The sequence below is a fragment of the Chelon labrosus genome (genome assembly GCF_963514085.1).
Source record: "Chelon labrosus genome assembly, chromosome: 11".
Lineage (NCBI taxonomy): Eukaryota > Metazoa > Chordata > Actinopteri > Mugiliformes > Mugilidae > Chelon > Chelon labrosus.
The window spans coordinates 10,371,098-10,515,276 of NC_140344.1; the positions used below are offsets into that span (position 1 = coordinate 10,371,098).

Sequence of the window (144,179 nt, forward strand, 5' to 3'; positions counted from 1 at the left end):
ACATCTCATTTTTGTTACAGTCTTTGGTCCTCTTGTCAGAATATCAGCTAACATGATACCTAAAAATGCAACTGAAAGGAAAATGATAGGATAGGGTATAACAGGTGCTGTCTACTGACATGCATTGAATTACTTTGTAGTTATAGGATGAACATGAAAGATCGCCTTTGTCAGCTTCGCTTACGTCATGTTTTTGTTTATATGAAATGAATTAGAAAACAAATTATTGATAAGACTGATGAATGAATCATTACAGTTTTTCATGTAACTTATGAATGTCAAATTAGAAAGATAGGCAAGGTCAATATAACACAATTATGCAACAAATGAAACCCAGGAGAGCCCTGTGGGAACAATAGGCCTGCTCTTCTTTGGCGATTCATTTAAATCTTGGCACAAGCTTTTGCAAGAGATTCCATATTGTCTATTGCACTAGTATGTTTATATGATGTACTTATGGCCAAAACGAATAAGCCCCTGGGAGCTTTGTAACGCAACATCCATCTGGTTCTTTTAGAGATGAATGAAAGGACTTCCACTGTTCCTCTGTCCTTGCCCTGAGAGATTCAGTCTCTGTGTGCGTGTTTGCTTGTACAGCAGGAGAGTAGGTGTGTGTTGGCACTGTGTGCGTGTATTACTTTTCATTCCTTCCATGGCGCACGCTTTAATGACTCTTATTTTCCTGATGGCACTTTAGGAAATGACAACTTGTGGGCAATACAAAGTAATTACATTTCCTGTGTGAGGACCCAGAAGAAATCTAGTATTATTAATAATGAATAGAGGGTTGGAGGCCCTCTCACACAGCAAATGTGACACTGCATGGAGAGCCATTGCTTGCCTTTGTTAAATCGACAATAGCTGCCCATTAGCCGCACACTGTGGACGTACAGATCTCGCTTGGTAAAAGATAAGGGTTTATTTGTAAAAAAAACAAAACAAAACAAAACAAAAAAAAAAACATCTGTTTTGGATGAATCATAATTAAAACAAAACATGTTATTGGCATTAATGAAATCTGTATCGAAGGGGATGCAGATTGGATGTGTTCCTGTTAATCTGGGGTCCTCAGGATGGATCTGAGGGCCCCACTGGATCTGGAACATTCCCCAGAATCATATCTGCTTTCGTCCACTTGTAAGCAGTGCTTCAGCAGAGCAGCTCAGCCAGCAAAAGACTTTCCCTCCGATTTACGGATTGACAGGAGCATGTTGCAGACTTGGGATTGCCTCAGAACAACGCTCTACAAAAAGGCTTTAATTCATGTCCATCTGACGGGAAATATATTAGGATTTAGGGAAAATGTTGCTGTTTATCATTCTTTAAATAAAATAAGCACTGGCATGATCTAGCCACCGATAAAAGTCATATTGCAAAATGGTAATTGGTCCAATGGAAGAAGAAGATGCAAGACGAATAAACATATATTCAAACCAAAAAGCACTGGTGCTCTATAACAAGGCATTAAAAAGGCTGAGTCACACTGGCAGTCAAGCACTCCATTTTAATTTTCATACCACCTGCTGAAAAGCCAGACTTCAACTTTACTGGATGATTCAAGTAATTGAAGGAAAGAGACTGTGTGCTTACAGGGGGTAAGCACTCGGATCACAGAGCAGTTTTAGCATATATGACACTGGGGTAAATTAAAGCTTTGAGACAGTTGGCATTTTCTCTCCATCAACCTCTATTCGTCCCAAGGACAGAGAAGACAGATGGTTTGGAATAGGAATAAAAGAGGACATCAACGTCAGACTGGAACAAACCTTCCTAAACAGAGAAGGAGCTGCGACACCACTTACCAGCTGCCTATAATGCCGTCCCAGGCATTTTCACACCAATTTGCACTAATTCATGAGACTCTGAACTCCCACGATTGGTATATGACCTTGCCAACTTCTGGGACCTTGTGCAACATCTGAACATTTGAACCCACTGAACAGGTATAAATGCTTGAGGACCCTCCATCTGTCAACAGAACAGATGAAGCCTCATGGATGAGTGCTGGAATATCATCAAGACTAAGGCCGGAAATCTACTTACCTCTGGCTTGCCTCTAGACCACCTTGCTATTTAATAATCTAGCAAATAATGTCTGATATAATTAAAGTCTAGTAATGAATGCTTGTTTTATTTAATTTTTCTTCCTTTAGACCTCAATGATCTGTCAGAAGGATAGTGACCTGGTGCTTTTAAATGTAGGTATGCTACTATTTTATTTACATGGGAAATATCTATTGACTTACTGCTTCAGAATAACGATGGGATAATCAATCTCCGCTTGTTAAAACTGAAGTACTATGCTAACTAGTCTGCTAGCTGTATGCTAGTTTAAAGTGAATGGAAAATATCAAATATTCTAGTTAAAAATTAACTAGCATGCTAGCACGCTTGCTAGCTGTATGCTAGTTAAAATTGCGAGGAAAATAATAAGCTATTAGCCTATGCCAATATAATGCTAGTTAAAAGTCAGCTAGGGTGCTTTAAAGCAGGGGTGAATTAATCTATTTATTCTAGTTTAAAGTGAAGAACCGTTCTAACTACTATGCTAACTTGTAGCAGCCTGGCATGCTAACCAGTTTACGAGCTGTTTTGCCAGTTAAAAGGCCAGCTAGCATGTTAACTCTAGGTCATTATGCTAGTTAACATGGTAGCCAGTTTGCTAGCTAGTATGCTAGTTCAAATGGAGAGGCGAATATCCAATTACACGGTCCAAATTCAGCTAGTAGCTAACTCTAGTTCAGTGTGAAAGGGAATATTACACTCATACTAGTTAAAACTGAACGAGCATATTAACCTTTATTATAACTAGTATGTTTTCAAAGTGAAAGATAAATATTTAAATGTCCTAGATAATGTGAACTAGCTAACCAGTTTGCTAGCTGTTTTAAAAAAGAGAGGGACATATCTAATGATGCTAGTTCAAAGTAAGCACGCAGTATTTCAGTATTTCAAGGTGAGGGAAAAAAAACAGTTTAAGCAAATTACAAGTGAACTGGCATTATAAAGTCTATGATTATAACCAGTATGCTAACCAGGTAGGCTACTTCGGTGTGAACTAGCTTTCTAACAAGTGTGCTAGCTCAAGATCAGAGGGATACACGGTAGCTAAAAGTAAACTTGCTAAATAATCTATTCAGTTTATTATTTGTAGGGTATCATTATGTGGTTTTATGCTATATTATCATTGTTTAAAAGATCTGAATTATTGTTTATGAAATCGTGAACTTTATGTTATAGGACCATGAGTTTTTTTGTTTTGTTTTTTTTAATTTTCTTTTTGTTTTGTTTTTTGCCTTTGGAATTTGTATACAAATTATGTCATTTAAAATCCCATCGCTTTGTAATATTACTATACATCAGTGATTCAGGTGCACTGTAGACAGTCGGGCGAGGTTTCAGTCTGTACGCCTATTTTGGATTCATGTAAGGGTTTCTCCCTCTCGGGCCGCAAGGGGGCTTTGTTGTCCCTCTTTCTCTCCCCCTGCTCCCTTCATAGGTTTACCCTCCTCTCCCTGCCTCTCTTTCCACTCCTCCTTCGGCGGCCGCAGCTTTCATTCACGCTGCTGTAAGGAGCGTCTGTGGAGCTGGTGAGGCAGGGCGGCTCGCTTTGTGCGTCCTCAGTTACCCACCTGTGCCGCGGATGATGCTGATGGAGCAGACCCCTCGTTACATGGAATAATCTCCGCATCGGTACTGCCCTTTTCTTCTCCGGATTTTTTATTTTATTTCGCGTCACTGGGCATCTAAAGTTGTGATGATGCCTCCGCTCAGCATTTGGGATTGGTAATAGCCTCCTGCGAGGGTGATACATCATTCGCATGTGATTGAACAACAGTGTCTCTCGGAAGTGGACAAAACATGGACTAATTTTTTTTATGCATTCACCATGGGATTATTACAGCTATTTCTGGTTCTCGGCATATTCTGCTCTTCCTCAGGTAGGACACACGGCTGTCACTGCTTTTACATCAACACGAGCTACATACAGTATACAAAATAGGTGTTATTTTTGGATAACTTGGCACCAAGACTCCTTACAAATAATCAGACGTGCATGATCTTGTAGACAATACAGTAACCTCTCATCTCTTCTCTTGACACTGGCAGGATCTTGTTATAGCGTCACATGTGTTCTTTCCTGCTATGAAATATGGTAATGCTGTTTTTTTGTGTTTGTAAATTAGTTGTAGGTTTTGGGGTTGACCCAGCCCTGCGCATCAGCGTGTTCGATGAACTAACGCTTGGAGAAGGTTTTGATGGAGTTACTCAGGTCCAGGGCTTCCACAGCGAGTCTAGAGCTTTCCACTTCCAAGGTAAATTTCATTGTATTTTTTATTTATTTTTTTTGTGTTATTATTATTCTTGAAAATAAAATATATCTATATGACATTGTGTGTATGTGAAGCAATGCTGCTGCTTTTGCTTTTATGAAAACTGTCACGGACATTTCTGTCCTCTTTCTATTTTGTTCACACAACTTGCAAGACTAAAATAATGCACCCCGGTCTGTCCATCCACAGAAGAGTTCCTCTGGAGAGATGCCTGTAGAATATATATATTTTTTTTCTGGAAATGTCATCTGATAAAACTGCAGCCCATGTGATTCTCACCCATCACTGGACAACTGTGTAACAGACACTCAGCAGCAACATACGGTGGATTTTCAGTTGTCCATTCTATCAGGAACAAGCTCGGGGGGCCCTCTGCCACCTGCCTGAACAATAGGCAATGTTAGGTCTTCATTAAAAAGTGGGGTGACCGGGGCATGCAGAGGGGGAGAGATGGGAGAATCACAAAAAGAATCATAGAATGAGTGAGTTTAATCAGATTAGGCAGGGACAAAATCTTGTGCCCACGGAGGTATATAATGTAAATCTGGAGGATGAATGGCCCCACTAGTAGAATTTACCCGTGGGTGATTTTCTGGAGTGTGTAAGTACTGTGAACAGTCTCCATTCCCAAAATATGAATGGGTAGCAAAGTGAGTCAGATGTCTATGCTGTCAGTGGTATGGCTTAATTTGTTATACATGGCATTTAGTAAATAGCGCTGTGCAAAATGGATTTGTCAAAGCTGCGGTGGTGCTTGACTTTCATATGTATTTTTTTATTTGCCTGTGTTAAATCCTTGTCATTTGATCTCAGACACTCATTACAATCCAAATGAGACTGTTAATAGCCCCGTCACACGGATGGAGATGTCTATCATAACCCAGCCAAAAGTAGCAACAGAGGAAATTATTTTTTTTTTTTGGCTCCCAGATCAGTGGCAAAAAACGAAAGATGTGGCGACACACAAATCTTCACAAGGAGGATCTCATCACAGATCACATCACGGATGCACCAAAGTGTCAGTGTTGTTTTGGGACAGAGACACACCGCAATCATTTGTCGACATTTCTCTTTTACCCTCCCTCCATGCTGATATCTTCTAATCTCCCTGCACAGCCGCTGAGACAGCAGCACTTGTGCATGGAGCAGCAACTCCAACATCTTTGTAAAGGCAGGCCATTTGATGTCCTCTGTGTAGACAACATTCAGAAGTGCTCTACCCAGGCAGGTAGCAAGAGGGGAAGGAGAGAGACTACAAGGAAGAGTGAGAGTGAAAGAGAAACAAAGACAGTTATAGAAGGAAGCTCCCACTGCTTTTGTCAGGAAAAGAAAAAGCACGACTGCTCCGTGACTGGCACTTCTCCATCATTACGCTATCTTATTTTCCTGCATTACCTTTGCTAAGTACATTCAGTTACTCAGGCGGAGAAGGCGGTGTGTTATTTATGGCAGAGCTCGCCTCCATCCTTCATTTGGGATGTCTATGTTAAGTCAGTGGTGTTGGGTGAGGGGGAGGCAGGCAGAGCTGTACCGGAAAAGCAAACCTGGGCCTCTGCTTGTTTGTGATCAGAAACAGACGGGGAGAGGCACAATGTGTTGAGGTGCAGAAATGAGCGAGGAAGCGAGAGAGAAAGAAAAAAGAGACGGGAGAGAGAGAGAGAGAGAGAGGAACAGGGAGCAGAGCTGTCTGCCAGCTGTTTGATAGACTGTGCTGATTCCACATGTATGGATGCTTGGCTGGCTGGGACCAGCAGACAGGCCCACGGTGACATTCCGACGCTCATTAGATAGCAGGCAGAACATATCCATGGCTGTCCCCTCCACTGCATGCCTGCCTGCCTGCTTGCCCGAAGGGGAGGCTGTTATCTCTGGGTGCTGGGTGGAGGCAGGAGGAGGGGTGTAGCTGCTGGGAGCTGAAAGAGAAGTAGCAGGGGAAGAGTGTAATTCACAATATAGAAATGTGCACATGTGCACATTTTGCCGTACCCTTGTATTTCTGTTTGCTAAAGTATGTTTTTTTTTTTTGTGTCTGAGAAGGAAAGAGGAGAGCAGTGAGCGGTGGGGGGGTTGCTATTTAGCGCACCCCTGCTGTTGCTTTTGAAGGTAGCTGTCAGCGCTACATTGCATGGCATTAGCAGAGGTGGACCTCAGGGACGGACATAATAGAGAGGGAGGAAAAAAAGCCCTGGGGCTGCGTTCCTCTCATGTCCTGATGCCAGGTGATGCTCAGCCACAGAAAATCATCGCATCATTAGCGCTTCCCCCACCATTTTTAATATCTAGACATCCAGATATCTCTCTGTATGTACGATCACAGGGGCCACACCCAGAAGCACTCCCTTCCCCCAACACCCACTCTCTCTCCCTCTCTGGCTACGAGCGTATGGCCCAAACTCATTCAAAGTGCAAACAACACAATTGCTACAAGCATCCTTTCAGCTGCAGCACAAGACTCCCCTGTAATTGTATCTGGGTGTGTGTGAATCCCATCTGTCTCAGAAGCATGTTTTTGCTCAGACTGTTTGAACACTGCCTGTGAGGTGTTTTTGTGTATGTTGTAGTGATAATGTCCCTGACTGCGGCGACACTAAAGTGTAACAGGATGGAAGAGACTCATTCATAATACAGCCATACCGTGTGTGTGTGTGTGTGTGTTCTCTGGTGCGTGTGTGTGTGAAGGAGGGAAGAAGACAGACTATGACAGGCACACTGTGAATGCCAGTTTGTTGTCCAGCTTTAATGTCCATGTCACAGATGTGAGTGCTTTCAGTGTAGAAACTACACTTGCCAGCTAGTCCTATAACTGCAGAGCCTACGATTCTAGCTTGGCTGTGAAGCAGCTCCTGTACTGCACTGAACTGAACTGTGCGGGTTGTGAGGGTGCTGCTCTGTGGCTAACCTCATACTTAAAGAGAAGACGATAAAGTAAAATGGGAATATGCCTACACAAATTGTAAATGTCATAAATTGACGGAAGAGTCAGACTAAGCTCCAGTGTTCTTCGTAAATTGTACGGTTCTTTTCAACAGTATATTGAATATATTTACTGTCTGTCTTTTTGCAACATGGTTCACAGCGAAGAGAATAAAAAAAAAGCTTCACCTAATATACATAAGTAGCAAAATCCAAGTGTGGACAAGCTCTACTCTTTACTAATTAGCTCCAAACTAGGCATTCAGTTATTTTAAAGACTGGACTCAAGTCCTTAATATGGATAAAGATCCAAAAACACTCCAACCACTTCCTATAATACAAAGTTTTGTTCATTGTTACAACAGAGATGCATGTGGCTTTCACATTTCAAGTTTATATTACAAATGTTTTCCAGTTAAAATCAATGTTAGAAGCCAACCCAGTGCTAAGAAAAACATCACAATTAGTGATGGATGTGTCGCTGTGTCCATGACAGCTACATTACATTTACACCATTACAAAGAAACCTTGAGTATTAAAACTGGTGCAGATTCATTTAGTAAGATCTAAAAAAATAATACTCCAAGATAACTCCAACAAAAACCAAAAACTTGAGTGCCTGACAAAAGTTATCCAGCATTTTTTCACATTGATGGTGAAGGGTAAAAGCTTCCACTTTTTAATTGGAAGCACCACCGTGTATTTAAATGTTTTTTTTTTTTATTGTTAATTCTGCTTTTCATTCTGTCTGAAAGGAAATCCATTCCTGAAGTGATGAGGGAAAAATACCACAGCCTTTGCTCTGTGTAAAAATGCACCCCAAAGTTTAGCAGAACCTAACATGAAGTTTTACAGTTTGAGACAAATTCGAAGACTTCTAAGTATGAAATTCCCTCTTTGTGCTTCCACAGCGTTCCTTACTGAGTCACAGTAGGGGATTCTAACACAAAGTGAGACTTTGGTACTAAAAAGCCTGAAAAATACCCAACTGACTGTCTTGCTCAGACTGCAGAAGCCTCATGTTAGTTTAAAGAGAACCATAGAATTTATGCTTGAAACAAAGACAGACGGTTTTGTCCCTCAGCGCTTATATTGTGTTAATGTCTTTAAGAAGGGAATTCGTTATGGCGGTATGGATTGGAGGAATGATGAGACAGACTGAAGTGTTTCACTGTAAACAAGGAACATGTTAAAATTCTGTTGGGATAAATGCAAATCCAGCCAGGAGGAGTCCTCCTGATTTTTCTTGACAATGCTCTTCTTTTCTGTCTACGACAATTTTTCATGAAACATTTTGAAATGATTATAAAGACTGAACAGTCTTGTCAGTGGTTTTAGACCCAGTGACAAACGGCTTTACGTTTGTCTTTTTGATCATGTGGCGAGTATTTAACAGCCTTTAAAAATTAATCAGACTAAATCTTTAGGCAAGATTAGGCAAGAACAATTTACACCACATCTAGATGGTTAGTCTACACCGATCAGGCATAACATTATGACCACCTTCCTAATATTGTGTAGGTCTCCCTTGTGCCTCCAAAACAGTTGTGACTCATCAGAGAACGGACATGGTCCTTCTGAGGGTGTCCTGTGGTGTCTGGCAACAGAATGTTGTTAGTGGGGGCCTTTCGGTGCTGTGGGTTGAGGGGAGGGGGCCTCTGTTGGTCATCCCACAGATACTTGATCAGTTTGGGATCTAGTGAATTTGGAGGCCAGGTCAACACCTTGTGCTGCTCTTCATGTTTTTTTTAGTTGGCTGCATCCTGCTGGGGATGGCTGCTGCCATCAAGGAGTGTCATTGCTATAAGGTGGGGGTATCTGGTCTGGTCTAGGTGGGTGGTACATGTCTAAGTAACATCCACATGAATGCCAGGTCCAGAAGTTTCCCAGCAGAACATTGCGTCGTTACAAGATTGTCAATGTTATTTACCGTTGTTGTGGCTGATCGATGTATATATACAGATGTTTTTGCTGCATTCTATTGCCTTTCTCAAAAAGTCTTTTCAGCCTGATGACTGACATTTTCCCCAACTCCCTGTTGGTCAGACATTTTTGCTCGCTATTTTCTGAGGCAGACCTGATCCCACGTTCCGCACAGAAACACCAGCGACCACAGAGGGAGAGATATTTCTATCCCCCCAGGACAGTTATACAGTTGGGTGGCTGGAAGGCTGTCATTAGCTCTGTGTATGTGTGAATGTCAGACAGGCCGTCACTGAGGAGGCGGCCTGAGAATTGGGGAGAAATTGCTGGCCAAAGCAGTCCTGGAGGTGCCCTTGGTTCAGTTTAGTATTTGTTCCAGGAGAGTGGAGACACACAGCGGGGGGAGAGGGTTCGGTCAAATGCAGATTGCCTGAACACGGGGGGAATATTCAGGAGCTGTAACGACCAGCTTTTGAGGGTTGGTCTCTGCATGTGTGTGTGTGTGCGTGTGTGCGGGTGTGTGTAAGCATTCATCATTGCGGCAGCCCACCTTACTGCATATCTCTACATCAGTCTCTTTGTGTTGATTCAGTCTTTGTTTGAAGTTGTAGGCTAGCCAGAACGTGGCTTTGGTTATAGTGTCTGTGTGTGTCTGTATGTGTTGCCGTCTACACCTGTTTGTGTACGTGGATGTGCTCACACAGACGCAAATGCGTGTGTGTTGACAGTAATAAAGGGTTTGGAGTTTGCTGCCGGTGGAGAGTTTATCATTACTCTAATCCCTCTGGAGACATATTCTCTTGCCTAACCCTCCCACACATTTCCCTCTGCGCTCAGGCCAGCAGATAAACTGTTTTGTGTGAAATACGCTCAGTCAATTTTTCAAATAGAAAACATTATGCAATGACAAAATATTACAATTTTACATTTTATGGTAGTGTTGAGTTTATGCAGTCCCTGCCTGTTCGGACCCTACTTGTCTGTATGCATTTCAGGGTTCGCTCATACTTAACTGGTAAGGAGATCGTTTTTGTTAGTGTTTGCTTTTTTCAAAATGCTGTTGAAGAGTTGTTGCAAAGACGTAGGAGGTGTTATTTTGTTCTGGCAATCCACTAGAGACCAGAAAATGAAAGTCCTCATTATTCGCACAGAAAAATTGGCTATGATCTTCCTATCTAATATCAATGATTCTTCTTTTAGTCGCAGTTTCCTCTGGGAAATAATTAATAAAAAAAAGATATAAAAAATACACGTAACCAACATAAAATGCTTCTGCCTGTCCTTCAGAGTCTGTGGGAAAAGAGGGGCATGCTATCTCTTTCCTGCTCCAAAACCTCCTATTCTGTAAATACAGGTAGAAGTGAGAGCAGTGTGTGAGAAAGGGATTGTGGCAAAGCTGGGTGTATGTCGACTCTCAGGCTGTGCTGCGGGGCACCTGTTCTAAATGCTAAATGTGTGAGCTAGTGATTTCTGCAGCACTGCCAATGCACTTCTATGGGAATGCAGTGATGGAAGTGTGGGAGGGATTACAGCTGCGTGGGTGCTAGGGACCAGTCAAAAAAAGACCATTAGCCAGTTCAAGATTCGAGGTAAAGCTGAAGGATGGAAATTGTGGCCTAAGTGTAACTATTAAAGTGCAATGTACCTAGGAGATAAGATTAGGCCGTAGCCCATAGCTGTGCTTCCTAGTGATGCTATTGAGCCCGAGGCTTTTGGCGGTCTCTCGTCAGCTGATAAAACTCTGTATGTCTCAAAAACATAGTTTCCTCACCATCAGCTGGTTCTCAGAGCCCGTAAACAACCAAAATAGATTACAAGAGCTGTTATTATAGTGAAAAATGTGATGATTGGAATTTTATGCACTAGATCAACATTTTCAAGTCATTTTGTGTCAGTATTTCACATCAGAGCGGTTGTTAGGAGCAGGTGGCTACCCCATCCAGACGCCTGCCAATAGATAATCGACCAAAGGCCCCCTCAGCAGGGCCACATTGATTTGGCACAAGGGAACGTTGGCCCAGCTCATCACAGCAAAAACTCATCCACTGCTCTTTCATGTTGGCTTTTGGAGATGCAGAGAGTGCAGCTCTAGCTGTCTTATTTTTACTTGAGTGTTGAGATGATGTGCTTTTCATAAAGCAACTCTATACTGCAATATATGTACCTCCGCCCTCCAATCCCCCAAAGTCCCATTTGAGGCAGCCTTGCGGTGATGAGAGTCATCCACTTATAGGTCAAAGGCTCATAGCTGCCAAGTTGCAACGTAGTGATGGAGGTTACTTGGTCCTGACCATCCCCCCTCCTCATCAACCATCTCCCAGTATGAGCCCCGCCCTGACACCTGCTCCCACTGTGCTCATTTTGCTCATGATTGAGATGTCGTGAGATACTTTTTGTTCAACCCATGGCATGGAAATAGACTGACAAGGGCATATACTCACATACTTTGTAAATACAGTTTGGTTTGAGCTCATCAGTGCTTAAAAAAATGTAATATGACAATAGAGAATTTATGTGAAACAAACCAAAAAATATAAAGAGAAAAAGTGATGGTGTTTTTGCTTTACAGTCCAGCTTGGACTTGGATCAAAACAAAATGATTTCTGAGAATATTATCAACAGTGTCATTTGGATGTGGTTACTAAGTAGGATCTGTTGATTGCAGCAGATTACTGCTAGGCAGAGCTCCTGTTGGAGTCATCGGACCATCTGTCCCACCGAAGCCAGTGACACTAGGATGATACTCCACCGGTGATGCAAAATGCATGAAACTCTGACCCTTTTTTAAAGGGACACTTATTTTTTTGTTTTGAAAGAAGTGACGCAAAAGATGTCACTGATGGTCTTAAAAGCCTACATCAGGAAAAAGCTAACGCTAGCACGCTAAGAGTACACTGAAAGAATGAAAACAGGCTTCATTTCAGCATGCCGTCATTGTATTTTATATAAGCAGTGCGTGTGCTGTGTTTTCAGTCTTGATGGTTTTGCTTGCTGTTTCACATTGCATTGTGCTAATTGGCTACTCCCACCAGCTGGAAGTAATGTTAATACACTGAGGAGGAGCAACCATGCTAGCTTCCTGGAGCGCTTAAGTGTGCCACGGCATCTTGCATGCATCCCATAGCTGGAAGTGAGCTCTTTGATGTGATTGCTTCTGAGAAACGTCATCATTTATTGATGCTTCCATTAAAGTAGCATACGTCTGTGCAGAGTTAGAGAGGAAGAAGGGGGCACAATGGCGGCACAGGATCTCACAAACTAACTACATGCAGAAAATGCACATCCTCAGCAGCAGCAGCCTTTCTTTTCTTCTCCCCAAGTCCTCAGCTTCATATCTCTAGCTGGAACTGCAGCAAGCCAAGGAGAAAATGTTTGATCCACTGATTTTGGCAATAGGTGACGCAAGCTAGGATACCTATCAGCCAAAACATTGTGGGCACTCAAATATATACAGTAGTTAATGGCAAAAGGACAGTAGGTTTTGTAGTTGACAAGTTGGATGAGAGAGAAATGGGCAGGTGTGAATACTCGAGCTCAAATCACTATGGCATACGACTGGGTCAGAACAGTTGGAAGGGTTGCGAGGTGTTTTCTGACTGCAGTGTACCTTAATGACCTTCTGAGGACGGACACACCGTGAATCACCAACAGGGTGTTTTGAGTTGTGCTTTAAGAAGTCTGATTAGCTGTTGCTGCAACTTGCAACTTACAGGATTTAAAGGTTCTGCAGCTAACGATACTGCACCACAGAGGGAGAAGGGACCGAAAGCACATTAGTCAGTGGTGGTCCTAATGTTTTGGCTCATAACTGCCTGTTTGGTGCAACATTTGGCAGCAGTAGTTTGTCATCTATTGATTTTAGCAAGTGGCTGACTTCAAGTTTTGTTTGAGGAGAATGACCGGCGCTCATCTTGAAAACCGCTCACGCTTGGTAATGGCTGGCTGGGTTCCCAATGCCTTCATTTGACAAACACCAGAATCATTTTAAGAAGTCTTAAGGTCACATGAAACTTGGACTGGGACATTTTGACTGTATCGGACAGCTGATGGAGTGAGAGAGGAGAGATTAACATTTTGCATATCGCAATGACTATGTGGCGTGCGCTGTAACTCAATCTTTCTATTAGTAAGTTTGTTCTGTGTGCTGAGAGCTGTTTTATTCATTCAGTAATTAAAATGTGTTAAGGGTTCATAATGTAAAGCAATATCAAATATTTATTACCAGTGAAATCCCAACTGAATATTCTCACAAGTGCCGTGTTCACAGAAGTGGTATCACTACAACATATTTAGCTCATCCCCTCGCTAAATAGTTACTGTTACCAAATTGTCAGTACTCTATGTCATTAATAATATAGAGCTGCCTTCCGCTTATCAGTGTTTTCTCTATGAATTAAACAAAGTTTCACTGGAATTAAAGGCAGTAAAACTACGTGTAATTAATTGGCTTGGAGCAGAGAAATAATCATTCTTGAAAGAAAGAAATGGGATTTTAGGTGTAACCACATAAATCTGCCTAAATGTCAACACATTTGACATATGGAATTTCTTTTATAGTCTATGATTTTACCTCATATATGCAAAATATGCGATGTGTTTAGGTATAGTTTTGTAATTAGTCCCCTGACAATTCATATTTCACATCTGTGTTCAGCTTTTTAAATTGTTGTCTCGATTGAACAAGAGTAGGTGTTAATAACACATTTCTCGTAGTAGTATTTATTTTCTTAATGTTAAGCTTGATACGGATAAAATGTTCTCTCGGAGGAAGTCGCTTTTAATAATCATTTCTGACATTCCTGTCCTCATTCTAGGGTCCTCCAGGGAAGTGAAAGCTCCTGCTGAGGTCTCAGAGCAAATGGTACAGAAGCTTAGAGGCAAGAATGAGTTTACTGTGCTGGTGACACTCAAACAGGATCACCTCAGCTCTGGAGTCATCCTCTCCATCCATCATTCTGAGCACAGGTATGATCACCGCACATTTCATCATAATATGTGTAAAACTGGTTGTATTATGCACAAATAAAGGGTCGACAGTATTAGCCCTTTTATTTAAAATAGAACCACAATTTTTCATTCCTGCCTGCAGATTAACATGCACAGAGATACATTTATACACTCTGTTAAAAAACATTTCAAGGCATAGTTAATTTGAGATGCATATTTGACAGTAAATCTGTTTATAACCACAGCCAATGAACCGTAATTAAAGTAAAGTAAATTTAGTACCTCTCTGTTTTGTCCTATTAGCAGACTTGAGATCTGTATTTGAAAAGCATTTAGATGTTTTACACACAAGTCGGGTAAACAATGCAAATCACCCTGTATGCCAACATATTATTCACAGTCCATCAGCGATCCACACAGTGAGTCTGTAATTGTGACTCGAAAACTGATGAGACACTATCTGCAGTTAGCATGCTAATGTTTTCCATTAGTTTGAGGTAGCTGAGCCGTTGGATGATCAGAACAGCCATCTGAAATCCACATAATGCGTTGATTGAACAGTTTGTACATTAAAGTCAGTCCTGAGAAGGGAGCTCACAGTGATGTTAATGACTTTCCCCGCTGCTGATTAGCTTCCCCAGCCATTCATATGCAACAACAAAGCAGCACTGCATGGTTTCATTTGGAAACATGGCAAGGCACTAATTCAACGTCAGAAGTGTTAGCTACTGCATTTACGGAGACAGGATGAATGTGCATGCATGGCTAGGTGAGAGTAAATCTATTAGATGTGCTTTGCTGATAATTCAGTTCCATTGCCTCACTTGCACGAGTGTCTATTTTTCTTTTGAATAATGTTTCCAGCCAATGACTCTCATTCAAATAAGTGTGTCTTTAAAGGCAGAGGTGATGAGTGTCTATCGGCAGCTCTTTCCATTAGTGTCACCATGCTCGGTGAACCTCAGTGGTGTAGAGAAGAATACTAATATTCCAATGTATAGAGATGAAGAACCACATGTGGCTGTTGTTGTGTGTTGCTGATGTTGCACTTAACAGCCATATAGTACCATTAGGTTTGACAACTGATGTGATTAAATTCTAAATAGTGTAGCAGATGTAGAGAAATGCAAGTGCACGGATTGGAAACGAGTGATGTGTTCATCTGTCAGTGCTGTGCTGAGAGGAGGTGATGCATGCAGCTTTTTGTGAAAAGAGAAATAAGGATTTTGTTTCAGTGATGAGGCTTGAATAGAACAAGACATATTGTGCTAAGCCGGGAATCAAAATTCTTACGGAGGCCGCCATTATATGGTTGTTGCTAGAAGTGTGTCGCTGAAACTTTTCTTCCGCAGGTTCCTGGAGCTTGAGAGCAGTGGTCAGCGGAGTGAGATTCGTCTACATTACCGCACCAAAGGCCAACAGGATCACACTGAGGTGTTCCCTTACAGCCTGGCTGATGACCAGTGGCACAAGGTCTCTGTGGCCGTCAGTGCTTCTCATGTCATACTACACGTGGACTGCAACAGGTAAGGTGCTCAGGATACATACAAGGAAATATAAAGTGAAGCCGCCTGTTGAGTAGTACTGGTATGACTAGAGATGCATCAATCTCATGCGTCAGATTAGTACCAACCCCAAACCAAAGTCTGTTTTCTTCATCAACATTATTATAAAATTCAGTTTGTTTCCGCGATCACTAATATTCTTTGTGTCATAAGCCACCAACTCACACAGCAATAACTCCTGTTGTTACTTTATGAAAAAAATATTCCAACGAGTGCACGGAGCGAGTGATACAGATTTTATATTTGGAGGAAAGAGAGCTCTCTCAGAGAATCGGCACTTGTTATTGACAGATAAGCTGAGCCGAGGTGCCGAAATTGTTATCAGGAGAGAAGAAGTTGCATTTGTGCGTTCCAACTTGAAATTCATTCATCAAATGTTGACATCATGTGTCATCTCTATTTTTCTCAAAAGTCTCTAAGGCTTCACTGCAGCAATGCCTGTCTTCAACAGATAAATGTATACATTGTGTACCCTTCATTGTTGCTGCATTTACAAAGAATGAAAATGTGAATTTATGAAGTACTTTAACGAGCTATTAAGCGTAAAATCTTTGATCTACAGAACAGGGACTCACTGGGTTCACGGCTCATCAGCAGTACTTACAGCTTTGCTTCTGGCCCCTATTTAACACAGTTATCAGTGTTTGGAGGTAGGAAGCTGTTGAGGGATCACATCCTTATCTTGTATACCCCATTCAGACTGATACAGTCAAGTCAAACTTGCATCAGTGATCTATCATAATGCGTCAACATTAATGAGATCTGATGTATTCTGCTTTTTGTATCAGGCATGAAAAAATAAATGTATGATGTTAAAATGTATGTAAGTTTAAATATCATGTCCTCAAGAGGAGAGAGAATAAAAGAGAAAACAGAAGCAAGCATCGATCTGGAGATGAAGCTGAAACTTATTTGGGTGAACATTCAGTAAAAAAGTAACTGCAGTTTTACAAGTAAGTTACGTGTTTGGTTCACACCGGAGCTGACTGTGACATCCAAATACTGACCTTGCACCGTCCCATGAGACTATTGCAGATTGAAGGCACCTTCAGGAAACATGCATCATACATGTATCTGCTGTGACCTGGATGTTACTATTTGTGTGCGCTGATCCTCCTTGGCACAATAAAAGTAGCAGACGGCAGCACCGTGTGTACCGCATAACGCATGTGACTATCCATATCCTCCTCAGGGAAAGAGTTAACAGAAGGATTTAAAAGGGCAGGACCTGCAGTGTGCAGGGAAATTACCCAAAGAGACAGCATTCAGACCGTCTGCCTGCTATTTTGTGATTTTTAGCTGTTGACCAATTCATGTGTATGTTTTTCAGGATCTATGAGCGGGTGGTGGAAGCCCCCTACATGGACATACCTGAGGATACCTCCTTCTGGCTCGGACAGAGAAATGCCGCTCATGGCTTCTTCAAGGTTAACGCTGCAGCACAAACCCCACCCCCTCTCAGAATATATGAATGCTGACGCCCGTCTTGATTTGTCATATTACTAAGCGATAAATGATTCAGAATGGCAAGAACAAGTAATTTGTCTCAGCTGTTGCGCCATCTTTTCAGCCCGTACTCAATCTTGGTTCACACTGTATCTTCTCCCTCTTTGTTTGGCTTGTTTGGTTTTATTTATTATAGCTGCTGGATTTAATTGCATGCATTTCTCAAGGCTTACCATTTTAATTTGAGGGTTGCTCTGCCTGCCGTAGGAATTGACATTTTTTTGTCATTGTTTGTTCCCTTTCCCTTAGTCTGCAGCTAAAGCCCTGTGCAATTATCTCAGCAACCCTCACAACGCTGATTTGGGAGAAATCATTAAATAGCCTCTGGACTATGCTCATTAAGCTTAGTCTATAGTGTTGTTTATCAGGCAGAGAGACATACAGTAGGCTATATCGTCTCTTTCAGACCGGACTGCTCTCCCCGCCTGGGGAGACATGTTGGGGCAAAATGTCAGCTTACCAGCAGCTATTAACTGTTTAAATCAGTCTTCTGGTGATGGTTTGATGGTATGATGAAGGTGGTACATGTGTGCACCTGTTAATGCTCCACACATTGTATCCTGGCTGTTGAATTTCCTCTGTGTTAATTGGTTGATGAAAGAAGCCTTGGAGGTCACCCACTAATCTCGTCACGTAGCGGCATCGCTCCTCGTCGCTCTCTGAAGCCTTGATTAGTTGCTGGGGAGGCACGTCTTCTTCTTAAAACACACCGCTTCATTAGTACACATGCGCTCGCACACACACACAGAAACAGTCAATGTCTGTGCGTGGGTGTTAGCCGAAGACGAGAGAAAAACACAGCCGTAGCAGCGATAGTAAAGACTTTAATAAGAACCAGTGTGTCTGCTCCTCTGCTTCACAACTCAATAAATATCTTCTTTACAGTCGACACACTCTGTAAGATAGCTAAGTCCGTCGTATTTTATCTGGTGACACAGTTGTTCAATTCCATCAGTGATGTGTCATTTGTATGCTAATGAAGGAAATTGCTCTACATCCTAACTTGAAAGAAACAATTTGCTTTTAATTCAAACAATCCCAAATGCATCGACAAACTGCTGTCGAAACATGCAAATCAAATTTTGCTTCACAGTCAGATTTCATATTGGGGTTGTTTGTTAGCCGGGCAGGGAACGCACCTCCTCGTCACTGTTTGTATTTTATAGAATTAATGCAACTGTATGATTAAGCCCTCACTCTGCTCCTTGCTGTTTTGCACAAATTCACGTTTACAGTTTCGTCTTGACTGTGCCACTGACACAGAGGAGTGAGCGGGGAGAATTAAAAATGTCTCTGTTTTTCAGTTGCCAGGAGGTGCAAAGCAAAATCTGGCTGCTGGTTGTTTTGATGGTGCTACGTAACCGTACAGGCTGTGGTTAGTCACACAGAGAAATCAAAATGATTTCAGTCTTTAATCCTACACCAATCAGGCATAACATTATGACTGCTGACAGGAGAAATAAATAACACTGACCATCTTGTGACAGCAGGATGCAGCCTGGCACAGGCACACACACACACTGATGGTTTAGGAACAATAAAAAAAAAACATGAAAAACAGCACAAGGTGTTGACCTGGCCTCCAAATTTACTAGATCCCAAACTGATTAAGTGTCTGTGGGATGATCCACAGAGGCCCCTCCCCTCAACCCATAGGACCCAAAGGCCCCCCCTAACAACATTCTGTTGCCAGACACCACAGGACACCCTCAGAAGGACCATGTCCATTCTCTGATGAGTCCCAGCTGTTTTGGAGGCACAAGGGAGACCCACACAATATTATGAAGGTGGTCATAATGTTATGACTGATCGGTGTACATCCCTGTGTTAATTATTTAATCAGTCTTATGCTATTATCAATCTCCACACATTACATTAAGTCACACTTTACTCTTAGAAGATTTTAAATCATCATAGAAGGATGTCATATGAAGTTGGTATTTAGATGTCATTTGGTCCCAACTAATCATTTCAATAAGTGACTGTTCTCTTCAAATATGGATCATCCCATGTTTGAGAAGTCACATCAACTTTTAAGCGATCTAATGGAATCATTTTAAACCACCTTGTTAATAAACCCCACCCACATAACCAGTGTCACTTGCAAATATGTCCCATTACTGAGGCAAATGCTTCACTTTGACTTAAACTCAAAAAAGCGCAGATGGTAACAGAGCAGCATTAATCACACTTCAGATAAAGTTTACTGCAATCGCGTGATGTGGAATTTGCACAGCGGCTACATATAAATGTATAGCTTCGTGGTTTCATTACAAGTTCGATAGACACAACTCCTATCTGCTTCCATTTCTGCACGATGCCGTGAAAAATCAGCAAATCATTTCCGCGAGATTTTATATTTATGACTGGCAAATTGAAGTGGCAAGACAATTTAAAAAACAATTTCTCCTAAGTTGCGTGGCTCCACTTCTGTAAGGGTAATAAATGCTCCCAAGGAGTGAAATGGGCCAGGTTACCACGGCAACGGAGTATCCGCGTGTGTATATGTGCGCACGTACGTATGTGTTTTGGAGTTTGGACACGGGACAAGACCCCATCAATTTAGACTTATGATACAAATTGAATCTGTGTCTCCTGTTTATGCTTATCAGAGGAGATGGGAGAATAAATATCCACAACTAAAACTTCGCATCACCAGTTCACTTACCTTCCTGTTGGTGTCCAGACATTAGGGATGATTCATCTGAGCGACAGTCTAGGAGACGTATTACCACAAAACCAACTTCTCTGTCACTGTCCAGACTGAAAATTAGATTTCCTCTTGCTTATACATTTACTGCTGTTTCACTCGGTTCACTTTTATGATTGCCGCTATTACCAAGACTCTTGCAAACAAATTTTGTTATTGTGTTTTGCATGCACTGCGTATGGTGGGGTCCCATTATCTCTGGTGAAAAATATACTATGAGCACAATTAAACAGCACCGCCCCTCTCGGTCCTCATTTACTTACTGCACATTAACATGCTTCATCCTGTTTTTGTTGTGTTCCTGCTCTCTGTTGATAACGCTTTGTTGTGTGTCTGCATGTTGCGCAGGGAGTAATGCAGGACGTGGAGATCCTGGTGATGCCACAGGGTTACATCTCACAGTGTCCAGATCTGAACAGAAGTGAGTGGATTCTCTTACTTAACACTTAAAAAGAAGCATTTCATTTAGTGTTTAATTTAATTTAAATTGCCCCGAACACTTAATTTTGTTAGCATGTTATTGCATAGATTTTTTTTAATGAACTCCCGAAACACTCTATACTCACTGGAGTAAAACAGATTAACACAATTTAGCTATTGAGAAACAATTTTCCATCAATAAAACTCTGGGTAATAAAATGTTTTGCAAAGTGTCAATTAGTCATTAAAAGCTGAAATACTAGGAGTCTCTCCCGTGCAAGTGGGGAGTATCTTTTTTTACCGTGACTGACTGATACTCTTGAGCACACATAGTATTTGTGAGGCGACAAAGCAAACAGTTGTTTACACCTAAGATTTCATTTGAGTAAATATAATAATGTAATAATCTGTTTAGACTTTTAAGCAGTAATCCGTGAGATTCTTTGAGTTGGAAAATGTTTTGTCGCAGTGCCGTTTTTGCAGTTAAATTACTTGCCAGTGCAGTGATACCCCTTGTCTTTTGTGTTACAATGATGTGTGTTTTTTTAGGCAACCTTCTTTTCCATGCCAGGTGGCTGTTGCAGCTCATTTGGTTGTTCAAGTTTGCTGGAGACAAACTGCTTTGTTTTTGCTGACAGAAACACAAAACCTCTCATGGTTTGAAATTTCCTCGTGGATTGTGTGTCCCCTTGCAAAAGTTTGCTTGCTGCATTTTTTCAGTAAATGAGGTCCTCCTGCTGAGGGGACACTCGAGAATACTCTTCCAGTAATAGAAAATGAAGAGAGAAACTGCAGCGAACTGCTGATTGTGTCCCTTAAAGAAAGAAAGAAACATAATAGAGAAAGTACATAAATAGAAATAGTAATAGATAGAAATATGTTTTAATATTGAAAAAGGTGGATTTCCTTTAAATTTCTTCACTATTTCTTGGAGGAATTAGGCGCACACCTTCTGTCTATACATGGCTATATTTCGATCTACCGTTATTGTCTTTTTTTTGCAATTACCATCAATGATCATAATGGCAATAACTATGCATTCCACATCCTACAATAACAGTATGTTGTCCTTTGTATCGTAGCATGTCCAACCTGCAATGATTTCCACGGACTTGTGCAGAAGATCATGGAACTGCAGGATATCCTTGCAAAAACATCGAGCAAGGTAATGTAATGTGATACAATGTGTCCTAGTTTGAGGATAGTCCTAAAACAGTAACTGTAGCTTTGAACTAAAGAGGGAATTATGTAGAATAGATGATCTGCTTGTGCTTCTGTCATTTATATTCATGCTAACAGGCGGCCAGAGACATATTAACAGCAGACGTTGGCTATTACTGAAATATTTTGTGCGTAAAAACATTTAAATGGTATTTAATGACTGACTTTAGTGATGCCACTGGTGTCCTTTTGTATCCCTGCTTTCTACACGTGAATATAGACACAGAATGAGGCTGACTCCTATCTTCTCTCCTTCTTGCCTTTTGTTTTTTGGGGGGTGGTGGCGCGAGCAGCTGTCCAGGGCGGAGGAGAAGATGAATGGGCTGGACGGCTGCTATTGTGAGAGAACCTGCAGCGTCAAGGGGGTCGTCTACAGGGAGGATGAGGGCTGGACAGATGGCTGCAGGAACTGCACATGCACGGTGGGGCTTCACACACGGGTGCTTGGCTTTGTGTGTGTGCAGATCAGCGAGTGTGCGCTGGGTACTGTACACGGATGTGTATGTCAGGTTAATAAAGAGCAAAGGAGGGCGTTCAGTTTTAATTAAGTTTGTCTGTCATACTGTATGGGATTGTTTTTGATCACATGTTTTACACAGGTGTGGGCATCATTAAATAGTGTGTGTGTGTGTGTGGACAGGAATGTTATTGTGTTTGAGGGCATGCACTTTTAATCACGTTACTGTATTTTGTGCTTGTGTGCACCGTGTGTATGTGAGACATACACGTTCAGTGCTCCCATTGTAAGTGTCCCCTTTTGTTGTGCTCCCCCGTGTGAATCAGGGTCTGTGTGGGTGTGTGTCTGGGTGGGGTAGAGGTGGAGAGTGCATGGGCCCCATTGTGGATAGCTTGTGTTGTCATTATTTCTTTGCATTAGAGGAGGGTTGCCCCAGTTACCCAAGAAAAGATACTGTATTAAAAACCTCCACTGTGCTCAGGATTAGGCACATCAACAGCAGTGCTTAGTAATGCTCCATTCTCTCAGGGGTCTACTTTGTGCTGCATAAAGTGTGAATAATTGCCAAAAGAAGAATTAGAGGCGACTGGAGATCTTGGGCTTGTACCATATCAGCAAACAGATTTCACCCCCTGTCAGTCTCCTCAGCTTTGGAACACGAAACTCATTCACTGCTACTGAACTGCTCCCACCAGCCAATGAGATGCCTTCGCGCACCACTACCCAACATGCAAAAAATAGAAAATCACATATCTCTCAGTGCACCGCACCTAATTGCTCTTGACAGATGATAATTATCATCAGGGATTTGTTCTACCCACTCATCCAATGAAATCGCTTCATTCGCCAGGAACGCTGTTTTGCCATTCCTGAGCTGCAATTAAGGAATTAGATGGGATATGTTCCTTACCTTATGTGTGGCAATTAGCTGCGACCTTTAAAATTCAAAGGTCATGCATTAAGATGTTATCAATTATGTGGATCAGGTTCATAGATGTTTCTGTCACAGAGCTTTCATCCGTGGAAACAATGTTAATTACAGGCACAGCCCTGAGAAAAGGAGCTAGCATTTAAATGAATTAAAAACGGCTTATTGTGGAAATCTACAAGTCTTTTATTTATTTTTTTTACCTTTGCGTTCTGCCAGTCCTGCAGCTATTTTAAAAATGCAACATATTACAGACAAAAATCCTATATACTAAATCCTAAATAATTCAAATATAGCTTAAACATGTTTTAGGAAAGAGTTAAAATAACGAATATGGTGATAATGTCTAGAATATATAGACCTAACTAAAGGAGTCCTGGGTAAGAAGGGTGCAAATGTCTTCCAAAATGAGCTTCTTTCGTGGGGTGGCAGTCTTAGCGATAGGGTGAGGAGCTCTGACTGCTCCTTCTCGTCGAAAAGGAGCCAATTGAGGTTGTTCTGGCATCTATCTGGTGAAGAAGCCTCCTCCTGTGCACCTCCTCTTGGGGATTTCCCAGGCACGGCCAGTTAGGGAGGGGAGACCCTGGCGTAGATGGAGAATTCACTGGAGAGATTACATATCTTGTCTGGCATGGGAACGTCTTGGGATCCCTTAAGAGGAATTAGAATGCGTTACAACAGAGAGCCTGTTGCTAATGTGACCCAACCTCAAATTCATTTAAATGCAAATCACACATACAGAGAGATATTTTATCTAGCTCACCCTCAGTTAAATAATAGACAAAATAATAGAAACACCCGTCAGTATAACATGAAATAGTTCAGTTGAATGACCAACTACAGCCCACAGAAGGAATGTACAGTTGAATGAACGTCACTCTAACTAAAAAAAAAGCTGAACACGATACTATTTATCATGCAATTTATTGTATGGGTGTTGTACTGTACGGCATATGTAGCGTACAGAGTGAATGTATGGAAGAAATTACCGTACAGAAATGGCAAATGTTTAAGGTTTAGAAACAGTGTCCATCACACAGTTTGTTTATTCTAAATTCTTCATATTGAGACCTGTCAGTATCTGTCAGTGGATGCCCCAGACGTCCTGTATCAGCTGGAGCAGTCACTCTTTAAACGGTGTATTATGTTATTTCTCTCTTTCCCAGAATGGCACGGTGCAATGTGAGGCCATCTCCTGCCCTCCCCCTCAGTGCCCGGCGGGCACAGCGCCTGCCTACGTAAAGGGTGCCTGCTGCAAGGAGTGCCAGCGTGAGTGAAGTACCCTTAACCTCAGCACCCTCCCACACTCACACAATCATGGACACAATTGTGAGCAAACACGCGCTCATAACAGCAATACAACCTCCACCATCAGATTTAGAGCACACATAACGCCTCCACAAGGGCTGCCTGACAATTGACCGGGGCTCTGCTGTGTTGCTAAGCTACCTCCTAACATGTCTCCTGAGATGAGCCCGTTCTTTTGCATATACATGGACCAATCAATTATTCACTAGCTGTCTTCAAAACACAGATGGCCACCAGTCACACAGACATGAGCCAGTAAAACTGGGAACACTGCATGCGATGCAAAGTAGTTCCTATTTATGGCATGACATGTTGAGGCTGTGAGGGAAGTGAAGAGGAATGAAACGTTAAAGGCATGAAATGATGAATACACTCACACTGGTGATGGCGTCTTTATAAATGTCCATTTTCTCAGTTTTGAGTGCAGATATGGTCTGGCTAGATAAATAATTCTGTTTCATCACATAGCTACATGCAGGGTCCTTTTTTCCATAAGACTTTGAGCTAAGCAATGAACTCTTATTAGCCTCCTCACCGCAGCACTCTGCATCTCATATTCTCTCAATTCCCCTCTCAATAAAAATGGATTTCAGTGGATATTATCTTTTCTCACCCCTTCATTGTTCTGAAAGTAACCCAAATTAAACTTAGAAAGATGTCCTATTTTCTTTTGAAATGCAAAAAGAACTTCCTGCCAATGTATAGTACAAAATCTCACGTGTAGAGAAATTTATTTCTTTATTTTGAGTCTTTTTAGAAGCAGACTTTATATATGTGTGGGGTTTCTGAGCAGATTTGACTCCACATCTTGTGCAGGTTGGCTCCATTTGAAAACTCCTGTCACAGGCTCCCACACACTTCTGCTGTTCCTCTCCTGCTTCGGTTGCAAGCAAATAATAGACGAGACTTAACTCGCTATCAGGACGAAACCATTAGTCCAGGATTCTAATCAGCCTGCGTCAGCATCGTTTCCTCTGACCCAAGGGTCACGGCTGCAACACAGGGGTTTCAAGCATGACACAAACATAAACACGTAGCAGGTAATACCTTTAAACACAATACCCCTGAGCTCACTTATCTCTACGAGGGAGACAAACACACAGCTAATTACGCATGCTCTGGCTTTGGAAAGAAGAGTGCCGCAAGTTTCCCCACTACAAAGACATGATTTGCTCTCCAAATTAAAGCCTTATCTCACAGCACAAGGCCTAGCAGGGAGGAGTTCTGAGTCTTTTTTTTTTTTTTTTGATTGTCTGTCAAGTAGAGCGTCAAACAGCTGTTTCAGAAGTCCCCTCGCTTTCATGATACACCACTTTGTGAAGGAGCATGGCCCACGGTGTCAATCATCTCTTCCCTTCATATCAGTCTGAATCTGTCTGACCCCAGCCCCTCATCAAAAATGCACTTTCTGTCCGTGTGTTTATTTTTGAACACACCCCTCCCACCCCCCTCAATTATGTTAAAAGTGCCTCTGCTTAGAGCTGCAGTGAGGAGCGCTTTCTCTCTCTACATATTAATTAAGTCATCACTTCCTCTGTAGCATTACGTAATTGGGTCTGTCGTGCAAGTTTTGGTTTTACTCTATTTACCTGAGGACTTTAAGAAAAGCTTTAAAACGCTACAAATAATAAGGGCAGATTACAGTGTGTGTATGTAAACAGCCCCGTTAAATGACGCCCTTGGGAGATGGGATCAAGATGTATGTAGGGATTTCTCTAGACACGAACTGAGAAAAAAATAGAGAAAGTGATCAGTCAAAATCAATTCTTTTAATTTATGAAGTTACACATACGTAACACAAGTAATTTATCAGTACTTTCTGTTGTGTTAAAGGCTAAAATTATTGGTTAAATTGCTAAAATAGCATTTTCAGGTTATTTCAGGTTAAAGTTATATTTTTTTCAATTAAAAACTAAATGAGAGTTTCCCCAGTAAATGATCACATTTAACCGTCTTAAACATCTTAAACATTTTATACCAACGCATGTTTTCAGATGTGAATTGCAGTGTTAAAAATAGAAATGGTTATTATGATGCTTAGTATGACACTGAATAAATGTGGATTACAAGAGAGCAGTGTGCTTTTATGTGTGTATTTACTTTGCATGCGTTCAGTGTAGTTATTTGTGGGTATTCTCTGTACTACCAGCTGTCTGCTTGTTTGGTGGAAGAGAGTTGGTGGAGGGAGATCAGAAGGCTGTGCGCGACTCCTCTGGCAGGTGCCTGCTGTTTGAATGCAGGGTAAGTAATGTTAGCTCACACACAAACACAGACTTAACCGCATTTAATAAAAGGGATAAACCCTTGTCCAGAAAGAGATCCCACAACAGGTCATGTGATTTCCATGGTGCAGCATGTCATGTTGACTAAATAGTCATTCCATAGCTACTGTGGCCAACCATAAGAGGATAAACCCTCAGCGGACCATCATGTGTCCACTTCAACTGAATTTCATTGATGTGACCCCTCTGCCCAAGACAGATTTCTCCCATGGGAGACAAATAAAGAAACCTTGACCTCAACCTTGACTCGTCACCACTGAAAATGGCTGAATTCTGCTGCTTGTGTTTACATTTGAAGGCCACAGCAGCGCACCTGTCAATCAGACGATGCCACCTCCAGGTTTCTGTACCAATCATCCGATAGTACAGTGGGCCCAAATCAGATTCATTTCCCAATTATTCAGACTATTTGCTTTGTCTGCTTGGTGCACCAGATGGGTGGGTCGCTCACTTTTGGGAGTAATTCACCTGATGACATTATACCAGACAGGCCCAATCAATCACAGAAAAGTGGTTTGAAGTTTTTAATCACCCACCTCTATCATAGCATCCAGCTCCTCCATGAATTCTGCAAAGCTCCATTAGAATCTGCAGTTTCCGACAGCTGTCTGGCTTGCTTGCCCACACCTGGCCCATCTGTAGTCCCACTTAACTGACTGGCAGTCCCAGGCAGATCAAAGAAGTGGGGACGGGGAGTGCTGTCAGTCAGCCTACTGCTGCAGATTCCTGCAGGCTTCCCCTGACAGCTGCTTGTCACGCCTCTGATCTTCAGTCTGCCTGCTGGCTGCAGGGGGGTGCAACTTTTGGGTGGTGGGTGGCAAGAAGTAAACGATGAGGCTTGTTTAGAAAGTTGTTGGCAGACTTTTGGGTGAAGTTTGTTCCAGAATTTCACACGAGCATACTCTGTGTGAGCCAAGGTCATGATTTCTTGTTGACAGACTGGCTTAAGATTATCCTCAAGTAAAATATTTGTGCACTAGAAACTGATAGAGAAGGCCTATTGTTTTTGTTCAACTGTCTCTGGGGTTAATGAGTCTAAATTAGCATCGGTTGGAGGTACACGGATGAGATCATTAGGGAGCCCTGCCAAAGACATGCAGGGAAAGGGAACTTCCTAATCAGTTTTATCCTCTGACTAAACACACATGCAGGGATAATCCAGAAGATTGATTCACTGTTTGTATAATAAGGATTCACCATGAATCATGATGTAATAACAGGCAGAGAGAGAAGAAGAGAGCATTTCCCCCTCTAGAAGTAGTTTGGCAAAAAAACAAAAAACAACTCTGATTGACCAGTGAGTAATTGGTTTATAATGAACACACAGGGAGGAAGGAGATTGGGACAATGAAAGAGGAAACACAATAGATGAATAATTACCTTCATAATTACCTCGAGGCCCTCAGCAAATGAACAAGGGGAAAGTTCATCTAAAGAAGTAGCTCATGAGGAATTTGTCTCTGCCCTTCTCAGGACAGGACCATGCATCGAGTGGTCCCCAGTGAGCCTTGTCCCGAACTCAACTGTCCAGAGTCGGAGCAGATCACTTTGACTGGAAGATGCTGTAAAGTCTGCAGAGGTATTGAAGAAGCATCCTTCTATATTTTGTTGCTCATATCTACAGCAATATTTTGTTTTATGTGATGTTTTTATGTTATAGATTACTGATTTGTATTTGTACATAGCTAGACAGACACATAAAAGAGGAGTAATATTTGAAAGGCCTTATAAAAAGAAGACAATAACTACTAAATGTAGGGCAGAGGTGTCATTACTGGTGTTTTTGTTAAACAATTTAGACTGACACTTGTAACGTTGATTGTTTAAAAAGATTCTTTGCTGTGAAAACACGTCCAAGATTTCAGATCGGTCAACCGATGACTTTCACGTTATATTTTAATATATATCATATTTTTAAATAACAATTTTCCATAATCTAATCATGACACCCTCCTACTGCAAGTCCCTGTATAAACAGTGGAACGACATCAAACAATCAACCAACTGGAAAACATTAATGCAAGTAACCCAACAGAGGAAGCTCAGAACTAATTAATAAAAATAAAAACTACTATGAATTAAATGAAATTATAGATAATCAAACTCGAACTTTGATAGGGTAAACATGACGTTTCTGTTTGCGTTGCATTAAAAGCATTTAAATTGTCGCAGTGTAGACCTTTTGTGTTTACATTTTAATATTATTAAATATTTCAAAATGAAAAAGTATCAAACTAAATTTTAAATTGAACTTCACTGAGACCTTCACCAGGAGCTTCACTGGGAACTTCATCCCAGGGAGCATCACATGGAGCTTCATAAGTGGCGCCACCAGGAGGAATTGTTGGTGGAATTTTGCATTCACCAACGTGATGTCATGCCATTCGATGTCTGCGTTGATGACGGTCTTCAGAGAATTGAAGGCTTGTTAGCAGCTAAAACAACAGAAGATGAAATACTGATTCCACAGCTGACATTTTATTGTCCAGTTGTTGGCAGGCTGCGTCCATCTATGCATATTTGATATGTAAATCCGTAGATTATCATTGCTTGGTGGTGAAATGATCAAATCCACTTACTTGCTGAGTGATGGGTTTAATTTCCTGTAGAGAGAGCAGTTGGAGCCATCCCTCCTTCAGCTGCTCATGTAGATTCATGACTTTCTGAATGCTGGATAAGTGTGCACATTCCCTCAAAGAAGAACAATGTTGACTGGGTCGTGACCACCAATTTTCTTTCAGCATTGTCGGAGAGAAAACACATGACAGAGATGATACAGCAGAGTAACAATTAATACGTACTGTGTGTCAGGAAAAGTGTCTCAAACACTACTTCTCTGGGCCCTTGAGTATCACTGATCCTCTGGTGTCTCTGGTGTCTATGTTCATGCGCTCAGGAACTCTACTAAAGCACTCAGTAACCCTGTAGACACTGGTATGCAATGAGGTTTGTAGCTGCAAGTCATTGTGTGTTATAAATGTAGAGAGAAAATTAGTTAAATCCAGTCAACACATTGTGCTCAAAGAGGCAACTGAACTCAAGACCATTTAACAGATTAGTCACAATGATGAAAAAAACATAACAATAAAAGTCAAAGTACATCGCTGATACTTCAGCAGTTTTGAATAATGTGACCCATGTTCCCTTTTGAGTATAGCCCTGTTGAGCTAAAGCCTAGTTGGAGGCCACCATTTTGTATTTTCTTTTTGGTATCAACCTGATTTCACTGCTTAACTGCCGTTTAGGCTATATGTTCAAATGAATTATTTATTTGAATTATTTATTGAAGAAAAGACAAAAAAATATTTTGTTTATAAGACCTACACCAAAGCATATGGGCTGCTCCTTCAGAATTCACAGTTTACTGTCAGTATCGTTCTGTATGAACAATACTGAGAACTTGTGCCAACTAAACACGTTGGGACGTCAGTCCGTTCTGATGTATCCAGACAGATTAAAACACTGTGGGAACTACTGACTCAGATAGACTTTGAGATTATATTGGGCAGCTGACTGCTTCCCATGGATGATCAATCAATTTATTTATTTACAGTTATAAGAGAAGTCGCTGCTACCCTTCCCTGCTTCCACTGTCTAAAATAAATGCAAATGACAAGAAATACCTGGCCTAAAATCCAGAGTCTTTGCTTCTTTCCCTGCATACGAAATACCGCTTGTCACGTCCCAGGTGTGTTCATTTGGTTTACAAGCGGATGTTGGATAGTGCTACAACTAATGTTCGTAACATCAACATGTATCCATTATGAACAACCTAAAAGTAAATTGCTGAAATTCAGTTATTGCCTTTAAGTGAGCTAATTATTTCAGCTGTTTTTCAACAGCTGTCACATAATAAAACCTATCACCATTAGTGCCGTCTTTTTATTAAACATTGTCAGATGTTTATTTATTCCTAGCTTTGAGCATTTTACAAACAATGGTTTTGGACTCTGACATGATTGGTGATGAGGGGATCGGATGCATCAGAAAAATAAAATAAAAGCTGTTAGCACATATACCCATGTTTAATAGAGATGTATCTTAAAGGAATAACTGGCATATGGTAGGCTATGCCTCTAACAGTCTTAAATGAATGGCTCCATGTGTTACTGTTTCATGTCTTTGAATTCACATCATTCAGTAAAAAAGATTTGCGTTCATTGGGATGGATTGTCTTTTCCAGGCAATTTATTTGGTTTTCTTGTTGTGGCGTGATGAAAATAAATGAGTAAATGGGGATCCAGTCTAAAAACAGTAATAATACCACGAGTGATTCGTAGAAAGAAATTATAGCAAATTGGTATTTTTCCACTGCGCTTAGAATAATGTGAGGAAAGGTTGTTACAGTACAAAGTGACCTTTCCTCTGCCTCTGAATGCCTCCATCACTGCTCTCCTCTTCACTCATTCTGGGTGTCAACCTTTTCCTCTGCGTCCCTTCTGCAGGTCATGACTTCTGCTCAGAGGGCCATGGCTGCGTGGAGCACTCTGACTGTGTGAACCTGGAAGCAGGAGACTGCTGCGTTTGTAAGGATGGCTTCCGCCCACTGCGAGACGATAACGCCTACTGTGAAGGTGCGGTGTGGCTCCGAATAACAAACCTTGACTTGTAGCTGAAGTTTGTTTTCCCTCCAAGAGAGAACATGTGATTGGTTTTTGTGAATGTACCTTGATTACATGAACAGAGGTCATGAGAGAAACTCTTTCCAGTTAAATTACTGTTATATTTACACTGAAGATTTTTTTTTCTCTGACAGCTAGGCCTCACCTTGTTCTCATTCCATTATCTCAAATACACACAGATTACGTTGCTTGACAGGAGCGTACACACGTTTCCATCCCAAATAGATGACACACGTAGAACTTAATTCATTTAGCCTTTAATACATTCACTGTATTTGCTGTTACGCAAGCATTATAAGTGGCTTCCATATTTATAATTACTTCCTCTGCTTTAATGCCAGCTAATCCATTTCTTTTACTCCTGCTGGGGTCATCCATCTCACAGTTGGCGTAGATCTTATTTTCCTACTTTCAAAAGAAAGTGTTTACTGCTTGTCATTGTGGAGCATTATAAAAGCAACAATTACAGACTTGCTTCGGGCATAAGGTAATCCAGTAGAATTAATTAAGACATTAAGTCAATCTTTCAAAATTGTAGTAGTTTTTATTATAATAAAGGCACCAAATGAATCTCTGCCCACATGATACCTGAAAGAACTGGCTGGTAAAATGTTTATTGCCACTTTAGTGCCAAGTTTACAATTGCTTTTGTCAGTTGATATATATATATATATATATATATATATATATATATATGTATATATGTATATGTATATGTATAAAATGGAAATGCACACAGCATAATTTGCAAAATAATGCAAAGATTTCTTCTAAATACCCATAAAAACACTTGTTGAGTTCAGCCTTATAATCCTTTTGTGATGGGAGACTGTAATTCCTTCATTACATGTATCCACAGCTTGTAATAACTGCTTTTCTGAATGCAGTTTAGATGCTAATGTTGGTCTTCTCAGTCAGTAGATTAATTGTGATATGAAAGGCTCTTTATATATGCATATATTCAGGGTCACTCTGCTGGGCATGGCATCCATCATCAGCAAGGTCATCCATTGCTGATTGTACACTAAGGCTCAGATGTCTCCAGCCATGTTGCACATTTAAGTCTGACACAATGCGATTAATTAGATCAGCACAGCTCTATTTTACAGACAGCATTTGTTTTTGAATGCCCCTCCATTTCTGCATTACCTGATTCAACAACATCCGCCACACCTCATTGAGTGGGTCATTACATGTTGATGGTGGAGCAGAGAGAAACCTGCTCGCAGAGGTCAAACGTTCACACGTGAAATTGACGGTGCTTGAGCAGAATCTGCCATCTTGAGTAAATTTCACCAGATGCATCATTAACAAATAATAACTTTATCATCTCCAATGCTATCCTGCAGTAAAAAAAAACAAAAACAACTAATTAACATCGTGTCTTAACTGCAACCCCTGTGTATTTCTGGTATTAATGAGCAACACTGGCATCAAAGTTATTCAGATTCTCGTGCCTCTGACCCTGACAGCTGCCCTGTCAATATTCAGCCTTCTTGATCTTCCTTTTTCAGTGTGTGTGTGCAGTTTTGGAGCATCTGTTAGTCAGTGCAAGCCTCGGCCTATTTTGTTATCTACAGTCCGCACACTGTCTGTAATATATTTTCTGTCACCTTCATCAAGATGAGGCTGAGGCGTCAATCAAGCAGCAGGGCTGTTAATGTTACTGTAGCCAGGGTGCTAAATGAAAGAGTAATAGTTCACCGCTTCAGCAGATCTCACAGTAATTTACTGATACGAGCAGTTGTCCAGGTAATTAGTCCGAAGGAATCTCCTTAATTACAGATAATATCTTATGTAAGTTAATGGGAAATAATGCAGTGGCATATAGGTTGTAATCAAATGGCAAATGCAAGTTTCATTCACCACAGCATCAAGTAACTGCTCACTTTGAAGACATCATTCAGACAAGCACAGTGCTAAAAGACAGTCTGACATATGTGTTCACATATTCTGACAATTATTTATGTTGTGCGCTGGTTTATATTTACTTCATAACATTTGTTCTGTTGTAATTCAGATGTGGTTCAAATATGCATATTTACATTTATTGAATAGCCGACTAGTTAGATTGCGGAACAAATCGTTAACATTATCTCTTAAAAAATACAATAGATTGTAAAACTACTCAACAACAACAAGCTCAAATAGGCTTCACCTAATCCAACAATACTACAATTGAATTTATGTCAATCAAGGCTGAGGTGCCTTGAGCAAGCACCCCAGATTGCTGGATGTGTCAAATGCAGGAAAAAAAAATTATTTCCCCTCTGGGATCAATACAGTATAAAAATCAAATTAGTTCCATTGCGTGTCATGGCTGGATGAAACACAGACCCTATTTAGATTTGAGTTTAAAATGCATCTTTTGTGATACGAGGGGAAGTAATGACAACCTCCAAGACACATTGCAAATAAATCACCTGACAAACCATCTGGTCTGAATCCCCAAGAATAGACTGTCAGTTAATAGAGTTATATTACGCAGCATGTCAGGATAAGAGTTGGTTGTCCTGGACAATTTGATCACAAGTGGATAGCGCCATATATAGATGTAAATGACCACAAAGATACAACATAATCAAGCCCCTCAAACCGCTTGACAAAACACATGGCCTGGGACGCATTTAACTATATTTCTTTTACGAGGACTATGTATTCATTGCAGGGTGAGTTTGTGTGAAAGCATGCCAACGCTCCAAAACAAGGAGAAGAGCTCTGAAGTATGTTGGCATAGCGCGTACGTGTATTTGTTTCTGAAGCACTTCTGTTTTCTTTGTTAACCTTGGAACAAATCAGCCAACAGCCACTGGGGCCTTTGACTTTCTAGCAGAAGTGATGTAGGAAGTAACACAATCGGAACACAAGGATTCATCTGGACATGGTTAAAACACAAGATAAACACAAGTGTGATTGCCAAACAGTACATTAAACACTAAAAAGAAGTGCAACACATTAGTAAATCTGGTAAATCTACACAGGAAATCTTCCAGACTGAAATTAAGGTTTAAACAGTAGCTTCATTCAATGGAGAGAGACTAATGAACAAAAACAAAGCAGCTATGATCAAGAACTTCCTATCATTATAGTAGAAAACTATTAGTATTTACTTGGTCACACATCTTCAGATTTGGTGGATGTACACAGCATTGTCAATTAAGCAGAACTCGCTGTAGAACTGTGCGTTATTGATGAACTAAAAGACACAACCAACTGAAAACGTGCAGAAAATATTATGCATTTCTTGCTAGGTTACACATTTAATATCCAAGCAGATCTTCAGCAGTTTGTTGTTGTAGAAAGGAGGATGAAGCAGCCCCTCTCATTATCAGTGTGAAAGTACCTACAAGCAGACAGGCTTGTGTCTCCAACATCGACACACCAGACCAAGACTATTCATCTCAAGAGCAGCCTGAGCCTCGTTATGAAATGAAACGGCAGTGTTTGTGGTGAGCTTATTCATCAGAGACTGCACAGAGAAACCTGAAATTGACTCAGTTTGCTGATGGAGCTCTCTCAAAAGCAATTGATTTTTTTTTTTTTTCTGTCTGTAACTCACGTACTATATGGTTGTGTGTGTTCTACATTTAAAATGAAAGAAGTCTTGCCAAAACATTGAGGGTCCTGCAGTTGGGCGAGACAATGTTTGTGTTCATGGAATAGATACACCATTTCATGGCTGCAAAGAGATGCACTGAAAGATGAGTGAAAACTGCTTTCTGTTGTAGATGAGTTTGTGTGCTGTGGTGCCTGCAGGATGAGATGAGAAGTCCATCTTAGAGGCGGTTTTGTATTGAACACAGCGGGAAGATAATGAAACAGAAAGACGTAGAGGCACATAGACCCATACACACACACAATATTTTTTGGGTGATGCCAAACGTAACGACAAGCATTACAAAAAGCAGAGATACTAGCTCTTTAAAACATTCCTAGGTCAGAGATGGGCTCAAAATAGCCGATGAGATCACTTCTGTGTAAATTTTTCATAGAAACAGCAGTAGGGAAAACTCAGGGGGATACTAGCCCAGCCTTTGTGCAAGTGTGTGTGGGAGAGTGTGTGTCTGCGCGTGCAGGTGCATTGCTGTGTGTGTTTGAGTGCTGAGTTCCCCAACAGAAAAGGAGACCAGTTTTTCTGCACATTCTCTTCTCACAGCACAGTCAGACTGAAAGCCTATTTTGCAACATGCATGCGTGTGTATAGGATAGAATTAGACAGAGGGGCGAGCAGCGGAGAAGTGACAGACTGTGTGATTGTCTCCAAATTGAACAATCAGTATAGTTCAACGTGTTGAGATAATACCATCATTCATCTCAGCATTGTAGAGGACTGCAGGAAGCGAGACATCTCCCATTGTTGTCTGGTTTTGAAATGCCCTACTTTAGAAATTCCTTGTCAGAATTGCTCAGAAATATGAGCTGCTTGAGTATGTTTTCTAGCATTCATATGGGAAATGGGAAATACAAAATGATATTCTGTTAAATCGAAGAAATAGAACGAGCCAAAGTATGCAACAGGATTTCATTTTGATGTATGGCATAACCTTGAGTGGTATTTTACTAACGCACTTTAGCAGGAACGATCACATCATTGAATTCATTACGATTTAATGTCTGACATTTAGACAAAAGCACATAAAGTGTTCAATTGGAAGTTAGATAATTAAATAATCTTTGAAGGATCTGTTCACTCAAATTACAAACAAACTTAATGCTTCTGGTATCTAGCCTCGAAAATGGTTCTGGTTATATTTGTCCGAATTTTGAGATATCCGTCTCTGAGATGTCTGTCCCTCCACTATACAATGAAGGGGACCAGCTTTTCATTTGCACTGGTCACAACATTGAAAACATATATTTAAAAGATAAGGCTGGCAATGGTCTGTGTGTTTAACTGTCAACGAATCTCATGAAAAGTCACAAAGACTGGTTTGCTGTTAATCTGTAAAATATGGGTCACAAATATATAGTTTCCATTTAAAATTTTAAAAGAAAGAAAACGTTTTCCAAAACCACAAACCCGCATTTGCTAGGGACTATTTTAAACTACGTGTAGCCTCGTTTCCACCACAGGAACTTTCCCCAGGGACTAGAAAACTTGAAGGTACTCGGGGTGTGTTAAAAATTATTTAACACACCCACCACCCTAAAAATGTCCCTGCTCATGGGTTAGTACTTTGGAGTATTGTTTCAATAAAAATTTTTTATGTCCATTTTCTTACTTTAAGTGTAGCATTTCAGGCATTTTGCATCTTTCCAGCTTTGACTCGATGACGCCATTTGAAAAACAGTAAATCATATTCAAAGGAAGTCCGGCTTGAATTTCCTACAAGCTTTCGGCCATTGCTGGGGTACAGCTTTATCCAGCGTTATTGTTGGTCTTCATTGGTCCTCAGATCACAGCGTAAACAATGTCGACCAGTGAGCTGAAGGAACGTCTTAGTTCCTTGAAGAAAGCTTGTTGGCCTAAATGTTGTCCGGATACTTTGGGTGGACACATGGCTTAGTATTGCACATTTGGTGTTTGCATTCGTAGTAACAGAGGAACAAGTTGGCTAGTTCAACATTGTGGCATTTTTTAAAAACAATAATAGTGATCTAATTGTATAGAGATATAATGCAGTCTTTGACTTCACATACGTAGGTGTTGGTTGAAGCACACCAGTGTTTGTTTTGATCCTTTAATAGACTTTTTTCACAATCAGAATAATATAGCCTTACACTAAAAAACAAAACCACAACACTTCATCTGCTCTTAGTCTCGAAAATAGTTGAACATTATATTTGTTACATATAAACACATATAGGAAATCACAGTTGTAACTTTGAATATAGTGTTACAAGCAAATATGAACAAGAAGGCATGTAAGATAGCAGATATATGATATGCTCATAACCAAGGAAGACCACAAAGTAGACAGGCAATAAACAGACTTACGAGACATTGTTGCACAGAGAAGATCATTAAATATTATGTTTTTTATGTTGTCCCTCCAATGACCAGAAATTTCTTGTAACAACTAAATGAAAAACATCTAAACTGCTAGCATCATGTGGTTGTCACCTATCAGCCCTGACTGTGTGTGCGCGCATAGTGTCTAAGCATATCGTGTGTGTGCACAGGCCGATCCGATTGCTGCTGCTGTCTTTTAAATGTCACAAGGTGGCAGCAGGCTAATTGGCACCGACTGAAGAGCGCGGCCCGCTCCAAAACCCAATCACTGCCGCGATGAGCCCAGAGCCTCTGCGCACCCCACCTGCCAGGGCCCTGACCAACCACACGCAGATGAATCGCACACATGAGCGCACAGGGAAACATATACACATTCTGACTGGCTGTGTGTGTTTACCTCCGTGACCCTGCTGAAATGTCACCCAGAACAGACAATCCCACCATCAACCAGGCAATCCTTTACAGTGTAAATAATAGTATCTCAGCGCTGCTCAACCAGTATCCTTCAAATGCCACATGGGAGAACTCTCTTTTATGCTCCTTTTCCGGATGGGATCACTCTTAATTCAGCTACTGTACTCTCAGGTTCAGTTTTGGTCGCATATAATTAAACGTCCACGACTGTTGGATAATTTGGTTGTACATTATAGTACAGTCTTATGGCACTTCTGCTTTATGTAAACCTGCAGAAAAACACAAGCACATTGTCGACTTTTACGCTGATAATGACGAACTCTATGTGTTGACATTGAAAGTCCAATATTCACTCTCTTTTAGCTGAGTTTGGGTCCTATACCAGCTAATACAAGAATCAAGCATGTCTTTTAAGTTGCTTGATGTACATTCACCAGCTAGTCTGTAACTATGTCTGCCCAGTGTTTGGTGCTGAGTACAGTGTACAGCCGGTTTTTAGAATGATCTTATTGAAACAGCAACAACAACATTGCAGGCCAGACAGCTGCAATTTTCTCACAGTAATTTTTGAAACCCCCAGAGCAAGCATGAAGGTGATAACGGCTAGGATAAATACTACTTTTTAACAGGAAGAATCCTTGGGCAGGACCCAGCTCATGTGGAGGGATCCACCTACAAGAGGCCGTCAAGCAAGAAGACATAAAAAGAGGGATGGTGAAGGGAGGAGAAGAGAGAATCAAAAGCAAACAGTTAAATTCATGCACGAATCATAAAAAAGCACATTAGCATGCATGCAGCATGCAATTACATGGTACATATGGATGGTGACACGTGTGAAATTAATAGTGGATAAAATGGAGAGAGCCAGCATTCAAAAATATTAATTATAGAACAGCTTAGTGGGTATACAGTGTGCTTATGAGATTATTATGATAAGGATAAGGAAGAGCAGTGAGGCAAGCTATGTCTGTGATGATAGTCATTTATATTACAGGAGCGTAGGCTGGTATAAGGGATAAATATAAGATGTATCGTAAGCAGATTAGAAAAGTGTGCATCACCGTTTAGTAGGAATGGACAGCTGGAAGCATTAGACACTGGGCAGATTGGTGTGGGCTGAACTACAGATCAAATATTAAGAGCTACTTTTATTTTCATATTATTTTATTCCCTTTGTTTTTGCTATGATTACTTAAGTGAAGGCTCTAAATATTAAATGTATTTTCATGCATCCCACACGGTAATAACCGAATAAATACCACATCTTTAATTAATTAAATTTCAATTTCAAAGTCTTCTTCTAGATGTAATAAAATATTCAGTAAATATCCTCATGTAGTTCTCGTTAAACAGAAGACAAGTCAGCGTACTTTACATTAAAATGCATACAGCAACAATAGACATATGCAGAAGAATGCAGTAAATCCAATACAAGAAAACAGTAACTTCTATATGTGGCGACACATTTTCAGGACTGAGCGTGATCTTGTCATCAGCGTTTCAAAGAGCTCTGATAGCTGTTACTGATTCCTGCTGCTGATTGTTTAGACCTCTGGCCTACAGGCAACAAATTCTGCGCGATGAGTGATGGATGATGATGCTCCATCGATTGGCGCGTGGTTGAAAATGTTTCCCAGATTAATGAGAGCCGTGATGGAGGGCAAAACCCCGTACATGGCTGCCGCACGTAAACAAAGCAGTTCGGTCCGTGAGATTCACCAGGCTTCACTTGAGTCATGTCGAATCCGAAGCGTGTAAAGTGCGTGTTCGATATGACATATGGACACACACTCACACGCACTTCAAACAGCCTTTGAAGTGTGTAAGTGTTATGTTTACGTGGACACATTGTGTTGTTAAATTGGATGAAACTTAATTCCCATATGGAAAATGTTGTGTGGTTGAATATAGGGGACGGTAGGGATGGTGGAGACTGGCAAGAAAGAAACAATAGCACAGATTCACAGCTTCTTCCTATTCCTGCCAGCAGTCACACCCACGTTCTGATTCTCCTCCATCTTTCCCTTATTTGATGTTCATTGTATTAAGCTAGGTAGCAGGCTTCTAAGTGTTTACAGTGATTGATCACAGTGTGAGTGTCTGGTATTTAGGCAACGTCTGCATTCTCAGAAAGATTTTTATTCATGTTGCCTCCTAATGGGATTCTTTCCACTCAGTCATCCTAATTGGCTCCTGCTCCTTCCCAAACTGACAGTGACATTCTGCATATTTGTTTTGGCTCTTTTTGGGCCTGTGTTTTTTTAGGATTGATTGTCAAATTTGGCAGGTTGAAAAGATACCGAGAAGAGTTTTCTGTTCATCTGCACTTCATGTTTAGATAAGTGCCCAGAAAAGAAACTACGAGCTGCTTTGTTCCATGTCACGGAAACTCATGTGGCCAATTTTTCTCTCTCTCATTTATTTTTATATGAAGATATTAAGATAATAATTGTCCTGAAAGACTGCAGCATGCAATGAGCAAACAGATATAAAAGCCCCCTACCCTCTTGTCATTCAGCTGTTTCCATGATAATTGAATGACAGTAGAGTCTAGTTTAGCTTCTTTTCAAGGCACAACCTGACCTAAGCTATCCAATTCAGATTTACTTTTGGTTTTCCTAACTTGGCTGAATAATCAACACATTTAAATACAAATCAGTGATTAGATATTTTGATTCCAGTCTTATATCTGTTACTATATAACTATCAGCAGCATCCAGTTAACATAACGTAACATTAAGAATAGAAACAGAAAGGACAAGCTGCCATGACTTCGTGGGCAACAAAACCATTCAATCCCAAACTCAAGCTATGAGATAATATTTGATCCAATGACACACCCCTAAACCAAAAGCATGTAACACCCTCTGACTCCTGCCCCTACCCACGTGGAACCAAGGCCAGCAGTGGAGATCATTTGCTGAGTGGGACACTGTTTGGCCAGCAGGGAAAGCTCTTTGTCTCACTGCTCTTTCCTCTAACTGCTCTGTATCTGGCCATGAGGGAACTGGCTACTGAGTTACATCAGACAGTGTTTTGGCAAGCCCGGTCCCTCTGCCATTTATTGAAAACCATCTGCTTCAGTAAGCGAGCCGGTTTGAGAAAGCATGGACAGATAGAAAAAAAAAATAGAGAAAGAAAGAAAAGGCGATAAAGAGAGAGAGAGAGGCCGCTGGTGGTATGGCACAGATTGGGGTGTCTTTGTGGGACGTCCAAAGGCAACGGCAGTGTTATCTCCCTACTCCCAGACTTCGGTGTACTGCAGTATGAAACACAGATAGTGAGCACGGTCCCTGCTAGAAACTACAAGTTATATGCACAGGGACGGATAAGCTGCTGTTTCCTGTTTACATGGTTGCAGGATCACTTGAATGAGCAATAGTGGGAATATTCAAATGTAAACTCTAAAATACTTTGTAATAGGATGTATACTGTCACTATGTGTTCATGCACACGGAAACTTTACTATGACAAACAAGTTGTGGCACACAGACTGTTTTGCTTACATCAGATCATCTGTCTTTCATTAACTGTTTTCGTTTCAGTCTAATTTTAGTTTTAGCAGAAACATTTTATAGGAGATGCAAACCACATGAAGAATCTTAAATCAAAATCTATGAGAGAAGTCCATAATGCCAAGGATTGTGGTTGTATAACATCATTTCCCATCCCTGCTTCAAAACGCTAATGGTCTTCTTTAAAATAACATAAGTGGGAAACATATCAATTGAGTTGTTGAACGGATGCAAGCGCACAACTGAGGTTTATAGCAGCTATTAATTATTTGGTGGCAGGAGCAAACAGACTTACAAAATGTAAGTATACATATTAGGGATGTCCCAATTTAATAAAACACATCGATATCGATTGATTTTTTTTTCTCCCTCCCCTGGTGATATATAAAGGTTTTTCTTATCTTACTTGTATTTACTCTTAGATCATATTTGCAGTGTGTAACTGTATTAAGTGCAATACACTTCAAAATCAATCCAGTGTAGGCCGATATGTGTGACAGCTGAATAGCTCTGTAGTACATTAAGAAAAAAAAAACCTGCCTCCAAGCTACTTCTTATACATTTTCATTTAATTTTACGGCAGTTGCTCCTCCCTTATTGAGCAAAACAAAATCACAGTAAAGAAATTAAAGTTATATTTAGTTATCACAAAAAAACTGAACTTGGATATTTTTAACAATAACCATCTAACAAAGTGAAATATCTCTGTTAATAGTGGTGTATACCTTAGCTTGAACATTGTCACAACAAGTACTAAATCTCAGTACAGCCGAGGCCAGCATTATAAAACTATACATTACACAGAAATCTCTTCTCAGATCTCTGAAGTACTTCCAGTCTTTATGTTTGGTTTTGGTTTAGCTCAGGCATGAAACAAATACAAAAGATTGTGGGCCTGGCTACATGCCCAAACCGATCCGATTCAATCAGTTTAAAAATGCAGCAGTCCCAATCTCCAGGTACTGATCAGGACATCAATAATACGTATCATAAGCATTGTGTTTGTTTAAATGTCCTAGTGGGACGAGCCCAACATGATCATGTCACGACACTGACAGTGAAGTTGGTAAGAACGTATTTAGTGTAATTTTGTTAAAACAAACACAAATACTCATATGATGCAGCAGAACCGGCTCTATGATGATAAATAGAGCCGGTTCTGCTGCAGCTGATGACAGAAATATTGTTTAAACCTTACTATATAAACAATAATGCAATTACATACACATCAAATAATGCAAAGCTCTTCACCCTCCTCAGAAATGACTAAGATTGATTCACTAGTTACTCTGAAATGTACAAAGGTGGGAAAAAAAGAAAAACGCTGGCGTTTTCGAGCCATCCATCGTTGTATGGCAACAGATTGACCCAGAGCACTCCATTCAGCGATAAAGGGCGCCGCTGACTCTTGGAGAGCGTTCTTTGCTTGGCACATCACGTGTGTCCATTTGACAGGCCAATCAAGAAAATGGAGTGTGTTAATGGAGATGGAGATGGTTGCTCTCCTTGCGCGTCCGTGCCGTGCCCCTCATCATCTCACCTCCTAACATATTGTTTTAGCAAACGTAACTGCTGTCAACGGGGGCTGGATGGATAGCTATACTTAATAGGCTCTAAATCAAAGCCGTACCACGGATGGCCAATCAGGAAGCCGGAAAACTGTCACCTAGGATCTCAGCTCAAGGTTACCACTGCGGACATGACTGCATTTGTTCTCCTACTTTCTGTCTCTTCAGCGACAGTTAATGCCTTTTTTCCGCTTTCTTTCTGCTTCTGCTTCTCTAAATCTCTCTCGCCTGCTATCTCAACCGTCTTACACACTCCACACTTTCCAACCGCTTTTCCTTGACACTGGCTCTTCTCATATATCTTTCTATGTTTAATCCACAACGTTGTCTGCCCTTTTCTCCCCACCGCCCCCTGTATCTTTCCCACCTCCCAGTCTAAGTCATTTGCTCTCTCTCCATCTGTCTCATCTCCCTCTTTTCTGTCTAGCTCTACAGAATAGCATGTTGTGACTCTGTATTTGTCTCTAATCCTGTTCTTTTATTCACCTGGCCTGCTGTCTGCTCTTCCCTCTACCTTCAATTTCTTCCTACCCTCTCCACATCCCTTTGTTTTTCTCTTTCAGTAAGGGTTTTAATTAGGTTTCATTCATTTAGTGAAGGACACATGTACTTTCATGGGTGGTGATTGTGTGTCTGCATCATTTATCTGTGAAGCTTCTGAATAGCTGAAGGAAACAACTATTGATGCGGCTGTGAAAGGAGGAAGACCAAAGAAATGTGAATGCCACAGTTGTAGACAGGTGTTGAGCTCTTAGTTTGCAGTGTGGTGGGCGGTGCTCTACCCAAGGACACGGGAGCCGAGTGAATGCCAATGCAAATCTATTGAAATTCAATTTCAAGTGCTCTCTGCAAAAGCATCTGGCAAAGAACTTATTCAGGGGTGAATCTCCTCTTGCACTTTTACAGACATTGAATACAGTGAATGAATAATAAATTGGTGGTGTCAAGGACTATGGGACTTGTCTCTCAAAAAATGCCTACATTTGACCTGCACTGTCAATAGTGAAAGAAAAAAAAAAAAACCCGGAGCGTGTTACATGACCGGGTTGGTTCGGTTTGACTTGTATTTGCATTGACTTGCATTTGATTGCATCACATTATCAAGATAATTTTGTTTACCCTGGCAGTGTTATGCATCTTCAGTCTGAAGGTTTGGCATGTGCTTTAGAACCCAGGAATAGCTGTTGCTAAGGCAACAGCTAATATGGATCCAAATATGGACTCGTAGGGTTGAGAAAGACAAACAAAGGACAGTCTAATAAATTATACTCTTAAAGCTGCACTGACTAAGTTTTAATTACTATGGTGCGGAAAGCCTCTAAAACAAACTCACCGACACAGTCCTGACACAGCAATGATTTATCACACTGTTATAGGAACACTACAAATAATCCAGCAAAGACGGAGCAACGTGAGCGTTAGCCTCGTTCCTCACAGTTGAGTGGATGGACGACGCTTCAACTTCAGAGAAACAATTGACTAATTGAAGCTTAAAGATTAAGAAGCTAGCTATCTATCTAGTTACATTTGTGAAAAACAGCAGCAGAACAGCAAATTGTTGTAAGACAGCTTGCACATATAACGGCTCTAAAATCATATGTCACTGATGAATTTGAAAACCGTTAACCACTACTGCAGTTTCTGTGGTAACAGAAATTGATTTTAGTATGGCAGTAAATCGATGAACTTGTGCTGAATGAATGAACAGCATTTCAGTCCTGTAATTATAATACTTATTCAGTTGCTGTTTGGCTATAAGTTAAGGAAATCCCCAAATCCTACAAACTGTAATATTTATCTTGCTGTATATATCTATATGTACACTGGGGATGCATTTTTCGAAGCTGCCTTCGTTAGCCTTTGTTGTTTGCATGTCACAGCCCTTGCTGTTTCTTTGGATGTCAGAAACTCACTTTTCTTAGTTAATTCCTCAAACGGTGCCAGAGTGTCTGCTGGTAAACAGTAAAGAGCTCATGTTCAGACCCAAGCAGAGCCTGCTTCTGCACAATGAGAGACTATGGGATCATGCTACATAATATTAGGATGTAGTACATGTCGTTCCAGCAATTTGCCATGTCTTGCGGAACTTCTTTTTATAGGGTGGTTGTGCTGCACCTCAGTGTCTTCCAGGCTGGAATAGGCTTAGGTCTATTTTTCTGCCATTGCATCAGAAACACTTGTCCTAGCCAAAAGAGCCCCTTTAACAGCCAGCTAACCTGCCTACCGCCACCAGCCTTCTTCTTATTTTTCTCTCCAGTTTATTGGCAGTTTGCTTACAGGTTAGAAATATATTACTGTCACCTCCTTCAACTACCCACCTATGCAGCTAACGATAGTTACGTATCAGTCCTAGATTCTATGAGTGTCGGTGTAATATGCTGCTCAAAGAGAATGGGTGCATTGAGTACAAGATTACAGTATTGGACCGGATATGGATTAGTATCAGTACTAGATAACGACACTAGTATTGACATCACATACGTACATATCGTCAAAAATTTTAAAGGTCAGCCAGTGGCACGGGACATTTAAGTTTTAAAATCCTCTGTAATGTAGTATTGAACAGTCCTGGGATATGCTCTGGTGAGCAGTGGTTTTAAATTGAAGAAGAGAAGTGATATACTGAGGTAGCTTTTACAGGAGACCTTTATAAATAAAAATGATAGAGTGTAGTTTTCTTCTTCTTGCCAGACTACTTTTTCAAACAGTGCACTCTGATGAGTATGAAATTCATCTCCTGTAATGAAATGCAAAGCACAATGATAAACTGCATCAAGGTGTTTGAGGTTGAGTGAGCAGCATGAGAATGAAGGATATCTCCGTAGTCAAACACAGACAGGTTACTTGTCTGTTCAGTCGTGAAGTTGTCCTCACGGTAGATATATGCTCTGTTCCAGTTTACTATTTTTATTTTTTTTTTTAATTTGTCATGTATGGATAGCTGTATTATTTGCCTGCTGCACTAAATTTCTATATATATTTCTATAATATAGAAATCAGACCTGGCACAGACTAATTAAAGGGCCTAGATACTTTCACGTATAGTATTTAGGTTGATTAGGCTTCTTGTCAGTACTGTGGGGACATATGCAGATAGTGCACAACTGATACTCCTGCAGCATCATTATCATTTCTTTGATGACCTTATGTGTGGCCAACATTGCTCTCCTGAACTGAGCACAGATTAAATCAGTGAAAATACCCGTGTGGGGAGCCTGTTAAATGAGCATATCCAGTGGAATAATTCTTACGCTACGGTATCTATTTACAAAGCATAAAATATAAAGAAGCCCTGAAATGAGCTGAATAAAAGCAGCTGTGTGGAGTGTTTTACTTTTAATAGATTGAAAACCGAGTGGTGCAACCTTAAGCGGTTCAGCGCCCACCTCTCATGGACCTTCTGCATTTCGACCTCTGTCTCCCGCTGATGAAGACAAATAGCTCTTTCCCACTGGCTGTGCAGGAGCCTTTAGGAGCTTTGTGTGGTGAGAACTAGAACAAACTGTACAAGGTGGTTCCCAGGATGGGGGGGAAACACCCAAAATAAGCAGCAATATAACACAAGATCGGATCTCCATAGCAATGCTGTGCAGGTGCTTCCTTGATGACAGAGCTGTTTCAGCGTGTGGTCCAGACTGGCATATGTTTATGTTCATGTGACAAATCACCGTAAGGGCCGTAGTAATTAGGACAGGTGGATAGATAGGTCAGCAAAATGTCAGCCATCAACATGGGTGATAACAATTTGTTTCACAGCAGTCATTTCATTAGTCATGCCTCCAGTAGACAGAATACTGTGACAGTAATCCACATCTCACCCAGCTTTGTTCTCCCCCTCTATTCCTTCTCTTTTCCCTCTCTTCAGATATTGATGAGTGCGCTGAGGGGAAGCACTACTGCAGAGAGAACACCATGTGCGTCAACACCCCTGGTTCCTTTATGTGCATCTGCCACACGGGCTACATCAGGATCGATGACTATTCCTGCACAGGTGAGTTCCTCCGCTGGCCTTTTGACAGGCTGGAATCAAGTAGAGAAGGCTCTGTCTTTATTCCGACTCCGTGCGCTTCGGCTCCTTGTGCAGCCATTTTGTGTAGGGATTTGTAACAGGCAAATACTTCAAGTTGTACACATAAGGATGCTTTTCCTGCTGCTGTTGTTGTTCGGGGATGAAGAACTCTATAGATATAGTAGACAGCTATAAATGATTGAATCAGCAACTGCAGCCAGACTTCTGTACAGACTTCTGAAGACAATGTGGAAGAAGAATTCAGACATTCAGATAGAAACACTGAAGGTTATTAACGTCAAGAGTGCAGTGTGAAAATCGAGCTGTGTAAAAGGGAATCGTGTTATGACAGAGAGACATATAATTGTCAAGCAATACCTGCAAAACACTCTGTAAGCCATGTGCTACACGTCCTCTGCCGTCTTATGTTCAGACATCACCTGGTGACTCTGGTGACAAGCCCCACATTAAAATATAATACACATGCAGAAATCAATAGCAGCCTTGCTACGTGATATACGATTCATCACAAGTTAATTGCAGAGAAAATGCTGAACAGTGAGAGAAAGTGTTGAATCAATTTCGTATTGCATTTGCATTGTGTAGATTACAAAGCGTATCTATCGCCACGCTTTGTTAAACTGCATAATTGCACTTATTTACTTTCAAAGCAAACTTCGACGCGGTTCTATTGCGAGATAATTCAGTTCTGAGCTTTATGACAGTGATTCTCATAGTTGGTGAGACTTTTAATCCTTTCACTTTGAACAAAGAAAAAAAATAAATGACTTCAGGCCTGTTTGGGAGAGCCAAAATGTCTGCGGACTCTCTGTGTGTGTGTGTACAGTCATCGTATGGTGTGCGAATGTACTCTGTGCGTGTGTGATAAGGAGAAAGGAAGTCACAGAGAACCTGAGAAACAGCAAGACTGTGAGTGGAGGCGGCAGACCCATTTGTTCCTGATCAAAGTTGAAACCAAAGTCAATTTCCAAAGCAAACCAAATCAATCTAAAAAGATGATTCACAGTCTTTGTTGTTTCCCTGTCTATGTTGTGGATGATTGGGGTGATAGCCTGGTCGTAACGACGTCTACCATTGGATGTTATTCACTGTTACATATAAGAAAAAATAGACCCATGTTACATCATCCTGTCTGAACAATCAGCGTTAATACAATACTTTTCTAGGACTGCACATGCTGTTTTTTTTAGCCATGGACTTTCCAACATTACTTCATGACAAGTGTTGGTTGCTATACCCACCACATGGTTATTAGTAAGCCATTTGATGAATGAGATAACAGTGGTTCTTTTGGCCTGAAAGTCCCCATTGGGGCTAGTTAAATCCACAGATGTTATGGGATACTGCATCGTTCCTTTATTACTTTGAGTATGCATGTCCTTATTAGAGACGACAAAGGTAAGGGCGAGAGAGCTGTGGATTGGAAGAATGAATACGGTGGTTCATACTCGACTGCCTAGACCCCCGAGCCGTGCAGGTTCTCCAGATTAGCATATTGTAAATTCATCTGAAAATTATACAATTCTTGGTTGTTTTTCAGGTTCTGGACCTAATACTACCAGATTTAAAGCTTGAGGGGATCAAATCTACTTCTGGTGCTCAGACCGTGTGCAGGATTTCTTGGTTGACTTACAGTCAAAACTTCTCTTTGAGCTAGCAAATACCTTTATTAAATCAGCTGATATGTGGGATTATTATTATTTATTTTCACATATCATCCAGCGCCAACCTTGTAAAACTATATTTGCACATGTACTGAATGAGACCCAGCAATAAGCAGATAGTGACTTCTGTGTAAAATGAACTGTGAGGATTTATTGACCAAAGGAGGGATGAAATGCTCCAATGGTAGAGACATATTTTAAAGGGACCCTTCGCTCTAAAATCAAATAATCATGTTCTTTCTTTGACCTGTGGCGCTGTTTATCTATCCAGATAGCTTTGATGTGAGTTGCAGTGTTCTGAAGATATTGATCGATTTCTTCCCTCACTCAAATATAATAGAACTAGATTGCACTCGGCTTGTGTTGTTTAAAGTGGCAAAGAAAATATTTGAACAACTCAACGGCAATGTCACTTTTCAGAAATTGTGAGTAACCCATGACCACGACCCACGAGGAGTCATTTTTATCCAGAACGTATTTTTTTGTCTTTTATGTCTGTGACTGCAGACAAACATAAAGAATTGTTTGTAGTGTTAGTAATAAAGTTAGTAAGACCACCTGGGTGTTGAATTTCTGTTTTTTTAATAATAGCAAATGTATGGTCATACTTAAAGTAAAATATGTAAAAAAAAAAATGTGAATCACCGATCCTTCCATGATGTGATGTCTTTCACTGAGAATGACGTAGTGTCATTCATCACCGATGAGCAGATCTGCCTCATTCCTCAGCACTTATTTGCAGCTTGTGAAACACGATGCTAAGTAGCTCCCTGTGTGAATCATTTCTGAAGAGGAGGCAACATGCTGCATTTCCTCTGTGCCTGTAATTAAAAAAGCAATTTACACCAATGCAAACTAACTCAGCGGCATCGTAGTGAAGAAGCTGGCTGCCGCCTGTGCTCTGCGCTAGAGGATTTAGGCCCACAGCCTTCCTGCCGTGCCATTGGAGTTTGAATTAAAGGCGTAAGCCTCAGAAACACAGAGAACACCCTTTGAAAACTCCCATTTCCTGCTCCATCTGCCATCCCTGTAGAGTTCCTCCCTTCCCATGTCAATGGAAATCAGGGAATAATAGAGCAAAGTTAAGGATTTGTGTCTTTTTATGAACAGGCTTCTGAAAGGCATAAACAAGTTAGAGGAGAGATTAAGGAATAGGTTTTACTGTGACAAGACACAGAACAAAGACACATTCCTCTATTTTCTTTTCTTCGCGTGATTTATTTAGAGGAAGTAGCCTCCTTGCTTACTCGGCCCCTTTCTGTATTATCTTCAGACAGCCACTGAACCTTGTGTGATTTTACTCACCGTGTTTTCTCTAGTCTTCACAGCTCTGGGCAAGTTTCATTGTTTTACTCATTTGTCTTTCCTCCACTGTGTGCTCCTTCGCCAGATTCACAATGAAGATTAATTCCCGCAAAACCCAGTGGATTAAATTGTGTCACTATATTTTATGTAGTTCCCTATTAAAATGCCTTCAAGTCACTATAGTGTAATACACAGCTCTGCGTCTCCTTATAAAAGTCAATTTGTGTGATTAAACTGAGGCTTATGGAAAGGCCTGATGTAATGACTTTTTCCCTGCGTCAGTCAAATTACCGGTGTGATCTCTCCGCCGAGTTATTGGACTACGATCTCCCGCGCTCTCTGCTACCGAACACGAACGCCACTATAGCAACATCTCACCTCTAAGACGATATGTGAAAGACGAGTTATGGCCAAATTATGTGTCAGCAATGACATTAAGTTTAAAAAAAAAAAAAAAAAACTATGCTGAAAAGCACACTAGGTCACATCTCTTAATACGTGTCAGTACACTGAGGTTAGTGTCACCTCTGTAGTCTTGGAGGCAGTAATTGACAGTAAAAATAGGAAGATGCTAAGTTAGTAACTGCAGGAGTCTACTGCTTATGAAAAGCAATTGAACATCTGCTTGTGTTTGAAAAGAGTCCAGGGGGATTGCTGATTCCTCTAAGTTGCCCACAGATGAAATATTGCAGCTGTGGAAGGAAACATTAAACCGCCCCCCCTTCAGCACCTATTGACATCGTACATTCGCATGATATACGACCGTCTTTATCATCTTCAATGGCTTTCACCAATTAATGAATCGCGCACTCAGCAGAAACAATGGTCCCGGTATTGATAGCCATATTTCCGCATGCATTACAGGGTTGCATGTGAACCAGTCTGCTTGGTAAAGAGGATTAAGTTGAACCTAGCTCATTTCATGGCTCAGTGTTTATGCGCAGAGTAGTGTATTAAAGGACTGATCCGCAGATTTGAGAATGGGAGTAACAGCATGGAGCCCTGGTTTTATTTCTCTTCTGCTTGTCAGGGGGTCAAGCAAGCTCAGACAGAAGTCCGTATTTTAAGGCCACCTGCAGCGAGGGAGGTGACGGGTTCATATCCCAGCTGGCGGTAGGCTGAAACATGTGGACTTCTTGTACTTGTTTAAATGAAATATGTACGGCCAAATGTCCCGACACAGCCTAGGGTCTGTATCTGTCTGGTGGAGCCTTTAGTAAAAGAAACATCCCCAACTTTCTTTACCCCTCTCTTTGACTGGCACTTTATCCTTGATCTTGAAGGTCAAGATTCCTCCTCTTTCTTCCCCTCTACTCTTTTCCCCAAAGTGCCTGAGGTGCTCCTCGCTCTGTGAGATTAGCTGCTAATCCATGAAAGGTAGCGGATTGGTTGTGCTCTCCGTTTGAATGTTATTAAAGAAGCCTGTCCTGAGGTGTGTGTGTGCGCGCTAGGTGTATATGTGCATGTGTACGGTTGTTCTCAAGGTGTGTATGCCGTGTGTGTGTCCTTGTTCTAATCCTGTGATAACCAGACCCAAACCCCTGAGGCTAAGGAACCTATGCGGGGGTGAACAGAAAGGGGGAGGAAGGGATGGACAGAGGCCAGACGTGGCCGACAGAGCCGGGGGTTTGTCAACAACAGAGATCAGAAAAGGTGACTTTAAGTCTGACAACTCAAACGACGGCCTTGCAGCTCAGGTGAAGCTTTTTTGTTAGAAATACAGTTCTGATTGATCAATGAAAGTTGGAATTAAAAGCCTGGGGCCTGTATGTATTTCATTGTGCCATATTTATTTATTTATATCTTAGTTCTTTGTGTTTTGTTAACGTCAGTTTTGCCTCCTTGCTGCCTTCTCCTTTCTAGCCGTTGTTGGCATCATGTTAAATTTCTTGCTGGATAGGCACTAGGGATGGGCGATATGGACTAAAATTTTATCCCGATAATTTCTGGTATTTATGACGGTAACGATAAAAATGACGATAAATAAACACCAATTCAGCCTAATCTTTTTGACTATAATGCATCGGCAAGTTTTATCTGAGTTGTTGTTGTTTTTTTACCGGACTCTTTGGATGAAGTCGACGCTGCTTCTGCATCCTTGCGCATTTTCTGGCTTTCTTCATATTCTGGTTTGTGCTTGTGTTTGAGGTGGTGGAACAAATTAGTGGTGTTACTGTCCTTTTTATGCACTATTTGTTAGCAAACCTTGCATGTTGTAATTTGCTGCTCCGCGTCAGACTTTTTAACCCCTTCATGCCTAGTGTCACGAATTCGTGACGCACTGTTTCCGTTCAGACTGCAGCCGAAATAACGCATGTAATACTCCAGTGTCGGTTTGTGCACATTCAAAAAATTCCTAGGAACGTTTTGCAAGCACTAGTTTCTCGTAGGACCGGCCGGAATGGTAAGCAAAAATACAAATATTTCATTTCTTTATATAATTGAAAAATCAATTCAGGCGTTAAGGGGTTAAAACCAAACTAGATAATGGAGGTGGAGCCTCATTTAGGAACGAGCTCCTCGCTGCCCGGCGTATGGGTGTATCTGCTCCGCCTTCCGCCACTGTCAATTTGTCAATATTCCATACGTGTTGGGCTGCGAGTGAGTCGCGCACATATATACGTCATCTATGGGAATTTATCGTTTTTATCGCGGGATGACATATTCTTACCGTGGGGAATGTTTTTGACGATATATCGTAAACGATGAAATATCGCACATCCCTAATAGGCACCACAATTGTAGATCGAGTCGTCCAAAGCCAACACTTAGACTGTGCAGCACTTCATCCCTGTGTATGTGCTGTATGTGCGTCTTCATGCAGGTGCAGGATAAAAATAGCATGGGGACTCGCAAAACAACAACATGCTCCTTAGTACTACTAGTAGTCCAAAACCCCAGGGTAGCTTTAAGTTTGATATTTATGTCATAGTAACTGATGTGTGGTCACTTTTGGTTTAATGAAACCATCTCTACCATGTCCCCAATGTTCATGGAGCGCCAATGCTAATTCACATGTTTATCAAGTAAAACAGTGCATCAAATGTCCCGTGAAATGACACTTTTTCGGCTCACGTACAAAAGATAGATAAACGTAGATGATTTGAAGCTGCTATTCATACAAGCTGCAGCACCATTTGGTATACACAATAATCATCCTAATTAATGTGTTTATAATTTGTTGTTGTTAAAAGGCTAAATGATGCACATTTAATGGCATGAGGAAAAGTGTCCTCAGAGTGAAGCGCATTAAAAATATAATAAATCAGTTCACACTGGCAACAACAACATTTGTCCAAATAACAATGACAGTAATGTGTTACTACTGCCTCTTGTGTGGTTCCATTTTCCCGTCCTGTGGTCACAGTAGCGGGACGGCGGAGCGTCAACTTTGTCATGCTGCACGCATCATGAGATAATCATCCTTTCAGGCCTGTAATTGTAATATTAAAGTCCTGTTTACATTGTTTTGACGACAGCAGCCTGAGGTCAGATCTGACTGAGGCTGGTGTTGTTTTGGCAGAAGGTGGAGGGAGTCAAGTAGGAAGAGAAACGGCCGGCTAGAGAGAGATCCCTGGTGACAGGCTGTACATAATTGATTGTTTATCTGTCTACAACCTGAGCAGCAGCAGTCGGCGAAGAAATACTTCCCTCGCGCTAACACACACACACACATTTCAGGGATTTAGTTGGTGATTAAATTGGGAGTCGCTTACACTGAGAGCAGGAGTGTAATAAGCCTAAACTCCTAAATAACCCAAATTACCAGGAACCAATACTCAACTCAAGGGTCAGAGTAATAACACACACATTGACACACACACACAGCACCTGGTGGCTCTGCTGCTCTGTCTGTATAGACTGACGTCTAGCTGTTTGTTGCTCTGCCAGATGTGACCTTGAAAAAAAAGAAAAAACCTCTTTCCTCTCTCCTGTGCTCTTATTACTGCTTTCACATGCCCATGAGCAGACTTTAGTTCTGCCCAACACCAGGTACACGCGTGCAAGTGTGTGTATGATGCAACGAGAGAAGAGCCCTCCTAAGTGCCCTTCAATCCGACTCACGCGCGCACACACACACACATACATCATACCCTGGATGGAGGAGCTCATCACAATGTCACTTTCAATTTGGATGAGCCCACAGTCTGTTCAGGAGATATAATGGATTGGATGATGGCAGGAAAATGGATGATGCAGCTCAGGTCTCCTGCAACAAGCATTCAGGATTCTGATCCTTTCACTCTTCAGGTGCCATCTTTCAGGCCTCAGATCTCCCTGTCTTTTATAACGGCACGCATTTAAAAAGCCCCAAGTTGTGGCGTAAAAGACATATAAGTAGGCGAGACGCAGAGAAACACGGCATCTCTGTGGTTAAAGGATGCTCCAGAGGCCTGCTTCAGGTGTGCACGAGGAAACGGCTGAGTGGAAGGGTTTTATTCCTGTCCACTGCCAGGCTTGTTGTACCCCCAAAACCCCTAAAATAACTAGAACTAATAACCAGTACTATTTTCTCCAGTTTAGAACTAAACTCTTTGAGATTGTGTTTTCCAAGAGTCATAACCTTTTCTGAGAGACTCTGAAAGTTGTATCTGCACTATAAACACGTGATAATATGTGGTGAAAAATGATTCTCTGGCTCAATTACTAAATGTTGTTCAAAGACTGTAGTTAGAGAGAGCTCTCTTCCCAGTACCTTTCATGGTGGGTTACTGTTCTGCATGCTTTTGGGCCGTTGGTACACGGAGATGTTAAATAAGGATTTCAGAAGGTTAAAACTAGTCCAGAAAGTTTTTCGGCGCCTCAGCTTATATAGCGCTTGGTAAGCAAGTATAAAGCAGAAAGCAATATTTATGTGAATCTTCAAAATACAATGGACTTATCTTTTGTGTGAACCTTTGAGGGATAAAGATCTGCCTTTGTGTTCAGGGACAGATGAAGGACGTGTCTCTTCCAAGGAAAAGGGCTTAAATGCTCTACAGAGCTCTATAAGTGTTTCGTTTAAGTCGTAAGCCAGCATCAAATAACGTGGTATTGCAGGTGTAGTGTCTGGGTTAGAGCTAAATGTATGTAAACAAACATGGAGGGTTCATAAGACAAGATGAGAAGGACTGAATAAGTGACCACAGTCTGACGGACTCGACTTTAAACCTGTATCTCTCAACGTCTCAAATACGTCATCGACTCACTGTGGATGACATTCTAGATACATGTGTTGTTTAAAAGGAATAATCATTAAAAGTATAATGATTCAGATGCTTTCAAATGTTTTGTAAGATACTGATACTGCCCGTTACTTTATAATAGCAGCTTCTCACATTTTTCTGTTATCTAAAAGGGACCATACTTGTTGAATCCCTACTCGCAGCTCACTGTTGTCAACATGAAAGTCCAACAAACATTACATAAACATGCTTACAATCTTAGACAAAAAAAGAGAGCTAACAGCAGGCTGCTGAAGAGATTATTTTTGTGGTTAAACATAATTTTGCTGTAGAGCAGTGCTGAGGTCCAGGAGCCACCAGACAGATCGAATCACATTTGTCTGTGAATACAGCCTCTCGACAAAAAGCAAGCAGAAACACTGGGAGTGATGTCGTCACGAAAAAGAAACTTCTCTCCTGCAGCCTCAAATGGTCTCATTTACAGCACTTTATAAATTCTCCTCCCTCCTGTGAAATATATGACAATTAGCTGTGATTTTATCCTGCTAGTTAATGCTTTTCCGTCTCATAACGGTAGCACATGATGTGGGTTATATTATGACAAGGAGACTACTCTTTAAAATGATTTTTTTTATTCACCATTAATCGCTTATTTTCCACATCTTTCAAAAGTACGTTCTCCTTTACGCAGCAGTTTTTCAAGTGGCATGATTACTATATTTGCACTCTGGACTTTTTCGCATAGTAGCTTTTACTCCAGGCTTTCATTTTATTGTATCTTAGCCCTTCAGGCATTGCATCGTATCCTGGGGTTTTCCACATAGAGGAGAAGAGATTTTCTTGAGAGTTCTGCTTCTAAAGGGACATTTTGTTTATTCCTGCATAAAACTTGCTCAAAACACGTAGGTACTTAGCGCGGCAGTTGTTTCAATTTACAACACTTAAACTAAAGGCCAATTACTTTAATGTGATACAAGGAGATGCTTTTTTTGTGTGTGTTTGTACAAATTAAGCAGTTTATTTTCGTTTTTTACAAAGCTCAGTCGCTCGCGGTCTTCATTTCCGTCCCTCTTGATGCAACAACAAATTACAGCAGAAGCCGAGTTTTTATGACAGACTGACTGATGGGAGATGGAGAAATAAGTAATCCTCCAGTCAGCTGTCGGTCACTGATTTTCTTATTACCAAACTCACAGCTGTCTGAATATCAAGTAATTTAAAACAAGAAGAGTCTAAACCCTATTTTTTTCTCAATGGAAAGTAAAACAAATTACCAGCTGGCTCTGCTCTTTCCTTATATTTAAAGGGAAAATAACAAGTCACTTTTCCTTAATCAAGTGTTATTTTGTTGAAAGCAGCAGCGGTTTGCAGATGTGAGGGTGGTGTCTGAACTGCGTCTTTTTCTCAAGGATATATAATACAAATGCACATACATATATTACTGAAGAAATTGCTGAGATTCATGTCTGTTATGTTTTCAGAGCATGACGAGTGCCTCAGCGGACTCCACAACTGCGACGAGAATGCCCTGTGTTTCAACATGGTTGGAGGCCACAGCTGCTCCTGTAAGCCGGGCTACACCGGCAATGGGACGGTGTGCAAAGGTAAGCCCCACCATGTCTTTGACTGCTAGTTTCATTGTGCCTCATATGATCCTCTGTCACTGTTTGTGGTTTTCAACATTTTAGTCTAGGTTTCATATCAGACCAGACCACCTTGTCTTGGACAGGAACAGTTTACGCTGTGCATCATGGATGCCATCATGACCTGCTTTGAAAATTAAAATAAAAAATCAATTCTACAAAATAAAGACCTCACCTCAATAATCGAGGGGCGTCCATGTCAGACGAGCAAATTAAAGGTCTTTATGTTGAGCCGTGCCTTTCTCTGTTTGCTCCTCTATTTGTTATCTACCAGAAAATTGACATGACCTCAGCTGGTTAATCAATGCCTTTATTAGAAATCTATATAAGGTGGAACTGCACAGATTTTCCACATTAACTTCAGTTTACTCGTCATGCCGAGTGCTGGGCATCCTCCGGGAACAACGAGCAAAACAAATGGCTGTTTTCGTTTCGTCAGCCGTCGACTAACAATGCTCGTAGGAAAGAACTAAACCCTCTCCAGTGAGAAGCCGGTGGTTTGCTTAAAGTTCCCAAACAAAATTTGCCTTCAAGCATTTAACAGAAGAGTTGCCGGTCATCGATGTTACCTTTTCTTGGGCTTGTAGACAATAGAAAGAGAGAGTGATGGTTGCTGGTTTGGTTGAATTATGGAACTTGACAAATAAAAGTCTCAATTTTGCCAAGTCTTTCCAAATGTCTTTTGCGGCTCACCAGCCTCATGGAACAGACTTAATTTGAAGCAGTGTGTTGTACTCAATTTGCTGAATTCTTTCTTTTAGGCAGTACGTCTTACTCTTTATTCGAGAGCAGCACAGTGTGATTGGTGTATATATTTCATTTATTTCCATTTCACTCTGTCAACTCCAATGACTTCTCTGTGTTTTGGGGACACATTAACTGGCAGCCTAACCATGGATAATGAACATTTTTGAGTTAACCTCAGTAAGAGACATTAATCACACGGAATAATATCGCGCGAGCATATAATGAATCACACCACCAAATTAGCTCTTATTCAGTATGCAAATACATATGCTGCAGCTGGTCTAATTGCATAGTTAATGCTCGTTAATCTTGGTGAGTAATGACTCTTCTTCTCTGGTGTATCTCCAGCAATGTGTGACGGATTGTGCCAGAACGGGGGAACCTGCGTTTCGCCTAACAACTGTGTTTGCCAGCAGGGATTTACTGGGAAGAGATGTGAAACAGGTACGAGTTCATTTTATTTCCAAACCCATGTTTCTTTCCTCAAAAAGGTCAAAGAATATTTTTGACTGAATGCACAAGAAGGGACAAGAAGCAGGCGGTAATGTGCTAATGTGGTAAAGTGTGTGTGTGAGACTGAAGTTTTTGCTTTAATTACCTCGGCTCGTTCTGTGGAGCTGTCTTTGCTCTGACCCTCAACGAACGGCTGATCAGTAAATCCTGACTTCTTTTCTGGTTTGCGCTTCAGTGTGCGTGTGTGTTTGTGTTCCTGGCTGTGTGTGTCCACGAATGCGTGTGACTGCGTGGGTCTGCACTCCATGGTGAGTAATGAGCTTGTACCTCTTCCAATGGCCCGGTTGAGGATTTGAACTGCAGTTGCAGCAGTATGGGAATTACCTCATATCACGGCCCATATTAATCAGCGTGCCGCTCTCCTCATGGGCTCCACGCCACAGCCGCATCACAACTGCACAAATTCCTGATGCACAATATCCGATAGGGCGTGATAGCTTAACTGAGTATTAACTCAGCCGGCATTTACAGCGAAGGCCATAGCACTACATGGCAATATGTCAAACACAACGTTGTGATGAGACTCGAGGTTTTGGATGTGAGTCGGTGTGTTTTTCTCCACAGTGCTGGTGATTTAAGATAACCAAGAAGGACTATAATCCTTGTGGTTGTGCTATATGTACTGTATGTCTAATCCATAGCAGCGACACCTCTCTCACAACCCGCTTCAACCTTCTGGAGTGTCCTTCAGGAGACAAGCGGTCAAGCTAATAGAAAGTCATGACACTTCTCTCAGTGTGTGTTTGAATGAGGTAAACTGAGCCCCCCTGCTTTGTCATTGCTTCAGGTATTGATTGCACATAAAGAACTTTTTTTTTTTTCCTTTTACGAGGCGTCCCTTTTACTGCCCGTCTTAAAGCAAATGAATGTCATTGCGGTGAGATGCTGAGGAAGGAGGAAGGAGTGTGTGTGCGTGTCTGAGAGATTGCGTTAACACACCTAGCCGTAATGACCTATCCTCCTATCCATTTTGTGGCAGAGAAGGTTCTGAGAACCTCGTCCCTTTAATAATGGCACGTTTCAGGCAATCACACATTTCATTACCTTCTGTAGTCTTTTAGATCCCCACCTTTCTCTGTGTCTCCCTCTGTTCTTTATCTTTAGTCACCATTTTAGAAAAAAATCAGTCAAAGGAGAATATTACAAAATGTGCCACAGCTTTGTCTTGTGTGGTTTCACTGGATATTGTAAAACAGAAAATAGTTCTTTGTTGTAGTCAGTTTTTTTACGTCTTCTTCCTCAAAGTTCCAACGTTGATCACGTGTAAGAATGAATGTGTCACACATAACATTAAGGAAAATGCATCGATCGATTTTTAATATATTAAGTTAATGAGATATAACATTGAAACCTGCAAGGTTTAGATGTGCCAGCTGGTGAATTATGCTTTTGCACAGTCAGGCTAGCCGCTTCAATCTTATTTACAGTTTTTATCCAATGCTAAACCGTTTCATTTTGGTAGTAGTATATTTAAAGGACAGACATAATATTGGTATCAATCTCTTTAGTGCAATCTTGGCAGAGAGCCCTCTTCTGCCCTTTACAATATTTTGAACCCTTCCTCTAAATGTTATTAAATCTTACCTCTGGATGAATTTATTTGAAAATCTCAACAAAACAAAAATTAATTTGGAGTCACATTTTATAGTAGCGTATAGTGCTGAAACAAACGTTTCCATCAAATGTATTTTCTCTTGAATATGTTCTCATTAATTAGTTTCTAAACTATTGGGGGTGAATGATTGGTAGCTCAGAGATCAGTCTGTTTTTCGTCTCCTCTCTGCTTGTCATTGCGGCTGATTAGAATTTGAGGTTCGAGAATGCAAACACAAACAAGCTCTCCCTTGCACACCAAAACGCTTCTTGTGCCTCGGGCGACAAGATGTTTGTCACCACAGCTGCAGCTGCTGTGTGCACGTCGATCTCCCTCCTCCCTGACTCCCTCGCGATCTCTTCCGAGTCAGCCCTATGACAGCTTCCATCTTCGTGTTTTTTTTTCTCCTAGTGGTTGAATCGTCCAGGACCACCGCCAGGGCCCCGTGCTACAGGGCTAGAGCCTCTGGCACTGTTTAGAGACGCCACAAGTAATTCATTGTGAACGGAGGGGTCCTTCTTGCTGTCTCCTCAGTGTGACAGGAGCTCCCAGTGAGGGACGTGTCTCCTGCAGAAGCTCACAGAGATGTATGGGGGTTAATGTACTGTTGGATATGCTGCTCTACTGGTTGGGAGGGGGTGGGGGAGGACGGGAGGGAGGAGCAGTTTGGGGAGAGGAGAGGAGATGGAGATGTACGGCAAGACTGACAGATGCAAAATTCGAGGAGGGAGAGGGAAGAGAGGTAAAGACTCGGAGAGGGTGAGAGCAGGTGAAGTGGAAAGGAAGATACAGAGATGTTCGGAAAAACTGACAGATGCAGCGATGGGATGGGAAATGCAAAGGGAGGGATGGGTGGTTAGAGGGTAGGGGTTAGTGAGTTGTTCTCTGCATTTGGATGCGGAATGAGGCTGGTGGAGTCTGGGCTGCCTGGAGGAGGAGAAGCGGAGCTGGGTGGATGAACATGGAAAAGCTTTCACTAAGTCTGGGCTCCCCACCCCCCGAACCCTGTGAGCTTTTAGAGGCCTCCCCGGGGACTCCACCACTTCTGCTGCTGCGGCGGCGGCGGCAGACTGACGGCCTGTCATGAGACACCGAACAGGAGATATTCACGGCAGAGCAGATAGACACACACACACCTATGAGCATGCGCATATGCATTCACGTACAAAGATGCCACCAGTTTGCACATGGTCAACCGGCCGTCTTATTTCAGATTGTTGTATACTGATGTGTATATAGACAGATAGATACTTTAATTATCCTGAGGGAAATCTGGTCCCCAGTGGCTTCATCACATAGAAACAGATATGAAAGTTTATATTCATATTAGCCAGTTTATTATTATTATATTTACTTATAATATTATTACATTATTCTCCTTATTATGTACATCTGTGTTTGGGTCTGTGCAGTGCGTGTGTGTGTTAATGTGTAATCTGTCTCCTTGTGTCGCCATTTAGTTATGGTCGCCTTGTGACTGTATGTGCGCTCGCTGCCTTGTCATTACCATTCAGGAGGAATGGCTGGGGAGGGACAGGGGACACACAGTGCTGACAGACAGACACCAGCTAGTGGAGAACTCTGACACGTCATGAATTATGCAGGATACAGCTGCGGCTGGGCACATACACTTCAGTCATGGATATAAATGTACGCAGGGCCAGCCATGTAATGTTTGCCCTGAACATGCAGCACAGTCAACGTTGAAGCCCCGAGCTTGATGGTTTGAGAGAAAGATGGGATGTTGAAATACTGGGTTTATTTTTCAGTCGATTTTATGTGAAATAATCGGCACTAATATGTTTCACTGTTGGATCTCATATGTCTGCATTAGTTGTTTTTTTTAAACATGTTTCCTGTTCAGGCCTAGTATTAACGAGTGTCCTGGGGGATCTGATCACATTTGAAATTCGACTGCTCAGACCACGTTTGGAATTTGACCAATGTGACCAATCTCTTTAAGCATTATGACCACGCAATGCGTCACGGCCACACTGAAGGATCGCCCACTCAGCAGACATCCTCTTCATAACTGGAGTTTTGCCTATTTTGTTTTGAAAGTATTTCGAGTGCTTTCAGTGATTGGCCACTATAATGAATGATGGATTCATTATAGTGTACCGTATGTGTTGTCTGTTCATTAATAGTGAGCTCATTGTTATAGTGTTTATCCCTATAGCTGTTACTTTAACTAAACAAATAAATAAATCTTTACGAAGTACTAAATTACTTAATATGAGTAGACTATGTGTAATATCCTGATTTAAAACACAGTATTGTCGTATGGTTCGTTTGTCGCAGGTTCATGTTGTTATGGAGTTAACTAAACAGTGAAAGCAGACTTTTTAATCCACCTTTTGTTTTTTGTCGCTCTGTGGCGATACGTGGTTCTGAAACAACAACAATGATCCATCATTTTGAGATGTTGTATAAACCACTTATCGCTCCACTTTGCATTTTCTCTAACTACAATATTCTGCTGTTGCCCAAATGATGTGCATTTTATTTGTGAATAGAGCACGGATGATCTGATCACAATTGATCACTAGTGTGGAGATGCATTCTAATACCAGGTGTGAACACACGTGCTTGGAGCCGTCCTTTTGTGATCAGATCACCCTAGACACGTGTTAATATCAAGTGTGAAAAAATATGAACATGAAAGAATCTGAGTTCATAGTTTTTTCTTGAATATATTATTTATTTTGTGCTTTGATCATTTACCTTTGTCTCATGATAGAACAAATTCAGGTGTCTGTATGAAACACAAAAACCCAAGTTGCTGCTACTCCACTATATAACCAACTCTGTTTTGTTTTTCTTTTCATTTGGGCTTAAGTTTCAAGCAAATGTATTTCTCATAAGATCAGTAAAGTGCAGAGGAGCAAGGTTGTCCACTAACCAAAACCTAAATCTATTCATTCTGACTTGTTTTCCTTTATAAATGAAGCCTCGCTGTGAAAACCTGTTCATTTTAAACAAGCTTGTTTCTCTTGAAACAGCACTTAAATGCAAAAACACACAGCTTCTTCGTACAATGTAATCTAATATGATTTAGAAAGCATACTTTAATAAAACACAGACATTTGGACCGAATCGTGGAAATGTGAAGTTATCAGAGCTTTTAGCCGGCAGCATTTTATATGTTACATGACATAAGGTGGAGGTATGAGAAAGTTAACCTCATGGACTTCGATAAATCTGCTGTTCGACGTTGCACTTAAACCAAATTGAGCTTCAAATGATGTGGTTGATTTTTTAAAAAAAAACATAGGTGACTAATGACCGGGAAAAAGAAGGGAAGAAAGGTCAGAGGAAATAAAAGTGACTCTTCAGCCAGATCAGATAAATTTAATGTTGAAGACACAGAATTAGTCATATCATATGTAATATCAAAAGCAAACCAAATCATTATCGTGAAGGTTGTACTGGATATGACAGCTCTGGATGCTTTTAAAACACCAATGAAACAGCAGCGATATGAATACACACACTTCAAGGCTAACTGATGTCAAGCCACAATCTTAGAAATAACTTAAAGCATCTTTCCTCACGAAACTTTTAAAAAACACACCAGAAATCTAAGAAGACTTATAATAAGGGAACTTCTCAGCTTTGAGATGCTTTCAGGAATCAGCGCGCAGGACTGTGAGGGGTTTTTAGCAGCCGATAGCCCCTGCATGAAATAATTGGACGTAACATCTGTGAACATCCTCTCTCTGTTTCGGTCTTAGATGTGTGTTTATTGACTGAATTGCTGACCTCTTCCTGTGAGATGAATAGGGAGGCAGCCTTTGTATTTCATTCGTTTTCAGCTCATTATCTCCTCCTTTCAAGGCCCTCTAAGCTTATTAGGATGCTTGGCCACCAGTTAAAATTTGATGTCACTATGCTGTCAGTTCTGTAACTAATGGCCATCTCTGCTGTCCTTGGCTGGCCTCTTGATAGTTTCTCAAAGGACACCGTGGGCTGCTGAAGGGAGAGGAGCATTTGATCGGATGCTGAGGATGGACACCTCTGCCTTTCATCTTTCAGTTCATCTCCAGGCTCAAGTCCTCGTGGGCACTGAATCAGGGGGAGGCCAGTTTAGCATCAACAGTGTTCTTTAAGGACAAGGAGAAAGAGATAAAAGATTTTTATGCTCGGTGTTAATGATGCTATTTAGATTTGTGACTCCTACACACTCCTGGAGGGTTATGTTCAAGAGCACCATCAAGTATCCATGGTGCATTACACCTACACTGTAAATTGATGTTTTATTGGAAGGAAAGACTCTTGCTTTCTCGAGTCGTGATCATTTACCAGCACACGTCTTCTTCCTATGTATTCTCTTTATGTGTGATACTACATACAAAAAGAGACATGACCTAAGGAAAGCCTTTTCTCAGACCTAAGATTTCTTTGAGTTGTGTGGGGAAAGGAGAAGGAAGAGAAGTTGAAGAAAGGAGAATGTTTAATTATTATCCAGTGAGAGCAGATGAAAGGACACAAGGCGAAAGAAGGGGGACGGACAAAGGGAGCAAAAAGGAGGTGATTTTTAAGAGGATGTAAAAATGGAAGAAGAAAAATAGCAATCAAGAAGAGGGGGTGGGTGGGAGGAGGCAGTGATGGTCAGTGAGTTCATGAAGAAACCGTGAAGGCTGAGGTCATGCTGGCGTATAGACCAGGACACAGAGAAGAACAGAGCCAGACAAACAGTTTGTTCCCTCAGACCTCATTTACATTGATGCTGAGCTCCATGAGTTTAACGCGACAAACTAGATGGACAAAAACAGCAAAACAGCAGATAGACCAATAAGTGAACAGCCAGAGTTACACAAGACAGAAGATAATCAGAAATAAAATGACATATGATAAGGGTAATGTTCATTAATTCTGGTAGAGAGACAGACTTACATATGATAATACCAGGATAAACAGACTAAGACAGAGGAGTTGCTGACAGATACTTAAACAGTTGACGGCTGCAGTGTGTGTTCCTACAATGGTCGGCAAACATCACAGCCTCATCATGGTTTAAATCTCCCCTGGGCACCTCCCGCCCAGTACTCAGGCCCAGGTAGTGAATATTTAAAACCATATTAATTTTTTTGCCTCTTGACAGCTCCCATGATGCACCGCTGCATCTCTCCCTCCTTCACTCCAGGATTTACCCACAAGGCCTGGGGGCCTGGGACTGCTTAAGTTCAAGCGGCTTGTTTAAGCACAATGATTATGTATTCATTATTTATTTAGAGGCGGCCTTACAAAGCACTCACTTCATCACCCATAATTAGTCTGTCTTAATTAGGCCCTGCTAATGGCCGGAGCTGTCGTTGAGCTGAGCGCAACCTGCTGCTTCTACCTAAATGACACATCTCCCAGGGATAGGTTTCTGCTATAGCTGCTGCAGTGCAGCGATCTGCACTGGGCGCTGACATCGTTTAAACGGCTATAGAAATTAAAGTGCGTGTTGGTCTCTGCAGCCACATGCAGCTCTGTGTGTAAATGATGTGCCATTTCTTAAAAAAAACATCAAGTAGTAGTTTGGTTCCAGCAGATATGGAGCAATGTTAGCATTCATTTGGAGGTAGTTTCAGTATTCACTCCTCTCTCAGGCTTTGCTTATACTTCAGGCAAATCAGATTAGTTTCTTAGATCAGATCTTTACAACAGACTGTCTGCACCAGATACCACCAGCCTAACAGCACGGGTTGCCGCGGCGAAGACGTAAGTGTCAATAACTACGCGCTGTAGCTGTTCTAATGACGCAGCTTTCGTACACGGATGACTCCCCCCAAAGTGCGAACAGACAACTCTTTTTGGAGTTAGTAAGTGGATTCGTCTCCATGTTGTCCTCCATAGTGCCGTGCTAGTAGCAGCATAGATTCTGCATATGTCGCTCTGGATCTGACGTGGTTGTTATGTGAAATCAAAGCCCTGGTGAGACTGTCCAGGTTGTACCATATAAAATTGAACTGCATATCAGACTACCTCTAAATGTGGTTTTTGATCAAATTTGGAAGTTGCAAACTGATTTTGCAGCGTGAACAAGGCCATTGCTACGGTTTGGTTTTATTAACATCAAACAGAAATGCTCAACTAAAGGTGCTACAGTAAATGTTCCACTTTGTTCACTGGCTCATAACCTGGTCCCTGCTGAAAGATGCTAAATATCCCAAGGAGAACTTTGTAAAGGAGATATAATCATGAGTTCTAAACTATAGTGTAATGCAGTATAGCACTTTACACAGTGTAACCTTTTATACTGTTAGTATGATTAAACTGACCACTGCAGCTTTAAATGCCACTGCTTAAACAACCCACGGTCTTATAAGCTGCCAGTTACCAACAAAAGGTTGCCTGTTCTGTGTCTCCATTTGCATGTTTTTAATGTATACAGCAGGTGAAAAAGAGTGATCTCAGCTGTACTTCTAAAGCCAGAGGAATTACACACAGAGAGATTGCATTCTCTGTGCGCTTGCAGCTACCGATTGTTCACAAGGCTTGTTTCCAATTTGCCATGATTACTCATCCACTCTCCCACTCAAGTGCTTGCAGATATGGATTTGTGTTTCAGTGTCTGTTTCATCTTCAGGAACTCGGTGCGTAACTCAGTTCGCCTCGGGTTTCACGACGATTGATTAATTATTTGAGTTCACTCTTTCTCTTAATGAAGACTGAGCACCAGCGACAGTCACTCAATTACTCTTTACTGTACATAAGAGAGCGGGGATCCATTCCTCACATTATCACCTTGTCATGTGCATGCCAATAAGAGCTTTGTAAACATTATTATTGACTTAAATGTTCTGCAGTCCTATCTCAGCCGTCATCCTAAATCCGACAAGACAAATTCATCTCAATTTAAAATAAACTTATGTTAAAATGTCATCTGACTTTGGAGCAGGAGTTGACATCCAGAGATGTTTCTGAATAATTCCTCCCAGAGCCTATGGATTACCAGGTAGACCTCTGGGGAAATGGAAATCAGGAAATCAGTTTGAATTAGGTTACAGTATGAGAGATGTACATGCAGCAGCAGTAACAGGCTTCGTACTGAGCGATGCGGCGCAGCAGAGCTGCACCCCACCCCTAAGGGCTGTCTGTCAGTCAAAGAAGGGAAAAGACATGTGGTGGAAACTGAGAGCGGTGAAAGGAAGGAAAGCAGGAATGGCTAAAAGCAAAGAACTGTAGCTGTCCGGGATCAGAATAGGCAGTGAGAAGGAAGTGAAGAGGTTATCAGGAGCAGGGACAGTGAAAGGGAGACATGAGGAGAAGAGGGCAAGCTAAACCCAACTCCAAACGCTGCCTTTTTCTGCTCAAAGAGAGAGCAACCTGAAGGGACTGACACAGGTCATAATGAAAGCTCCTCTGGTTTTGCCTCAGCTCTGAGACAGGCAGGCCAAGAAAAAGGAACATGTGGAAAGGCGAAGGCAGAGGATGAATAAAAAGGTAGGAAGGGAGGTTCACGGAAGAGTGGCATAACAAGCCCAGGAGAGCGCCAAGGAAAGACCGTATGCTTGTTCCTCACTTTGTCCTCCGAGAGCTGCCTTAATAGAGCCCTTGTTTCCAGCCTGCCACTCAGGATAACGAGTATAACTGCAGTCTGCCTCATCCTCTCGCTTTCTCCCCCTTTGACTATTCCTCCTCCATCTCATCCTTCTCTTCTTCTTACTCATCTACGTCTTCCACCACCCTCTCCTGCTTCCCTTTGTCCTTGTTCCACTCCTCATCCTCACCACTGTCCTTCTCTTTCTGTGTAAGTATTTCTTTGTCATTTTCCATGTCTTTCAGTCAAATAGGTAACTCAGAAAACCGCTCTCCAGTAGCCTTGACCTCTCCAGAAAGCCAGACTTTATTTTGTTTGTGTGGTCTTTTTTTTTTTCAGAGTAGAGAGAGAGAGAGGAAAAATATGACAGGACTGAACAAGTGAAAATACTGCGCCATCCACATCTGTGATTCAACAAAAGCCTTGTGATTCAGTGGCGACGGCGCTTCTCTGCAGTGCCCTTTTTCTGACTGTCACTGTTGATGGATTAATTACAATGATCTTTCATTATCAGTTACGCAGAACGACAAAAGAGAAGACTTTTGCGAGCGTGTTGCATCCGTGCTGTGCCGCACACGTTCAACCTCCCCGAGTCCAAGGTGCGACCAGAAGCGAGTTCCACTGCCCTAAAACACAGCAACACTTGAGAAAGCCGAGAAGCGCCGTGGCATAATTGCGGCTGACAGGTTTACTCGGATGAAAGAGAAAACAACAAATCTTTTGTTGAGGGTGCAACCCTCTGTTGTTACAAGCAGAGCGTTTAAACCAGCTGAATGAAACTGGCTGAAAATAAACTATTTGCATATTTTTAGACTCATTTCACCATCAGGGTCTGTTATAAATAGTATCTGATGGCTCACTGGTACTTTGAACTATTTCATGCTGCCATATGGAGGAGAAGAGGATGATTCAAACAAACTGAGCTTGATTTTTTTCCCCTTTATATATATATATATATATATATATAGATAGATAGTGGCAATACACCTCATGCATCTTCTCCTTTTAAAAACTCCCCCAGCTTTTATCATGAAGAGATTCGCAAGCAACAAAGAGCATTGGATATTTCTCTTCAGGAGTGGAGAGAATTCATATTAATTTTCAAAGATAGGCTACTTATACTATTTGCTGTAGACTCATGCTTTTTAAGCAGTGTCCTTTTAACCCAGCATCGCTGTCCTAAGGGGAGAAAATGAGGTGCTCTGCTCTCACCAAACTGATGTAATTAATGAACTGTGGGCTTTCGCTTTAAAGTCTGCCACAGTCTAAGAAAAAGAGCTTTTTCAACTAATATGGAAGCCAAGAAAAAAAAAGAAAAGAAAAGGAATATACTGTAGGGTTTTCAGCAAACCTGCAGCTGACTCAGACAAATGTGGGTAGTTTTTAAATAGATAAAGCCCTAATCTGCGGGACATTTGATCAACGGTTAATCTGCTGCAGAAATTCTATTAAAAGGCTGAGGGCTCATTAGCCAATAGATCTTAATCCCATTACTGCCTGGGCGGTGGGGGACCATGGGCCCGTCTGTCTGTCGCTCTGTGGGGGATACTGTTGCAGGCAGTCGCGAGAGAAGGTCATACACGGCACACTGCCATTTTCATAATGAGAGCGGAGCATCATGCATCATGCGCAATCATAAAAAAGCCATCACTGGCTACGCAGATGCATTTAATCACGGTGCATGTCTGGACCTAACATATTTAGCCCCACTGTGTAATAACAGGCTTTATTTCCTCTCTGGTGTGGGCCCGGCCCTTAGTTTAATTAAATGTTAGCTGAAATATCACAGTAATCTGTCTCTCTGTGTGTATTATCCTCATTGTTGGAAATTGTAATGGATTTTCTTTCACGGTTGATGTTGTAGTACAAGAGTTGGACGTTGGCCTGTTGCAAGCAGAGAGAGGAGCGATAGAAACAAGAGAAGAGGAACAAGAGAAGAGGAACAAGGAAGGAGAATAAAAGAGACGCACAGAGAATTGGAGGGAAGAAAATACAGAGAAGAGAAAGTCTGCGCGTGTAATCTCAGTCTTGTATTAAAGACGAGAGCTGGAGGAGGAGGCAGAGTCAAGGGTATTTCTGAGTGGAACTCTGTGAAAACAAACATCAGCTCCATCTATTGACAGCCACCCACAGGCTGTGTTGTGCAAAAGCCCTTCTTTGCACATCACGTTGAAGAAACTCCTAACATACAAGAAAAGTTAAATAGAGATGTGAGCACACCTGGAGTCTCTGTGTTTGTCTGCTGGGACTGTTTTACTGGTGCTTTAAAATGCAAGCCAGTTACATTCCTCTCCTCTAAGAATAAGCTTGTTACATTCGACTCATTCATTCCCTGCTATCTTTTATTGATACAGATGTCCTTCTCTGGCTGTGAAACTATGCTTGATCAATAAAGCCTTTGGACTAGATTCAGTCAAATGGTAGACGTGTTGTTATCAATTATGAATCGCTCAATGCTGAAAATGCCTAGCAGGCAAGAATGGAGCTCAATACCTCTTTCAGTGTGAAAAAAAATAAATACTTTGGAAAACATGGAACCAACATCATACATTGATTATATCTTACTATCCCTCTCCTCTCCTCTCCTCTCCTCTCCTCTCCTCAGATATTGATGAGTGTGCGGACAGCTTCGTCGAGTGCGATAGTAAATCCACTTGTGTCAACTTGCCCGGCTGGTACCACTGCGAGTGCCGCGATGGCTACCATGACAACGGCTTGTTTTCCGCCAACGGGGAATCGTGTATAGGTGAGTTGACCGCCTTCACTTCCTTTACACAGATAAAAAAATGTGGTCAAGAGATTTAGTTTTAATGTTAGTGGAATCACTGAGTCACTGCAAAAAGTGTTAAAGGTAGTAGTACGTGAACTTGATGTGTTCTGACACCTGTTAAACAAATATCATATGTGAACAATTCAGGTATAGTCATGTGGGCTTAAAAAAAAAAAATCTAGACCTGAAATTATTTCTTGCTTTCTTTTGTCGGGATAGTTTAACCTTTAATCTGTTTGTTATATGTGAGTATATTTGGCTTTTGATGGCACAACTCTACAGCAGTTATTTCATGATTAAGAGTTTAACTTGATTCTTGCAGGAGTTGAGATTTAAATACTGGTTCACACAATTTATCAATGCAATGATATATATATTTTTTTTGCATCATAAAGGGCCGCAACACTCATTAATTTTCCACTGACTGGTCTTTAATTTTACATCTCAGTTTCATCACAGCTTTAAGAGTCCTCACTTTAACTTCCACAGAAGCAAACACTGAAAATAGCACCTTCAAGATAAAGCAGAACTTTTTTTTTTTTTATATATATATATATATATATGAGTCAGCCACCGTCAGAAACTCCCTCAACTTTTTTGACACATTTGTGTAAGTAATGTTGTGATTGGATAGGTATGTCATTATAAGTGTGTGTCCCTCCCCAAACGTCACTTTGCTTTCTGCAGCCTATTCATTTTCTGGAACATTCTCTGTGATACAGCCTGTCAGAAGAGGTGTCGGCTGTCAAAACGGAAACCCTCAATCTACAGTAACATCGGAGCGTTTGCCTGTAACAATAGTGCTCGCGCTGCTCCTCTCGTTGACCCAATCTTGGCTGTCAGTCTGAGTGCGGAGAGGCGAGAAAAATAAAGCACATTAAAGCCGCTCTCAAGCTAACCTGTCTGCGCCTCGAAAAGCAAAGTTATAATTTGACCAAAAGTGGGTTTCTGGGTTACATTTCAGTTGTACGCTGCACATTCCCCCAAAGATTTGAAAAATGTTGTGTTGTTGCTGCATTTTATGGTCGCGTTTCAAGGCTCGACACAGTTTTGTTCAGCAGCTCTCAAGATGCGGAGAGCAAAGATGTGTAGTCCTCATAAAGACAAAAAACATGGCTGCTCGCTGACACATAACAGGAAAAACTCCTTTACTTTGTCATCATGTTACTAAAGCAACATGACTGGGCTCGTATTAAAGTAAAAAAAAAAAATCTCCACAACCCAACGGCACAGAGCATATGTATGATGTCATCTTCTTTGTGCTCCCTGCAGATATTAATGAATGCAAGACAGGGAGGAACACCTGTGCCAACGACACAGTGTGCTTCAACCTGGAGGGAGGCTACGACTGTCGGTGCCCCCACGGCCACAACTGCACCGGCGACTGTATCCATGACAACAAGGTCAAGCACAGTGGGCAGATCTGGGTGCTGGACAGCGATAGGTGCTCGGTGTGCTCCTGCCAGGTAATACACAGAAGGAGGTGGAGACAGAGAGTGTGGAGGCACAGAAACCGAAGACAGAGAGGAGATAGATGGACCGGATGAAACAATGGGAGGCAAACACGTGAAAACAGAAAGAGGAAATGTGTCCACAGCCGTGAATAGTTGAGCAATGATGCTACCCTCTCTTAGTGTATGTGCATCCGGCTGGTATAGAGGTGAAAATATTCACCTTTGTTTGATTTCTTTCTGCTTTCCAAGTGTGTAAACAAAGAATAACAAAAACCTGTTGTTCCCAGTGAATGATGCTGTCCCCCACGGGGCCAATCAGCAACAAATGTCACCTTGTTTCATCTTGTAACCAGGGTGCTCCTCTTAAATGGCATGCCGCCTTTGGGCTAACAGTGTTAGTATTTATGACCGCATACTTTGGTAACTTTGATGCTTAAAGTATCTACTAGTTGACCTTTGAAGGGAACCAAGTGAAGTCCAAAATGAGGAACAATTTTGGTGATAGATAGATAGATAGATAGTTGTTTTGACTGATTCCAAGGCATCTGGGAAGAGTCAGTCTGGAAAACTCATTCCATTATCACAAACATATTTTTCCTTCATGATTATCAGGTCACGGTGCAGTCATACTTTGCATTTGAGCATTTCACTCAACCTAATGCCAAGTGTCTGGCAGTAGTGGAAGGTGATTATAGTGGATTAGTGTCGGTAGTGAATGATCAAGCAGCAAATTATTCATTTGATTACAAAGGACCAGGGCAGAAATGGCTCCCTAATTAAATGAGTCATATTAATTGATTTGAGAGATTGAAGAGCTGCCTGTCAAAATTAGTTGTATTGAGCAGTCTTGGAGTAAACATGTTATTGTTTGGGAGGTGGATGGACACAGCTGGATATTAGATGAAGAGCGGTGGCTCGCCCATGGGGGAACCCAAGGTCATACGCCACAGAAGAGACAAAGACTGGGATGTGTCCAGACTGAGGTTGCACAATATGCAAATAGTTCATTGTTTCAACCTGCTTGGAAGCCAGATGGGTGCGGCTCGCTGCGTCAGTGCATTTGTCAGCGGGGCTGCTTATTTCTAAAATATGCCTGACAATAAACTCAATACACCAGTCGGCGGTATATGATATTGCTGCAGCTCCCCTCACAGAATCTTGAAATATTTCAGACAACTTTTGGACTGTTTTTTGGGCATGAGCCAGTTTAAATGGAGATTTTGAATTTTTAATGCATGTTTGTTTTCACACTGTAGATAGGAGTTTTGATATATTTCACAATTCTACGCTGTCATCCATAGTTTATTTTAACTTTTGAACAAACCTACCACAGTATCAGTAATGAGATGACGGTAAGGAAGCTACCTGGTCACCACCTCTTGCCTGCTGCAGCAAATGTGTCTTTGAGGTTGATATTAACAATTATATTCATGATCAGTTAATCAGTTATTTTGATCAAACAATTCATAGTTTTTGCATGAAGTGTCAGAAAACAATCATAATTTATCAGTGCTTTGATTATTCGAAAGTTTTTACTTCTCTGATCAGATATTCACATTTGAAAAGCTGGAAGCAAAATGTTTTTGCTTAACAACTTGCCTGAATAATTAATCGAATATCAGAATAGTACATTTTCTGTCCAGTCAGTGGATCAGGTAAACGACTAATTGTTGTCAAGTGTCGGCCCAGGATTGCGTCTGGAATGAACTCGACTACATTCGCTTCCTTTTCTGGCTCAGACACATTGAGGAGGCGGCTCCGCGTATGAATAGGAGGGAAGTATTTGCCAAACGCAATGAGCTGAATTCAGACCCGCAGCTGTTGGAAGGCACCTTCAAACACTGACACGTCAAGACAGCCAAGTAGCACTTCTTCAAACACGCAGTGATGAACAGGAACACAAGAAGAACCGCTGTGCACCAGCACTCAGAAATATATTTCCGTCTGGTATATAAAATACAGCCTCAAAACGGTTGCGAGGGACGGGCTGCGTAGACTTAGTTACATTATTTATAATCGACATATATGTTTAATGATGCCATCAAACGAATGACTTTGTCTTTGCATGCGTATGTCTGGTCATGCCTGTGTGAAAGTCCTCTGTTTAATGTTTAATTGTCTCTTCCGTGCTCAGGCTGGCCAAGTGATGTGCCGCAGGATGGTGTGCGACTGCGACAATCCCAACGCCGACCTGTTCTGCTGCCCCGAGTGCGACCCTCGACTGAGCAGCCAGTGTCTGCACCAGAACGGCCTGCTCACCTACGGCAGTGGGGACACATGGGTGGAGAACTGCCAGCAGTGCCAGTGCCTGGTGAGGAGGGACAGTTAAATGTAATTTATATCGCGGGATTTAGTGGCGTTTTTTACCCGGAGACACTTTGCCGTGGTGGTGAAAACAACACGGGCATTCATCGCTGTGCCGCAGTGCCCACACAAGAAATGTAAGAAACACTCCAGTCTCCATGGAAATGCCCATGAATGGGAGATGTGGTCCGTAAAGAAAGTCAAGGAGAGATGTTTTGTGGCAAGAGAGGGGGAGTGATTAAGAGGTGAATAGCAAGGTGGCAGAGAGGAGAAAGTGAAGATTGCTTTTCATCTTGCGCAGGAGAAAGAGTGTGATTACAGAGATTTTAAAGAATTCAAAGAAGCGCCCGCTCTGTTGTCTGCTGTGGTGGAATTACACGTTTTACTGAAGGATACTTCCAAGGTTAAAAGAACAGGAGAAAGTGTGTGTGCATGTACTGTACAGTGGGGAGGGTGTTTTGAGAAGTGTATGTTAGCGTTGATTGATGAGTATTTGCGGCGTGTGGGTTCGAGGTAGTTTCGAGTGTCCTCTGCATTCAATCCTATTTCTCACACTAATCCAGCGTTGTGTTCCCCACATGAATCTTTCACTGTGAGACATATGCTCTATTGTCTCTGCCTTCGCATCTTGTGCCGTGTTGACCTTTTCCAAGGTTTACACACTGCTGCTGCTCAAGCAACAGGGAAGCATTTTGTAAGTGTTTCCCAATAAAGCTGACAAAAACAGTAAATCTTTCCACCTGCGATGCCCCTCTCACCACATAACCGTATTAAATGCAAATGGGACGCTTTACATTCTACCCCACTGTTCTTGTTCACCCCTCCCTCTAACATGCTGCAACACCCACACCTGACTCGCATATCATCTTCAGTGTGGCTCTCAGACTAACACTTTACAACTCCCTTTTCTTCCTTTTATCCTCCCTTTGTTGCTTTTAAAGATCAGCCATTCTTGTAGCTAAGATACTGTAAGTCGGCTCCAGGCTGACAGATTTATGGTCTGAACAGCAGCAGCAATGTCATTTCCTCCCACCCCTCCCCGCCACTGTAATGCTGTCCCGATGCCCGGACCCAGGGGCTGCTTTTTGGATTTCTTACAGCGAGCCATTATGGAAGAGCTTGAAAAATCACTGCACAGCTGAGAGGCAGCGGGGAGGCACAGTCGGCTGAAAATGGGTTCGCTCGGCTTCACTCTTGCTGAGGCTGTGCTCACTGTCGGCACTTATATATGTTGACACAAGCAGACACAAACACGCTTGAGAATGCGGGCCCGCCTGTCACAGCCGCGCAGAGCACGCGCACGCATACATTGTAAACACGCGTGTGGACACAGCGTACACGTGTTTGAAAATGTAGGTAACACCTATCGCCAAGGCAGCACACATCCCGCGTGTGTCCACGCAGACAGACATGAAACCCACTCAATTAAAGATGCACGCACGCGAGGCAAAGGACCACCAGCACACAGCACAAAGAGCAGCACTTGAAAGGGCGAGGGAGAAGGCTGTACAGGGGCTCCAGTAGCGTGACAGGGACGTGAAATGAACCTTGAACGCTGCTACACTTAGCAGAGCAGTGGCTGTCCACGGCTCTGCAGGGGCCTTAAAATACACAGTGACAGAAGGCAGACGGGCAAAACATTGTCCTCAGCGCAGAGATACGTGTCCTTCTCTGCTGCACCGTGCAATCATTTGAAATCAAGAACCTTACAGACTGTTCACACAGGAGCCACTTGTGATTTGCTGTCTCGTTAAATTGTCGGAATATCAAAGAAGCATTGATTTCCATAACCATATGTGTAGATTGTACCTCAGGTCGAAGCACGTTAAAAAAGAAGGAAAGCAAGAAAGAAAAAAGAAAGAAAGAAAGAAAGAAAGAAAGAGCGCGTTTGTTGCAGGCAAAGATAAATGTCACCAGTTTTAATCTCCTGGAGGCATTTTGTAACGTTCATTCTTACACGGCGAACCCTTGCATCTGTCTGTGTAAAAGCATGAGGATTAAATAGCAGCGAGATACCATGAACAAAAAGCCAGATTAAAATAATAACCTTCAGAAATATCATAGAGGAATCAAAGACCGACTTCACTTTCTGTCGCGTGCGAAAGGCAAACACAGGCTTATTGTGCAGCAAATCTCTTTCTCCTTCTGTGATCATAGGCCACATCTGCACAAACAGACACAGATGACACAGTCCCGTATCGTGGTGTGGAACACATATCCCGGGTCTACCTTCAATCCCTCCCTCTGGCTGCGGGTAAAGAGTGCCACTCGGGGGGATTTCCCACTCTGAATGTTTACACACGGCACAGAGGCAGGGAGTGGGCATTAGCGGCGTGTGAGTCTGTGCTTTAAAGCCGGCCTAATTTACTACAACATTTCAGAAACGCTGAGCCAGGCGATTTTCAGTGGTACTAAATATCCCCGGTGGGATGCTCGCATCGAGCCTCTAAGTTTATGTGTGTGTGTGTATCTGCTGGTGTGTTTAAGCATATACAGTAGATATATACACAGATCAGACAATTATGACCACCTTCCTAATATCGTGTTGGTTCCCCTTTTGCTGCCAAAACAGCCCTGACCCGTCGAGGCATGGACTCGGCCAGCCTGCTGAAGGTGTGCTGTGGTATCTGGCACCAAGATGTCAGCAGCAGATCCTTTAAGTCCTGTAAGTTGCGAGGTGGGGTCTCCGCAAATTGGACTTGTTTGTCCAGCACATCCCACAGACGCTCGATTGAGATCTGGGGGAATTTGGAGGCCAAGTCAAAACCTCAGACTTATTGTTGTGCTCCAACTATTCCTGAACCATTTTTGCTTTGTGGCAGGACGCATTATCCCTTTAGGTAGGTGGTACATGTCAAACTAACATCCACATGGATGGCAGGACCCAAGGTTTCCAACATTGCCCAAAGCATCACACTTCCTCCTTTCTATCAGAACCAGGATTAACTTCTTGAGCAATTTGAGCTACAGTAGCTCGACTGTTGGACTGGACCACACGAGCCAGCATTCACTCCACACATCCATCAATGAGTCTTGGCCACCTATGAACCAGTCACCGGTTCAACACTGTTCCTTCCTTGGACCACTTTTGATAGATACTGACCACTGCAGACTGGGAACGCCCCTCAAGAGCTGGAGTTTTGGAGATGCTCTAACCCAGTCGGCTAGCCATCACAATTTGTCCCGTGTCAAACTCACTCAAATCTTTACACTTGCCCATTTTTCCTGCTTCTAACACATCAACTTTGAGGACAAAAAGTTCACTTCCTGCCACTATCCTAACTAACTAACAGGTGCTGTGATGAAGAGACAATCAGTGTGATTCACTTCAGCTGTCAGTGGTCATAATGTTATGCCTATCCATGGGTGTATATACAGTCTGAACCTGTATTTCATTGCCCAATAAGGTGCAGAAACAGCCACGGTTGACAGTGTGAGCAGAAGTGGGTCAGGCCTGAGTGATGTAGCATACAGTCAGATCTGAAGGGTCTGCAAAGATGGTCAAAATATACGACCTGTTTTCTCGGGCCAGTAGAGCAGCAGCAGAAATCCAATAAGGCTTTCTGCTCTGAAAGTTTGCTGTGAGATTAATATGGGAGCGACAATAAGACTAGAACAAGTCAATTAAAAAGCTGGAGCATTTACCTCCACAGTGTGAAAAAAAAACTGCTGAGTTGGTTGGAAGACTGCTCAGCTCATCTGTATTTTCTCGGTACCTTAACAACTTTCTCTTTTCATCAAGCGGAGACGGTCCCTCCAGCATATAAATACACCACGTCAGGAAAAATGTGTGTATTTGGGTGAATAGTTTGTTTAGGCATGGAAAAATGTAACAGTCGTTTGCTCCTGTCTGTCAATCTCAAACTGTCTCCCTGCTCTCACAGCAGGGGCAGGTGGACTGCTGGCCTCTGCCGTGCCCGCCCGTCGACTGCGAGTTTACCGTGGTGCCCGAGGGCGAGTGCTGTCCCCGCTGTGTCACCGACCCCTGCCAGGCTGACACCATCCGCAACGACATCACCAAGACGTGCACGGACGAGCACAATATCTCACGCTTCAGCGGCTCCTCCTGGATCAAACACGGCACCGAGTGCACCCTGTGCCAGTGCAAGGTAAGCTGCTGGCCCCCGGCGGCAGCGCCCACACGGCAGCAAATTACACCTAAACCAGTTCAGTGCCAGACAAGACACCAAAGAAAAATAGTTCTGGAAGTGAGAACCCTTTGTGCTTTTTTTTTAAGGGAAATGAGAGTACACCACGGTCCAGACTAGATTTGTGCATCTTTAGCACCTCACGGCAGTATTTATCACATGCAGTGGTAAATATCATGTGTGCAGATTCACAGAAAATTACAGAAAATGCATTTTTTAAGAGCAGTCATCGAATGGGCCGCAGATGGAGAAGTACAATAATGGGATGAGTACCTCCCAAGCTATTTAGTAAAGCACGATCCACACAGTGATCGCTCTGAGAGAGAAAAATCTGATATCCACACTCTAAGAATGAGACAGCTGCTGTATTTGATTTTGTTGCTGTTGTTAAAGAGCTCAACAGAGAGCAGAAAGGAAAACAAATAAGATAAGATGCACTATTTGGGAATTATTTCAAATGCTACGGTTGAGTTTGGATGCCAGATTGCCAGGTTCCATTTTTATTTATTAACAAGAATGCTGTGTTATTCTGTGAAAGCAGAAGTTGGATCTCTTGGGAAACATGCATGTTCTCTCTCTTGGTAATAGGAGATTGATGCAACTCACAGACAGCTAGCTTAGCACAAAACATGGAAACAGCTTGTGTAGGTCCATCAAGTGGTAACAATATCCACCCACCAGCACATCAAGAGGTCGTCAGTCAACATTTTAATTAGTAGTTAATTAGAGTTTAGGGGTTATGTGCTGGGCTGGTTGGGACCATTGACTCGCTGGAGTCACATGTGGCTGGCTTTGCTGCCTCTCAGCATTTACAGGGCTCTCGTTTCCTAAATGAAGTGAAAGCTTGGACAGACACAAATCCGCACAGAGAAAGCATCTGTCAGCCTCTCATCTCTAGGCCTCTGGTTCAGCTCCAGCAGGATATAACTGCTGTCTCCTCTGCACTGCGTTAAACAAGCAGACATGTTTGCGCATGCAGTACTCACAACGTATAGAGCATCATCTAGGAAACTCAGACAAACTCACATAATTTACTCTTCTAAATCAGCTGCTCTACGAGTTTTTTTTATGTGGTGCAGAACAGTCACAGAGAGAGTAAACTATGCAGGCAATATCCTCTTCATTACCAAATGTGAGCGGAAATTGTTTGCCTCGGCTTTAGGACTAATCCTGCAAGACTGAGTCCCCTTTCTGAGTTCGGAGGATAAGATATTCTCTCCCTGCTTGCCTGATAATAATGTCGACATCTTAGACGGCGGATAGCAGCTAATTTCTGTGGACCTTCAATAAATATTCAAAGTCTTTGTGCTATCTTTCAGAAAAGATTTACATTCATCTCATATGCATAGACACTCATTTCCTCTTTCTTAAGTTGTTCTGTACTGTGTTTTATCCTGATTGCCAATCTTCAGTGATTCAGGGCGCTTATCAGTCCCCAAAGTTTAAAGCAGAATGACTCAGTGACCATTCACATTTGTATTCTCAGTAGAAAATCGCCACCTTGGATCACTCGGGGCCGAAATGACACCCAGAGGAACTCTAAATGTCAAACTGAATGCCGCAGCAACACCGCCATCTGAAATTATTATCTGCAGCGTCTCAGAAAGAGTTTGTTCCGAGGTTAGAAGATCGTGATCGTAATCCTCATCTCCTTTCTTTACCTTCTTTCCTCTCGTTTTCCAGAACGGACACATCTGTTGCTCAGTGGACCCCATGTGCCTTTAGTCCTGGCGGCCCTGAAGGCACCTGTACAGAGTTCTCCATGTAAAGAACACGTAACACCACCCCTGTGTCTCGTCACTGTCCTCCTCACAGGCGTGGGTCAGATAGTGTTTGCATTGTTGGGATTAGTTGTGGGCGGCTGAACCAGATGAATGGAGGATGATTCATAGAAAGCAGACAGTTGTACAAAAGTAAGCTTCAGGTACGTTCTCCTTTGGTTATCCACAGTTTATTGCTCCTATTGCGTGTTCTACACAGTCAACTCCACCCGTCTGGTACCGCAAGCACGTTAAACAGTAAAGGTTCTGCAAATACTCTGTGACCCGCGCCTGCTTCCTCAACTCCTTTATACCAAATGCAAACCTATATCATACCAAACAGATGATGGACTACAGTTTTACCACTCTCTTAGTTCTGTCTCACCACTTCGCGTGAACCTTTAAGGATCACCGCTCACCCTCCCACCCACTCCAAATCATTGCTACATGAATCTGTAAGATATTACTATTACTGGCATGACTGTGCTTGATGTCCAAACATTTTTGCTGATTTCTAAATGATGATGATGATGATGATACCTTAGATAGAGTAAAGGCAGTTAGCATAAGGTTCCGTTGCCACATTTACGAGTCGTCTATATTATGTGGTGCTTTGTAGCAATTTTTGGTTCCATTTCTCTTTTTTTGTAACTTTACTTTCCGAGCTTGTTATTGTGTAATAGTGAAATAAAGTATTTCCATTTACATTTAATTCTCGTCTTCATGTGTGAGTGTTGTCTTGGTATTGTGAGTATTTGCTATTGCTGTCTTACTGAGACCTTCATGAAGGATTAAAAAGTCGAAACTAATGAGACGTATCAAAGGTTAGTAAATAATTCATCAACCTGGTACAGTACATCATCAGAAAGAACATATTTTAGAATATCAGCTTATTGGGAAAATCATTTCTGCTATGTTCATAAATAAATTGCTTAAATTAGTCACAGGGATTTTTCACAACTTGTTAGCTTCCCAAATGTTTCTCTTATGAACGGACTGTACTTTAATAAAGAATTAATAAATGGTTTATTGGCCTCTAACAAAGTTATTAGTTGAACCTCACTTAGAGAATAGATTCCTGATGAGATGTCTAACAATTTAATAAAAGACCAAACTTCTTTTACCAGAGTTGTCGTTCTGTTGCTTTTGATTCAATTCAATTCAGTTATGTTTATGTAGCGTCAATAACAGTCTAAAGAAGCTTTGCAGAAAGCAGAGCCTGAATTCCCCCGAGTAAACACAAAGAAAGAAGAAAACCCTTTAGCCTTCCTTTTAACACAAAGTATCCCTGAGCTCATATCGAGGTCGACCAGGTGGGCCTCAAGCAGTTTAAGGTCGTCTCCTCCACATTAGTTTAAAATTTCATTCTAGACTTAAAAAAGCAGCTGATGTAACAGAAACAGTTCACGTTAGGACAGGAAGATCAAACCGGCTCAACTCTTGAGTCTTGACTGTTTTCTCAAAACAAAACTTTATATCTCGTCTCAAAGTGTACTACAAGTGTACAACTAAAGTTTGACGTTAATACCTTTTGTGATGTCTCTGGCAACTGAAAACTGCAAGTTAGCACTGTCTCAGAGACTGGACATCAGCCTTTGTGCAGGAATATTCTGGCTTGGTGTCACATGCATGGTGGCTACAGCAGGGTAAAGTGTCCTCACAGCATGGTGCAAGTGGACTGCAGAAGGAGCTTAAGGTTAGAGTTAGGATCTGATTTGTCTGTCCATATGATGGTCAACCTTACGACTACGAGGCACTGTTCCACGTGCGACATTTTCACATAGATACGGTACATCAGTAGCAGTAAATGAAGATACTGTATACTATATAAAGTAGTTGACTGAATGCATATGTGAACAGGTTTGTGTATCTTTAACCCCTAGACGCCTGAATTGATTTTTCAATTATATAAAGAAATTAATTATTTGTGTTTTTGCTTACCACTCCGACCGGTCCTACGAGAAACTAGTGCTTGCAAAAGGTTCCTAGGAATTTTTTTGAATGTGCACAAACCAACATTGGAGGATTACATGCGTTATTTCGACTGCAGTCTGAGCGGAAACTGCGTCGCGAATTTGCGACACTCAGCGACAAGGGGTTAAAATTAACTCTAATTTGGAAGTGCGCCTCCAAACGTGCTGGAATAAAAGAAAAAAGTAAATAATGCTTTAAATAACAATAGTTCCTTTTGTGGTTTTTCCATCATAAGAGGTCAGTGAGATTTACTTAATGACATCTTCTCTTCCTGACTGAAAAATCCAGAATAAAAACGTTTGAATATTTTTTCATCAGTAATGTTTATCTACTGGATACACGATATCTCCTACTTTCAATCAAATATGTCCTCAATGTTTGGGAAAACCACCACGTCACACTCGAGTATCTGTCGCCCAGGACTGGCCTAACTCAGACTGCAGCTCAGGCGCACTTTTTGATTGAGAAAACAGCTTTCTGAACATTATATGATTTTACACAGTCACGCTCAAACATCACAACGTCGAGCAACGTATTTTCAGTGCAGAGAGACTTCATATATTATCATTGTCAGCATGGGTTGACTGGTTTGACTGGTCAGATCTGGTTGATACTATGAACTGAATGAGTAAGTTGACATTTGTGTTGTCCTCAGAGGACACACTAGAGCTGGAGACTCTTCCACATCCTCACATTTGGATACAGAACGATGGCTATCCCGGCTGTCGCACACACATTCCTCTCCTCCCTGCTCTGTCCTGCGCCTCTGGGGATGGTCGTAATACTTGTATTGCAGAAGAACACTTAAAGCTCCTAATATAATTATCTATCCGCTCACAGTCACAGACAAATGAGTTTAGCCTGGAGATGGCTTTATTTCCCCGTGGAACAGTCTCTCCCCACCAACTGATTCCCAGACTCTACCTCGCAGCTGCTTACATTAACAAACACACAACGTAATAGGGCCCATTTATGATCCAACACACTCTGCACTCAGCTTTCTCCTGCACCTCGCTCGGCCCAAAAACTTTTTTACCTCTACCTACCTTATCGTGACACCAAACTCATCCCTGAGTTGAAAGAGAGGGCTGCGGACACGGACAATGGGCAGTGGGCTGATCGCAGTGGCTGCTCGCAGGTTGGCAAGGGCACCATCTGGCCTGCTTTGGTCCAGTGGCTTCTAGCTGGTGGTGGCATGAAGCCAGTGGGCACCTGAGTAGTGGTGGCACAGCAGGGCAGCCTGGTCCTCCAGCTGGCTCCTAAATGTCCAATTTTCCATGGCAGAGCTGAACCCTCTGCAACAGATGCCTGAACCCACAGGGAGTCCACTTCACTGCCTGTCCTATATTCACCGTTAATGACCACACATATCATTGCGGTTGTGGCTGGTGAACCACGCAACAGCGAAGAGTCAGTTTTACTTTGGTCAAGGTTTTAAACTGATAAAACGCATTAGCAATATTTTTGCGCTGACAGTTTTTTCATTACATTTTCAGTGGTCTTCTATTCTTCAAATAGATCTAATTGGTCTGCAAGATCCACTGCACCGTAAAGGAGAACCATTTTTTCTGTCAAAAAAATAAAAAGAAAAGGAGCATGAAATTACTAATATACTTGGCAATCTCATCGTTGTAGTATGTATAGGAAAATTACATGGACATGTGCAGTTTAAAGCGTCTGCATGTAGAACGCTTGCTTCTTACTGCTGCAGGGTAAATTCCGTGTTTTCTGTTTGTCTGTCACAGCTTGTGTGGGATTTAGGGAATGCGCAAATGTATAGAGGCGCAGCCAAAACATGGAGGAAGCCACTTTGAATTGTGTGCATGAAAACAGACATCACACGAGTACAACAGCTCTGCAGTCCCACGACGGGCGCCTGGTTCCAGATACAACTCCAGCTGAATGAAGAGATTTTTTTTTTGGTTCGTAAAGAGCTCTGACTAAACCGGAAGAGACGCGCAGTGTCGACAGTGAAAAGTTTTATCTAAGGCATCTAAAAACAGGTGGGTTTCATGCAGTATAGATTTTGTCAGTATTGCGAGTTAAACAAAAATAAACATGATTCTGTGTCATGATTGAGACTTACCAGTCCTTTCCACGGATTACAGTTGCACCTTGTGAACGTCCTGAGGACATCCGGGAGGAGTCAAGCGTTATGGCAACGGCCAGCACCACCACTGAGCTTCAAAACTGTACAGATGGGATGAGTGATTTCAGTTGTATGACATCTAATCCTAATGAAATAAAGACTAAATAACAAAAAGCAGATTGTGTTTAACAGTACAGTCTGTCACTGAATGACTGAAGGGCAATGGAAATTCTGTCTTAAGAGTCACCATGCGGCTCTTCATTTAATTTGACTTGCGAACAGTTTAAAAAAAAATTGATCCCCTTCCACCACAGAGGAATAGTAAGGCAGACATCGTTATTGCAACCCAACGCTGGGGAATTCAGTCCTCTGAGTGAGTTGCTGGAGGTGCTGAGAGATTTATCAGAGCCACATGTTCCTCTGTGAGGTATCAGAAACCCATGGAAGGAACTGGTGATGATTTCTGTTTCTGTTGTAGCCACTGGGGACAGAAGCCATCTCGGTCTTGGTGATAGGACTGAGGGGAAACCTACTCGCTGGCTGGGACTGGCTGCACTGATAAATTTCACAGGGTCTCTGAGAGTCACGGAGCTGTCAGCTCAGAGTGATGGGCCATGCCAGGACATGATACACTGATCTAATTGGAGGATAGCTCAGAGACAGTAGAGGTTGATCTGTAGCTATGGCTCATCTCCTCTGGGGGTTTTCTGGTTTATATTTAGCTGTAGGTACAATAATAGGGCTTCATTTTTTATTTTCAAAACTGGTTGTTTCTTTTCCAAGTTGGTGGAAAGAAATGTTACAGTAAAGAACGGGAAATGTTTCCAAACTGCCTCGAGAAAGTTTTAACCTGTGACATGATGTGCAAAAGGAAGCTTCGGAAAAATGGGATTAAAAGGCAGAATGCAATCAATCACAAATGATAATATTACAAACGCATCCACTGCATTGAGGAAGTAGTCGATACATCGGTAACACAACATGGGCATTAGCCTCCAACACCCCACAAACATTTTTGAAACTCTGGTTTTGATGTGTTCTCTCAATTACTGCATGGTCCTCCAAAAATCAATATCTAATTTCTCAGCCCAATGGCAGACTTGGAAGACGCCTCAGTCAAACAGCTAATACTCTCTGGCAATGAGATTTATTTTCCCAAACAAACAACGAGCATCAGTAAGACCTCCAGTGTTTCTGCACCTGCTTTGTTTTCACACGGCAGGTATTCTCTCATATTTACCATTAACAGCATCTATCTGAGGCTCTCATTAGAGATAATTTATAGTGAGTGGCGAGGCTGGATTCAGTGTTGTGGATGCAATTACACTTCACAGAATACATTACTGATGATGGACTGCTGCAGAGATTAAACCTATGATGTCATGGCCACATATTAGTCTGTTTGTCTCATAACTCAGCCTTATGTAGTATATTGACTTAAACCAGGGATTGGATTTAATCCTTTTGAAATGAACCAATGTTCATGCGAAGGCTGCCTTCAAATAGGGTCACGTCTACTATGTTCACAAAGCGACACGTATGAACGGCGAGCTCTAATGTCTGAGGTTGACAGTAAGTTATTTAACTCTATTCTTTATTTTAAAATACAGTATGTCTGGGGAAATGCCTACAGCCTTTTGTTGTGCCTTTCCTACATCACCCACTTGTAGCCTCTGTGGCTACTAGGCCAATGATAGCACGTGACCTCCATGCATTGATGGTACACAACTTCCCATAGCAAAAGCTATGCGGTTTGAGCGTGATGAAGTGCATTAGCTTTTTAACATCTGCTGACATGGATGCTTTCTCCATTGGGACAATGGATGCGCCAACACTGTTTTCTGTTTAGCGTACAAAAATACAAAGTACAGCTGATGTTCATATTTATCAACTTTAGGAAAGTGGCACTCATAAAAACAAAAACTGTCGCATGATGACACTAAAGGTAGAGTAGGATTCATCCTTTGAGCAAGATTTATTTTTTTATTTTTTTCTGAGCCAGCCTGGAGACCTGACTGGGCATCAGACATGTCCATCCAGAGACCTGCAGCTTAAGTTAAAAATATAAATAAATAAAAATTTTAAAATTTGGAACAAGAGCCATAATTGTCTGTAATGACGCATTTTCCTGTTATCAATCATCTCATGACCCTCCAGATTTTCATGCGACCCCACACTGGGAAGCAATTCTGTCTGCGTTGAGTTCAGTTTTCATCCTGAGACATTTCTGATCCAATCTGTAACTCATTTACACGTAGACATGTTCCATAAACAAGTCCCACCGGGGAACAAAACACGCAACAAATTCAAATTTTTTCCCACTGGCATAAATCAAACAGTGGACAGGCCCTGGGCAGGACTCATGCTAATCTGAGCTGGGTTTCATCATGTGTATGCAGGCTACATATTCAAGTGTCCTTGTGAAGATAGTATCATTATTTCTCATGTCGCCCACATTAATTGGGTCAGCAGCTGCGAGAAGCTTGACCTGTGCTGTTGCTTGGCAACTGTTTCCCAAGCATATAGAAAACACAAACCAGAACTTTTGTCACCGGGAATTTACCCAACGAGATCTGTAACCTTGTTCAGATGGATTCACATACTATTGAAATCATGGAAAAATAAAAAGGTCTAATATAAGAAATGTATTAATTTATTGGTAGCACAAAGTTCAACAGATGTACAATACACTGCGTACGATTTCCTCTGCTTTTAAGAACACAGGAATTTAAGGAAGTGTCAACACAATGAAAACAGTCTGAGCAACAAAGACGAAGCCCTCACTTTAAAGCAAAACACAACATCTGCATTACAAACATATTAGAGCCCCTTCATGTCCAAAGAGGTTCTGCCCTTTGGTGAAACACTAATATTTTACGTCTGCAGAGTTTTAATGTATAAAAGGATAATTACAGGACCGAGAGCTGCAAACCAATTATGCTAAATAAACTGACCTCTTCACAGAATGGCCTTTGTCAAAAACAAGTGTAGTAGCAAACACCTACACACTTCACAAGCCTCCACACACACACAAACACACAACGTGCTCTGTTTAGTAAAAAACATCCTTTACAGACACAAATGGATGTCTCTGCCCCTACAACACACACACATTCACACACAGGGGACCTCTGTATGGAATGTGTCACCAGAATAATCCTAAAGTTTCACACAGTCATGTACTGTATACTCAATTAATGAATTAGAAAAATTACACAGAGCTACTATAAGTGATTAATTATGGGCAAACAAACCATTAATGAAATGGCTAGTCACCTTAAAATATTTTTGTAAAAGTTCATTTAATTAATTCATTGTTTAACGTCATAATACAGATACTGAATCACTGATCTTTCATTTGTTTTTGTTTTTTGGAGTATATTAATACATAAATGTAAAGAATAAGTGTAATTAATCAAAATAACACACACAGGAAGGATTAATAAGGTGCAATAATGTGCATTAACATGAATAACAAGGAATTATCTGTTACAGAGAGTTGAGTGTACGAATTAAATCCTGTAGCGTTCACTGTAGGAGCAGAGCTGAATCAGTCTGTTGGAGAATGAGCTCCGCTGCTCCTCTAAAGTCTGGTGAAGTGAGTGTGATGGATTATCCATGATGGAGAGCAGTTTGTCCAGTGTCCTCCTCACCCTCACTGACACAAACATCTCTACCTCTCTGCTGATCACGTATCCAGCCTTTCGGATCAATTCTTCAAACCTACTTTTGTCCTTTTGCTGGTAAAAAATCTCCAGCAACTTGCTGCATACAATTAAAGACCTAAGCTTTCTCAGGAAGTAGAGTCTACTCAGGCCCTTCTTGTACACAACATCACTGTTGTCCCTCCAGTCCAGTCTGCTGTCCATATGGACTCCCAGGCACTTGTAGTGGTCCACTACTTCCACCTCCAGGGGATGGATGGTGATGGGCTCTGCTGGTGTCCTCTTCCTCCTGAAGTCAATGACCAGCTCCTTGGTCTGGTCCACATTCAGGAGTAGGTGTTTGCGTTAGACCACTCCACAAAGTCTCAGATTAGTGTCTCCACCTCCTGTCCATCTCTAATACACCCAACGACTGCAGAGTCATCAGAGAACTTCTGCAGGTGGCAGGACTCAGGCCTGAACTGGAAAGCTGAGGTATAAAGAGTGAACAGAAATGGAGACAGGACAGTCCCCTGTGTTGCCCCCACATTATTGACAACAGTATTGGACAGAGCCCCCCAGTCGCACAAACTGGGGCCTGTCAGACAAGTAATCAGCAATCAAGGAGACAGTGGAGGAGATGACACACATCCTGAGCAGCTTCTCACTCATCAGAAAGGTCTGAATGGTGTTAAAAGCACTGGAGAAATCAAAGAACATGATCCTCACAGTGCCCTTCTCACTATCCAGGTGAGAGTGAGTGCGCTGCAGCAGGTAGATGACAGCATCATCCACACCAACATGAGGCTTATACGCAAGAGGGTCCAAGACAGGGGCCACCAGTGATCTCAGCTGAGACAGGACTAGTCTCTCTAGGACATTCATGGTGTGTGACGTCAGTGCAACAGGTCTGAAGTCGTTGAGGTCTGATGGGATGGGCTTCTTGAGCACCAGCACTATGCAGGATGTTCTCCATAGCACCAGTATCCTTTCCAGCTTCAGACTCAAGTTGAACATTAAGTGCAGGATGTGAGTCAGCTGTGAAGTGCAAGCCCTCAGAACCCAGGGGTTGACACGGTCTGGGCCTGTCTCCTATGCCTGCTGCCTGGCTTTGAAGCCGGTGATCAGCTTCTCTCCACACGTCCCGGGTGTTGTTCTGCTGGAGCTTGGCGTCCAGTTTCCTCCTGTAGGCATCCTTACACTGCCTCAGCTTGACCTTGAGTTGCCACTGTATCCTCTTCAACTTATCTCCAGATCTGAAGGCCTGCTTCTTCTTCTACTTGGTCATTGCCAAACAAAGCAGGTTACATCAAAAGCTTGAAAATCTATAAATTTTCTCAGTATTTGGGAGCTAAAGATGTAGCTTTATGTTATAGTTACTTATTTTTAGGGGAATTATTTCAGGGGACAACTATAAATTGTCCCACATAATTTCACAATTTCATCGAAATAATTCCTTTAAGTTAACATATCTTATCTTCATTCATTCATCTTCTGTTAAGGGTCACGGGCCCCTATCCCAGCTGTCATCGGGCGAGAGGCGGGGTACACCCTGGACAGGTCGCCAGTCTATCGCAGGGCTGACACAGACAACCTGAGGCTGACAACCATTCACACTCACACTCCCAACTACGGCCAATTTAGAATCACCAATTAACCTAACCTTTCTTTGGATGGTGGGAGGAAGCCAGAGTACCTGGAGAGAACCCACGCAGACACAGGGAGAACATGCAAACTCCACACAGAAAGGCCCAGTCGGCCCATGGATTCGAACCCGGGACCTTCTCGCTGTGAGGCATCAGTGCTAACCACTTTTTCTACTGTGCCGCCCATATCTTATCTTCTTCTCAGTAATTCAGTAAAATGACTGTATCATTTGACATATTCACTCTCAAATGTATGCAAGGTACTCCCCAATATCCGAGCTGAAAAAGTTACATGAAAAGTTAGTAATACAGTAAGAATTTTAGTTGGCCCTTGCATTTGCACTTTTTTGACAAAACCCCCCAAATACATGTATTTCAGAGAAATTGCGTAGCAGAAAAAAAAACACAGAAAAAGCCACATTTAAAGCCAGGAAAGATAACTGCGGTAGCATTCAAATGTGTGTCCAAATAAATATTTTTCATGCATTTGACTGTAAAACTGCTTCTAAAACGTTTAAGGTTTCTATGAAAACATAAAGAAGCCCTGAGCTTTGGAGAAGAAGCCATTCCTGCACTTCAATGACATGTTTATGCCAAGGGCGACACCACCTTACAGACTCTGTTGGTATTCAGTGAAGGTGCCACAGCCACATGAGCAATCATGAGGTGGCTTGTTGCTTTGCCATTTCATTTCTATTGATTGTGTTTATTATCTCTGCAACTGATTTCAAGTGAGAGGATATGAAGAGGGCATCAGCGAACATTTATCTTGATAATCATGTAATTTTAATAACAAATATACATTTAAAATCGAGCAAGAGTGACATCACGGGAATAAATGAAATGTCACAGTTGCAGAAATACTGATATAGTAGTTAATTATGAAAATCTGAAATCCAAGCGAGAACCATGTCAGAAAAGAGTTTGCATTCTGTTTCAAAACATCTGCTATAAGAATTGGTGCCATTTTAGAGGCTTTTAAAAAATTTCAAAAAAATAAAAATTTAGTAAGACTGTAAATTGATGAATGTTAGTTTGCCCTTTGCTTGAATATTTGTGATGATCACATTTCTTTTGCAGCTTGGTCTTATTTAAAGAAAAGTTCAAGATCGTGAAGAACTACATTGCTGTTCTTCCAACCTTTGGAAGTTTGTAAGTTCATGGAGAGAGTTCGTGGACGTCAAAGGAGCGCTGTCAATCACAGTCGTTTTAGACTGTCACTCATGGTCACATGCATCTCCTCTGGCGTCACGCCCATCTCCTTGCTGTACTCAGACGGTGACTTCCTCTTTATCCTCTCATATGATGCCAGGCTTGGAATAAAGGCCAGGCGTTTGACGTCCAGGCTGGCTCTGACGTAGTTGCTGTGGAGGAACATGTCCCGCTCCAGGTAAGTTAAACTGGTGCCGGGATTGATGTTTGTGGAGCGCCACTCGTATGTGAGCGGCTCTTCCACTGTGTAGATCTTCTCACCAGGCCCAACGTACTGGCCGTACTCGTAGGGCTTATAGAAGATCTGGTTCTTCCACATGTTAAGATCCAAAATCAGAACAAGGAAGATGATACCGTAGTTGAACCACTTACCTGCAACGAGATATGTGACTTCAGTTAGATCATAAACCAGGCCAACCTTGACAGCTTAGCAACAAGTAAACATGCATGTACTGTACAGATCATTAAACAGACATATTGATTGATGTACAACTCAAGCCTCCTTTAGATTTAGAGGGCAGAGTCCGACAGAGAGAGCTGTCCCATTAATTTATCAGGAATACCTCTCGCTTTGCATACAGACAGAGAGATCCATTTGCAGGTGTTACTTCCTCTACAGTATCTCCTAACAAGATCACTACATTACCATGAGACCGCCATCTCCCCAGGTTGACTGATAGTAGGCAGATGTCTCCCCGGGTATACGTGACACAGCTCCCTTCCCCTCCCCAAGATATAATGTTAATAAGCTTTTAGTTAAACCAATCACGTTACGACAGAGCTATTTCCATAACGCTTAATGGATATGCAATGCATTAGGGTTAACAACCTTTTGCGAATCACAGAGCGTTTGAACAGCTTAACATTTAGCTCAGGAACATTGGTTTCGCCTTCTCTTGACGGTTGTGAGGCCGTGTGCACGCCGCGGAACAAAATGCAGAAACCAGGAGGATGGTTTTAAATGGGAAATATACTCATTTGCCAAGAACATTAAGGCACAGAGATGTGATAGAGGATGGGAGAAGCGTCTCGCATGACGGGGAGGAACACGAGAAACAGGATACGCAGTTGAGGCAGTGATGGCACCTGTGCGCCACATCAGCTCACATGTATTATAAATATGGTTTAACCAACAAACATTTCCCCACAGAGAGAAGAGAGGAAACTAGAGCATCTGCAACATGTTTTGTATTGTTCCACAATCACATTCAAAACTAGGACAAAGTTTTGTCTCTCTCATTGACAGTTTGATTTGTTTCTGCTACTGAATCGGTTTACCAGGGTATGCTCCTCATAAAACGATTAGCTTTTATGGTCTGCAGCAACTCCCTGTGTCCATGTGTACCTGTGATATGAATGTGGTACTCCTCCTTAAAGACACTCTTGCAGACAGGAAGCTTGACCTTCACGTGTGTTGTTGACATCCCTGTCAGATTCATATCCAGGTCACCCATGAAGTGAGGAAACTCCCAGTCCTGAAAATAACACACACACACACCATATAAGGTCATATAAGTTTGGTGATGTTACAAGCTCAGCTGAAGAAATCTGATCACAAACACATAACACACATGACTAATGTCAACAACATATGATCCTATATTGGATGCTGGACTCTCTCACATTAGCTGATGTTAAGTCTCAGTGGAGCCTCTTCTTGCACTGACTGGAGGTCAAACATGGTGCCAGTCGCTGTAGACTGCAGACTACACTGTGTGTTTACAGGCTTGTGGAGTGTACTCGTGTGCACTGGGATTTGAACATGTCAAAATACATCAACAGGCAGTCCAAACTGACATTTAGAAGCTGCCTGTGCACTGTGGTGTCACTTAGCTTGTTTTGCTGGTATGTGTTGATATTGGATGACTTGGATGAATGAGGTCACTCCTCATTCAAAGAACAAATAATTTATAAATTAAAGGCAGAATGCATAACTTTGCAGATGGTAAGAAAATGTTCTTGGTCTAAGAAACAGTTTTTGAAGTTTTGGTTTATTTAGCTTGAGACACAGTCTTTTTCTAAACTCAAAATTAATCTATTAATTAAATTATTTTGGACTAAATTATTGGAATATTGAAAATACATTTCAACAACAAATAAAGAGTCTTAAATAGTTGCCTAAACTGTTTGCACATTGTTTGTGCAGTCATTTGTAACTTAGTAACATCAAGTACTAGAGATGGTTGAACATGAAAAAGTTGTTGGACATAAGTGTCATAATTGCTTTATTTTACTGTAGACAGACAATATAAACATTTTCTCCCCAAGATAGTTTTTTTTATCTACTCAAGTATATGCTATAATTGGTTACTGTGCATTGTGAAATGATTAAAACTAAACTAATGAAGTTCAGAGAGACAGAGAGGAAAATTTAAATATTTTTAAACTGTTTCTTTCTACTGAGCTGACATAATCCTCTTGTAAATTAGTATTTGGTGCCATTGAGAAAAAACAAAACAAGACACACATAATTTCACATTAGTTTCCCCTTGATTCTTGTTATTTGCAGAGCGTCTAGTTGCATGCAATTACCACATGTCTGAATTCACTATATATCCTCATGTGATCTAAGGTCTCCTGTGCCAATATCTATGAACAGCGTAACAGCTTGGTGATAGCCCCTTGGATATTAATTAAGTCCTCCACTCTTCTTCCATAGCTGCTGTTGCTACAGCACTAACAGGCATGGCATTTAAACCTCCCTTCCACAAAATAATGAGGCTCTACGACAAATACAGGAGTAAACTGGCAGGGTGCATCAGCACATCTTCCACATATGTAAATGCATATATGTATATACACAAAGACACAGAAATCTGACATTAAGCTTGGAAAATCCAGAGAAACAGCACAATTATACAAAACAAATATTTTTAAATAGGAAAACCCTGCTCGGAGGCAAATCCAGACAGGTCATTAATTGGGGCATTAATTAGTTTGAGAACAACACCACCCATCTTTTCTCAAGGAGATGTGAGATTAACTATGGCAGCGCTCCAGGATGGAAGTGAATGAAGCAGTAGGGATGCATTTTTATTGACTGGCTGAACGTAGCGACGGATGCGGGGACACAGGGACTGTAAATAAGTGTAGTAAATGTGCTTGCTGTACACTGTGCAGAAAATGAGAAGGGCCCATCGTAGGCAAATCCATGCGAGTGGGCTATGATATACGACAGGTTACAGCGAGGGGGAGAGAGAGAGAGAGAGAGAGAGAGAGGGAGTGAGTCTTGGGTCCAGACTGACTTATGGCATCACAGAGACGTCAAAATAGGGACTTCAGGTTACATCATAAAGAAAGAGAGAGTGACTCGGTCAGTATGCTGAAATAGCTGGCTTTCTCTTCTTTACATCTTTGCGAGGAAACGCTTTCACAGAGTAAGCCGAGCTATTTCTATATCTGCATAATCACAATAATTGGGTAAATGAATGAGAAAAAGACCACAGTGTTCAGTAATTACTGACCACAGCAGCCAGAGGCACTCCTTAAAATAATGAATTGTTTCGATAAATAAGTCTAGAAATCACTTGCAGCGGTGCAGTTGTTCTCATCCATGTTACCATGGGAATTATAATGGTGTCCTTGCCAGGTTTCTGTGGAGCACTGTATTTGTAACACTCAAAGATGTTCTCCCATGCAATCGCTCGCTCTTTGTAATTAGCATAATAAACAGAACAGAAATGTATATTTAAGGGACACCAAATATTGGTCTTGCAGCGTGCCCTCTAATACCTGCTAACAAGCCCAGTGAAATACGTTCATTAAACATTTGGAGGAGCTGTGCTGAATTAGGCTATCAGGAAAATCCACATACATGATTGTCCTGTGGTTCTGGGTCAGGGCTACTGGAGTGAGAAAAACAACAACTTCTCCCACACTACTTCTCCTCAGTACAGAGTTATGGGTTTGTTTGTTTTTTACCAGACAAACACATTTGCATATTCATGAGCCACTGACACAGGCTTTATTGATGTACACTCTCCTGTGTGAGGGAGGACATTGGGTGGGAAAAAAAAGAGGGAGGATCGAGAAAGTGAGAGAAAAACTCCAATCTTGTGAGTCATCATTAAAGAAAATAGACTCGGCCCATGAAGGAGTAGGAGGAGGAAAGGGTGAGTTCATGGCTGAGGTCTGGGAAAAGAGGGATGGAGGGACTGAGAGAAAGATGTAGAAGAGTAAACAGTTTGTATATCCATATAGTTTATATAGGTGTATGTGCGTGTCTGCGTGCGTTTGTGTCTGTGCCAGCTGAGAGTGATCAAACAACTTTGCTTTGTGCTGCAGTGCCCCATTGATGAATAGGGAGGAAGGGGGAGGAAGTGGAACTGGCAAGATGGGTAGCAGACTAAGCCAAGAGACGTCCCAGCTCCATTTTTTTAATTGGCCACAGGGGAGCGGTCTACCTGCATGACAATGAGAAGGTCGAAGACCAAGATGAAGGAGGCGAGGAAGGCTCGGGAGACCTCATCGCTGGGCAGGAAGCCTCGGTTCAGGTTGTCCCAACTGATCCAGTCGGTACTGATGACCACAACCACCACCGATGTGAGAGAGATGAGCACTGTCCTGGAGGGGATGGGAGGGGAGAGGAATAAAGGAAGAGAAGAGGAATAAAATGAAAGGGAGATGAGGGATATGAAGGAAAAATGGGAAAGTAGGAAGAAATCAATGACAAACATTCAATCGCACAAAAGTGAATGAAACATTAATTCATTCATCTTGTGTAACCGCTTGTCCTGCGAAGGGCTGCGGGGTGGGCTGGAGCCTATCCCAGCTGTCATCGGTCGGAGAGGCGGGTTACACAGGTCGCCAGTCTACTGAATGAAACATTTAAATGTTATTTCAAAATTTCAGCCCAAATGAGATGCACAGTTTGAAAGAAAAACGGCTAAAAGAAAAGATAGATCTCGCACTAGGCAGTTTCTCTTCTTCAATGATGAATTGAACCACACAGTTTTTACCCCATTCTGACAAACGGCAGCAGACAAAGCTTCCAGGAAGAAGAATGTGTGCAGATGAAAAATTGTTTTTGTTTGTGGAGGCAGACAATGTGAAACAATGTAATTAAAAACTCTACAGCATACATATTTCCATGTATTTACATATTTTACATGAACCAAAATGTTTTCTTACTGCATTTTTTTTTCACACTTACTGGAGTTTATTCCTATTACATTGCTGTAATTCTGCATTTACTGTTTAGTAGAACATTTCTCAGCCATGTGAAGAGAGCCACAGTGACTTAGTATTATTATTCGCTGTGTATTTTGTCTCAATGTCACCCAGCGATTATTGTGCTGTTGTGTGCCTCCTCGCGTCGCACATCGGTTGGCTGCACTGCAGATAGTGACTGCCAGCTCATATCCCATTTCAGCTGTTGGGGAGATAAATTTTGAGGGTTTTTATTGTTCCACAGTGGGATGCTTATTCTCAGTGTGGCCGACTTTTGGCGCCATCCTTTACAGTTTGCCACGGCCTTTGGTGCATATTGCCATGACATATCCAGCAACACATTTATCAATCACATTTCAAGCACTGGATTCCAGATGATGGCTCGTCAAATCAGGTATTGATTTTGACAGCGCGTGTCAGGGTGCCCATCAATAAAATGAACGGCTGCAGAAAAGTCCCAGAACAATTGATCTGCTTACATTCCAATCGCAGATGAATCAATCTCATTGGGGAAATGGTAAACGCTGCGGCCAAACTGTCTTTGAAGTTTGAGATGTCAACATCTGAAGCTGTGTGTACATATCAAACAGATGTCACGCTGTTTCAGTGTCTTCACTTGTCCTTCACTTCTCACTGTGACCCTAAAATGAACCAGTGCAGAAGGCGTTTACATGTCATATCTGACAGACAGTTACATCACAGTATCTGACTGACAACGCTGAACCACTGTGGGGAATGCACACTGCTGGGACCGGGCACTGGTAGTGTAATACATCCAAACAGGGAACGGTTCTACTTGTCTGTCAAGTAATGGCCATATCAGGCATGGGTTGCGGCATTTGTTTAGCGTTTATTTCAGGGTCACAGCTCGTGGTACGAGTAAGTAAAAGACAGGGTTATGGTTCGTCCTGCGACCTTGTTGTGTCCATTGATTTTCACCCTGTTCTTCTAATTAAAGGTGCTGACACTGAGTGAGGGAAGATTAACACAGCTATTGACTGTGTGTAACCCTGCAACGGGCTGGAGAGACCACAAAACACACACAAATCTACAGAGCAATATATAATTCATTACCAGGTTTTTGGTTAAGCCAAGGAAACCACCTCCTCGGTGTAGCTTCCAATCATATCAATTTGGTATCAGTCTTCTTATCAAGCACGAAAGAGAAAAAGTGTATTTCCTAAAATAAATCATAAAGAGAAATCTATTAGATACATGATAAATGTAGCTTTATGTCCTTCCAATTTTGCAACAAACCATTGGGTCATCCAAATAAAAGAAATAGTTTTAATCTATAAATTAAAAATCTATGCACAACACAATAGCACCATCAGTGCTGGCTGTATGACATCTTCCATAGGTGTGGTGCACTGTTGCTCTGCCTGAAGCACGCAATTCAAGTCAGTTTAAATTCTGTGGCAGCAGACCAACTTTGTTAATTAAGTGTACCTTTACTTATTGTTTTTCTTGTCTATAACGTAAATTAACATTAGCACTGTATGCAAGTATTACATCAATCCAGTTGTCCTGGTGACCACTGGAATTGCAATTATATAATTGCAATTCCGCTTTGCTGTTCATCTTGATAGAGGCCTTGTTTTGATAGTCCAAAATAATTTCTGCAGAGTGGCAAGACTTGCCTGTAAGGACTTTGATAGAACCCTGAACAAACACCATCATGATGAACTGTACCTCCAACTGTGAGCCAGTTGTACATCTGTGAAGAAATACTAATGACTAAAGAGATTACTTTAAAGCATTTTGGTTAGTTTTATTATTAATGTTGTGTTTTTACCAGTTGGGGAAAAGGTTTTCACACTGTCAGCCTTAATATTATTAAAAGTAACCTGCAGAAGGTTTTCCTATAGGAATGCAGAGTTGTATCAGAAAGCATTTTATGTATGAGCATAGAAATCTCCACTATATGTAGAGCCGCTGCAGAGGCAAGGTCAGTTCGTCAATAAAACGCCTCACTGCAGATAGTTAGGCTTGTGTTAGAAAAAGGATTTGAATCAGGGGAATCTATGAAATGTTTCTGGCATTGTAGCAAAAACAGACACTCATCTATTGAAGACACACGGTAAATCTGCTTTGTGGAAGAGACACAGAGGTCATCTTCAAAGTGTTGAATTAATAGAATGTAAAAAAAAAACATGCGAGTGATTTCTAGAATCAGCACTTTGCCTTGGCCTAACTTTCCTCTCCCTCCCTCTCTCTCTCTCTCTCACACACACCTCTGTCTCCCTGATTCACCTTCTCCCTCGCTGCTTCCCCCATCTCTCTTCCGACCAGACTTCTACATTTCCCTTTCCCCTTCACCTCTGTTTCTTACTTCTTACCTCCCTCCTCCTCCACCACCTCCTCCTCCTCCTCCACTGCAGTATGTACTGTGGAATACTAATGTGACCGGTGAGGGAGCTTGTCAAGTTGTCTCCGCTGTGTGCATGCCGGTGTCAGAGCCCCACTCCTCCCACCACAGGTAGCCCACTCCCGCTGGAGCTCTCCTCCTCTTTTCATGTTGACAAATGAACAGAGGTAGCTTTCTCCTCCAGTGTGCTCTGTCCCTCCCTGTGCATTCATTGTTTCCTCTGACCCTCCTTAGATCACAGACTCTAAGGATTTGGTAGCAGATTGAACTGGATTAGTGTGGAAAGCCGTACTGTAAGTATGTGTCGTATAATGGTCAAGAGGATCCACCTGACCTAGAATACAAGACGAGTGTGTGGAACATGGTTCCGATGGTATCTTGATTTTAGATACAGGGATATGAAGGTCATAAGTACAGTGATTTTAATACACGGATAAAAGAAGCAATACTACAAGGCATATTTTTAAATTTAAAAAGCGATAAAATGCTGTCGCTTTTACCTTAATTAGGGCAAATCACCTGAAATCTTATACCAGAGAAATTACAGTGTCGCTAAGTAGCTAGTTCACGTGGATGGAGAGACTGAGAATGAGGAGACTCAGACAACTCAAGATGGTTTTATGACTGCAGAGTTGGGCGTGTAACTGTTAAATTATGTGTTTTTATAATACAGCATAAAAGCCATTATAATTGGACAGTGTTTTCTTTTTTGAGCATTTAGCAATTAAACTTAATCTGCGCACGCCATGGGCAAAACAAAATGCAAATGTAGAATTAGCATGCTAAGCGCTAAACTTGGCACTATAGCATGTCAACAGTTAGACTAGTCTTGTTGTTATGGCATATTGCCACCCTGGTGTTGAGCATTTATTAACATTTAAAAAGTTAGCATACAAGTATTTTTGGCATGTCAAAATAATTATGTACAGCTAGGGCTTGTCATAAACATCAAAATGCACCAGTGCTGCTAAAAAATACTAATTTATTATTATTATTATTGAATTTAATCCGGTAACATGTTTTACCTCGTTTACACATTCTCTATCACATATTTATAGTCAGACCATAACATGTTAAATGAGTTAAGATAACACATGAAAAAAAATATATTTTAAGTATTAAAAATGGTTTAGCATACAATTTAACCTAACAGTGCTTAGCTACTTAACTATTTAGCACAACTCAATATCTGGAATATTCATGATTAAATTTAGAGTTACCTTGCCATGCATGCATGTAGCTTAGCTGACCACGAGTTAAAACAACCTAAACTGGCATTTATGTCCTTGAACAATATATGTTCATAGAGGGCAAGGGAGAACGCTATTATACTGAGTGGTACAATGTCTGTCTCTACCTTTTTTTTTCATGTGTTGTAAAAAGGCTTTCCACAACCAGAGACTCTACCTATAGCTCAACACATTTGGATAAGTTTTATTTTTGTCCAGCTTAAGTTGAACACTTGGTGGTCAAATTGCCAACCTAGCTAGCTACATACTTAGCTGTGTGGTTAGCCAACTGCTAATTAGCTGGTTAGCATTGCAGCACAGAGTAAATTCTATTTTCATTTCCAAATACCTACCTACAGTAATACTGGAGATCTCATAGGTATTTAAAATATGCTACCCAGTTGGAATACTAAAACAGAATATGCAACAAATTATGTTTAAAGGTTTGTGCTCTGCATTCTGTAGCAAAATACACTGTAAAAGTCACCCTCTCAAAACAGGTTTTAGTTTTTCAGGTTTAAAAGTCCATTTTCCCTTCATGAATCCAAGCTTATCCTGTGGCAAGGATACATCTGAGTGTGAATCTCACCATCCAAGCAGTAACAAAATCTCCCATCCATGTCCCCACTGCAGCAATCTTCATAAAACTCTCATTCCTGATGCCCATGAATTCTGTCACCATGTGAGCCCTGAAAGGAAAGAAGACCATGAGTGAAAGGGACATAAAAAATGTATTATATGAGATGAGGGTAGTAAAGGCAAGCAGAGAGGAAGGAGGCAAGAGGAGTGGCAAAAAGAGCCAAGAGGGAAAAAGAGAAAATGGTCACCGTCACTTAGTATCATGATGCTAGCTGTCAGAGTCAATCAATATCAATCTAATCCAGTGAAAACAATAAGTGATGGCTCTACCTTCCATAAAGCCTGCTAGATTGTAAACAGTTTACACCAGCGCAATGGAATTTACACAGTATCACCATTTTCATTTGGTGATGCAGTTTTGGGAAAATTATTAATTTGTTTGGCAAATTTGTCTCGTGTCTGATTTCAGATCAATTCTGCCATCGCAATGAGATCCCTCCTACCCGCTAACACACTGGATCTTAGTGAGCTAAGTTAGGATGCGCAGCAGCACAAAGGTAGAGCATAGACTAGGCCAAGACACTCCATTAGAGAGACAATCTCACATGCAATAGTAGCTGATAAGAAATGACATGATTTCTTTGGAGTCCTAGTTACGCCTTCATCTTTGTACAGTAGGAGAAGCCGTTGTTCAATCCCGCAAAACAAACCCACCCAATACATTCACACTCATACACACACACACACACACAACATCGCTCCATTTTCTCCAGGTAATAGCACAGGGAGGGAGGAAAAGTGGGTCAGTCGCCTCCTATATGGGACTTGCCATAGAGAGGAGGAGAACAGAGGGGAGCGAGGAGGCCTGTTTGATCTCCTGGCAGGCAGTGTCTTAGAAGCTGAGTGGAGCAGGTGGGCGCCCATCACTTCCCCCTCCAGCCTCCTCTCACCCCCCTAGACAGGTCACACTCATGAATATAATAGATGGGGATGGATAGGGTTGTGCCTGTGCTTTCAAGGGGTTGTATTTGAAGTCAATGGTTCCATTTGTCTTTGTTTTCCCTGGCCATTTTCAGGCCGTGAGTAAACCCCAATAACAATGTTTTCTATTGCACAGAAGGCTTGAGAAAATTTTGCCTTCTACCTTTTTTAAAAAATATCAATCAAAAAGTTCAAGATATTAGCCAACGTACCAGCTTGAAAAGCTGTTGATTTTTATTTAATGCTAACTGCTCATACTGCTCGCGCCTTTTCAAGTCAAGTGAGCATAACACATGCTCATAGGCAATACAGAACAATCATTAATTGTGACAAACTAGTGACCCAAAATGCCAATAGTTTTCAACTACCTGCTAGCTGCAACTGTGCAGGAAATATCGTTCCCTGGAAGGAACCAGCATAAATCCTATGTCATCAATGCAGCATGCATTTAACAGATTTGACTGGATTTTATTGACAAAAATGTGCAGCACTGCAGGTGACGTATTGCCTCACTTAAGCCTGCAAATAAAACGGCCTTGATTGAAATGGCGATTTATATCTGCATTAAGTCGGTTAGACATTCAGTGGCTTGGCAATGCTCCAGTTACCAAGGAGATCCCACTGGGAGTCATTTACCCGCAGCGAAATTCAAATCGATACTTCTGGAAATGCTGTCTGGCACCACATGCAAGGCCTTAAATCTAAAAAACTACCCTGCAGCCAACCCCTGCCCTTCTCACATATTTAATTAAGCAAATGTTACCCCTGCTCTGAAAGAGATTTTTTTTCCCTTGCAGAGCACCTATGATGAGTTTGGGGGCTCTTCACACTGCATGATCAGAGGCAGAACTCTCTGACTTATTCATACAGACTGAAAATTTAATGGCCTTTAGAGCCAGATGACCTAATGAGAGAATTCAGTGTAGTGGAACATCAGTACAGTAGCGCCATGAATAATCAACCCTAAAATGGCTCCCGTGGCTTAATCGCAGAGCCAGTTGCAACGTTGGTGCCAGCGCGGCCGGCTCAGCCAGCTTTGACCCTCTGTGGAATGTTATCAGGTTTCCCACACTTGTTCGAACATAATATTCAAGGACATTTCAATGCCTTTTCATCTTGTCTTGTTCCATCACATGCAAGAAATTACAATTTTGTGCTACAGAGGGTACAGAGTTATAGAGTTATGACTTTAGATGTGACCCCCATTTGACTTTAAGCAGAGAAAAAGTCAGTGTTAACTATTAACACGGTCGTCTGCCTGATCACAGTTTCTTCTTTGTTGCTAAGCAGTCATTATGGATATGGCTATAATATCTACCTCATGTCATTTTATAAAGTCTGAGCTTCTGAAGACACATTTCTTTGTCTGTTCTGGCCCATCGGCTCTCATTGCTGTTCACAATTCTGCCATGCTTAAGTCAAACTGCTATTTTTTTGTTTGCTTGTTTCAAGATATAATGGATGGGCAATAATTCAATATTATTGTTAATGACATTTACACACATGGACAAAATTGTTGGTACCTTTACGTTAAAGAAAGAAAAACCCATGGCGGCCACTGAAATAACTTGAAACTGACTAGAGTAACAACAAATAAAAAATTACTGAAAATGAACTAATGAAAATCAGACAATGCTTTTGAATTATGGTTCAATATAATAATTTAAAAATCACTACTCTACGTGACCACTGTGGATTTTTTTTTCCTTTAACAGAAGGGTACCAACAGTTCTGTAGCTGAATCACTGTGATGTTTCATGGGGCTAAAAATACCAATAATATATAATAATAATATAGCACATGGCTTTTTGATAAGGAGTAATATCCCAATTGTTACACCTCAAGGTTTATGTTGAAATTTAAATAATTTTGATTATTTTCACCATGACAAATCAGTCTTAATAATGCAGAAGCCTTGTATATAAATTATCAGTGTGTCTAAACCTGTAAAAGTCTTTTTGATTGTCCAATTTCATCAACAATTCTGCACTGCACCATTGTGCCCAAAGCCATTACATTCTGCTACAACCCAATCACTTGCTTCTACTATATTCACCAATTTAAAGATAAAGGTTTACGGTTTCATTTTATTATTATTTTTTTCCCCCCAAACAAAGGAGTTTCTCATGATTAAGGTTCTAAAACAGCATGCCGAGAGAACTTTCACTACAGCCTGATATTATTATTTTTTTTTTTCATTGTCCACTTGGACATATATGCTTTCATACTGGCTTTTATAAACTTCTTTTCTCTGTCAGGCAGGCAGTGATTTAGTGACTCTAGCAACTGAGTGACCTCTTCTGGCCTGTAAAGGCTGGGCTCATTCAGAACATTAAATTGCGACCTTGGCTGACTACACATTGAAATGCATTGCCTGTCTCCTCCCTGTGCACTACAGTACCCAACGCTGTATTTACAGTGTACAACAGTGAGCAGCAGTAGTTACAGGGAAGAATAAAGCTGCCAATAGAGACTCTCTTCACTATCACTATACCATTTCCCAAGGCAACTTAAAACCTCAATCTCAATTCATCACTCAGCATCGAATCACCCGCGTCTTGTATTAAACTGGCTGGAGATTGAGTCTTTTAGTCTTTACCATTAAATTGGCTAGAGATTGGGAGTGAATATCGTCAGACAATATCATGAACAGCAGTGTATCAGGGCTTCCAGTCCATCTATCAGCTTTCATTAGGGCAAAAGGGTCCAAAACCAGGTCTCCATGTACTTTTCCACTGACTGTGTTTACATGCACATTGGCAAACTACACATGAATCCTACAAACTCTACAACAAAATACATTTTTGAATGACGCACAGAGACCTAATGCATTTCTGATGTAACGCCTAGGATTAATGGGGGTTTTGTTAGGGAAACATTGTGGTTTCATTAATGTGACTAATATAGGGACTTTGAAACCATGGTTACAATAATAACCACTTGATTAAGGATGAGATTTAAATTGGCATTAGGCATTTTATCCTGGCTTCTGATCATCCTGTGCCTTGTTTACAGGTGCATGTTCAGCTCCAGTCCTGTTCATGACTTCTAAGGTAATGCAGTGGATAAATATTGTTGCTTGAGTCAGCCATTACTGGTAATATGATATGAGAATCAAATGCAGCAAAGCTGCAGCAGCCAGCAGTCAAAGTGAGTTAAACCTCAGCTTGTCAGTCAGTTGGTACATAAGTAAAATCATAAAACAGACACACATAAAACATGCATATTAGAATGATATAAAAATGTAAATAAATAACCAGGTTTCTCTGAAGTCAATGTAAACAACAGATCTCATAATACAATAGAAAGTGGGGTAAAACTCAACATGTGGATACTGAGTGCTTGTAAAATATAAATTTAAAAGCCTCTTTAAGTGTTTTCATCTTTACACATTTACAGCACACCGACTTCATATAGAACTGTCTGTTTCAGAGATATTAAGAAAATGACTGTTGAGGGAAAGCTTTACACTAACTAAACACTCATTAAATATGTACAATAATGTCACATTTTCTGACACCAACGTAGGCATGGGCAGAGGCAAAGATATATCAGTTATTCGAAAGACACTGGGTGTGTTCTAAATAGCATACTATCAACTACAAAAGTACTGACCGAATGTAGCAAGTAGTATGTGAAAACTTTAAAATTTGGAGCATGCCACAAAAATTCGGACGATATACTACACTGGCCAAACTTTCCAGTGTTACTTGAGGGTTGTGTTCCTAATTGCAGACTTCTAGTTTTTCTTCTTTTCTGCAGCTGCCCTCACGAAGCACCACGTCTACAAATACATACGACATCAGTGTCAAACATACGACCTGCCAGAGGGTGTAATCTGGCCCATGGCAAGAGTTTGCAAAGTCAAAAAATTACAAAGAAGACATTAACTGCAATTTCTCAATAAAAGTACCTTCTATCCCTAATTTGTCCACTGTTTTAGTAGCAGACAGAAAACAACACCAAGACCTAAACAGCAGATGGCAGCAATGTGCCATAAATTGCACTTATTTTTCATAAGAAAATTGTGCATAAAATGTTTGAAAAGGATAGTTCATTAAATAAACATTTCTATAATGCAATCCAGAGTTGTCAGTATTTATAGGTTTTAATGCTATTATGGTACTGGTCTGGCCTGTTTGAAATCCAAATGTATGTGCTGTACTTCTTGCTCACATCTGTTGCAGCACGTTGCAATATTGTTGATGCCATTCATCATCTGCATTACTTGACTGTCACTTATTCTGTGGCCTCTTGGTGGCTCAGGCAGGTGACCTATCTCCAACTACGCAGAGGATTTTGGGTCAAAACAGCCAGAAAAACCGTCTTGCATGCTTCAAATTGCAACTGAACTTGTAGGACATCCTGGTAGTACTGTATGGTTTCAGACTTCAGCCGAGCAATATGCATGACATACTGCATCCCAAAATGCTTTTTTTCTGTGTTTATTATTGGACTACACACCAACTTTATGGGTGGATACCGCCTAGGGATGGAGTGGTAGTAACACTGCAAGATAAAACAACAAAAGTAATCAAGCACCTTCAAAAGCATAATGCTAAACAACACTTCGAGTTTGTGAAGCTCAACAAAACCAACGTAACATTAATGTAAATTCTAGGGTCTTTACTATGATGCTATACCAACTATTAAAGATTATTTATATGGTATATGAAATGTCTGCACATAGAATAGGATCATGCATTTTCTATCAGTCTATAGTCTAGCATATAATATGCTACTGGAATAGCAGCAGCCTGTGCAGTTCACCAGTTCATATACAGGAATACTAAACACAAGATGTTGAGACTTGGCATTCTATGGACAAATTTATGTAAGATTAAATAACGTATCAGCAAATACATCGAATTTATAGTCAACAGTTAACTTTCAATTTAACTGTGCTAGCTAGTTCTTATAACGTTAAGTTGGTTTACTTTACATCTGGAGTTGTTTTCTCCGAATTTTGACCAACTCTCTTAAAATAATTGTAAATCGCCATGGTCTAAAAGATTAAGAGCACAAACACTGGATTTTAAACGTTGCCGGTAAAGTTCATTTTTATTAGTTAACAACGCAAATCACATCAGGTGAGTTGCCTGTGCTGTTTTCCCCATCAGGTTAAATTCAGTACAGAGCAGGTGAGGGTCAGTGTCAGTGTGTGTTGAGGGGGGAGATGCTTTAGGGAGCAATAGGGCAGAACGTAACACAAGAACAATATTGTTTGAGATGTGCAAAGATATTTCTGATGAGACCACGGCACTCTAAACTATAATTTTGAATTCTGTTCCAAGTTGCTGCCAGTGCACAATTATTTATTATTTTAATTATAAATAACTATTCAAGACATATCTGTGAGATAATCATTTAATTTTACAACATTAATAGAGTAATACTTAAGTCAGGCCTGAAGCCTTCAGTCTCTTGCATGTTGCAAAGGTATTGGATCGGTATTGTGCATTGACAGATACGCAAAGAGCAGGTGTGGGTTTGACATCGGGACTGGGAAAGTCAAATCAGTACATCCCTAATACAGCCACCTACTTTATAATAGTGGGTAGACGGTCAGAAAATTTTGACAAAAAAATTTAGGCGCCTCACCAGATCTGTGTCCTGGGGAGGTGATGAGCGACTAAGTGTACATAAAACTACAATGGCATGATTTGCTAAGATACATTTTCACACAAATTGTCATTTGCTGCAAGAATTTGTGCACTTTTGCAGTTTGAAACAATAAAATGTGCTAATAAGCTAGCCAAGTAGCAACCAACATTGGCAATTGATCCTAGTTTCAAATAGATTTCAGTTCCAAGCGTTGGACTCGTGTATGTTAGCAATGTAAAAAACGTCCGTGCATACTGGTAGATGTTTCTATGGGGATCTTATAAACCTGCAGCTCATATGACTGGTAGTACACAAAGTTTACTATATACTAGACTGAATAGTATACATGTAGTATACAGTATATACTTGTGCAGTGTAGAATTCAGGTATGATATTCTGAACACAAACATTTACTATGATTTGCAAACTTAAATCAAGTCAGGTCATATAAGTAAAAGCATTTCTGGTAGTGTTTAAAAGTCACAAATATCAAAAAATCTTTCATTTTAGGACTGTGACTATTTTTTTATGTTCATCATAGACAGATTTGCCAATTATTCTCTCAATTGACTGCTGCTCTCTCAGGTTTTAGCCTGGTTATTAGAATCCTACTTGCTCAATACCCTGAATCATGTTGAAAAGAAAATGTGTCAAGCCAACCAATTTAACAATAGCAATATCTAGAAATAATGAATGCAACTGTGGCATGTATGTCTAAAACGAACAAAGGCAGCAAACATTTCAGCATTATCTCAAGGGCAGCTCATGGAAGCCATTGTAAGGACTATGCTGCAGTATCGTAGACAGCAGCAAGTCCCATATGCGATTGCATGCAACAGGAGGCATCTGCATACAACAACATGCTATTTATTTAACCTTTTGTCCATGGTATTACCCCAGCTTAGTGCCAAACAAGCAAACAGACATAAGTGAGGGAGTAGCATGCATGCAGCACAAAGGATCATCCTAGACAATGACAAATACAGTGGGGTCTAATCCCACTTTGGGAAAGTCAAATGCCAAATCCAACACTCCACGCTCCTCCTTAAAGATATCCACCAACTCCTAAACTCCCCCCTTCTCTTGCTCCACACTTCCATTGCTCATCTTGCACGCCCACCCCCTAGAAACCAAACACACATCACTTTACAGCTTTAGTTTTCCCTGTCCCAATCCAGCTCTCCATTAGATCCCCACAAAGTTCATCGCTCCCTACTTCCCACCGCCTCCACATACTTTATCTCCCCCTCTCTCTAAATTAGTCATGATTAATGTGTACGCCAGGCATTGGGCCGTCTTAATTAAATAACACCATCTAATTAAGGGTTGATTTTGTCTGGTAATGACGCTGTAAGATGGCGGAATGGGATTGTGTGGCGTGACAGAACATTCATGGAGCCCGTCAAGCTCCCTGGGCGGTCACACTCCTGTGGTTACACACAAACAGCCCCCTCCTAATCTGACAGTTACATTAAAATGCAAATAGCCCAGATGTGAGGGTTTGGTAACAAGTGTGGATTACAGCTCCCAAGGAACAGGGACAGGGCTTTTTTTTTTCCCTGATATGACATAAGCCAGGTAACAGGTTGACAGCTGATGACCTAGAAGTGGCTCTTTAAATATTGGCTAACATGCTGCTGGATGCGTGTGAGATTACACAGGCTGGAAAACTCCCTGAGCTAAGCGATAATGGTGCTGATGAATTCATTTTACATAACTAATCATGAGTAAATACTTGTCATCCAAAGAGATATACAATCTCTTATCAGTGACTGTTTGCTGTTCCGATGGCGCTGTTTATCTTCTTTCCTTGTGGATGTATCACTGGTTTTAATTAAATCAAGCTCAAGACCGACTGAAAGGTCAAAGAAAATTAAAGCATATTAATGAGCACAGGGCAGAGGCGGCATACAGCATCAGGTCAGGGAGACAGCAGGGGGACAGACGCCGACCCCCCTCCTGCCTCGCGACACACACACTCGCTCGCATACACATACATGTCCCTGCTAACTTGAGCGAGGTGCGAGACGTGAACAATATGTGGTGTGTGTGGGATGCTCCGTCTAGCCACCAGAAGAGCATCCCCCGCAGTGCACCATCATGGCTGGATGTCAAAGCCGGCGAACCCAAGCCAAAACACCTACCCTTTAAAAACCCTTGGCAGTAACAATACCTCACAGCAGCTTGTTCTTTCAGTAAAAATGAAAAGGAAAAACGGCATTTATTCCCACAGAGGGAGAGCTGCATCCACAAAGGGATATTGTACTTTCCCTTTGGTCTGTGGCGAAAGAGATAACTGCAACAGCCAGTCTTGCTGCGGGGTGAGGGGACAGTTGGTGCAGAGAAAGGGGCAATGCAAATAGGGTTTGGACAAAGATCAAAAGACTTAAGTTTCACTGCATCATCGGGGCTTGAGCACTTCTCCCACTCTTCTCCGCCACTCCCTCCCTCCCAGCCTCTGTCACCTTTCTGCTCAGTCTGCTGCATTCAGGCAATCGGAACACAGAACTCCATTTTTCAGGGGAAGCGTCCTGACAGAGTGTGAACATTGCTCTTACATGTCTGCCTTGAACAGAGATGTGAACACTAATGGTTTTTGGCAGGGCCCGGGTCCTTGGTGGACACACTGTTGGAGCAGAATGAAAACAGGCGGGAAAGAGGGACAGGAGGGTTGGGAGTGAGTGCAGAAAACGACCAGGTGTCTTGGCAGCGGCAGATTCATTTGTTTTGCAACAGCACCATCTGTCTTTGCGAGTCGAGCTTTACAGCACTGAATAACTGCTGCCCTACACACACTGAGGGAAAACAACCCTGGATGTTTTTTGACGTGCAGAGAATGCACCTATTCAAGACCAGGGGTCACCAACCTTTTTGAAACTGAGAGCTACTTCAAGGGTACTGAGTAACACGAAGGGCTACCTGTTTGATACATTCATTCATTCATCTTCTGTAACCGCTTGTTCCTGTGAAGGGTCGTAGGAGGCTGGAGCCTATCCCAGCTGTCATCGGGCGAGAGGCGGGATACACCCTGGACAGGTCGCCAGTCTATCGCAGGGCTAACACAGAGAGGCAGACAACCATTCACACTCACATGCACACCAACGGCCAGTTTAGAATCACCAATTAACCTAACAAGTATGTCTTTGGATGGTGGGAGGACCCACCCAGATGGAATTGAACCCAGAAATGTGAGGCAAGAAGGTCTCGAACTTCTGTTTGTTGGCGCTACCTATTCATTCCCTGCCTGGCTGCTAGCGCGTTTTAGCGCCCTGTCCCTGCGGCAGACTGACGCCTCTGTGGCTATCTTGTCACAGGTGGAGTTATAGGCGGTGTAGCCCACCCAAACAATCTGCCCACCCTGGCCTTGGTGCCATCGGAGGGCTCATTCTCTTCAGTGCTGCCAGCCAGCGCATCAGTACTGTTCTCCGTTTCTGGGGCAGTTAAAAAACTATTTATATAGGAGACTGTTTTGCCCTGGCTTTAATCCCGTAAAATAAATTTTTACACCCAGGGGCAATGCAATAATGAGCTCTCCTTTGTTTTCTAATGTCCTGTTGCTCCTCTGTGTCTGTCTTTTGCTATCATTGACTGAGTTTACATGGTCTTTAGTATCCCGGTTTTGATTGGGTTTTTGAAGTATCCCGTTTTTGTGTTTGTGCATGTAAACACCATATCCCGAATTCAGAAACCGGGTTATGCCCATTTCCCTGTTTCAAGAAACCCGGTTTTGCCACCTGGAGTACTCCGATAGAAATACTGGATCATGTATACACCTTATCCCGGTCTCTGACGGCTGCCCACTGTCTGCGCAGGCGCGAGTGACGCCAGTGACGCACCAGATATACAATCAACATGGCGGCAATGAGAACTTCTCACCTTTGGAGCGACGAAGAGACTGAATTTTGCCTTAAAATAATGAAAGAACTCAACATAACTACGTGTTTAGATGGCAGAAAACACAGAAATGCCGACATATTCAAGTCTGTTGCGGAAAAGCAACGAGACGCTGGTTTTCCACCTCGCACTGCTGAACAAGTTAGGTCGCGTTGGAAAACATTGGAAAACAAAAGACGTAAAAGACGTAACACACGCATGCGCAGATAGGATGCAGTGATCAGAAAACGGGTTTCTGGTATTTATCATGTATACGGGGATATGAATAACTGGGTTTCTCTGTGTTCCATGTAAACACCATATCCCGGATATGCTCAAAACCAGGATAATAAAGACCATGAAAACTCAGTGTTTCTCTGTCTTTCATGATCTTTATATTTCACCGTGTTTTTCACTAAATGTATCTTTCACTATCTGAACATGACTTTAAACACATAATACTTGGCTTTATATGTGTCAGAACCCTGGTCCTGACACATATAATAAATTCAGTGAAGACTGAAAGAATTTTATAAAATGTACAAAGTGTGTTTTGAGAGACATTAAAGTTATCATATATGATGAACATCCTGCCTTCACACTAAAAAATACTGGGTTAGAAACAACCCAGTTTGAGTAGTTGGGTAACCCTACTAAATGTAAAAATCTTTTTCAATTTTTTCAGAAAACCAGGTTAGAAATGCTCTTAAGTTCATCAGTTATTATTATTATTATAATAACACTATTACTCACAAGCAGCTGCGTAACTAAAGCAAAAATACAACAATCTAATAATACAATCTCTCTGTGACTTCAGACTTCTCCCTGTAACCCTAACCCAGAAAATTATCCAGCCATGCTTTCATTATAACATTCCCATAAACACTGCTTATTACTTTCAACTAGGCTTCTCTATTTCTTGACGGATATAAATCACATGTTATGGATCAAGGTGTCCGAGTAACTCATTATTTTTCAAGTATTATTTATATGTCATTTTCTCCGCAGTTGAAGGCCAGAAATGAGAGGCGGTAAAGAAAAGGACTCTTCTCTGTGACAGAATCCACTCAGTGCAACTGCAAATGTAACTTTTCCCTGAGTAAGCACCAGCCATCGTCTCAGTGGACCTGCCCCTCTGCTCAGCCGCCCGCTTCCTTTTTCTCAGCCAACCAGGGAGAAGGAACAAGATGGATGCTGGTGTCATTGTGCTGGCCAGAGTGACAGATGGGCTGATTATATCAACTCATCCCTCTGGCCACAGAAAAACACAACACCGTGCCTGCTCGCTTATAACCCTCATCTGCCTGCATATTATGGATAGTTGAAACTTGCTCTTAATATGGTAAAGCAGCACAGTATGGACAGATCTCATTACAGCCCTGGCCTCCCTTGTTGACATCACGTATCTGAATAGACACCTTTTTTTTTTTTTTACAGCTCAAAAAAACACAATGCGAAACCACCTCACTGCAACCTCGTGTCTGCTGGCTGGCTTCAAGGGCATGTTTTCCTTCCTCTAGATGGACAAATTGCAAATGCAATAAACGGATTCCTGTCACTGGCTTGCTGTGTGGGCGTCAAGCTCTGCTGTGCACAGTGGTTTCTCAGCAGGTAACGTGAGACAGGAGGGGCAAAAACAAATAAATAAATAAAACAATGGCTGCTCCAGGTTCGAGTTTCATTGGTGATTCTAAACTGGGCCTTTGTGTGTGGAGTTAGCATGTTCTCCCTGTGTCTGTGTGGGTTCATTGTAGGGCTGAACGATATATCGTTATCGCATCTATATCTAGATATGAACATTCAAGATATTAATATCGAAAAAGCAACGATATAAACTATATAGACCAATGACAAACATATGAGGGCGGGAGTGAGGGAGACGGAGACTGAGACGCACACACACTACATACACAGCGGGGAAATTAAAAAGAAAGAAAGTAAAGTGAGCGTGGAAGATAATGCGGCCGGTGGCGGTGCAGAATAGAGGGTGACAATTTTTCGGGACTCCCGCGGGTCACTGTATTCCTGCGGGAGTCTCGCAGTACGGGAGTCAGTTTCACTGTTGGTAACGTGATAGGGACGGGATAGAGCAAATAATCAACGGGAGCGGGACGGAGCCGGAGATTTAATTAAAAAGTGACGCTGCAATGCGGTGAGTGCGCCCAACTTTAGACAACAACATAGGGAGCTGGACGAGATTTGGGAATCTCTCTCGTGATTTTGCGGGACAGGATTTTTGTTGGGGGGGCAGTCACGTGATCGGGATATGACGGGAGTATTTTTGTGGGCTTGGAATGCGAGCGACAATTGATTCCCGTGTCACTAGTGCAAAATCTGATTTGGTGCCAAAACATAAATCATCTTCCATTATTTCGAGGTATTTTGGATTTAAAAATGATGATGTAAACCAGCGAGGTGTTGTGCTGATCGCTTGGCGAAAATTGCGACGAAGCAAGATAGCACAAGAAACATGTTTCACCACATGAAACAACACCATCACGTGCTGCACGAAGAGTGTACTGCGAGAAACACCGGGGACTTCTCAGTCATCCCAAAAGAAGCCCAATCAAAGTTTGATTGCTGATGTGTTCAGTAGCGTTACACCGTATGAGTCGACGTCCACCAGACATAAACACATTACAGACGCTATAACATACCACATTGCAAAAGACATGGTACCCGTGTACACAGTCTCGAAAGAGGGATTTTAAAAAAAATGGTATCGATATATCTGGCATAATTATCGAGATATGAAATTTTGTCCATATCGTTCAGCCCTAGTTCACTGGTGATTCTAAACTGGCCGTAGATGTGCATGTGAGTGTGAATGGTTGTCTGTCTCTCTGATTTAGCCCTGAGATCGACTGGCGACCTGTCCAGGGTGTACCCCGCCTCTCGCCCGATGACAGCTGGGCAGCTCCAAGACCCCGCGACCCTTCACAGGACAAGCGGTTACAGAAGATGAATGGGAAAATGAGTGCAAGTGCTATAGGCGGTCATACAGGATTAACCACCCTCCTCTTGCCACCCCTACCTGTGATTTAAAGTCTGGGCTGATTAATCAGACCGGTACTGAGTCACTGTTCAGGCGAGACATTTAAATCAATCACGGCAGCAAAAGGAGTAGCATACAGTTTGAAACAGAGCAGCGAGAGAGAAAGAGAGTGAATGTCTTACTCCATGCTCCCAGTCATCAGCAGGAAAAGGTTGTAGATGTGCGAGAAGATGAAGAGGAATAGGATGGTGCTGAAGAACATGGTCATCCAGGAGCCGTGGTTCACGCGGAATATTTTCAGGCGCAGGTATCGACCTAAAGGGAGCACAACAAGGACACCACTGTCAAACAGCATGACAACCTGCCTACATGCATGACCACGAAAATGGAGATGAAAGTAAATAAATTAGTCACAGAAATCAATAATGTCCTACTCTGTAAGATGCATACCCTGTAGGCAAAGAAATTAAGATTAAAGACCACTTAGGGGTGTTACTTGTCTTTTTCCAACTACCTTCAACCCTGACTCTCTCATCATTGGCCTCAACAGATAATATTCTATATACATATCACTTAATCGTATGGACTCGGATGCCGTGAGCAGATACTTGTTTGCGTTTCACAATGCGAGTTCTGAATGATTAGAGAAATTATTCAAATATTTTTTTGACCTGTGGTGTTTTTCCTGGCACAGAATCAAATTATAGAGAAATAGCTTTTTGGCAGAGCATGAGACTGATTCAGATATGCAGCATTCTGCACAGAATACGTAATCAAACAAGCTTGTCCTCTGGTGGCAGAGCTCAGCACAACTCCTGAAGACTACAAAGGTTTATTACACCACTGTTCGCTTGTTGTTGTCATGTAATAATGTAGATGCACAACAGCTGCTGAAATCCGGACCAACAGCAACAGGCACACAGACTAGGAAGTACTCTGTAACCAATACATAAACTCTGTAGGTGGATAAAGAGAGGACTAACATTAGCATCTTACTCAGTCTGCCTCACTTATTTCTCTGTTACAAACCCGTCAACTGTATCTCAATTACTCTAAGTATAAGTGCAAATCATTTCACAAAGACATTTTACCAGTTAAACTATGGCAAAGGTGTGTGAAACATTCTCCATACTGTCAATTACATGTACATAATTTGAAAATATTAAATACATGAAGTTGTATGCTTAACATGACATGATAATATCCCAACCACATTCTTACCATTACATCTTCTCTCAATGCCTCTCCAACGGTAAAGAACAATATGGCGTATCCATTACATGGCGGGGAGTGGCGGGAAAAGTAAAACTACTCAGAACGAAGTTTTTTTGATATGAACACATACTTGGTAGTGACTGACTAACAACCTGACAGTATTTACAACACATTACACCGTTACATTTCACAGTTCATGTTGTCACATATTTATACAGCTCCTTAGACGGCAAATACGGTCGCCATGACAATGAGCCACCATATCATTAGCTAAGGTTGTGGCACAACTTTACACAACCTGACAATTGTCTTCAAATTAAACTTAAAGCTAACAATACTCGACTGGCGCTGCTTGTAGAGAAATTTTGAAACCACTGAGGTAACTTTTATGTACCAGTAGGTGGATAAAGGGAGGACAAACATCATCACCTCACTCCTGCATTTGTTTCTGAGTTGCGCATGTCTCAGTCTGTAGCGACACTCTCTCAATGAACCCACAACCGCGCTAGAGCGCCCTCTGCTGAATTTAAAGAATCTCACCTCAAGATAGAAAGTACCAGAAACTTGTCGGAAGAGCTCTTAAATATTGACAATAAATGTGGGGAGTTTTTATACAACTTAACATGCATTTTTTTTTTTTTTTTTTTTGTACTTAGTCCTATGTCTTCATGTAGCTCCATGGTCTTGGAGGAACGTCCTCTCATCTCATTATGTACCTGCTATAAATGGTTGAAATGACAATTAAAACCTCTTTACCTTTGACCTTTTTTCCCAGCCAACTACACTGTCAGCATCCTTGGACTAACTCCCACACTGCTTATGTAACAGAGACAATCTACTTTGTACATCTACTACCGTCAATCAGACCTGGGTCAAACAGACTTTTCAAATAAAAAAGAAATTAAAAAATAAATAAAATTTACAAGAAACAGATTCATTAAAAGGGGCAAAACAGAGGTTGCTATAACCTGATTTTTAGCTTCAACATTTGTATTGGGACCAACAGTATTGCTTCTTTAGACTCTGGAGACTAGCATCAAAAGTATCTGTAGGCTAGCTCAGGAGAGTACCGTGCTCTAAACACACGGGGGGTGGTTTCCATCCAAACATGTCCAAATGTCCTTGGACAAGAGTACTGGCACCTTGCATGGTGTTTCACTGCCATCAGTTGCTGTGTTTACTTGGACACTAGTGAGAAAAAGCCCAATCAGAATAGAAATGCCACGTGACCTCTCCTAACCGAACACAACCTAACCCAGGCTCAATCAGATTGAGAGAGGTGGTGTAAACGTTATGATAACCCATTCAATAGAAAAGTATTATTGCAATATAACTACATAAACTTTTGATTCAAATGTTTCTCTTTGGTTATAATAAATTAATTATTTCTGCGCGTTTTCTGCACAGAAATTGATGTTGGCAGCATCACTGAATATGCATCTCGGTCATCTGCTTCTACTGAATGAATTCAAAGTTGTCAATAAAGTTGGGAGTGAAAAAGAAATTTTCTTCTTCTATAACAGTTCTTATCGTACAGATTTTATGCTCCACAGCAGGCAGAACGACTTCAAATCTTTGGAGCATGTAAAAGCTTACATGTATTTGGATCATTTTAATTAGTGCTGTGAAAGCAGTTTCGCTGGAATTTCTGGAATATTGGGCTGAAGATGGAATGAGAGGCCGTTTGCAAAGTACTGTAGATGAAAGCTGAACAAATGCTAGCCATTTTATTTTTGGTAGCCGATCCCATTTGCAGCACAAAAGCTACTCATCCAGCAGATCTGTACAGAACATCGAGACAGATATATGAGATAATGAAATAGGACACACTGTGTCAAACAATGACTTTGCAATAAGTAAACAGCAAATATAACTGCCAATACACAATTCCTGCTAAAATGCAGATTTAACACATTTGTAACGGGAGTTTTCTGTTTCTGCTGCTATTTCCAACTCAAGATCACTATGATATCATTTGGGTACATACTCGATCCACAGCCACAAAAGGTACCGAAGATGGGTAGAAGCAGCCATGGCGAGATTAACGATGCAAAAAAAATGGTCCAGTCCCCCTTTAATTTAAATTTTCAGAGAACATTTCAGAGAAAATGTCCAAGTATTTGACCATCAGTTTAATTTTCTGTTGTGGTGAACCCCAACCATCAAGGTTACTCAGTTGAGTGTTAACTAAGAAATTTTCTATGATTAAGCTTGACCATACAACTGTATTTTTTCTACTTATTACATGCTTGCACAGTCTCTCTCTCTCTCTCTCTCTCTCTCTCTCTCTCTCTGCTTCTTTTCTATGAGCTTCAACCGGAGCCAGAAGCAGCCATCTTCCCAGGAACAACTCTTCGTTTCCCTCTCCTCCAGCCCAGTCACTGTCCCTTTGAGTTACAGCTCCTTGGAGAGCTCATTGTGTTTGTGTCCACACACTCACACAGACACTGCCAGAGAGACAGCAAAGCAGAATGCTCCATTTATTTTCCCATTACAGCCTGGCTGGTTTACTCTCCAATAGTTTTACATGCTGTTCAATCTCTGCTTGCTCACTGTAAGTTGTTTTTTCTACAGCGCACATAAAAACAAAGATGCTGAGATTCCAACGGAGAGGACGATTGTTATTGAGCTGAAGTGCAGTTATAATGAATGAGGCTCCTGCTGAAGGTTTGATGGCTTAAATTATTTTGAAATTTATCCGTAATATTAGTTTAAAGTTTGGTTATATTGCAGCAGGCAATAACAAACTTGAATATTCTCTGGACATTAATATTCAACCTTAACATTGTGAAGGGTTAAAACACAAGGCAGAGTGTCCTACTGTGAGGCCACACCATACGTCTTGCTCTGTGGTATTTCAGGGCTCATCACAGTTGCATAATTGAATTGACTTGCATGGGTGAACTTAATTGCCTCCAGTGCCAATGAGCCCTGGTTTAGATGTGGGTGCACAGTGTGTATCGGCAGATCTGACTTTAAAAGCTGCACGCCACGCCGTTGAACAAGGCCGTCCTCTCACTGCCTGTATGGACAGGATTTAACCAGGGGCTTATGCAGGGCCATTCGTTTGAGTCACTGCACCTCCCTACAGTACAGCACCCCGATAAGGATTGATTCATGAGCACTGTTTACAGCGAGGCTCAGCCCAGCAGGACACAACAACAACACATGGACAAGGAAGCCACACACAAAGGGGACCATAAATAAGAGAAAGAGACTCTTATCTCTTTCTTGAGCTCACTTACAAACACAGAACAACCTGGTGTGTTACTCAGAGTGTAATTGTGACAGACTTTGTCATTTAGATCATGTGGTAGTTAAAATGGACAGAAATATGATTAATTTATTAAACCTTTATAAACTCACATGAAAGGGTATAACATTTAAATAAGGCTAACATGGTTAAAAACATTTAAATACGACTAAAATAGAAAGAACAATGCCTAGGCTACCTGAGTTCATCTTTGATCTACCTGTTTGGCCTGTTATGATTGATTAGTCATGCCTGTTGAAGCCGGAAGGGGGAGCTCTCGGCCACGGTGCCTCATTCTTGATAAAGCTGTCAAAGGGAAAGCATCTTTGATAGCATTTTTATTGTTATCTCCACTTTTCAGATATAGAATGAACATTTACATTATTTAAATTGTGATAAATGTTTACTAAATTGTTTTTATTATGAATGGTGAGCGGGTTAAGTTCAAGCGTGTAACACGCAGAGAGTAAGGTTGCTAATATGCATACATTCATTTAGATTATGTCAGGTAATCAGAAAATTGTGCATTTGTGTGTTCACTTCTGAACTTGCAGAAGTAACACATGACTGATCTTTTGTTAATAGTTTTTGGTACATCTTCAGTTCACCTCTATTTATGAACGGGTAATTTTTCAAGTATACTTACCTTTTGCATTTTATTTTACTATAAAAAGAAGATGTGTATAGCTGTTATAGATGAGCTCATGTCCACCTTCCTTCAAGATGTTTCTAAATCAAAGACGTAGCTCTGTCGCCATCTACTGCTGCTATGTTGACACTACCCAGATGTGTAACAGATGGGCAATAGAAAACACCATCTACACATTTTTACCATGACTTTGAGGGGACAGCCTAATCTATGAGTCAGAAAGCATGACATCCTTTTATTATTTATTTTGTCTTTACATACTGACCTTATTCTGTGCCGTTATGGCACATCAAACTATGTCTTAATACTTTCTGAATTTAGGAGTTGCCAGAAAAACAAGGTGTCAGTATTGTGTCCACCCTATTCATGTCAGGGTTGGCTACATAACAACATACATCCCTGTACACCATCATGCAATGAAGTTCCACACCACAAACTACATACTCCAAACCTATTTAAACAGAATTAAGGCCTCACTACAACAATCTCACCAAAAACAAACAAAAAACTGTTTTAGCTTGGCGTACCTAATAAACGGGATACTGAGGTTCAATTTCACAGTTATTTTTGGCTGCATAATTTTATACGGGGATTCCCACTCAGTCCAGATTGTCTCATACAATGAAGGTATTGAACCCACTGACTTTGTGGCAGCCGGTCTCCTACTCTGTCCAAGGTAACCTGCAATAATTCTGGGAAATGCTCAGGTAATACAGTCAACAGATGTATAGTAATAAACTACTTGTAGGTCATACAGACAGCTGGACACGCTAGTGACGCTCAGAGACTATTTTAAGGTAGTTTTGAGGAAATAAAAAGTAAATTGCAAACAAAGAAAAAGGTAGTTTTGAGGAGCTGTTCCAGTGTCCATCTTTATGCAGTCTATGACCAAAGGTCACCAACCTTTTTGAAACTGAGAGTAACTTCAAGGGTACAGAGTAATATGAAAGGCTACCTGTTTGATACAAACTTACTGAATAACATAGTCGCACAGTTCACAGTAGTAATAGTAATAATAGTAGTAATAATAAGTTATATGTGTGATAAGATATATCATATTGTTGTTAATGAATCCTCACAATAAATATCAGCAATGATTTACAAGGTAGAAACCTATTTATTTCAACATGCAACATTTTTCATTATTATTTTTGTTCCTATAATTCAGTTTCAACATTTGAGCTATCACATCTCTCTCTGACTCATCTATCTTGACTGCACTCTGTATGAATGAGCACATTTGCAGCATTTCTTAAAAGTCATGTTATATTTTTGTTCATACTAACACCTTTGTGACATTTTTTAACAAATCATGAACTTTGTCCCATGTCCATACAAACTACCAGTAATGTAAGATTAAAAAAAAAAAAACTTCTTTCACATATTTAATCATATCACATTTCTACAAATCTGTTGCATTTTAACAAACACTGCATTTGTTATGTAACAGGGTTTATACATATAATTAAATAATTACACAAAATGTATTTTTACATTTTTACATACCTGATGATTGTGAGCTACTCTTCCTCATGCGGAACCTCAATTAGCCTGTGTTCCCCGTGTTCCTTTTTCGGGGAACCCCAAGTTTCTATGAAGGCCCTCGTCCCGCCAAAACTCTCCTTCTCGTCTTTGTTCTCTGTGGGAAAGGTGAGTTTTCTTCTTTCCATTCGTTTTTGTGCTTTACTGGGCCTCATTTTGTGGCTTAATGTAAATATATGTATCCCTGTTGTGTCCACATTTTATCGGGTCGCTTGGGGGAGGTTAAGCAGACTATTCATTGTTTTTGTTTCATCTTTGTCATCAGAAAATGAAGATGGTTGAAAGAGCAGCGACCTTAAATATGAAAAAACACAAAGCAGCAGACACCGGTAACTTACACTTTTAGAACAAATAATTTTTCACATTTTAGTTCAATATTTGAGTTTAACGTCGCCATGGTGTTTCACTAAAACTCACGTTTTGCTAAAAGAAGCTTCATTTACATCTTTTGACTTCTTCGTGGGCCTCATGTAAAAAGTCTGCCTTTAACTCACGGGCTTTTTCCGCCAGTAGTGCGCTGCCAGGTGGGGAGTTAGCAGTTAGCATGGAAGCTAGCGTGACAGTACCATTGACTGTATATACTAGGACAGTACTGAACTGAAGTGTCTCTTCACATTGTGCCTATACATTGTACAACAGTAGCCCCATAAATGAGACATACACACGTCTCTTTTTCTACTGTAAAATATGAACACTTTTTTCCAACTCAGTGTGAATATGGTACATTTTCTTTCATGTTTTTCTGTTAGTGACTCACATCTAGCTCCTCTATGTAGCCGCGGCCGCTTCATACATCGATAAAAACAAAGATGGCGGTTTGTCTGTCTTGAACTTTGACACCAGACGAGGTCAGAGTTCATATATACATAATACATGAAATATATAATTTTATATTAAATAATACCATGTTCCACTCTAAATTAATGTATTATTGATATAAAAAGAACAGCAACACAATTAAATACCTTGATGGCGACAAGTGCTATTTTTAGAACATACCCTGCAGCGACTCACACAGGCAGCGTGTTGGTGACCCCTGCATTACACCATGAACCACATACTGAGGAACGGATTTGCCTTTTTGCTGGTTGCATTAATGCAGGGGTGTCCAACACATTTTAGTTTGAGTCTTTTTTCTTTTAATTTTTAAAAAATTATTTTTTTAGTCCATGAAAATTAAGAAAAAAAAAAATTAAATAAACATGAAAGAGTCTCCACCATTATGGTGGTTCTTGATTTTATTTTATTATTTATTTATGTATTTATTTATACCAACCAATTAATTATTGACAAATCATTTTCACTTAAATATTTAAATCTGGAAAAAATGTATACTCAAACACACATGACTCACACTCATAACAAAAAATAATAATAAAAAAGTTCATGGCCGTTTCTATTTTAAATCTGTAAGAAACGTGTGGTCTAAATAAAAAAACTTTAAGTTCTTATTTTATTAACCAATTCATCGCTGACTAATTAACACTTAAAGAAACTGCAACAATAATGATGCTTCCTGTTTTAAATACTGTGTGGTTAAATAAAAACATGTTTTTTAATTAAAAGCATCACTGCAGTCATGGTGACAGTGGTCAAGACACGAGCCTCAATTCTAGATCAATTCTTCATTTGACTATCGAGTAAAGTTTTCAACTTTTTTGCTGAACAAAAAGTCTGAAATTCGAAAGAAACTACATCTGAAGTTTGGAAATCTACACTACACGTCGAAGTGTTAGAAATGGCAGAACCTGATTCACGCCGCGAGAAATTACTTCTCAGCTTAGACATCGTCCGTGTGCTGGATGAACGCTATGGTAAAACATGACATAATAATACTTTTCTCTGTTTTTTTCACACAATGTTTTATTTTTATTTATTGTGTAGATTTAAGGGAGAAAATATCTGAATATTGATGCAATATAGTTTGTTTTTTTTCACCAATGTTGTCGAGTTAACATTAAAAGTATAGGGCCAAGATGGTGCCTGGCTCACTTTTTGAATGATGCTAAAGTTCTGTATGATTCAAGCAAAGACTGTAGTGTATAGTCGCCATGGAGACGACTTCAGTTTAGCGCGTGCGTAACAGTCTGTCTCATGTGCATAAACCATTATATTGTGGTAACTGACAGGTGCCCCTTTACGTGTAGTGGATGCGCTGGATAGCATCTCATGCAAAACTGTACACTGTGGTACGCTCACTTGCCAGTTCATATTGTTTTTCAAAGGGGGAAATAATGCAGGACTGTTGTATAATAACGCATTTGTGTTTACCAGTGTACCTAATGAACTGGCAAGGGAGTTTAAAGTCATATTAAAAATCTAAATCCAATAGTCTTTTACTGGCAATGTGCCCATGAGTCAGATAGACGAGACAGCTTTTATTCATTTATCACAATATCCAATGTGCTTCTTCTTATGAAGTTATATTAGACATTAATCTCTGCACAGATCTAATGCACTAAATCTCTAATAGATATATTTTACAGTGAGCTTATCTACAACATGCTCAGTTAAAAAAGAAAAGTCAACTTTTACAATACAAAGAAGACTTCCCATGACTATTTCCCAGGTTTCAGTCATATAAATGATCTTAAATAAAGTTTGTGAAGAATGGTGATTTACAGTTAAGACTGCAGAGTCATCTTGACCTTTGAACTCTTTAATTGCTCTGATTGTGTCACAGTTAACGTGACTAATGTCTTTGTCTCCTTGCAGCTCATCTGGCGAGGCCGTTGACCGTCCTGCAAATGTTTCTCACCAACATGAGAAACCGTCCTCTGACCATCGAGAACATTAAATCCATGCGCACGTCGGTCCTCAGCCTCTACCACAGTCTGCTCACGGGCTCCAAAGACTTCCCTGCGATTGAGAGTGAAGGTCTTCTACACGTTCTTCACATGTCCTCACCGTTCGATGAGGAGATGGAGCCAGACAACTGGGAGAACGCCAGACCATCTCCCTTGACCCGCACACCACCGGGCATGCTAGTGCCACCTGCTGGTTCTCCCACCCGAACCATCTTCACTCCAGTTATTCCCGAGAGGGCCGATATGGAAGTGCTGAAGGGGGACCGTAGAAACTGTGTCCGCACCTTGGAGTCCAGTGATGGGAGCACATTTACAAGGGTCATCTCCCCTGTTTACCGGCCCAAACACACAGAGCTGACAAACCGGTGGAGAGTCACTGACTACAATGCAGAGGGCCAGCTCATCATGTCTGCCCTCTGTCAGTTCGTGCAAAGTCCCGCCCCGCTGGCAAACAGAAAGAGAAAGCAGCCAGAGGAGGAGAGCAGCATCAGCAGCAGCAGCAGTTCTTCTGCACCAAGAAAACGTTTTAGAGTTTGATGAGACACATGTTGAAATCCTCTCAGGAGGACATCAAGCTTCTTCTGGAACTTGGAACTTGCAGGATTTCTGTTTGACTGCCACAGATTTTATTCATTTCTTTTCTTTCTTTATTTTTTTTTTGATATCCATGCGAGCACAGGTCAGCGTTTTTGGTGCATGCTGTTACCAATATTTATTTCTTGGTGCTGGCCTGTGCTCCAAGACTGTCACATCCCCTGGATATTTCACAGACACTCACGTGGAATATTTTCATTGACTGAGGGGATTTTTTTGCATTTGTAAATAGTTTGTTCAACACACAGGTCAGCGTTTTTTTGGTGCATCCCGCTACCTTTATTTCTTGGTGCTGGCCTGTGTTCCAAGACTGTCAAATCCCCTGGATATTTCACAGACACTCAAGTGGAATATTTTCATCGACCGAGGGGATATTTATCTGCATTTGTAAATAGTTTGCTCGACACACAGGTCAGCGTTTTTTGGTGCATCCTGTTACCAATATTAATTTCTTGGTGCTGGCCTGTGTGTCTGGGAAGATGAGAGAGAACATCACCACATCTTCTCTGCTTGGTAAATCCACTTGATGGTGTTATGGTAATTCTTTTGGATATTCAATAACTTTTCTGTTATTCTAAAATGATTTGACATTTGTCTTTTGAGCAGAAGAGCAGAGAAGAGAAGAAGAGAAGAAGGACTTGAGGATAAGAGACTACCTGCATTGTGAAGTACATATTTATTTCTTAATTTTATCAAAACTTACGTTATGGTCAGTCGTTATTTTAACATTATTTTCTTCCATGAAAGAAATTTAGAAACCATGACGTGAGGACAGAAGACAAAACGAAGAAGAAGAAGAAGAAGAAGAAGAAGAAGAAACCAAGGACATGTGACCACCTGCACTACGACGTAAGCATATACTGTATTTCAGAATTTATTATAATTTTTATTTGTTTTAATATGATGAGATGGGTTCAATGACTGTTTCCCTCATTATTACGTATTTTTCTGCCATTTTTATTTTAGAAATAAAAGAGGCCTGATGTGAAAATGAAGCAAGACAGAATAAGAAGAAGGCACCAGTGAGGATGTGTTCTGGATGAACGCTATGGTAAAACATGGTGATAACCTACCAGAAATATAGTTTTCACACATAATTTCAGTGAATTAACTTGATTATTTCTTTGGACATTTTTCTGTTTCAAACAGGAGGAGAGGAACAATAACAGAAGAAGTTTCTTCCACTTCAGCATTCCTTGCCGTGACCCGGATTCGAACCGGGGTTGCTGCGGCCACAACGCAGAGTACTAACCTCTATACGATCACGGCTGGTTGATGGACATGCTGAGCTGGTGACATAGTATGACCTCTGAACATCACCCTTATGACTGAAAGAGGAAGAGAGAAGTCAAGACGAGGAGAGAGTTGGAAACAATGACGTGAGGAGGAGAGAAGACAAGAAGAAGAAGAAGAAGAAGAAGCCAAGGACATGTGACCACCTGCATTGAGAAGTAAACATATACTGTATTTCAGAATTTATAATAATTTTTATTTGTTTTAACATGATTTCAATGAGTTCAATGACTGTCTCCATCAGAATCAGAATCAGAAAAACTTTATTATCTGACATGTCAGAAAATTGTCTTCAGCATGGGTCAACATGAACAACAGAACACAAACACCACATACAGACTAACCACAAAGAAACAGCAGACTTAAAATAGTGGAAAGTGACTAGTGCAATCAGTCAATATGTAATAAATAAATAATCCATGATGCGATAACCATCTAAAAGAAGGAAGGAGGGGGAGGGGGGCATTATTAGTAATCATTAGTAATTATTATTACTTAGTTTTTCTGGCATGTTTTCTTTTAGAAATAAGAGAGACCATGACGTGAGAAAGAAACAAGAAGAAGAAGGAGACAGTGAGGATGTGTTCTGGATGAACGCTATGGTAAAACACAGTGATAACCTATAACCTATACACTTTTTACACATGGTTTCAATGAATCAATTCCATTATTTCTTTGGACATTTTTCAGTTTCAAAGAGAAGAGAGGAGAGGAGAAAAAAGAACATTCAAACCGGGATTGCAGCAGCCATAACACAGTACTAACCTCTATGTGATCACGGCTGGTTGATGCTCTGGCTCTGGTGTTGGCATAGTATGACCTCTGAACATCAACCTTACAAGTGGGAGAGGAAGAGACAAATCAAGAAGAGGAGAGACTAAGAAACAATGGCATGAAGAGGAGACAAAACAAAGAGGAAGAAGAACAAGGGGACAAGGACATGTGACCACCTCCACTGTGAAGTAAATATATACTGTATTTCAGAATTGAATCATCATTTGTATGTATTTTAATATGATTACACTGGGTTCAATAACTGTTTCCCTCATTATTACGTATTTTTCTGCCATTTTTCTTTTAGAAATAAAAGAGGCCATGATGTGAAAATGAAGCAAGACAGAATAAGAAGAAGGCACCAGTGAGGATGTGTTCTGGATGAACGCTATGGTAAAACATGGTGATAACCTACCAGAAATATAGTTTTCACACATAATTTCAGTGAATTAACTTGATTATTTCTTTGGACATTTTTCTGTTTCAAACAGGAGGAGAGGAACAATAACAGAAGAAGTTTCTTCCACTTCAGCATTCCTTGCCGTGACCCGGATTCGAACCGGGGTTGCTGCGGCCACAACGCAGAGTACTAACCTCTATACGATCACGGCTGGTTGATGGACATGCTGAGCTGGTGTCATAGTATGACCTCTGAACATCACCCTTATGACTGAAAGAGGAAGAGAGAAGTCAAGACGAGGAGAGAGTTGGAAACAACGACGTGAGGAGGAGAGAAGACAAGAAGAAGAAGAAGCCAAGGACATGTGACCACCTGCACTGTGAAGTAAACATATACTGTATTTCAGAATTTATAATCATTTTTATTTGTTTTAACATGATTTCAATGAGTTCAATCACTGTTTCCATCATTATTACTTTGTTTTTCTGGCATGTTTTCTTTTAGAAATAAGAGAGACCATGACGTGAGAAAGAAACAAGAAGAAGAAGGAGGCACCAGTGAGGATGTGTTCTGGATGAACGCTATGGTAAAACATGGTGATAACCTACCAGAAATATAGTTTTCACACATAATTTCAGTGAATTAACTTGATTATTTCTTTTCAAACAGGAGAAGAGGAACAATAACAGAAGAAGTTTCTTCCACTTCAGCATTCCTTGCCGTGACCCAGATTCGAACCGGGGTTGCTGCGGCCACAAAGCAGAGTACTAACGTCCATACGATCACGGCTGGTTGATGGTCAGGAGGAGAGAAGAGAAGAAGGACTTGAGGATAAGAGACTACCTGCATTGTGAAGTACATATTTATTTCTTAATTTTATTAAAACTTACGTTATGATCAGTCGTTATTTTAACATTATTTTCTTCCATAAAAGAGAGAAACCATGACGTGAGGACAGAAGACATAACGAAGAAGAAGAAGAAGCAGCAGCAGCCAAGGAGATGTGACCACCTGCACTGTGAAGTAAACATATATTAGTGTTTTCTGCTACGATCAGTATTTGATTTTAGGTGATTTCTGTGAATTCATTACTGAATTCTCTTGTCACAGGAGAAGACATGAGAGGCAAAGATGTGTGCAGGAAACGACAGAAACATAAGAAAGAAGAAGAAGAAGAACTGAATAATTAACTCGGCCATCCTGACTTCGAACAATGGAAGGAAACCTCTGGAGACAAGCTGCCAAACTTTGTCAAACATGGACAAACTACAATATTGTCAGAATTTCAGTTTTCATCTTCATTTATAATACATATATGTGACTTAATTTTCTGCTTTTTTGTCTTTTTATTTTCCTTTTAACACAACTTCTTTTATTTTTCTAAATACTACATTTACACTCTAAAATCTCTCTTCCAATTCATCATCTTTTTCAATTATTACAAACCAGACATCTTCAATCCTCATTTTTACAGCTCCTTATATAATGATGTGCTATACACGCAACATAAATCTTTGATGACTAACACTTAGTTAAATGTACTGGGTATTTATGTGTAAACCAAAGAAGTTATTGCTTTATTACATTATCCTTGTTTACATCCTCTGTTGATGGCTGACAAAGGTTCAAATATTTATAACATTGTTTTTGTATATACTGTGAATTGTTCGATTTTTTTGTGTCTTGTGTAGCAAGTCACGCTGCTCACATGTGCCTTAATTTGCCCCCTGGGGACAAATAAAGTTTTCTGAATTTGAATTTATTAGCTGAATGTTTGTTTTTTTCAGTAAATACATGTATAGAAAAGATGTATCAAAGGAATATTGATTAGGAGGACTAATTAGATAAGGTTGTTTTGGTGGGAGAAGAAAATCTGTCTTAATTAAGGTTATACTGAGATTTGAACTCCGATTGCTGGATTCAATGTCCAGAGTGCTAACCCTTACCCCAGGGATCACTGACAATTTTGAAACTGAGAGCTTCTTCAAGGGTACAGAGTAATATGAAGAGCTACCTTTGATACAAACTGACTGAATAACATAGTCGCACAGTTCACCTTTAATAATAAGAATAGTAACAATAATAAGTTATAGGTGTGATGAGGCTGTCTGCTCACGTTAGTGGTTGTTGTTTTATCATATTGTTGTTAATGAATCCTCACAATAAATATCAGCAATGATTTACATGGTAGAAACCTATTTATTTCAACATGCAACATTTTTCATTATTATTTTTGTTCCTATAATTCAGTTTCAACATTTGAGCTATCACATCTCTCTCTGACTCATCTATCTTGACTGCACTCTGTATGAATGAGCACATTTGCAGCACTTTCTTTAAAGTCACCTGTTTTATTTTTGTTCATATTAACACCTTTGTGACATTTTTTAACAAATCATGAACTTTGTCCCATGTCCGTACAAACTACCAGTAATGTAAAAAAAAAAACACAACTTCTTTCACATATTTAAATTAATCATATCACATTTCTACAAATCTGTAGCATTTTAATAAACACTGCATTTGTTATGTAACAGGGTTTATACATATAATTAAATAATTACATAAAATGTATTTTTTTTGTTTACATACCTGATGATTGTGAGCTACTCCTCCTCATGCGGAACCTCAATTAGCCTGTGTTCCCTGTGTTCCTTTTTCGGGGAACCCCAAGTTTCTATAAAGGCCCTCGTCCCGCCAAAACTCTCCTTCTCGTCTTTGTGCTCTGTGGGCGAGGTGAGCAGTTTTCTTCTTTCCATTCGTTTTTGTGCTTTACTGGGCCTCATTTTGTGGGTTAATGTAAATATATGTATCCGTGTTGTGTCCACATTTTATCGGCTCGCTTGGGGGAGGTTAAGCAGACTATTCATTGTTTTTGTTTCATCTTTGTCATCAGAAAATAAAGATGGTTGAAAGAGCAGCGACCTTAAATATGAAAAAACACAAAGCAGCAGACACCGGTAACTTACACTTAGAACAAATAATTTGTCACATTTTAGATCAATATTTAAGTTTAACGTCGCCATGGTGTTTCACTAAAACGTCCGTTTTGCTAAAAGAAGCTTCATTTACATCTTTTGACTTCTTCGTGGGCCTCATGTAAAAAGTCTACTTTTAACTCACGGGCTTTTTCCGCCAGTAGTGCGCTGCCAGGTGGGGTGTTAGCAGTTAGCATGGAAGCTAGCGTGACAGTACCATTGAACCGCCATCTTGGTACAGGGGAATGCAGCTTCTGTATGACGAACGTCAATCGGGGACAAGGCATACATACCTAATTAAAATACCTTAAATCGGCGAGTTTATTTTCTTGTTTCGTTACGAATGTCAGAATAAAATAAAATAATAGGTTTTTGTTAACATAACCTGTTTTTACGTTCAAAATCTAATGGACATAATTAAAATTTTCCACTCCAAATAAACACAAACTCCGATTGTGCGGAACAATAGAGAGGCGAAGTCCCGCCCCCCTACTTCCGGGTTATGGGACCTATCTTTCGAAAAAATATGAACGGCAGTCTTTGGAGAGATAATAATTATTTTTTGGTCCCGATCGAATTGTGGCATGAATTTCACATATGATGTGTGTGAATTTAAAAGATAATTTTTCACGTCAAGAGATAAATTATTTGACGTAAATAAGCTGAACAACATTAGGTTTTGTATGAGATCGCTTAGTGAACTACATCTCTCTAGAGATCCCTAGAGAACTATGGCTGTCTCCTTGTTGAGCTTTACCGTCTTCTTCCAGGACGAAGGCAGAAGCATCAAACGAGGTGAAATTCATTATAAATCGGGTCATGTCGAGAGCTGTAGTTACACGAAGGGAGTTTTGGTCGGTTCCGTACGCGCCAGCATGCGGGACTTGTAGTTCGTTTAATGACGTATTTTCCATAGCGTTTTACTTAACTATCTTGCGACAAACTGTGACATTCTTGACATATAAAATCATTTTTTATTCTGAAAAACAACATATGTATAATCCAAGGCACAAGTCGATCGGGACCAGAAAATAATTTATCTTTCGCCATAGACTGCCGTTCATATTTTTTCGAAAGATAGGTCCCATAACCCGGAAGTAGAGGGGGCGGGACTTCGGCTCTCTATGTCAATACATACAATACAGAATAACACAATGTGTTACCATTCAAAGTCCTAGTCAGGCCTTAAAAAAATGTTACAAAACAACCTATTCCATTAATTTTCCAAGTTGTGGCAGACAAAAGTGGGCCTGACATGGAGATCCCTGATTACCCGTTTACTTACCTGCAACCACCACAATCTCAGGGGTAGCACACTATACGCAAAAGGCATTTGTAGAGAACTCTAGACAATTTACTGTACACAATTAATTTTCCAGGCAAAGAATACTATATCTTAATATAGTAAAAGATTAACATCTGTTTACCTGCTTTTTTTTTTTAATATAAATGAACTAGAAAAGCCTAGTCCATAGACACTGGCATCTTGTACAGCTTTGTAGAGACAATGAATTACACAATACATTTTCCAGGCAAGGAAAATACTTTCCACATTCAATATCAATTCACTTACATGCATCCCACCATTTGTTTGCTTGTATAAGAGCTATAGACAATGATGCAACACACATGTGAGTACAGAAGCTGCTTGTATAAAAAGAACACTGACAATAAAAATTATTACTTATAAATGCTTTTTATGAGTACATGACAATAAACTTGAACTTTGAAATATCAGTATAAATATAAATAGTATAAATATCAATAAAATACAATATATACAGAATTGTGAGGCTGCTTGCACAAGTTTGTAAAAATCACACAATGTAGTAGTCGCATATAACTAAATACTGGCCTGGTGCCGTAGTATCAGTATGACTGAAAATAATAAACAGTGGTGGGAAAAACAGTGGCTACAGGGGCTCAGTGTCTAGTATTAATAGCCTTGTAACAATACTATCTTACACAGCTTCTTCCTTAAACTACCGCTTTGTAGTTTTAAAGTATGCACTCTTGTAAGTCTCAACTTGTAAAAACAAGACACGATACATGAAATTAAATCGTAGTGATGGTTGTCAATGCCATCTTGAGTTTCAGTACTGTGTTTGCCAAGATTAAATATATCTTGAGAGCCTATATCTGCTTTCACAACTCTGTTCAGCAGTTTCTCTGAACACTGATGTGCTGCAGATTTGATATTGGAGGCCCGTCTGATGCAGTGCTCAGCTGAGCGAATCACCTTTACTGTACCATAGCTTGGTACAAACAGACCTCCATTGTTACGCAAGGTCAGCAGATGATAGTGATCACCGAGAGATGAGGGCTCAGCTGTACTAACCAAGCTACTGCAGCATACATCACACTTCAGGTTCTTTATAACCTGCCTAACAACAAATCCTGCAATATACACCAGAGCATTCTCAGTTAGGGCCCCAAAGCTGGTAGGTAGGTAGCTATGGTCTAACACAACACCAGTCACTTGCTCAAAAGGAGAGGGTGCAACGTCATTGTCATCCTCCACAGCTGGCGCCACTGAAGACATGTCAATAGCTGACAGGCAGATGGTGGTGTCCTGTGCTTGTACATTGCCCGTGTCTCCTGGAGTGATGCCACAGCGGACCATAATGTGCCTGAAGTAATTCTGGAAGTTAACGACACTTGGGTTGTTATTCCATCCTCCTGAAATAATAATAAAAAAAGAGAGAAAAAGACAAAAGCAGGGTTGAACTTTTGAATGTTTCACGTCATGGTTCAGACGCATTAAGCGCTGAGCAGTGTACAGTGTAGCGCTTTGGACTTCTTCAGCTTCTTGAACGCTCTTACATTATTCGGTCTGAATGTACAGATACGTGTAGAACACAAAAGCTGGTAAATCTGAAAATAATAATAACAAAGCTTAAACCATCTTCAGAGGAAGATTTCATGCCTGAAAAGCCATGATATATGTAAAATCAAATACTGTGAAGGGTTAATACTATGATAAAAATGGATAAAATACATTTTTACACTATTTTTCTGATGTAAAAGACCAATAAAAGCCAGAATTTATCAGTTGTGTTTGTATTTCTATCCTCGCCTGTTTAAGGGTTCAGTAAAGACATTTTGGTGTTTAGAATTTCCACTTTAAATGACAGCACATTTCAGCCTAGACCTTGTTGTTGTAGGGCTTCACATTTGGTACAAATATGACAAAAACCTATTCAGAAATGACTAAGCTAACCTGTTAGGCTTAGTTCAGTCTGTCAGCAGAAATCTGATTCAAATATCCGATCAAAATCTGATCTCTTTGACTGACCATTCGCATTGCATAATGAAAGTGCTCAGATCCGTGATTGACAGCATGCAATAAACATATGTTCTTACCTGAGGCCCTGATGGAATTAAAAAAAACTCTAAGTGGTCCTGGCTGAATCGATAAGTGCACACATACTGCTGTCTCTCAAGCAGCTCTGGTATCATCATGGTGAATGAATCAATATTGATGACAAAGCCAGTCACAGACAGATACCTTTAAAATAAGAAAAGAAACATCAGCATTTACTATTTTATGGTAAACTTGAGTGTTATTACTAAGCTAAATAGTGTATGTTTTGAACTGGAACATACTATATAAGTGAACAAAATAAAGGGGAAATCAAATGTGAAGATGTAAAATGCCCTTAAGTGCACTTAAACATTGTGTGACTTAAAATAAATGTTTTGAAAGTTTTCCCTTTAATTTGTCACATATCTTTGTATGCAAAACTGAATTTGTGGAACCTTGTTGAGTCGCAAGAACAGCGAACACAACTATAGAAGCCATGGAAATAGCAGTATAAAAGCCAGAGAGAAATAATGGAGGAAACCTAACGCTGTAAAATGATTGAAATGAAAACACAGCAATACATTACCCAAATATTTCTCGTATATGAAGTCCTCACATGTTTCTATCAAACAAGTCAGTAAAGGAACCAAACAAGGCAACAGTGGAACAGCAATTAGACGTTTTTTTGAACTCAACGTCGAAAAGAAAGTGTATGAACATAGAACTTCAGGTGTTTGAAAGATTAACTCTTTTAGGGGATGTTTTGGATCAAAGAGGACGCAAACTTTAAAACTCCTGTGTTCTTAAGGCAAGTTCAAACCTAAGATTCGCGACAGTCTGAAACGGTTGCAGAGAGGAGTTGCGGAGGTGTGAATCAAAAGTTGCAAGCAACTGCAAGCCGCTTCAAGCTGTCGCTAAAGATTCAACATGTCAAATCGCAGTTGCTGGGTTTTAGAAGGTTGCAGCTCGTCTCGTCGTGGATCTTGGGTTTGAACTGGCCTTTAGTTTTTAGAATGCAAGTGAAGGTAAATACCTGTAAGAAGTTTTTCCAATTATGAATAATTTTTGGTGGGTGGGCATGCCAACTCTAATTGATGAAGCTGCTTTTCCTAACCGTTATTGCCTACAGCTATATTTCACTCCAATTCCTTTGAAACACTAGCCTTGAAACCTAAACGCACCCTCACTTCAGCAAATAGTTTTGCCCAAAGGGTGGGTCTAACGATGCACCATGGGCAACACATTCCCAGCTTATACATTTATGTTATAGGACACCTTGTCAGGCTAGTGAAAAACATTATTGTAGCACTGGTAATGGAGTGCTGTTAAATAGTATTACATTGCAATGCATGTTTTTTCTAAAGGTATTTACCTTACCTGATGAATAAAACCAAGCAAAAAACACAAAACCTCTTTGAGCGATGAAGTGGAGTGCCATCATTCATCATCAAACTGGTCAGGTAATCTCGAGCTTCGCTCATAAACCCTAACTTCTCTTCCCAGTTGCGGGAACCTAGCGGAGATTTAAAACCTGCAGCACGTGGGTTTCTGCTGTTCATCAGGTCGAATAACCTGTCAATCACCTTAAACACAAATATTCCTTATTGTTATTCACAGTCAATAGAGCGCCATTATTACCTTGTCAAGGTGGTTATATTTTGGGTGTATTACGTGGGTGATACATTTTCAGATACTGAACACCGTCTGGAATTTGTATTTGGTCAGTAGCTCTATATTGACTTGGCGGAGGTCAGCGTTCTTGGAGAACTTTTCTAGAAGAAATATAGAACCTATAGCCTCACTGTTTACACTAAAGTTTTGTTGCTGTGTTGGCATATCAATGCAACACAAAACGCTGCAGGTGCTACTTAAGAATATAGTTAAGAAAATAAATGAGGACTCCAGGCTCTTCTATTTGTTGATTTACCTCTACCTCCAGCTTAACTTAACCTGGTTTGCTACTGAACCACTTTCTCGGAATAAACCCCTGATTAGAACACAAGGCCCTGCAATTTACAATACTGTTCAGGAAATGGTTCACCTGTAAGGAGAGAGCAGATGTTAGCTGTTGGTTGCTTGTTCAGGAGAATGACAGGAAACCCTGCAACCCTGGCTATTATTTCAAGTGTTGTCTGTTACATTTTCTAAGTCTTATCCAGAACATACAGTACCTGAACAAATTCAATCGTTGGAGAGCAGTCCTCAAACTGTTGATACCCTGCCTCCTTAAGCATGGTGAGGGCCAGTGCCACTGACCGACTCAGTGTCTGGGCCGCCAAAGACACCTTCATCTTCTGTGAGGAAAAGTTGACATGCTTTGTAGTGAGCTTGTTGGCTGCATGTAGACTCTCTCGCTCCTGGACGTTGTTCAGCTCAGAAATGTGTTGCCATCTCACTATTCCGGCCGGGCTTACGATGGAACTGTAGGCCTCAAGCATGTTCCTAGCCAGTTTCAACATGTGGCATGGGTCCATGATTATATATACATTTTCCCCTGACGAAGGGTGGGTGAAATATGTCTTCAGCGGCTGGTTTAATTTGAGCTGACATCCAAGCATGGTGCACATGCTGATGTTGGATATGTGACCATCCATGGTGACGCACACAACCTTAATACCACGCTCATGTAAAGCCTCCAGGGCATGCAAATCAATCAACCAATATCCACAAAACCTTGCATTGTACGTGTATGAGCATCGTACAGCACCTGCTTCCTGATTGACATACCATCCAGCATGAGACACACTTGACCAAACCGATCATGATCTTCAAGGCTCTTCCTTTGTAATAGGTCTAAGAGAGACGTGTTGAGGCCAGGCTTCGCATCAACAGTCTGTAACCACCTATTGCAAAGCAAAACAACAACAAAAAAACAAAAGCAGGTAACCAACAACAAATCAACATATCTTCTATCCATTTCATACAGTAGTAAAGATGTAGAAAACAAAATTACTTCAGAAGAGTGTGAGGGTGTGGGAGTGGTATCTTCGTTTTTTCTCTGAGGTAATTATAGGCCTTAGGTCCATGCAGGTGTAGGGTCAAAGCAAATTCCCGTTGCTTTGAAGTGAAGGCGTGATCCGTTTTGAGTAATTCAACTGGAAGATCTGAAGGAATTAAGGACGACAACAAATGACAACCTCTGTGTTCAAGGATCCTCATGGATGTGGTTTGGCCGCAGGCAAAAAGTCAAAATCGGACTGCCATTGGTAACTACACCCATGAGGATATCCATGGACAATCTCATTCCCACTCATGTAATATTGCTTTTATATCACAATTCCATTGCCAACTACCGGTAATAAAGTTTTAAGACACCAAATAGTATGTACTGTAGTATGTACTGTAGTACTATAATAATAGTTAGCGCTTACTTTTCAATTCTGTTCATTCATCCCCACCCACCCACCTGCATCAGTTAAATCAATGAAAACTGTGGAGTGATTATTATTTGAAAATGCATGAAAATACAGGTCTCATGTAAGTATTCAGAACAATACTGGGATATTGAGATAACACCCTGTCAAAGCAAAGAAAATGTTACCAGAGAGCCCTGACTCCTAGAAAAGTAAAGGACCAATCAACCAACCAGAGTAAAAGTCCAGCTTTTGCTGAAGTTCTTCAGACAACATGTTCTTATCCCTTAAGTCATCCAACAGGCATTGAACAGTCTTCTTCTGTCTCCTTTCCCGGTCTCTGGCATTTCTCAGATCCCGCCTTAACTTTTCTACCTGGTCCTGGCATTCTGTCAACTTCTGTTTCGTTTTTACAGGATCCAGGAAGTACAGATGATCCTGAAAAATACTTACACTATAATAACTAGAACACATCACCACACATTTAACTATTTCACTGTTCCATCAGGCTGCCATTATACTCACTGTGGCTGGCTGGTCAAAGAAGTCAGGCTCTTTTGCTGGCGTGTGTGACTGTGGTGGTGGTGGTGGACACAGTTCACCTGCTTTTGTTGAGGTCCTGCTTGTTCTTGAACATGGAAGCTAGAGAAAAGTCATTTATAAAGAAAAGTAAGCCTGCTAAGAACAACTAAACAACTAAAGTAAGCCTGCTAAGAACAACTCAAGTTTAATTATATGGTGTAATGTAATAAATTGTCGTGGTTAACCTTAGACAGATGTTTGGGGAAGTTAAAAATGGATGGGACGGCGCTCTCTCGAAGTCGTACAGTCTGTCCTGTTCTATCAAAATCGAGTGAACGAAAATGGGAGCTGCAAAGCAAGGATCTTGGGTTTGCAACAAACCCCTCTCTCTTCAGAGCCTGCGTCCAAGCCTGGCGTCTCTCCCCGTCACTGGGAAATCTACGCACATAACATTTTCACAGAACAAGTTCACCCAATATTCATACAATTTGTAGTAACGTTAACTTTAGCTGCTACCCTTCAAGAGCCTAGCACATGATGGATCTTGGCAACTAAACCAGTCTGTTCGGGAGCATAGCATTATAGGCTACAATACAATGGTACCACGCCAATATTTTAACATATAGTGGCAGTACAGTACTTATAAATGTATTTTATTCGTCTTTAATTTCCTTCACAATAACACAAACGAGTCGTTTCTAACGTTAACGTTTACAGTTTACCTCAAGTAAATGCTAACGTTAACGTTTACAGTTTACCTCAAGTTCATTTAATTAGGCTACTCGGTTGTGGACCATAGCTTGCAAAACCATTATCAGACATTACTTTACAAACATAGCCGACAAAAAAGTTTCTTACCACCTTAACCACCTTTCCAAGATTTTGATATCATACATTTAAATAGTTGTTGGGTTTCTTCCATCAAACGTGATACTAGTGAAAACGCTAGCTAAAAAAACACTAGCTAACGTTACGTTACCCTCACTTGTCAAACGCAATTGCCTAATGTTACCGTGTGAATAACGTTATTTTCATGAACACAAACAAAAAACAACATTTAGTATCATACATTATAGTCCTACAAAATAAAATCTTACCCATGAAATGTTATGCCTTTCTCCTTGGTCTTTTTATTTCGCTCATTCAAACAGCCATATGCAGCACAAAAGTCCGGCATCTTCCCTCGCTTTCACACTGTGAAAAGGCGTAGTCAAACGACTGAACCCCTGTACCAAGATGGCGGCCGTATCGACGCATTCCAAGAGGCTCAACGCGACTTCTAGTGTTTATTTCTATGTATACTGGGACAGTACTGAACTGAAGTGTCTCTCCACATTGTGCCGCTTTGCCGTTGCCACAGTAGCCCCATAAATGAGACATACACACGTTTCTTTTTCTACGGTAAAATATGAACACTTTTTCCAACTCAGTGTGAAAATGGTACATTTTCTTTCATGTTTTTCTGTTAGTGACTCACATCGAGCTCCTCTATGTAGCCCCGGCCGCTTCATACATCGATAAAAACAAAGATGGCGGTTTGTCTGTCTTGAACTTTGACACCAGACGAGGTCAGAGTTCATATATACATAATACATGAAACATATAATTTTATATTAAATAATACCATTTTCCACTCTACATTAATGTATTATTGATATAAAAAGAACAGCAACACAATTAAATACCTTGATGGCGACAAGTGCCATTTTTAGAACATACCCTGCAGCGACTCACGCAGGCATCGTGTTGGTGACCCCTGCATTACACCATGAACCACATACTGAGGAACGGATTTGCCTTTTTGCTGGTTGCATTAATGCAGGGGTGTCCAACACATTTTAGTTTTAGTCTTTTTTCTTTTAATTTTTAAAAAATTAATTTTTTAGTCCATGAAAATTAAGAAAAAAATAATTAAATAAATATGAAAGAGTCTCCACCACTATGGTGGTTCTTGATTTTATTTGATTATTTATTTATGTATTTATTTATACCAACCAATTAATTATTGACAAATCATTTTCACTTAAATATTTAAATCTGGAAAAAATGTATACTCAAACACACATGACTCACACTCATGACAAAAAATAATAATAAAAAAGTTCATGGCCGTTTCTATTTTAAATCTGTAAGAAACGTGTGGTCTAAATAAAAAAAACTAAGTTTTTATTTTATCAACCAATTCATCGCTGACTAATTAACACTTAAAGAAACTGCAACAATAATGATGCTTCCTGTTTTAAATACTGTGTGGTTAAATAAAAACATGTTTTTAAATTAAAAGCATCACTGCAGTCATGGTGACAGTGGTCAAGTGACGAGCCTCAGTTCTAGATCAATTCTTCATTTGACTATCGAGTAAAGTTTTCAACTTTTTTGCTAAACAAAAAGTCGGAAATTCGAAAGAAACTACACCTGAAGTTTGGAAATCTACACTACACGTCGAAGTGTTAGAAATGGCAGAACCTGATTCACGCCGCGAGAAATTACTTCTCAGCTTAGACATCGTTCGTGTGCTGGATGAACGCTATGGTAAAACATAACATAATAATACTTTTCTCTGTTTTTTTTCACACAATGTTTTATTTTTATTTATTGTGTAGATTTGAGGAAGAAAATATCTGAATATTGATGCAATATAGTTTATTTTTTTTCACCAATGTTGTCGAGTTAACATTAAAAGTATAGGGCCAAGATGGCGCCTGGCTCACTTTTTGAATGATGCTAAAGTTCTGTATGATTCAAGCAAAGACTGTAGTGTATAGTTGCCATGGAGACGACCTCAGACCTCAGTTTAGCGTAACAGTCTGTCTCATGTGCATAAACCATTATATTGTGGTAACTGACAGGTGCCCCTTTACGCGTAGTGGATGCGCTGGATAGCATCTCATGCAAAACTGAACACTGTGGTACGCTCACTTGCCAGTTCATATTGTTTTTCAAAGGGGGAAATAATGCAGGACTATTGCATAGTAACGCATTTGTGTTTACCAGTGTACCTAATGAACTGGCAAGTGAGTTTAAAGTCGTATTAAAAATCTAAATCCATTAGTCTTTTACTGGCAATGTGCCCATGAGTCAGATAGACGAGACAGCTTTTATTCATTTATCACAATATCCAATGTGCTTCTTCTTATGAAGTTATATTAGACATTAATCTCTGCACAGATCTAATGCACTAAATCTCTAATAGATATATTTTACAGTGAGCTTATCTACAACATGCTCAGTTAAAAAAGAAAAGTGAACTTTTACAATACAAAGAAGACTTCCCATGACTATTTCCCAGGTTCCAGTCATATAAATGATCTTAAATAAAGTTTGTGAAGAATGGTGATTTACAGTTAAGACTGCAGAGTCATCTTGACCTTTGAACTCTTTAATTGCTCTGATTGTGTCACAGTTAACGTGACTAATGTCTTTGTCTCCTTGCAGCTCATCTGGCGAGGCCGTTGACCGTCCTGCAAATGTTTCTCACCAACATGAGAAACCGTCCTCTGACCATCGAGAACATTAAATCCATGCGCACGTCGGTCCTCAGCCTCTACCACAGTCTGCTCACGGGCTCCAAAGACTTCCCTGTGATTGAGAGTGAAGGTCTTCTACACTGTCTTCACATGTCCTCACCGTTCGATGAGGAGATGGAGCCAGACAACTGGGAGAACGCCAGACCATCTCCCTTGACCCGCACACCACCGGGCATGCTAGTGCCACCTGCTGGTTCTCCCACCCGAACCATCTTCACTCCAGTTATTCCTGAGAGGGCCGATATGGAAGTGCTGAAGGGGGACCGTAGAAACTGTGTCCGCACCTTGGAGTCCAGTGATGGGAGCACATTTACAAGGGTCATCTCCCCTGTTTACCGGCCCAAACACACAGAGCTGACAAACCGGTGGAGAGTCACTGACTACAATGCAGAGGGCCAGCTCATCATGTCTGCCCTCTGTCAGTTCGTGCAAAGTCCCGCCCCGCTGGCAAACAGAAAGAGAAAGCAGCCAGAGGAGGAGAGCAGCATCAGCAGCAGCAGCAGCAGTTCTTCTGCACCAAGAAAACGTTTTAGAGTTTGATGAGACACATGTTGAAATCCTCTCAGGAGGACATCAAGCTTTTTCTGGAACTTGGAACTTGCAGGATTTCTGTTTGACTGCCACAGATTTTATTCATTTCTTTTCTTTTATTTCTTTTTTTTTTGATATCCATGCGAGCACAGGTCAGTGTTTTTGGTGCATGCTGTTACCAATATTTATTTCTTGGTGCTGGCCTGTGCTACAAGACTGTCACATCCCCTGGATATTTCACAGACACTCGCGTGGAATATTTTCATTGACTGAGGGGATTTTTATCTGCATTTGTAAATAGTTTGTTCGACACACAGGTCAGCGTTTTTTTGGTGCATCCCGCTACCTTTATTTCTTGGTGCTGGCCTGTGTTCCTAGACTGTCAAATCCCCTGGATATTTCACAGACACACACGTGGAATATTTTCATCGACCGAGGGGATATTTATCTGCATTTGTAAATAGTTTGCTCGACACACAGGTCAGCGTTTTATGGTGCATCCTGTTACCAATATTTATTTCTTGGTGCTGGCCTGTGTGTCTGGGAAGATGAGAGAGAACTACAAAGACTCTGCAAACGTGCAAAGAAACATGGTAAGCATTCTGTTCCTGTAAATACAAGTCCATGTGATGCATGCGAGAAGTTATTCCCCCAAAATTGTGGAAAACATCTGGAGGGTTTTAACTGTTATTATTCCCTTTCTGCCTTTTGTAGAGAGAGAAAAACACCATCCACCGCAACCTCTCTCTTTAAAAATGGTAAATATTTTCTTATTTTATGTTGTTGTAAGAATTCCTCTGAATAGTCAAACATTTATCTTGTTGTTTTGGAGCTATTTGCCATATTTTATTTGCTCTTCCTCAAAAGAGACTAGAAGACGACATTAGACGAGACGCCACGGGAGGAAACATCACCACATCTTCTCTGCTTGGTAAATCCACTTGATGGTGTTATGGTAATTCTTTTGGATATTCAATAACTTTTCTGTTATTCTAAAATGATTTGACATTTGTCTTTTGAACAGAAGAGAGGAGAAGAAGAGAAGAGAAGAGAAGAAGGACTTGAGGATAAGAGACTACCTGCATTGTGAAGTACATATATATTTCTTAATTTTATTAAAACTTACGTTATGATCAGTCGTTATTTTAACATTATTTTCTTCCATAAAAGAGAGAAACCATGACGTGAGGACAGAAGACAAAACGAAGAAGAAGAAGAAGAAGAAGAAGAAGCCAAGGACATGTGACCACCTGCACTGTGAAGTAAGCATATACTGTATTTCAGAATTTATTATAATATTTATTTGTTTTAATATGATTCCAATGGGTTCAATGACTGTTTCCCTCATTATTAATTATTTTTCTGCCATTTTTCTTTTAGAAATAAAAGAGGCCATGATGTGAAAATGAAGCAAGACAGAATAAGAAGGAGGCACCAGTGAGGATGTGTTCTGGATGAACGCTATGGTAAAACATGGTGATAACTTACCAGAAATATAGTTTTCACACATAATTTCAGTGAAATTAACTTCATTATTTCTTTGGTCATTTTTCTGTTTCAAACAGGAGGAGAGGAACAATAACAGAAGAAGTTTCTTCCACTTCAGCATTCCTTGCCGTGACCCGGATTCGAACCGGGGTTGCTGCGGCCACAACGCAGAGTACTAACCTCTATACGATCACGGCTGGTTGATGGACATGCTGAGCTGGTGTCATAGTATGACCTCTGAACATCACCCTTATGATTGAAAGAGGAAGAAAGAAGTCAAGACGACAAGAGAGTTGGAAACAACGACGTGAGGAGGAGAGAAGACGAGAAGAAGAAGAAGAAGCCAAGGACATGTGACCACCTGCATTGTGAAGTAAACATATACTGTATTTCAGAATTTATAATAATTTTTATTTGTTTTAACATGATTTCAGTGAGTTCAATCACTGTTTCCATCATTATTACTTATTTTTCTGGCATGTTTTCTTTTAGAAATAAGAGAGACCATGACGTGAGAAAGAAACAAGAAGAAGGAGCCAGTGAGGATGTGTTCTGGATGAACGCTATGGTAAAACATGGTGATAACCTACCAGAAATAGATTTTTCACACATAATTTCAGTGAATTAACTTGATTATTTCTTTTGCCATTTTTCTCTTTTAAACAGGAGAAGAGGAACAATAACAGAAGTAGTTGCTTCCACTTCAGCATTCCTTGCCATGACCCGAATTCGAACCGGGGTTGCTGCGGCCACAACGCAGAGTACTAACCTCTATACGATCACGGCTGGTTGATGGTCAGGAGGAGAGAAGACATAACGAAGAAGAAGAAGAAGCCAAGGACATGTGACCACCTGCACTGTGAAGTAAACATATATTTTAGAGTGTTTTCCACTATGATCAATATTTGATTTTAGGTGATTTCTGTGAATTCATCACTAAATTCTCTTGTCACAGGAGAAGACATGAGCGGCAAAGATGTGTGCAGGAAACAAGAAAAATAAGAAAGAAGAAGAACTGAATAATTCACTCGGCCATCCTGACTACGAGCAATGGAAGGAAACCTCTGGAGACAAGCTGCCAAACTTTGTCAAACATGGACAAACTCCGATTTTGTCAGAATTTCAGTTTTCATCTTCATTTATAATACATATATGTGACTTTTAATTTTCTGCTTTTTTTGTGTTTTTATTTTGCTGTTAACACTTCTTTTATTTTTCTAAATACTACATTTACACTTTAAATATTGATTAGGAGGACTAATTAGATAGGGTTGTCTTGGTGGGAGAAGAAAATTGACCTTAATTAAGGTCATATTGAGATTTGAACTCTGATTGCTGGATTCAGAGTCCAGAGTGCTAACCCTTACCCCAGGGATCACAAAGGTACAGAGTAATATGAAGAGATACCTTTGATAGAAACTGACTGAATAACATAGTCGCACAGTTCACCTTTAATAATAAGAATAGTAACAATAATAAGTTATATGTGTGATGAGGCTGTCTGCTCACGTTAGTGGTTGTTGTTTTAACATATTGGTGTTAATGAATCCTCACAATAAATATCAGCAATGATTTACATGGTAGAAACCTATTTATTTCAACATGCAACATTTTTCATTATTATTTTTGTTCCTATAATTCAGTTTCAACATTTGAGCTATCACATCTCTCTCTGACTCATCTATCTTGACTGCACTCTGTATGAATGAGCACATTTGCAGCACCTTGCAACTTTGTCCCATGTCTGTACAAACTACCAGTAATGTTAATATTAAAAAAAAAAAAAACTTCTTTCACATATTTAAATTAAACATATCATTTGTACAAATCTGTTGCATTTTAACCAAAATTACATGTTGCCCTTTGGAACAAATACTTTTTCACATTTTAGTTCAATATTTAAGTTTAACGTCGCCATGGTGTTTCACTAAAACTCCCGTTTTGCTAAAAGAAGCTTCATTTACATCTTTTGACTTCTTCGTCGGCCTCATGTAAAAAGTCTACCTTTAACTCACGGGCTTTTTCCGCCAGTAGTGCGCTGTCAGGTGGGGAGTTAGCAGTTAGCATGGAAGCTAGCTTGACAGTACCATTGACTGTATATACTTGGACAGTACTGAACTGAAGTGTCTCTCCACATTGTGTCGCTTTGCCGTTGCATCAGTAGCTCCATAAATGAGACATACACACGTTTCTTTTCCTTCGCTTTTCTTTCATGTTTTTCTGTTGGTGACTCACATCTAGCTCCTCTATGTAGCCGCGGCTGCTTCCTTATATCGAAAAAAAGAAAGATGGCGGTTTGTCTTATGCATGACATTGAACTTTGACACCAGATGAGGTCAGAGTTCATATATACATAAAACATAAAAACATAAATTTATATTAAATAATACCATGTTTAACTCTACAGTGTTACTGATATAAAAAAGACAGCAACACAATTAAATACAATTTTTAGAGGAGCTTGATGATGACAAGTGCTATTTTTAGAAAACAGGGTTAGGGCAGGGATGGGCCACATACGGCCAGCGACCTCACTCGACGTGGCCCTTAGATTAATGTTTGAAAATTATAAAACTGTATCCTCAGCGGCACCAGAGCCCGTCTACAGAGAGCCTCGCCACTCTCTATTAAGTCCCATTGTAACGAACAGTTCAGAAGCCGGAAGTTCACTGAGAGTGGAACTTCTCCCCTTCTTGAATATTGTTATGTCTCCCGGTGATGGCTTATAATGGAGCACCACGTCCACCCAGCCACTGGTGAAAAACTTGTGGTGAGAAAAAAGAGATTTTTTTGAGCTGTTAGGTTGCCAAAACAAAAAAAAATGAAAAAAGCCAAAAAAAAGAGAAGAAAAAAACATAAAATGTTCTGTTCTATATCTGTTGTGTTTTATAAATTAGTTTGAGAAGTTTTTTTTTATTATTCATAAGACTGCCTTTCAGTTTTGTAAATATTGACTATAATGCGTGAAGTCCTACTTTAGGTTAAATTTATTTGAGAATTAGGCCATCCAGTTAAGCTAAATGTTATGTTGTTGGTTGATAAAATCTGGATGAAGGATATTTTATTTATTTATTTTATTTTATTTACTTTATTTTTATTTTTCAGTTCCCCCCTGAGGGATTGCCACCTTATTGTGGTCAAGGGGTTTGCGTGCCTCAGTGACCCTAAGAGCTATACCAACAGGAGCTTAGTCTTCAGGTGGGACACCCAAGTTGGACAGGTCTGAAGGTAGAGGCCTGACAAAGTGCAATCCACTTCTCCAGGTTATGGTTGGACACATAGCTAAAAACCCAATTCAATAAAGAAAACACTGTTACTATAAGCACAGGGAAAAAAAGTGCTGGTGCGTGATGTGTACACATGATGCCCCCT

The 144,179-nt window shown here is 40.9% G+C and overlaps 2 protein-coding genes and 1 pseudogene across 4 annotated transcripts; 1 reads left to right on the plus strand and 2 right to left on the minus strand.

Moving 5' to 3' along the window:
* Positions 1-3,690: 3,690 nt before the first annotated feature.
* Positions 3,691-80,210, plus strand: nell2a (neural EGFL like 2a). Of its 2 annotated transcripts, XM_084555469.1 has the most exons (20): positions 3,691-3,941; positions 4,188-4,316; positions 13,985-14,135; positions 15,470-15,643; positions 17,013-17,109; positions 20,247-20,319; positions 21,401-21,483; positions 21,833-21,961; positions 24,091-24,193; positions 26,382-26,473; positions 27,988-28,093; positions 30,960-31,088; positions 46,452-46,577; positions 56,232-56,354; positions 57,489-57,584; positions 69,384-69,524; positions 70,821-71,014; positions 73,137-73,313; positions 77,191-77,415; positions 79,138-80,210. In XM_084555469.1, exons 1-20 carry the CDS (start codon positions 3,890-3,892, stop codon positions 79,177-79,179), a joined length of 2,442 nt encoding a protein of 813 aa, XP_084411595.1. In that variant the 5' UTR covers positions 3,691-3,889; the 3' UTR covers positions 79,180-80,210. The 2 variants fall into 2 exon arrangements, with proteins under 2 accessions (XP_084411595.1, XP_084411594.1); XM_084555468.1 differs by lacking the exon at positions 79,138-80,210 and having other exon boundaries at positions 77,191-77,794.
* An 8,894-nt stretch (positions 80,211-89,104) lies between these two features.
* Positions 89,105-119,228, minus strand: LOC311496181 (transmembrane protein 117-like; annotated as a pseudogene). Its single transcript, XR_014699967.1, has 6 exons — positions 119,201-119,228; positions 112,760-112,892; positions 99,033-99,234; positions 94,183-94,342; positions 91,125-91,254; positions 89,105-90,151 (listed from the first exon to the last, which is right to left on the minus strand). The product of XR_014699967.1 is annotated as a transmembrane protein 117-like (transcript).
* Positions 119,229-134,088: 14,860 nt separating this feature from the next.
* LOC311496182 (THAP domain-containing protein 2-like) lies at positions 134,089-135,713 on the minus strand (the record flags this gene model as incomplete). The annotated part of the gene is made up of 4 exons (XM_084555944.1): positions 134,089-134,490; positions 134,973-135,235; positions 135,342-135,381; positions 135,473-135,713. Coding segments are annotated over 4 exons (699 nt in total), but the record flags the coding sequence as incomplete, so codon positions are not given.
* Positions 135,714-144,179: the final 8,466 nt, after the last annotated feature.

Excerpts from the sequence above, each read along its gene's own strand:
- nell2a (XM_084555468.1), top strand. The coding sequence starts at position 3,890 with ATGGGATTATTACAGCTATTTCTGGTTCTCGGCATATTCTGCTCTTCC. Across the intron at positions 17,110-20,246 it reads CCGCTCATGGCTTCTTCAAG|GGAGTAATGCAGGACGTGGA; the intron begins GTTAACGCTGCA and ends CATGTTGCGCAG. Across the intron at positions 31,089-46,451 it reads CGATAACGCCTACTGTGAAG|ATATTGATGAGTGCGCTGAG; the intron begins GTGCGGTGTGGC and ends CCCTCTCTTCAG.